Source organism: Gossypium arboreum, chromosome 9, assembly GCF_025698485.1.
Source record: "Gossypium arboreum isolate Shixiya-1 chromosome 9, ASM2569848v2, whole genome shotgun sequence".
NCBI lineage: Eukaryota > Viridiplantae > Streptophyta > Magnoliopsida > Malvales > Malvaceae > Gossypium > Gossypium arboreum.
The window spans coordinates 2101736-2244332 of record NC_069078.1 but is presented as its reverse complement, the minus strand read 5'-3'; the positions used below and the strand labels follow the sequence as shown (position 1 = coordinate 2244332).

The 142597-nt window shown below is 32.5% G+C and overlaps 14 protein-coding genes, 1 long non-coding RNA gene and 1 pseudogene across 25 annotated transcripts; 9 read left to right on the top strand and 7 right to left on the bottom strand.

Moving 5' to 3' along the window:
• Window positions 1-1740: 1740 nt before the first annotated feature.
• Window positions 1741-5667, top strand: LOC108456022 (uncharacterized). Of its 3 annotated transcripts, none has more exons than XR_008270988.1 (3): window positions 1761-2167; window positions 3337-3422; window positions 5407-5436. XR_008270988.1 is itself a non-coding variant. In XM_053019346.1 (3 exons), exon 3 carries the CDS (start codon window positions 3486-3488, stop codon window positions 4287-4289), a length of 804 nt encoding a protein of 267 aa, XP_052875306.1. In that variant the 5' UTR covers window positions 1767-1911; window positions 2050-2167; window positions 3337-3485; the 3' UTR covers window positions 4290-4932. The 3 variants fall into 3 exon arrangements, 1 of the variants encoding a protein (XP_052875306.1); XM_053019346.1 differs by lacking the exon at window positions 5407-5436 and having other exon boundaries at window positions 1767-1911; window positions 2050-2167; window positions 3337-4932; XR_008270989.1 differs by lacking the exon at window positions 3337-3422 and having other exon boundaries at window positions 1741-2167; window positions 5407-5667.
• Window positions 5668-28455: 22788 nt separating this feature from the next.
• On the top strand, window positions 28456-29745 carry LOC108455685 (uncharacterized). The gene has a single exon (XM_017754218.1). It carries the CDS (start codon window positions 28456-28458, stop codon window positions 29743-29745), a length of 1290 nt encoding a protein of 429 aa, XP_017609707.1.
• A 1029-nt stretch (window positions 29746-30774) lies between these two features.
• LOC108454270 (EID1-like F-box protein 2) lies at window positions 30775-32750 on the top strand (annotated as a pseudogene).
• Window positions 32751-33758: 1008 nt separating this feature from the next.
• Window positions 33759-37787, bottom strand: LOC108454615 (uncharacterized). Of its 4 annotated transcripts, none has more exons than XM_017753135.2 (6): window positions 37724-37787; window positions 37504-37644; window positions 36442-36515; window positions 36054-36133; window positions 34933-35084; window positions 33759-34103 (listed from the first exon to the last, which is right to left on the bottom strand). In XM_017753135.2, the coding sequence occupies exons 1-6, from the start codon at window positions 37725-37727 to the stop codon at window positions 34021-34023; spliced, it is 534 nt and encodes a 177-aa protein (XP_017608624.1). In that variant the 5' UTR covers window positions 37728-37787; the 3' UTR covers window positions 33759-34020. The 4 variants fall into 4 exon arrangements, with proteins under 4 accessions (XP_017608624.1, XP_017608626.1, XP_017608625.1 ...); XM_017753137.2 differs by having other exon boundaries at window positions 36044-36105; XM_017753136.2 differs by having other exon boundaries at window positions 37504-37632; window positions 37724-37783.
• A 589-nt stretch (window positions 37788-38376) lies between these two features.
• LOC108454452 (pentatricopeptide repeat-containing protein At3g29290) lies at window positions 38377-41138 on the top strand. The gene is made up of 3 exons (XM_053018737.1): window positions 38377-38425; window positions 38889-40257; window positions 40690-41138. The coding sequence occupies exons 2-3, from the start codon at window positions 38896-38898 to the stop codon at window positions 40876-40878; spliced, it is 1551 nt and encodes a 516-aa protein (XP_052874697.1). The 5' UTR covers window positions 38377-38425; window positions 38889-38895; the 3' UTR covers window positions 40879-41138.
• Window positions 41139-42352: 1214 nt separating this feature from the next.
• Window positions 42353-47868, bottom strand: LOC108457088 (chaperone protein ClpB3, chloroplastic). The gene is made up of 10 exons (XM_017755921.2): window positions 47367-47868; window positions 46308-46526; window positions 45917-46154; window positions 45413-45608; window positions 45011-45065; window positions 44751-44901; window positions 44346-44654; window positions 43991-44256; window positions 42982-43905; window positions 42353-42887 (listed from the first exon to the last, which is right to left on the bottom strand). The coding sequence occupies exons 1-10, from the start codon at window positions 47586-47588 to the stop codon at window positions 42558-42560; spliced, it is 2910 nt and encodes a 969-aa protein (XP_017611410.1). The 5' UTR covers window positions 47589-47868; the 3' UTR covers window positions 42353-42557.
• Window positions 47869-49838: 1970 nt separating this feature from the next.
• Window positions 49839-54308, bottom strand: LOC108454372 (membrane-anchored ubiquitin-fold protein 2). Of its 3 annotated transcripts, none has more exons than XM_017752814.2 (5): window positions 53982-54308; window positions 53735-53802; window positions 53206-53499; window positions 51287-51448; window positions 49839-50492 (listed from the first exon to the last, which is right to left on the bottom strand). In XM_017752814.2, exons 3-5 carry the CDS (start codon window positions 53336-53338, stop codon window positions 50437-50439), a joined length of 351 nt encoding a protein of 116 aa, XP_017608303.1. In that variant the 5' UTR covers window positions 53339-53499; window positions 53735-53802; window positions 53982-54308; the 3' UTR covers window positions 49839-50436. The 3 variants fall into 3 exon arrangements, with proteins under 3 accessions (XP_017608303.1, XP_052874507.1, XP_017608302.1); XM_053018547.1 differs by having other exon boundaries at window positions 53735-53798; XM_017752813.2 differs by lacking the exon at window positions 53735-53802 and having other exon boundaries at window positions 53982-54307.
• Window positions 54309-58898: 4590 nt separating this feature from the next.
• On the bottom strand, window positions 58899-59445 carry LOC128280434 (uncharacterized). The gene is made up of 2 exons (XR_008270579.1): window positions 59252-59445; window positions 58899-59101 (listed from the first exon to the last, which is right to left on the bottom strand). It is a non-coding gene; the product is annotated as an uncharacterized LOC128280434 (long non-coding RNA).
• Window positions 59446-64509: 5064 nt separating this feature from the next.
• Window positions 64510-71641, bottom strand: LOC108456104 (probable galacturonosyltransferase 14). The gene is made up of 6 exons (XM_017754702.2): window positions 70764-71641; window positions 69567-69622; window positions 69298-69453; window positions 67292-67879; window positions 66518-66820; window positions 64510-65362 (listed from the first exon to the last, which is right to left on the bottom strand). The coding sequence occupies exons 1-6, from the start codon at window positions 70972-70974 to the stop codon at window positions 65078-65080; spliced, it is 1599 nt and encodes a 532-aa protein (XP_017610191.1). The 5' UTR covers window positions 70975-71641; the 3' UTR covers window positions 64510-65077.
• A 5735-nt stretch (window positions 71642-77376) lies between these two features.
• LOC108457517 (BAG family molecular chaperone regulator 8, chloroplastic) lies at window positions 77377-79422 on the top strand. The gene is made up of 2 exons (XM_017756634.2): window positions 77377-78204; window positions 78290-79422. Exons 1-2 carry the CDS (start codon window positions 77614-77616, stop codon window positions 78992-78994), a joined length of 1296 nt encoding a protein of 431 aa, XP_017612123.1. The 5' UTR covers window positions 77377-77613; the 3' UTR covers window positions 78995-79422.
• Window positions 79423-84514: 5092 nt separating this feature from the next.
• Window positions 84515-93905, top strand: LOC108456840 (alpha-glucan phosphorylase 1). 2 transcript variants are annotated; one of them, XM_017755543.2, is made up of 15 exons: window positions 84515-84853; window positions 86366-86604; window positions 86683-86784; window positions 87188-87364; window positions 87528-87803; window positions 88209-88480; window positions 88854-88971; window positions 89064-89558; window positions 89673-89825; window positions 90703-90831; window positions 91032-91268; window positions 91365-91441; window positions 92394-92580; window positions 92660-92860; window positions 93636-93905. In XM_017755543.2, the coding sequence occupies exons 1-15, from the start codon at window positions 84613-84615 to the stop codon at window positions 93750-93752; spliced, it is 3021 nt and encodes a 1006-aa protein (XP_017611032.2). In that variant the 5' UTR covers window positions 84515-84612; the 3' UTR covers window positions 93753-93905. The 2 variants fall into 2 exon arrangements, with proteins under 2 accessions (XP_017611032.2, XP_017611033.2); XM_017755544.2 differs by having other exon boundaries at window positions 84520-84853; window positions 86375-86604.
• Window positions 93906-94637: 732 nt separating this feature from the next.
• LOC108455873 (pentatricopeptide repeat-containing protein At1g63330-like) lies at window positions 94638-96913 on the bottom strand. Its single transcript, XM_017754442.2, has one exon. It carries the CDS (start codon window positions 96756-96758, stop codon window positions 94818-94820), a length of 1941 nt encoding a protein of 646 aa, XP_017609931.1. The 5' UTR covers window positions 96759-96913; the 3' UTR covers window positions 94638-94817.
• A 4417-nt stretch (window positions 96914-101330) lies between these two features.
• On the top strand, window positions 101331-105221 carry LOC108454876 (microtubule-destabilizing protein 60). Its single transcript, XM_017753479.2, has 8 exons — window positions 101331-102404; window positions 102493-102538; window positions 102718-102807; window positions 103201-103320; window positions 103406-103504; window positions 104170-104229; window positions 104314-104408; window positions 104895-105221. The coding sequence occupies exons 1-8, from the start codon at window positions 101569-101571 to the stop codon at window positions 105025-105027; spliced, it is 1479 nt and encodes a 492-aa protein (XP_017608968.1). The 5' UTR covers window positions 101331-101568; the 3' UTR covers window positions 105028-105221.
• Window positions 105222-107353: 2132 nt separating this feature from the next.
• LOC108456964 (probable mitochondrial-processing peptidase subunit beta, mitochondrial) lies at window positions 107354-112944 on the top strand. The gene is made up of 9 exons (XM_017755738.2): window positions 107354-108159; window positions 109237-109401; window positions 109585-109722; window positions 109806-109957; window positions 110078-110186; window positions 110665-110763; window positions 111700-111765; window positions 112033-112140; window positions 112560-112944. Exons 1-9 carry the CDS (start codon window positions 107497-107499, stop codon window positions 112644-112646), a joined length of 1587 nt encoding a protein of 528 aa, XP_017611227.1. The 5' UTR covers window positions 107354-107496; the 3' UTR covers window positions 112647-112944.
• A 1314-nt stretch (window positions 112945-114258) lies between these two features.
• LOC108456727 (biotin carboxyl carrier protein of acetyl-CoA carboxylase 2, chloroplastic) lies at window positions 114259-116829 on the top strand. The gene is made up of 7 exons (XM_017755350.2): window positions 114259-114648; window positions 115462-115515; window positions 115613-115764; window positions 115849-116182; window positions 116278-116349; window positions 116436-116501; window positions 116597-116829. Exons 1-7 carry the CDS (start codon window positions 114496-114498, stop codon window positions 116618-116620), a joined length of 855 nt encoding a protein of 284 aa, XP_017610839.1. The 5' UTR covers window positions 114259-114495; the 3' UTR covers window positions 116621-116829.
• Window positions 116830-117302: 473 nt separating this feature from the next.
• On the bottom strand, window positions 117303-129100 carry LOC108455686 (sister chromatid cohesion protein SCC2). Of its 3 annotated transcripts, none has more exons than XM_053018730.1 (27): window positions 128563-129100; window positions 127933-128042; window positions 126866-126999; window positions 126699-126792; window positions 126358-126614; window positions 125723-125830; window positions 125185-125296; window positions 124834-124930; window positions 124561-124747; window positions 124009-124440; window positions 123392-123921; window positions 123070-123280; window positions 122943-122993; window positions 122676-122834; window positions 122378-122545; window positions 121571-122023; window positions 120905-121074; window positions 120551-120659; window positions 120197-120358; window positions 119987-120091; window positions 119672-119905; window positions 119175-119308; window positions 118799-119092; window positions 118292-118724; window positions 118107-118199; window positions 117876-118001; window positions 117303-117797 (listed from the first exon to the last, which is right to left on the bottom strand). In XM_053018730.1, exons 1-27 carry the CDS (start codon window positions 128841-128843, stop codon window positions 117567-117569), a joined length of 5475 nt encoding a protein of 1824 aa, XP_052874690.1. In that variant the 5' UTR covers window positions 128844-129100; the 3' UTR covers window positions 117303-117566. The 3 variants fall into 3 exon arrangements, with proteins under 3 accessions (XP_052874690.1, XP_052874692.1, XP_052874693.1); XM_053018732.1 differs by having other exon boundaries at window positions 126866-127007; window positions 127947-128042; XM_053018733.1 differs by lacking the exon at window positions 128563-129100 and having other exon boundaries at window positions 126866-127007.
• Window positions 129101-142597: the final 13497 nt, after the last annotated feature.

Genomic DNA, 142597 nt, shown 5'->3' with positions numbered 1-142597 from the left:
TATTATATTTTGAAAGGTTTTTATGATTTTGCAGATAAAATTTTTTATTTAGAGTTGAACTGTAAATGAAAACAAATTATACTATTTTTTAAAACAACCTAAGAATATAAAAAGTGGGAGCCCAAAAGGAAACTTTGTTCTATGTTTCTCAGTGTGTCCAACAAATGAAATTCCTCTCCTATTTATAAGAGATCTCATGTCTCTTCAATAGGTATCTACTTGATTAGTGACAACTCTTACTTAATTACCAAATGACATTATTTTTGGAGCACTTATAACTTTTCAATTATAACATTTGGAACATTATAAATATTTTGAAAATATTCCAACAATTATTACTCATCTTTCTAATGTCAAGTGTCGATGTATATAATTATTAATTATGTTTTATTTTATTGTAATACATATATAATAAATACGGTTTTCTTCATATTATTACATTAGTAACCAAAAGATGCGTTAAAAGATTAAAAAATTTACATTAATCCCAAGGGTGTGGAACAGGTTACATAAGTTAAAATCCTATAGAGGATTTGCGGTGCTTAAACTTTGCGTAGCTGGCCAAAGCCTTAGCAGCCATTAGTAGGTGCCTCCTCCTTGAATAGCTGAAATCTTTTTTGGTTTGCTTGATTGTTAATGCGCTCTCAGTGAAAGCCCTAATCGATATCTAGTGAAAACCTTGCTAATCAACCGCCTTATTCTTTTAGCGTTAGGATTCTTTACTCAAGTAGGACACTTTTTGTTAAAGATCATTCATCATTTAGCTAGCATTAGAGAAAATCCATGGCCTTTACGAGACCCCCAACTCGCATTTGTGTCTACTACTTTATACCTTAGGTTATAAATCATGGTGATATTGATCATTGATCATTTAGCACTGCGACAGGCGACATACAATAACTTATTATGATTAGAGTTGACAATCTTTTAAAACAGTTATAAATCATGTCGGTATTGTGAAAGTATGACTTGCTAAAAAATGAAGTATATTGGAGAAATTTGTATAGATTTTGTATCGAGAGTTTCTATCACTTATTTGTACATTGATAAACTTATTATTAGAAAATTTTAAAAAATTATTGAAAATAGAAATTGGTTCAATAGTTGGTTCAACTTATTTTTTTAGCTTAATTAAACCAATTTTGAGTGATTCACAAATCAACCGGTCTAACTCTTCAAATTGATATATCAATCAATTTCTAGTTTGAGTGACTTATCTAATCTAGTTTAAACAACATTGCTAAAGTATATTACATGATTATCAAGCCTTCTAATTGATTACATCGAGTCTCTCTTTTCTTTATACAAGCGAACAATTACATTATAACGGAGAAAAAAACAAAAGAATTTACATATATAAAAATTGAATCTTAAATTTCATGTCAATCAACTAAAAATCACGTAAATTTATTGGTGAGGCAATGATGTGATTGGCATACATAAAATTTTTACTAAATCAAGTCACTTAACCAGGCTAAGTTCCCTAGGAAGTGAATTGCTCGACTTAAAGGCAACTCCCTCCCACTTATATTCGCCATTGGCTTTCTATTTATAATCAATGAAAGGTCCCTGTGTATGTGTATGTGTATGTGTATATATATATATGTTCATCCTTCATCTTCAAAGAGTGTATATATACGTTCATCCTTTATCTTCAAAGAGTGTAACAAAGGTCAATGATCAATAACATTCGTGACCTTTAAGTACTAATTGAAACATTAATGACCGAATCGTAAACTTAAATAAACATTGCCCTTTTGATTATTAAGAAAAAGGAAAAAGAAATTTGGGCTAGTTTTGAATTATAAAATCAATAGTACAAGCCTGGTCTACGCAAAAATGGTGAAGTCATAATCAAGAAAAAGCCCTCATTGCCATTTGCCATTTGCCGATCGGAAATAGGCAACATTGGTATTAATATTGTCCCCTCTACCAAATCAATACATGTTCCACGATCCTTGATTCTTGATTTCTTTTCTTTTCTCTCTTTATATACTAATTAAAAAACCCCCAATTTTACATTCTTTCATGTTTCCCCCCCATTTTTAGGCAGAATCCCGTCTCCAGCATCTAGTCATAGGGGAAAAAAGGTAAAAAAGCATAGAGAAAAACTGAAAAAGAGAGCTGAAATTCTTTGTTATCATCAATCAAAGATACCCAATACTCTGTAAGACCTTTATTTTAAATTTCTGTTATTTACTGTTAAAAGATTCTTTCAATTGTAAGGATTCTTGCTTTCTTTCCGGGTTATATGTTCAATGATTATTTGAAGTGTTATCCTTTCTGGGTTCATTTTATTTTCTTGCATTTATCAATTCTCATTCAAAATGAAATCTGTTGGAATCCTTAAAATGATTTTGGAAGATGTAAATCAATTTGTTTATCCTTTTCTGATTTAAGATGATTTGTCATTTTCAGGAATTGGGTGTTTTGTTTAGAATCTTTTATTGATAACGGGATAAGTTGAAACTGAAATCTAGTGTTGTAGTTCTACATCTTAAGAGTTCATATATGTATATATCTTTGTGTGTGTGTATATACACACATACAAAAACTTGTACATGTACATATACATATACGTATTGCGTCTTATTAAATTCAAGCTAGCATTCATTTTCATGCCTTGCATCCTTCACAACACTGGTTAGGCTTACTTGGAACTTAGAAAGCCAACAATAATATATGGTTATATATCCTTAAGCTTATATATATATATATGTGTGTGTGTGTCTTATTTCGGTAAAAGTATCACATCCATTTCTACTGGTGAAAACTGGTCCTTGTATGTTATCACGAGCTACACGTGAGGGTGAGGTCACATCTAAATGTCTAATTATTCCATCAATCACGCCAGTTTTTAGTAATGGGTAAAATTTTTTAACAAAAAAATAATAGTTTACTCTTTGATCTAACGGATAGGGACTAATTTGCCCTTTTTTTAGTAAAAGGGAAAAATGCAATCTGACTCTTAATACAAGGGCTTCCATGGTACTTTTACCATCTTTTTTCATTCAAGCGAGTGTTTTTTTGGTGCCTTGTGTTCTTCATTCTACTGATTAGGCTTACTTCAAACTTAGAAGGCCAACAATGGTCCCTCTAATATTGAATTTTCAGTTTTGTTGCTAACCCTATGGTTTTGAGTTTCTTGTATGTTTATTGAATATCTATACATGAGACCTTACTGTTTCCCCTTTGATTTGTAGTATGGTATGGATTTGTATTAATAGTAGGTTAATTCTGAATGTACTGGTAGTTTGTTACATTAACGATAGTTGCTTACGGTTAAAATGGCCTAAATTATTGCTGCCTGAAGTTTTTCTTTCGTTTTCCTTTTAGGTTGTTTGTGTTGGTACGCAGCACTGTTTCTATTTGCACTTGGCAGACTGACTTTTGGGTTTTGACATTATGTTGTAATTCACAAGGTTCAGTTCCTACTACTCGAAAATGATGTTGTTTATGTAATAGCTTATGTTCCTTACATCAGCATGTGGAGTTTTGCATCCAAATGCATCGCTGGAACTGTTGGATTGAAAAATGATTCTCTAAGGCAAACGCGTGCTGCATCGGAATGTTCAGATGATGAAAGTTCTTCAGCAGTTAGCAGGGATGAAGGTTTAGATTGTCCGATATGCTGTGAATCCTTCAACATTGTCGAAAATGTGCCGTATGTTTTATGGTGTGGTCATACCCTTTGTAAAAACTGCATTCTAGGACTTCAATGGGCTGTCATGAAATTCCCTACTCTACCAATCCAACTTCCACTTTTCATCTCTTGCCCGTGGTGCAATCTCTTGTCATTTCGTCTGGTTTATCGAGGAAACCTCAAGTTCCCTCGGAAGAACTATTTTCTACTTTGGATGGTTGAGAGCATGAATGGTGATAGACTAATGTCTCATTCTTCATTCTCAGAAGATCGTCAACCGGACTTGTCATCTAACAACAGTTTACCCGTTGGAAACCAAGTAACTCGTTGTAACCATCGAAGGGCATACCACCATCATTCTGAGTCATCGGGATCAACACAAAATCGTACTCATCTTACCGGTTACTTCAATTTGGAAAGAATACACACTGTCCTTCGGAAATCTCTGGTGTTCTTTGTACATCTGACTGCCAAGTTCCCATTAATCATCATATTTCTCTTGATCATCCTTTATGCAGTTCCTGCTAGTGCGGCCATCTTAGCCCTGTACATACTTATAACCATTCTCTTTGCTTTCCCTTCGTTTCTTATCTTGTACTTTGCATATCCGAGTTTAGATTGGCTTGTGAAAGAGATCATCACTTGAGATGGTATCTGTTTCTTGTTCAGCAAGCATCATGATTGTAAGTTCACACTTTCATGCCATTTATTCACTCGAAGACACCATCAAATCTCCGAATTTGACGACTTTCTGCTGTCCCTAGGTTATATTAGTTCTTCAAAGCTCTCAATAAGTTGCCCCCTGATAGTTTTTTTCCCATTTGGGAACATTTGATTTCATTTCAACTCAGGCATGATTGTTTCGATTCTTATTTCTGGGATTTGATCGTCCAACAATGCCAACCAAAGTTTCAAGATACAGTAGGAAGGGCTCATGTATAATGGAGCTCTTATGCTTATGCTTGTACTTCTTTTTGGTATGAATGAAATCAATCAATTTTATGGATGAGCATGGCTTGATATATGGTTTGCAGGGTTCTATTTTTCGTTTTTAATCTATGTTCTAATTCATATGTACGGCATTTGAGTTTTTCATGTGTTTGGTCATGGTGTTGTAGAAGCTGATGATTTTAATTTTACTTTATGTTAGTTGCATGCAGGTATTTGTTAAGAATATGCGTCCAGTATGTGTATATTTAGGGGGTTTTATTTTTATTTTTTATTTTTATCTTGTGAAATTTTTTATTTATGCATGTGTTGAAAAATGAGTTTCAGGTTCCAAGCAAAAATTCTGTTACTTATTTGCAATTTTGAGTTTTAAATACAAATGAATTTGATAATTCTCAACCATTGAACACTGGTCGAATATATGTTCTGTATTAGATATATATTTGGATTTTAAAAGAATTAGGGTTGGTTTGGATGGGCAGTACGTTTACTTACGGTTAATGTAAAAATAGTGGTGGTGGTGAGATTAGATACTGTAGCGATACTGTAACGTGAAATAAAAAATAAGTTAAACGTACTATATCACACCGCACTTAATCGTTCATCCAAACCCATTATTAATGTTGAATGTATAGATATATATATATGGTTAAATTACTTTTCGAACTTAAATTTGGTAATTATTTTCATATTGGAGCCTCAACTTGTTTTGTCCAAGTTAAGCTTTAATTTGGATATTTGTTTTTATATTGGGGTTTGAAATTTTCTTTTTTGTTCAATTTAAACGTTAGACTTAATAATTGTACTTACATTAGAGCTTGTAGGAACAGCGTAATGAGGTAGCATTTAGAAGAGAGCCTTAAGAGGGGAGCTTGTAGAAATGAGCATGAAAAGGCCAACAAAGCAAGCTTGTACAAGTGAGCGTGAGGAGGCAAGCTTGTTGGAGTGAGCCTAAAGAGGCGAGCTTGTAAAGGTAAGCATGATGAGGTTAGCTATATATATATATATATGTATATAAGTAACACCTCTTACTTGAGCTTAGATCTAAATCCAAGTAAGGAATGCTACATTTACAAGTTGATCACTTCATTTTAGTTCTAAATTTTACATTGAAGTTCTATTCATCTTTTTTAAAGATTATTTAAGGCTTATCGAACCATTTTTAAGTTTTTTTCTAAAATTTGGTTGCAATCAGAGGTTGTTTGGGCTTGTACATGCCAAATTGAGCAAAAATAGGGTAAAATAGAGCACTTGTACCAATACAAGTTATACAAGAATTGATATTTCTTTGCATGGATCCTAAATCATGCTCAAAACACTCATTTTCATGCTATAATCAATCCAATTCATTCTCAAACATCCACCAACCAATTTAAACCATAAAACATCTCAAATTATCATATATATATATATATATATATATATATAATCATTTTATAGCTCAAGACAAAGCTCAACTCAGTTCATAAAGCTAACCAAATATTCAAGATTCACCAAGTATTTTCACTAGTAATATTAAACATATACTTTAATTAAACTTATGTAAATGCCATATTTTATACCAAAAGGTTAAATTCATACTTTCTTTCTAATCTTGGTGATGTGATAAGTTGTGTTGAGTTCACTATTTCAATTGGGAGCTTCAATCTGATTATTCATCTACATGTTAAACAAAAAGCGTAAGTTATTTTTCAAAAAGAACTGTTCTATAGGTAATTTTATGTTTATATAAAATTAACTTAAATCAAGTTTAATATTATTATATTGATAATAAATTTTATTTTTATTTTAAAATATTTAAAATAATTAAATTATTAATATAAAATATTATCCTTTTCAATATTATTAAACATACATATTTAATTATTTATATTTAGTCATTTAATAAATTACTAATATAATTAATATAATTTATTATTTTCATAAATTAATTTAATATTTTAATTTTATTTTAATAGTAATTTGTAAAATAATAATTTTAAATAATATTCTTCACATATTAATGAAAATATTCAATATTAATATTTTAATAATAAATATTTATTACAATTATAAATTTATTAATAATAAATTTTTGCAGATAAAGGTTAAAATATGTCATAAGTTTGTGTACTCCACAAATTTGTAATTTAGTCTCTATACTTTTATTTTTAAGAATTTAGTCTCTCTATATTTCAAATTTAAAATCAAGTCCAATTGTTGATATTGTTTTTTTTCAATTTTATTGATGTCTCATTTTAAATAAAACTAATCACTTGGTAGTCATGTAACTAAAAATGACGTAATGAATCAAATTTAACAAAATATTTTTAATATATGCAAAAATAATGTAAAATATAAATTTATAGATATAAAATAAATTCAATTAAACAATGAAAAGATAAGAAAATCTCAAAGGTATGTTTGTTTCATTGAAAAAATTTTTATGAAATATTTTTAAGAAATCATCAAACAATGTAAAATATTTTACAGATTCATCCAAACACTAGAAAATATTAACTTTTTTAAGAAATTAAGTCTTTTTTTAAAATTATTTTTCAAAAGTCATTTTAGTGAAACAAATGACACTAAATAACATTATTGTCTAGAATTTTAAGATAATAATATATTAAGCAATAACTTAAATAAAATTTATAAATTTAGCAAAAATTTTATTCATGAATCTATCACTTTGTTGTTTAACAAGTTTTGTTAATGAGAGTCACTTGCTAGGAATACTTAGCATCTCCATATGGTATTTATTTTATTGCCCATAGTAGACTTGAATATGATGGATGCATGGAACTATACAGGACAATTTTCACTTATAGGACACGCTATAGCACATAAGTGCATGGGACGAAGTGCTCCATCATTCTTATGGTATGCCAATTATATTTAATAAATTTATTGTCATTTACATTGACATATCAGTACACAAGATTTCAGGAGTATTTTATATCTCTTTAAATCTAGTCCTCATTTATACAATTTCAAGAATATTTATAATTTCGATTGTGAATATTCTTTAGATTTTAATCATTATATTCTTAGTTAATGACAAATCTTACTTTCATACTCATTAATATCAATTTCTCTATTTACTTGTTTCAATTTACTTTTGCTTCATTTACAATTTAATCCAATAATCGCATCAATGGAACATTTTAACATAATATATCTATTTTATCACATCATGATATTTCTCATATAATTTTTCAAAAACAATTATGTTATTTATCAAGAATTTTAGCACAATTAGAATTATTTCATCACTTTACTCATCAATTAGTTACATGTAAAACTTTTCATACTTTTCAATTTAGTCTTTACTGCCACAATTTTTACTATATTCCTTATTTATTCACTTTAGAATCAACATGCTTCCATATAACACTTCATTCAAATACTTTGTTTCCTTATTTAAATACATATGGTCACTTTTGAATATTTTATAATTTAGTCCTTAGTATTATGAAAATTCAATAATTACAATGATATCACTTTAATACCATTGTTTACTTAATTCACTACATAAATCACTTCAGTTAAACACTTCATCATTATATTTTATTTCACATATAAAATTTTATATACTTTACTTTCTAATTTGACTATAAATTTTATAAAGTTTACAATTTAGGCATTAGGTAACAAGAGAATTCAAAGGTACTGTTATGCATCTTGCCGTAGAATCTAGTCACAAGTCTAGACGAAAAAGAATTCTTGGTTCGACCTATGGTACTCAAAGAGGTAGATTCGTCCTTGACTAAACCCCTTCCAAAATAATGTTTCTTTTTTATAGAATAATTACTTACCTCTTTATTTCATATTGACAGCCTTTTATAGACTGTTAATAACAAAAGAAAGAGTCCTAATAGAATTCCTAACTTAGAGTTTATGAAGGAAATAAAAACCTAATATAATAGAGAAAATAAGTAAAACTAAAACTCTTAATAAAACCTGATATAACAAATAAAACTAAAACTCTTATTACAATAAAAAGCATCCGTATCATTACTCATCTTCTCAGAGTTGAGCTTGTCCTCAAGCTCAAATTTAGAATAAGCTTTAGAACTTATCCAAAATCATCTACCTCTTCTTCATCTTACTTTCCTTCAACATATGATACTTCTATCCAAAATAACCTTTTACACTTGTGTCTCATGGAATAGGACTCGTCACAATTATAACAGAGCCCCTTGCCTTTCTTTTTTCCATTTCTGCCCATGTCAATCTCTTAATAAATGGTGCAAAAGAACCTATTTTATCGTTTCCATATTGGTTCCGTTATTTGTCCCCTCCCTTTGCAATGATCTTAGTTGTTGGAATGATTGAATTGTTGCCAGTGTTTTAGGAAGTTGGCCAGTTCAGGATAACTTAAGACGACAATTTGGAAGAGACATTTTGTTTACGTTCCATTGTTCAAGCCATATTTATTGCAACTCCAAGGTTTTCTGGCTGTTCCATCTCAATATCAATTATAAGTTCCTCTACTAATCCAGCAGTAAAGAGGTTTACTTGTTGTTGAGGTTTAAGATCAGCAGTCTTAGCCAATAGTGATTGAAATTGGCATTGATATTCTTCTACAGTCCCAGTTTGTCTTAGGTTGGCAAGTTCCCCCAAGGGGTTATTACTTATAGGTGGCCCAAACCTTACATGAAAACACTCTTTGAAGCGTCCTCAATCAAGTTTTATCTCATCTTCTTCCATTTGATCAAACCACAATTGTACCTCTCCTAAGAGATGGAATGAAGCTAAGCTTATTGTCTTCTTCGTTAGTTCGTTCATTGCCAAAAAAATTTTGCATTTTTTCAGCCACCCTAAAGGATCTCCAACAACATCATAAGTGGGAAATTCCATCTTAGAGTATCATGACACCATGCACGCACTTTGTTGCAACCGAAAATCCTTTTTGTGCATTCGTTGCTGCCTTGTTCCTCACTATTTTTTTTTAAAAACCCTTTCATTATCTTTTGGACCAAGAGATAACACCGCCATCTGCTCTCGTAATGCTTGTTACATTGTACCGATTTGTGTAATGAAAGTCTCCGCTTTGGTTGCCAAAGTCTCTTCGTCACCCATGACAGAAAGCTCCGATACCAAGTTGTTATGCACCTTGGCGTAGGATCTAATCATAGGTCTAGACGAATAAGAATTCTTGCTTCGACCTATGGTTACTCAAAGAGGCAGATTCATCCTTGACTAAACCCCCTCCAAAATAAAGTTTATTTTTTATAGAATAATTGTTTACCTCTTTATTTCATATTGGCAGCCTTTACTATTAATAACAAAGGAAGAAGTCCTAATAGAATTCCTAACTTAGAGTTTATAAACGAAATAAAAACCTAATATAATAGAGTAAAACTAAAAAAATTAATAAAACATAAGCCATTTGTTTCTTATCTTTTGTTTTGCTCAATTTCAAGTGCGGTCTGTCGGGTAAGTTATATCGCTAGTTTCCCCATCCCATCAACTCTTTCTTTCTTTCTTCTTCTCATTCACTCTACATGTCTTCTCTTTTTTTTCAATTTGCAGACATATTTTGTGGTTATCTTTGGTGTCTTCACAAGTTATGATCGATAGATGACGATGTTTGTTATTCGTTAAAACTCCATCGACCACTAGTAGTTTTTTTTTTAAAGTGGGTGGCTCTTTGTCAATTTTTCAATTTGTCTCTGTTTTGAGAAAAATTCAGAATAATAAATGATTTCACAAGTCGATTTGGACTATTGTTGTCTTAAGTTTTATATGTTTTTTTTCCATTGTTTAATAAGTTTTCAGTTTAGAAGTTTTTGTCTGCTTTTATAGCACGGTTTTTAGTCTTGCTTATGCATGTAATCTTAGTTTTACAAGTGATTTTAGGGATATTTTTATTGTCGTTCTCTATAGTTTGGTGAATGCTCAATTTTTGCTTGCCGCTTTGGACCATCCATGGCTGATTTTCTTATTATGTTAAGTGCTTGCAATCTGTGACAACCCTAATTTGGCCCTAGTCAGAAAGTGGTTTCGGGATCACAAAACCGAGTCACAAAAATAATTAGATGTTATATTCTATGTTTATTTCATGTGAAAGTGCATGTGTGAAAATTTCATACTTTGATCATGCCATTTGTGAGTGAAATTATGAAATAGGACTCATGTGAAAATTTTTGAAAATGCTATAGGCTAATTTGTAGTGGCCAAATAACTTATAGTATGAAATAGGTGGATTTGCATGTCAAATTTCCCACCTTAAAACATAGTGGCTGGCCATGATGGGCATGATAAGCATTTGTGCAATTTTTTTTATTGAAATTATGGCATAAGTATGGCACAAATAATATATGTTATTTTGTGTCATAAAATGTTAGTAATAAAATAACAAAAGTAAGTAAAGGACAAGGTTTTTTGTTCGTCTTTGTTCTTCATAGCCGAAAAGAGGAGAGCAAGAGGGGAAAAGCTCTTGAAAAATTCGGTCACTAGGGGAAGAAAAATCCAAGGTAAGTTCATGGTAGTTTACTTCTATCTTGATGTTCATGAGTTCTTCTTGATTCTACCTTAACTCATGAAGCATATTTTTGATTTTTGGTTGTGTTGTGAACATTTGGTCATGAATTGAAATGAGGGAAATGGTTGTTGTTTCATATTATTTTGATGAATAATGTAAGATAGGTGAAGTTGAGCCAAGCAAATGGGGATGCATGTGCCTTAGATGCTAAGGGGGAAAATCGGCTAACATGTTGTGTGTATTATGGCCGAATGTGAACTTGGATAATATTGAGTAATGTTTGTGCTTTAAAATGATGAAATGGAGATTATTCTTAAGTGAAGTTATAGGTATGTTATGATTGATTTGTGATATGCATGTTTAAATAACATGCATGCAAGGTATATATGTGTGAAAAAGTGATTTGGTAATAAATCTGCTTGGGACAGCAGCAGTAACGTGATTTTGGAAAATCACCATAAATTGTGGGAGATGATTTAGAAGCATAACAAATTATGTAATTAAATCTTAATGAGTATAGTTTCTTATAAAAGAAACTGTGTAAGCAAAAGAATTACCGATAATGAGATATTTGAAGTGATGTGGGACAGGGTCAGAATGACTTCTAGATCCTCTGTTCTGTTTTTATAAAATCATTATAAATTGCACAAAAACGGTCATAAGATGAAATTTATATGCTTAGACTCCTTAATGAGTCTAGTTTCAAAAGAAATAAACAAGAACATATTTTGAATTCTTTACAATGAGAAAATTGATTCGTAGTGAGGAGTGGTCAGATTAGTCAGACAGTGAAACAGGGGAAATTTTAAGAAAAATCTGGTATTGATTGGCCAAACCAAAAATTCTTAAAATTTTATGGATAAAATATATATGAGTCTATTTTCAGGGAAAATTAACGGCACTTAATTTGGAGTTTCGTAGCTCCAGTTATAAATGATTTAGTGACTGTTGCTCAGGAAGACAGCTTGCAGTGAAATTATGATTATGTGGTAAACATTGACAAAAATTTGTTAATGAGTTGCTTATTGATTTCTTATAAGCTTACGATGATCAGTAGGTGTGAAAGTCGAATATATATATATATATATATATTATATTTTGAAAGTGATGCTCGAATGGTCGAATAATGACTAGTTTAAAATCTTTGAATTTAAGCTCAAGAGCATAGAGGGGCAAAATTCGGATAAGGGAAAAGAGAAAGTAATCGAATAGCCGTTGTAATCGTTCGGCAACATTCAAGGTAAGTTCTTAAGTATTTAAGCTTGATTCCTTTTTACATGCCCAAGAGTTAAATTAATATGGAAAAGGGAATGTAAATTTTATTTAGTTAATGTGCCAAATATGTAATGATTTAAGGCTATAAGCGATTATGGCTATTATGCTTAAGTTGAATTGGATTTGGAAATTTGATGCACTAAATGAGTGTTACAATGAATAAACTATGCCGTATATGTGCTGGTGGAGATATCACGAGTTGTGATTATTAAATACCTAATGGAAACCATGATGTGTATAAAATTATTATTATTAGTCCTTTGTGGTAGCCGAATATGGCTTGGCACTAAAGTGATTAAATGTGAACTTCGACGAGGTAAACTATTAAAAGTGTGGTGCTATAAGACTATGGGCTAATACGATATGTGGATTCGTTCCGTAAAGTAAATTATTCAGGTATGAGATATGTACTTATGCATTTTAAATCGATTGGAATTGAATCATGAATGTGAATTGAGAAGCATAGGTAAAAATGCCTATGACATATATGTGAGTAAGGGTAAAACCATCGTAAATTATCGATAAGGATGGGCTATGTGCGGAACCATCTTATAATTGCTAATTTGAAAGGTTGTGTGCGAATCAGTGAGCAATAGGTATATATTAGGTGAATCGTGACCTTTTGGTTCTACTTGAATTAAGTTGTACGATAAATAATTTATGTATATGACTTATAGTCGAATGGTCAATATGGGTTAAGTTTGAATGGTGAAATGGATATGTGATATTTATGTAAGACTTTTGAACCGAAATGTAAATAATGGTGTTCATATGGAGCTTATATTCGAGTGTTGCAAATGACTACTAATGTGATATGTTGAATGAGATGTGTTAATATATGATTAAATATGCATGATATTTGATGTGTATCCGGGCCTAAAGACCCACAGGCTATATGCTGGAATTATATCCGGGTTAAATCCCGCAGGCTTCGTGCTGGTAATATATCCGGGTTAAATGTAAATGATGGTGTTCATATGGAGCTTATATTCGAGTGTTGCAAATGACTACTAATGTGATATGTTGAATGAGATGTGTTAATATATGATTAAATATGCATGATATTTTATGTGTATCCGGGCCTAAAGACCCGCAGGCTATATGCTGGAATTATATCCGGGTTAAATCCCGCAGGCTTCGTGCTGGTAATATATCCGGGTTAAATCCCGCAGGCTTCCTGCTGGTAATATATTCGGGTTAAATCCCGCAGGCCTAGTGTTGGTTTTTATTCGGGCCTTCGTGCCTAGCAGGCTTCGTGCCAGTGATGTGTATACGGGACTTCGTGCCTAGCAGGCTTCGTGCCAGTGATGTGTATTCGGGCCTTCGTGCCTAGCAGGCGTAATGCCGGTGAAATGATATGTTATGTGAATTCGGTGTTCCTTGTAAGATAAGGGTTTAGCCGAATGTTAAAGATGAAATGATAGTGTATTATATCATGCTTATATGGCCTAATGGCAAGTATAATCATGTTGGTAAATATGCAATGTGTACCGTCCCCCTACCCGAGACCGTTGCCGGAGTCAAGCAGGAGACATTACAAAACTTATCATAGCACTTAAACAGTTTTCGTAGTAAACTATCCATCTGCGTCACGGTCGCTAAAAAAATCATATCTCGAGTTACGAAACTCGAAATTCAATTCCGTAAATTTTCCCTGAAACTAGACTCATATATCTACTTACTAATTTTTTTCTAGATTTTTTTGGTCAGGCCAATTAGTACAGTTTATTAGAAGAAGTCTCCCCTGTTTCAGGGTTCGGCTACTCTGACCCTTGTGCACTACGAATCAAATTTCTTCCTGTACAGAAATCCAATGACTATGCCATTTGTTTCAATTAAAAATAGACTCAATAAGGAATCCATACAAATAAAGTTTGAGTCCTAATTCTTAATACACAATTTATGGTGAATTTCTAAAGTCAGAATAGGAAATCCAGAAATTGTTCTAACCCTGTTTCACCAAAACGTAAATATCTCATAAAATACAACTCTTTTACCTATTTTGTTTCTTCCATATAAAAATAGATTCATTAAGATTCAATTAATTATTTTATTCATCATCTAATTCACTTTATACTATTTTTGGTATATTTTCAAAGTTGGACTACTGTTACTGTCCAAATCTGTTTTAGTATAAAATGTTGATAACTAAGTTTATAACATCTTTATTTCTTCTCTCTACAACATTTACCAACAATTCCTCTTATTACTCTTCACTAACATATCAAAACATACCATACTTAAGGTTTTGGTAACATTTACAAAACATACCAAAATATCACTTAACAACTTAGATACTTTCAAAATAACCAAAAGACATCCTAGGTACAATGCCATTTTCTAAAAAGATAGAAACTTCACCAATTTGAGTTTGGGGATCGGCTTGTATGCTGAGTCCTTATACTTTCAATACCTAGCACGTGTGCGGAAACAAACCGTACGCTGAGAATACTCTCAGTGGTATTTCTATAAACAATAGCTTAATCAACTTTAAGACATGGTAATTCAAACACATTATTGCTATTATTCAATATCAATCAGTACTTTAATAACCTTTACTTTATTTACCCTTATTAACATAACTTTCGGACACTAACGGATACACGGATCCAACCCACACTCCGGGATAAGCACATAGTGCTTCATCGAACAAATCCGAACTTTAACATTATAGTACACAAAGTACTTCATCGGAACAAATCCGAACTTTAACGATGAGTCGACACATAGTGTCTCATCGACTCAATGTCGAATATCCCAATACTTCCAATTCTTATGACATGTCAACTATATCCGACTAGCCCGACACTTGTTAATAGAGTATTCAAAATCACATTCATTTCAATATGGTAAAAATACTTACCTCATTCACATTTTCATACAATATAAATATCAAATATAGCAATAACGATTAAGCTCGGTTTATAGAAATACAAACCACTATTTATCGAATTTAATCGATATATTCGTTCACTTTCTCTTTTCCTTCTTTGATGACGTATCCGGTTACTACGTTTGCTACTAACAATCATACAATTAAAAATCATCAATATACTAATTTATAAAACACATTTTCACTTTCTATCAAACTTTTACAAAAATTCCAATTTCGTCCTTTTTCCATTACTAATCTTTTTTCTTTAACTTAAGCTTCATATTCTCTTTTAATCAACTCATTAACAATTTCTAACTCATAAAATTCATTATAAAACATAAATTTTGAGCTCTATTCAACTTAATCCCTATTTAAACCTAACTTAGAATTCTTTTAATAAATCACTCAATTTTCACTTCTAACTTCAATTCCTATCAATTTAACCCATAAAACCTCAATTTATTCAACTAAATCAATATCTAAAAATTTTCTATTTTCTTCATTTTAACCTCATACATGTAGAACTTTGAATTAGGCATCCATAAACATAAAAATCATAAGAAAATGAACTAAAACAACTTACCAATTAAACTTTAGGGCCTTAATCCTCAAATTTCCCTTTTCTATTTCTTTCTTTCTTTCCTTCTTTCTTTCTCACGTTTGCTCTCTGTAACTCTTTCTATGTTTCTTTACTCATTATTCTTTATTCATTATACTATATTATATTATTATTAACCTATAATAAATATAAAATTAACATGTGTAATAGCTATAACATAAAATATCTTATAGCTATTACACATATATACCAACTATTACACATGTTATATCATACATTCACACACATGGCACTTAGGGTCTAATTGCTAGATTAGTCCCTTTTACTAATCTTTAATCTATAATTAAACTTTTATACCGTATGCAATTTAGTCATTATTCTAAATTCAAGCTACTTAACTTAATCAAACATTAAATAACCATTCAACTATAATTCATAAATATTTCTAATAAATATTCATGAATAAATTTCACTAAACAGATACTCAAGACTCAATTTCCGATACCGTAACTTTCGGTTCATTACACAATGTGCTTTTATAATCGAATGATAAGTTTGAAATGAATGTGAGTGAAATGTTATGCATAAGCTATCAAATGCTAAATGTGAAAATGAGATGAAAGAAAAGTGTTTGAGATGTATAATTATATACGTTCGAATGATGTTAGTACTTAATTGATATGAATATGTTATATGGAACTTGTTGATTTGATTATTCGGGCCTTTGAGCCTAGCAGGCTATAATGCCGGTGAAATGATAATCGGGCCTCGAGCCTAGCAGGCGAAATGCCGGTGATTTGAGAAAAATATAAGACTAAGGTACCTCGTATTAGATTGACAAATGAATACATTCAATATGTTAAGTGGGCCAGGTACACATTATGTACTCATATGTGAGTTTGATTTGAAGTGAATCATAAGTGTGTAATGTGATACATACGTGAATAAATGTTATAACTATATCTATGATCATGATACACCGGGTCAGGGTGTGAAAGTATGTGAAAGTATTTGATTTAATTATGTTATACGAATTCAGATTAAGTGTGATAAGAATGCTGAACGTGCATTATGTGTTTGTATGTATTCGGCCAGATGGCAATATACCTAGAATATGGCCTCTTGAGAAATTGAATAATCGAAGTATAATTGTGTTTATTTGTTTGCATTGCTTAAAACTTACTAAGCTTATGAAAGCTTACTCCATTGTTACATTCCTTTGTTTTATAGATTGTTGGCTCCAGTTACTTGCTCGGGTTGGAGTTCGCCGGAGATATTATCACACTGTCGAGCTCACGCTATTGGTGTAAGTAAATCCTAGTATTTCGAGTCTATGGCATGTATAGGGTTTTAAATGTTGAGTATGTGATACTATAAGTTAGCCAAAGTTGGTGGCTTATATTGATAAAATGTTTTGGCTATGTAAATTGGCTTATGTTGGCTAGTGATGTTTTGGGCCTTGTAAGCCCATATATGGGACAGATTACATGTGAAAAGAAAGGTTTTAAATAGATTGAAATTTTTCGGCAGGGTTTTTGTGTGATTGACTGAGTTTAAGTCGGGTAACACCTCGAACCCTTTTTCGGTGAGGGATACGGGCGAGGGGTGTTACACAATCACTCCAAATATGTCGTGCTTGAGTTGTGACAAAGCCAATTGTTAACGTGTCAGAATGTTCTATTAATACTGAGGCTAAACTTTTGTTGTACTGATGGAGCTTGTCTTTCCCCATCTACAACGAGTGTTTGTTATTTTTTTCCCCTAAATTGTATGGTTTCATTCACTGAATAAATTAATAAATTTATTGTTTAAAAAAAACTCTTAATAAAATCTGATACAATAAATAAATAAAACTAAAACTCTTATTGCAATAAAAGCATCCATATCAGGTACTTACCAATCTTCCACCTTAAATCACATGTTCTCTCTTCTTTTTATCACTTAAGTTACTTCATCTACCTCTGATACAAAATGATAGGGCACACGTGTGGAACAGGATCGTAGCTTGTCTAAGTTGCGAATTTATCCTAGATCTCTAGACGAATATAAACTGAAACGAGAAACAACGAAAACAGATTAGTTGTCATAAATGAGAGTCAAATGAAATTAAAACAAAAGAAAGATGCACCGGCTGGTAAAGAGTCCAAAAAAGAATGAATTAAGGTTTCTTGAATGGAAAGAAACCGTCCTTGGACCTCAAGAAAACGCCCCAACCAGACCTAGAAAAACAAAACACAAACAGATTTGTTAGAAGTGATTTTAAAGACAAAAGCAAACTGTTTTTTGCAAGAATGTTTGAAACAACAAGAAAATATTAAAACTCCTAATTTTGATGTGTTTCTTGATGGAACAAGATAGGAGAACGTCTTTCTTAAATCAACTTTAACCTAGAACAAAAATCAATAAAGTCAACAAGCCAAAACAGCAAGAACTAACTTAAATAAGCAAGAAATGATAAATTAATGATAGAAAAGAGAAGATGACATCTTAAGAAGCCTTGGAAACATTAAGAATTCACAATTCCTTTCAATGGCTATAATTCCCTCTCTAAGAAAAAAATCTTTGCAAGAAAAAACTTGAAGATGATTCTTACAACCTAGAAGATTGTTAAAAAGGCTTCTAAAACAAACTCAAGAGCAATTCTTGAAAAAAACTCAAAGAGAATTATTATTAACTTAAAATAAATAAATAAATTGTGTGTCTAAGGGTGGACGTCCATACTACTTATAGGCGCCAAAATAAGTTTTTTTAACCCTAATGGAATAACTAACATGACAACTTATCAAATTAAAAAAAAACAAAATAATTTTAAGTATGGACTTTTAATGGGAATTCAGCCAAATAAATTAAATGAGCTCCTTAGGCTGAATTCTTACATGATGATTCACCTATCAAAATTGGACCAAAATTCAGTTTCTTGATTTTCTTGAAAATAAGAAAGTGAATCTTAATTTTCTTTTTCGGTTATGTGGCTACCTAGGGCCTTGGTAACGAAGTCTTGGATGGTCCCATTCAATCTTGCTCGAATTTGCTTGGCCTTCGACCTTATTATTAGGCCTTGAGGAAATTTGAGCACATCACCTTCATGAGCCTAATTTTGGGCTTTGAGACTCACATCAAACTCTCTCTTCAATTACATGTCAAGAGCATAAAAACTTTCCATTAGAAATCTTTATTTTAACATCATTTCCATGCTTTTTCTAGCAAGATTAAACTTGAAAACATGAAAAAACTTTAATATTCATACATTTTTCTCTTGATTTCAAACCTAAGTTTAATTTTCTCTCTCCTCTACCAAAAATATATCTTGTCTCCGTATAAATCAAAGCTTGATATAAGGTTGCTCTATTGATTTTACTAAAAATCTTTAAGCAAGTTTGAAGGTTTCAAGCTTGATTTGGTTGAAATGGAACAATATGAACTTGATGTTCAAATGGATAAATGTTGAATTAAGCATGAGCAAGTATTGAAATATTGATTTTGAAATGTATATGATTGTAGCATCCCTTTAATTGAACAAGTTTTTAGTCTTGTTAAATAAAATGATATGACTGGCATGATAAGTGTGTGATATAAAATTGTTTTGATTACAAGATAATGCTCACCTTCTTGTTGTTTTGATTTTTCATGTCTAGCCAAACTATGCCAAGTTATGGTAGCTTGTTGCATTTAGATAAAATATAAGGTAAGTTTTGTTTAAATACCTATGAACTTACTAAGCATATTACATGTTTATCATGCTTGTTTTCATTTTTTCTTGTAGATCATCACCTTACGAAACATGTCAAGTCAGATAATCTAGAAGCTTACACTATCACCGAATCGGTAGCTATTTGGTCATTTTGAGTCTAGGGTTGTGGCATGTATATATAAGATGTCTTGATGATACCCTAATGTATATAAGTTGTGGTGAATTGAAAAAGATGATTATGGAAAATGTTGATTTTTGAATGTTAAGCATTGCATATGAACTAATAATGCATATCTAAGCAACATTTGATGTCTTTGGAAATGAGGATCATGAATCTTTCGAACTTGATATATTAAAGATAGTGAAATGAGGTAAGTAGAATAGCTAAAATGAAGCCTAGCTGAAATGGTATGCTTGAGATATGTATTGTTGAATGGTTGATTTGGTTCATATTTAAGGCCTATAAGTCATTAATTAATAAAATGAACATAAGTGTATGAAGTATAGGTGAATTAGCATGTTTCAAATTGGTATGGTATAAGTAAAGAGGTATTTGAATGATTTGGTTGTTATGCCCTAATGAAATCAAAATGTTTAGGTTTAATTGTTGTATAATTAGTTAATGTCTTGATAACTAGTTGAAGTTGGATGTTTGAACTTATTGGAATGTTTTGGTATGTTTTGAATAAAGTAATTGTGGTGATTTGTGAACATATTGAATGGTTATTGTCGAAAACTATGAAATAGGTATCAAATAGTTCATTTTTATCAAAAATAGGGTCCACGTCCCGATGACCAACCTACCTCATCACAACAGCAACCAAAAGTAAGAGACGTCGTGACATCGAGTGGTCTAAAGTCGTGACATGATAGTAACACACTTGTGACAAGGTCATTGGACGAGTACTGATCGAGTAGCTTTCACAATGGTATATCATTAAGGAGAGCTCAATCATGATATTATAGAGGAATGATTTCGTGACTAAATGAGTTTATAATTAATAGGTAAAAAGTTAGAACTTAATTATAAATCATTTAAAACTTAATTATAAATCATTTGAGTCATAATTATATAGGTCCAATTAGTTCCTCCGCTAGCTCATTAAAACCAAAAATGAATTACATGTTGAATCAAATGAACATAAATGAGTAGAAATGATAAAGTTAGAAAAATGGGTTACATTCAAAAATTAATGTGGTTTCTCACTAAGTATGGAAATGACTTAAGAATTAATTTAAGTTTTTGAATTATTATTTAATTAAATAATTGAAGTTCGAAAATGAAATTAAATTTATTGGTCATTGTGAATCATTGAATATGAAAATTAAATATATGTTATCATAGATTCTATTACGATATATTTGTCATGACTTTAACGAAATTACAATTGAGTTGTGAAAATTATTTAATTAAAAATTAATTTATCTAATTAAATTAATTTAATAATAATATATATTTTGAGAAATAGAAAATATGTATTAAGTTCAATTAAATTATAAATGATTAGGTTAAAAGCTTCAAAAGCAAATATAATTTGACCCAATATAAGAGAGATCCAAAAACCCTTATTGGAGAGGTCCAAAAACTGCTCTCCTAGTTAAATTAGGAGACTAACTTTTCTATCAAATAAGTATTATTTGTATTCTACTAATTCAACTAAAATTCTTTTATCTCTCCCTATAAATAGATGGTACTGATAGAGCTAAAGAAAATACAATTTTGAAATATTGTTATTTTACCTAAAAAGAGTGAGAATTTATTTTCTAAGACTTAAAAATAGTGAGCTAAATATAGAATGTGCTAAAAAATAACTTTACATAATTAATTATACATAAACATTAAAATTTATTCCAAATAATTTTAAAATATTCCATTCATGATATATAATTTTTATTATCAAATTTTATAAAAAAATCTATTCAACAATTGGAAAATGATTTAATATATTTTAATTAAATATAAAATACATGTGCATCACAAAGAAATTATCTAATATATATATACTATATTTAAATAGCTAAATGAGTTTATATCAACTATCAATCAATCTCAACTCAATTGAGTAATTAATGAATATTTTTTATTTTATAAAATAATAAACAATATTACGAGGGCTTTTTATTATATAAATTCTAGAAAAATTACTTAGATAATATTTGAAAAGTCACCTAATAATTGGATTTAAGTATACTTGTAATTACATGTGGGTTGCATGTTTGGGTGGTAACCATTATAATTTGTGAGTCCACTGAATTTGGTTTAATTGAAGCACCAAAATACATTTTCCAATTATTAGGGGAAGGTGAGAATTAAAGTAATTACGCAGGTAATTTACACCTAAATCCAATTATCCATATGACTTTCCAGAACATAATAATATTTAATATTTTAACTTTATCATTCCAATTAAAATTTCATTTGTTCATAACATTAATTTTTAATACTAACAAGCCTTGGTGCAGCATCTGTAATATCTCAAACTCAGCCTAAATGTTATGACCGGATCTTGAGAGAATTAAATTAATTCGTTTAAAAGCTTTTGACTTAATCAACTTAGTTGTGCGTTTCAAAAGCTTAAAATTTAGTAGAACTCTCACAAATATTTAGGAAAAACTTAAGTCCGAAAACACTTATTTCAAACCTAGAATTTGAAAGTATCAATTTTGGCAAATCATTTCCAATTAACTCTAACTTTTGCTAAAAACTATTCATTTACAAAAAAAACACCTAGGTGATTACTTAATTATGTAGCAGAAAACTTTCAAAGTTTCAATTTTGAAATATGAATCTTAGTTTGTTAACACGTACGCTTTTTTCAGTTTTTACATTTAAAAATAACAAATACTGATGAATAAAATCAAACCAAATCAAAGCCCAAAAAATGGATTACAATCCCAAAATTCTAGATCAATTACTAATGTAAATCACCATATTTAATTAGCCGAGAAAACAATCAGAGCTCCCGCACACCGTCCAGTCCTAAGTATGAATATCACTTGAAATATATTAAACAAACGAGTAAGCTAGAAGCCCAGTGTGTGACTTGACACCACAAACAAAATTTTCTTATAACATACACAAATATAAATACCAACACAAAATTTTACTTATAATGTTCACATATACAATATCATATCAGAATGTCAGATTACCAGAAATATATATCAAATCAAAATGTCATATTTCCAGAAACATATACTAGATTAGAATGTCATATTTTTAGAAACATATAATATATCAAAATGTTATATCATATCGGAAAAAATCCTACCCCATCCAACTACACACCAGCTCCATCCAACCAATCATACCAAATAGGACTACAAGAGTCCATCCATCCAATCACACCGGGTCGTGGTGGTATACCACTTATGATGGTGCAACTAAGCTACCAGACAAACATTGTAATTTAACTGCCAAAATTGCAGTAATATTGCCAGAATATACTTTCTCCATCATATCAAAACTCACCCCAATGCCCATGTATAACCATAATAACATACATACATATCACATGAATGGTACGACATGCATACTTAACCATATCTTACAGATCATAACATATCATAGCTTATACTAACAGTTATTCCACATACCAGTGTCATGCATGTTTTTACACTTATATACTTTCAGAGTTATCAGAACACTGATCGCATATAAGTTTTTCAACTACCTTAACCATATCACAATTAACAGATATCACATTTCGAATCATATTTAAGCCAAACGGACCCTATAGAAGGTCTAATTACTCATTTCTGAGTCAAATAGGCTTAAATAAAAAAATTGAAAAATGGGCCCACAATGCCTGAATAGCAAGCCTGTGTGGCCCACGTGGCCTAAATGGCTAGCCTGTGTGGCCCACATGGCCTACCTAACCTACCTGTGTGATCACACAAGTCCATGTGTCCCATACAGCCTACAAAAATTGCCCTTGTAATCACACACGTCTGTGTGCTCTACACGACCAACTATACGCCCGTGTGGTACACACGGCCGACCACACGGCTATGTGACGCAGAGTAGTTTCGGAAACAACCTCTATTTTCGAGTTTTTTTGAGTTCTAATCGAAATTTTGGGTTAGAATCATACACTTGGTGTTATTTCTGATTGACCACACAATAATGCACTTTGAATCCTATATATGAAACCAAAATGTATTGATTAGCAAACATGAATTAAACCCAATACTAATACCGAAGCTTAAATTCGACAAACACTACTTAGCAAAATCAGTCCCCAAACTGATATTAACCTCCTTACCACGGAATTGACCGCAACTCCAAGCCGTATTTGACCACTAGAAGAGTTGATATTTTATGAACTTTACCTAAAAGAACCCAAAACAATTAACACCGAATGTTTACAAGAACATCATAAATTCCTTAACACAACAATAAAACAGAATTAACTCACCTTACCAACAAAGAACACACTTACGAGACTTATATTAGATCAAAAATACAAATTCCTCGCTCAGAACTCGGCACCAAAATGATGATTCGCCAAAGAAGAACAATAATAGGGAAACGACAATAGATGAACAACAATAGAAGTTGAAAATATGAACCAAAAAAAAAGAACAAAAATGAGGGAAAGGAAAAAAAAATGCCAAAAAGAAATTTACAGACACAAAAGAAAAATGGATAAAATAAAAAATGGGAAAAATAACTTAAACAAAAATGAGATAACAGATTAATGGAAAGAGTGGGGAGATATTTTAGGGTTAATTCAAAACTACCCACATCCCACTAAATCACATCAACTAACCACCCATCAAATTTGCTTAAAGTTCAAAATAAAATCAATTTCCACTTTGCACACTTAAGGACTCGAACACAAGATCAAAAGGGTAAGCTGAAGCCTTACCACTAAACTAGCAGGCTCATTCTTGTTTACAATTAAGCAAAAATAATTTATAAATTAGATTTTCAAAAATAGGGTTTTAGGCAAAATTTAGCAAAAATGCAAGGCAAATAATTCAAACTCAAAACTTCTTCTACACAAGCATAACACTTAATCACTGAACCAAATCACTTCACTTATTATAATTTCCACAACCTTTACTCAAAAACATGATGTGAATTGAATTGAATTAAATTGAATATAGATTGTATTAAATTGAGCTAAATTTACTCGTATAGATCTAGATAAACCAAATACGGAGCTAGATTGAGGTAAAGAAAAAGTAACGGATTAGTAGCATACAAGTTCACGAACATCGTCAAGGTAAGTTCGTGTAACTAAATTGTATATATTTATATGCTTGAATTTAACATTGTGTATGTGATTGCATTGTTGCTATGAATATGAAATTAATAGTATATCTGACAATGCCTGAAAAACATCAAGTCCCGATTGAATAAATGAAATTCGATGGATACATGATTTCCCATATTTGTTATGGTCCTGCATATGTTGCGGACACACTATAGATTGAAAGAGCGTCCCATTATCAGCCCTCTTGAGCTTCCCATTATATGGTTCTTGTGAGCTTCCCGTTAATAACTCTAGAAGCATCCCGATCAATTGTGATCCTGCATGTGTTGTGGACACGCTACAGCTCTTATGAGCGTCCCGTTATATGGCTCTTCGTGAGCTTTCCGATTAAAGGCTCTTCGTGAGCTTCCCGATATGGCTCGCTTGAACTTCCCAATACATGGCTATCCGGAGCTTCCTGTTTAATGGCTCTTTGGAGCTACCTGTTATTGGCTCGCATGAACTTCCCAATTATGGCTCTTATGAGCTTCTCATTATATAGCCCGGATAAGCTTCCTATTTATGGCTCACATGAGCTTCCCAATTATGGCTCTTATAAGCTTCCCATTATATAGCTCGGATAAGCTTCCTATTATATGGCTCTGATGAGCTTCCTATTATATGGCTCAAAAGAGAGCTTCCGGAATATATGCTTTAATGAGCACTTCAGAATATGAATTGACGAATTACGGATTTATACACTTCTTGTGTATTACCGTGTATCCATCAATATTTTAAATGGTTCAACGGACAAAGTTTTTATATAAGTTAAGGTGAATTTTGAATGAGATATTAGCTGTATACACCTAAAATCACATGGAAATTTGATATTTGATGAACTAATCCCTGATTCTTGATATACACATGAAATACATGACTAACATGTTGATGAAGTTTTGTGCTTAGGCTATTAGCCAAATTGCTTGGATGCATTTTGTATGCTTACCTTAAATGTAAAAAAATGGTAAGTTTATTTCCTATTATATGAACTTAATAAGCATTAAATGCTTACTCTATTTTATTTCCTATATTTTGTAGTAACTCGAAAACTCGTTAAGGTTGGAAGCTGGTCGGAGACACATCGCACTATGCATCAGCTCATTTTACTATAAATAGTAAATTAATTTTTTATTATAATGACATGTATAGGTTTAAATAGCCAATGTTGGCATATAAATGTTTTAGTTGTAATTAGCCCTTGGTATGGCTTATGATGAATGTGTTTTGATGTATATATATATGAGACAATGTCATGTTTGATATCAGTGTTAAATATGAATAATTGATAGTAAATTTCATATGTCTAAATGTATTTTTGGTCAAATAGGTAAGTTTGGATATATGGATTTATGAAGTAATATGTCATGCATAAGACTTGATTTTTGGCTTGGTTTAAATGTCTTGGATTGGTTTGTGTATGTGTTAAAGCGTTTATGTAGGTGGAAGATTAATTGGGTGAGAAAAGTGGCCTATTTTTGTCTACACGGGTAGAGACACGAGCGTGTTTCTCAGCCGTGTGTGACACACGGCCTAGCACATGGGTGTGTGGTTTGGCCGTGTGTCATCTGCATCTTTAAAATTTAAAACAGAATGCTCAGGACTTTTCACACAGCCTGGCACACGGGTGTGTAGCTTGGTCGTGTGACCTCTACACCTACACACGGCCTAGCACATAGGCGTGTGACTTGGTCGTGTGACCTAAGTCAGAGAGTTACACAGGTACAGACACGGGTTGGGACACGGCCATGTGCCCTATTTCGAATGCCCACACGGCCTGTGACACGGGCATGTCTCTTAGCCTGTGAGCCACACGTCTTGACCACACGGGCATGTGTATCCTGCATCTAGGAAAAACTTTGAAATTTCGCGAAAAAATTCTTTGAGTACCCGGTTTAGTCCCTACTTATTACTAATGCATATTTTGGATCTCAATGGCTAATTTAAGGGACAATATAAGTCATTATGAATGATTTATGATATGAATGTTAAATGCTATAAAATATTTGTATTTGATCTGTAAATTCCAGTAATGTTTCGTAATCCTGTTCCGACGACGGATACGGGTTAGGGGTGTTAAAATAACATTATTAGGAGACATGATTTTTTAATATAAAAAATACCAAAAAGTAATGGTGTCTATGGGTCGGGCCGGGCTGGGCCCAACCAAAATCTTAGGGTCATTTGTTAGTCTCGGCCCGAAAAATGGGTTAAAAATTTTGTCCAAGCCTAGCTCGGATAAAAATGCTAAATCACGGGCCTGACTCACCCGTATTATTTATATATATATATTTAAAATATATAATACATCAAATACACTAAAAATATTAAAATAAATGTTTCCCAACAAATTGAAAATAAATTTAAAAAATATGTATACTTAAATAACACTAAGACAAGTGCAACTTAACAAGCATATGCCTCTAAAATAGTAACAAAATTAACAATAAAACAAGATTTATACAATATCTAAACAATAACAACAAAATAGTAGCAACAAAATAATGAAATGGTAACAAAATAGTGAGAAAATAGCAGCAAAATAGTAAAAAAATAGCAAAAAAAAAGAGTATTTTTTTTTTACAAATTCAGGTCGGGCCAAGTCGGGCTTAAGCCTTATTTTTTTTGTCTAAGCTCATTTCTCAAACTTATATTTTTACCCAAATTCTCCCACTCTTTGAACGAGCCTTTTGCCTAACCCAAAAACAAAAATACAAAAATAAACATTACTTTTAATAAATATATTTATTACATAAAATTTTCATTAAAACCCTAAATTTGAAATGAAATTAACAAATTTATATTCAACCAATAATATATATAATCAAATAAAAAAGTAACATTTAAAACGTAATTTTTTTGGAAAGTTAAATTCTTTTATTAAATCATATATAAATTTATATTAAATTTATCCAAGACAATTAAAGCCAATTTTACTTTTTAAGTAACATAACCTTTAGTGTTATTTATTTTTTTGTTTTTCTAAGGAACAACAACAAAGTTGAAAAATCAATGACTCAAATTAAATTCCTACATTGCAGTTTTACTAAGCCAAATCTTTCTCTCTCACTCTCTCTCCCTTTCTCTCACCTAAACATACAAAACAGAAAAACCAAACACTTTACTTGCACCATGTCTTACCAAGTCCAAACCCTCCATTCTGTTTATATTTCAGTTGCCTTCTCCCACCTTTCTGCTTAAACAACAATAAGTTGGAGAAGATAAAAGAGAGTTATTATTACTTGGCCTTTTTATATACCAAAAAAAAGAAAGGTATAACTTATTATTATTAGCATCTCTTATCCAAAGTGCTGTTTTTCTTTTTCTTTCTTTTTTTGGGTTTTATAAGTGAATATATAATATGGGGTTCACTGGGTTTCTTCCAAACCAAACTGTGAATTCTAAAGTTTTGGCACTAGATCCCACCTTTTATTCTCCTCCTCCTTTGCATTGGTAGGTTTTCTGTAGGTAAAAAGTATAGTAGAAACATGTATTAAATATGTATTAAACTATCTAATTATTCCATTAATTATATTTAGTTTTGGAAGGTTTTCTTTTATTTGGTTTTGATCGTATATATGATCGACTGACTATTAATTACATGCATAAATAATATATTTATGCATATGAATGTTTATGTAGTTAATAAAATCTAATTGACTACTAATGATATAGATTTGGATTGGATTTCAGGGTTTTTGTTCTAAGCTTTTTTATTCTCTTCTACTACATATTTGATGGCTGCGGAGAGTGTCGGTTCATCAAGGACACCGGAAATTTCCGGGATCAATGGCGGTAATTCGAGAAGGAGCTCGTTATCATGTCCTTCTAACAACAAAGAAAGAACACTTTCTCTTTATCGCCGAGCTTCAACCGGTTCTTGTCATGATATCTGCAAACCGAAGAAGAAACATGAATCCGAAGAGAAGGCGCCTAAACTTCCCTTTCAGAAAAGGATCACAAAAAAGGCGTTCGATGAACCAAAATTGTTTGAGAACTTGGAGTTGCCACCCAAGAAGAAGATCGTCAAGCCGGAAACGTCGACCAACTCACCGAGTAGAAGCAGTTCCGCTGTAAATAAAGTTGTTTCGATGAAAGAAAAGGCGTCAATGGCAAAGGTTAGGGCCAAATATCCCCCTAATTCTAGAAGGCATTCCATTGATACCACTGATGTTGTTAACTTTGAGGATAAAAAGACATCTATGACAAAGCTTAAATCTTCACCAAAGTTGAAACCCGACGTATTCGATGCCGGTAAAGTCGTGAAACAGGACAGATCATTACCTTCGAAGAAAGTTCCATCAAAAGCTAATGAGAGAAGTTGTTATAAACGTTCTATTACTTGTTTGAAACCGAAAAATCAGGCCGAAAGAAAGAGTGGAATCGATGATATGAAGACGGGAAAAAGGAATGTAATAAAGGAACTTGCAGCATCACAAAAAGCTTCTTTAACGGGAGCTACGAGCCTTACTACAAGACAGTACAGGAATTTGAAAGTTGTACCTAAGCAGAAGGATCGGTACAAGGTCGAAAATGGCGAAAACGAGCAACTTCTCGATGAACACGACACGCTCCAGGAGAAAACCTTGTATGTTATCAAGTTGGAGACAGAAAATATGATGTTGGAATCCGATAAAAACGAAAATTGTGCTGCTGAATTGTCTCCACCTATTGTAGATGAATCCGGATATGCTGTGACCAAAGTTGATCATGACTCTGTCACTGAATACGGTGAAGATAAAACTGTAAATACGGAAGCTGCGGACAATTCGAGCAATAATGGTCCGTTGCGTCTCAAGTCCGGTCGAGGAAGAGAAACCGATGGTGACACAAATGACATTGTTTCAAGACACAAAGATGTGCAGGGGAAGATAGATGGAAAGAGTTTATTCAATAATGTGATCAAAGAAACCGCGAATAAACTTGTCGAAACCCGGAAAAATAAAGTTATGGACATAGTTGGTGCATTCGAAACCGCAATTTCTCTTCAAGACTCGAAACCGTTATCGAATGTTGCCAGTTGGTGAGCTAAGGATGAACTTAAACAATCGATTTATAGTATGATATTAAGAGAATAAATTGGTTATGGAGCTTTGGTCTGATTTTTACCATCTTTGGAAATGGTTCATCTTGTATCATAGAGTTATATGAAGGGTTTGCTTTTGTTTTGGAATTTATGCTATGTTGTGTATCATAAGTAAATAAAATAATACTAGAAGTCAAAATTTTCGTATAAAAAAGTCGAGATAAAATTATAAAATTTTGGAGAAAATAATACTAAATAATTATGTTAAAAAGTTTAGATTTAATAATTAACTTTCACAGTCTAAAATGCAATTATTCCATTTAATAAAAGTTTAACAATTTTTTTTAATGTTTTAACTTATGGAAAGGACTAAAATAAAATGTTCCCGTCTAGCCAAAGCCCCTGTTTGTTTCTCTCTAACTATGTCCTTGAATCTAATAATTTTTTTGCATATTTAAAAAAAATGACGTTACGGTAAATCTAAATTTAATAAAATGATTTTAATAGTTTTAATAGATCTCAAATTTTGAAATCTGAAAATAAATAGTCTAAAATTTAAAAATAATACTATATGGATTAAATTCAAAAATTATGAATAGTATAAGGACTGATGGCATATTTTAATCAAATAATATTATGTTTTAAAAATAAATTAAGAAAAAATCAATAAAAATAAGAAAAACAAACAAGTTCTTGAGGTTGAGAAAATGGAGAAATGGAACAGCCAATGAGAAGGTGCCACCGAAGCTAAAAAGATCAACTAAAATCCCAAAAAATTCGTTTCGCCGAGAGGGCTTTAGAATCTTTTTATGTGGACAGTATATTACTTTGTCATTTTACCGCTTTAGGTCCCGACAACTAACTGTAAAAAAACTAAAATCTCGGAACACTACAATTTTCCATCCCTTAAAGCACCTCCAATGATTCAATGCCACGTAATAAAAAGCAGTCCAGCTAAAAATATTTTACATTTCAATAGATTGTACGTGGACTGATTTAATTGGTCGTTGATGCATGAAGGAATATGTTAATTCTATGATTAAATTTTCTGAAAATATCTTCAAGTATTTTCCCCTTCGGTTCTTTCTCCTATATTCAACACTAAAAGCAGCCCTTCTTTTTGCTTCCTCTTCATTTCCCTTTCTTTGCAATTTGATTTCTTTGGGAGACTACTTTTTTTTCTTTTAATTTTATATAAATACCCTTTTTTTTCAATCATTGATTGAAACCCATTTTGAATTTCTCAATTAATTTTTCTTTTCAAAAAAATCTTGTTTATTGATTCAATTTTTTGTGTTGGTTTTTTTTAAGTATACGCTGAAAACCCTAATTTCTTTTCTTCCTTTTTTTTTTTTTCTGCAGATTTTGGTCTATATGTAAAGTTCCAAAGTCTATACTAAAGAGGAAGCTTCGTTCAATTTAAAAGTGAGAGAAAGAGCTTTGCCTTTGATCTTGCATTTTTTTTTCTTTTTACATTTTTGCTTTTAATGGTGTTTTTTTTTTCCCTTCAATTTAAATTGTGGATTTTGGAGAATTTAGTGAAGAATTGAGATGGGTTTTGTTTGGTTTTAGTGATTTGAGCTCAATTAGTACATTGGGTTTCATATTGAAGTGTCTTCCTTTTAGATCTTACTTTAGTAAGTTAAATGGCATGCATTGTTGTATTAAATCTTAAGAATCTAAGTTAAGTTCTTTCATTAAGATATGCAAACATTTGTAAAGGTAGTTATTGATAAAGTTTGTTTATGGAATATGAAGATTTTTGAAGTTGAAATGGAAATTTTAGTGTAATAATGATGGTTATTATAGCTTATTCCGAGCTTTCTTGTTCTCGAAATGGATGTTCTGAGGTACAAAAATGTTGCGGTTAACAATGATGTCTTGTTGGTTTGTACAAAACAGGACATATGATCATTGTTTCTTTTGCACGTATCAAGTGGGGGACGATACAATGATTATAACGAAGCAGTATCGTTGCGTACACTCGTCTAGTTGTCAATGCACGAAAGGGCATCTAAGTGAAGATGTGATTTTTCTAGTGTTTCAACAATTGAATTGGAATCCCAAGTTGATCGCCGCTCTTTCGTGTGTATGCAAATGGTTCGATGATCTTGCTAAGAGAGTATTATGGAAGGAGTTTTGCAAAACAAGGGCCCGAAAAATGATGCTTGATCTGCAATCTTGTGGAAGTCACAGTGTTGATGGGAACTGGAGAGCACTCGGAAAGTTGCTTATTTATTGCTCGGGATGTAGTGGTGGTCGATTGTTCAATAGTATTCAAATCCCAGGTCATTTTGTTTATAGGACTAGGTTCTCAAGGACATCGGGGAAGAGTTTCCTTTTACCACAATGCAGAACGGATGTTTTATGTGTCCGACCCTTGTGAACATCTCGACCAAGGGGATGATGGGGATGTGGGATTTTTCAGAGGTGTGTTCAAGTCATTCATGGTTTCAAAGGTTCGGAGGATGTTGATCGACAGGGGTGCCCAGCTTCATCCAACAGCGGTCTGCCCCTATTGTAAGGCAAAGTTGTGGAACATGTTACAAGCTAATATGGTACCGCTGACTGCAAGCTGTAAGTTAGGTGCTTACGAGGATTCTGTTGAGTATTATGTCTGTCTTAATGGACATATGCTTGGCATTTGCACCCTTTTACCTTTGTCTGATTCCGAAGAGGCATCTGAATCAGAGTGATATGTTGAATGCAAATCCGGTAATCTCTCACAGGGAGATTGTTTATATTGTCATTTGCAGATAGATCTCATGGTGGATTAGAGACAAGATCTTCATGTTTCTCCGGACCTGAAATCGAGCATCATAGCTCGGTCTCTACACTCTGGTATCTACTAGAATGAGTTATAAGCTAAATTGCTCTAACTATTTGCTTTTTGAATTATCCACCGGTTAACACAAGCATGCTTTTGTACATTTATGTGTGGCTTATATAGTGTTTGAATAGCTGATTGGTATCAATAAATCATTGAGTTAATGTTTACATGATTTATTCCCTTCTCTGTGTACTCATCTTGATTTTGAGGTTGTTTTCCGCAGACCTCCGGACCGGATTTGCAAGAGCCGAGAAAAGAGGTTTCCCGATTTTATCAAAATAGTAGTTTGAGTTTGAGTTCGAGTTAGACTTAGAAATTGACTTTATAACTTAAGATCTCAACATAAAACTTGTGTCATCTTAATCACTCTATGCTATAATTGGGATAAAGTACCATGGTGTCCTCTTAAGTAATTAGTAAGCATCAGATTGCATTTTATTCCTTTTACTGAAAAATGGTAAATTAATATTTATACGATAAATTAAAGAGTAAATTGGTCCTTTTTATTAAAATTTACATCTATTTGTATAGTTAAAATTAACGCCACTCACAAAATAACCAAATTCCTCATGTTGAGATCAATTTTTAATAGTAAAAATAGATTTTAATGGAAATATTTTAATGAAAAGTCAAATTATTTTATTAGATGTACTTTGAGTAAGGCTTAGTTTAATATTACTTCCTACTAGTGATTTTAGGCAAAAAAAAAATCACTTTTGAGTAAAAGTTAAAATTTTCTACTTCTGCTTTTGGCTAAAAAAATATTTTTATAAATTATTTTATTGTCTCAAAAGCATTTTTGAAAAACTCAAAAGCACCTTGTTTGCCAATATTTTTATTTTTAAGTATTTTTTGTCGTACTTTTTAGAAGCAATACGAATCTAATCTTAACTTGTGGATTTAGTACATATACTTTAATCTGTTGTAGTCTCTATACTTTTAGAATTTGAAAATTTAGAATTTGAAAATTTTAATATTAAACTATAGTTGCATGCATTGAAATTCAAAAATTATAACCATTCAGTTGATGAACGTGGACTAAATTTATAATTTTGTACACAATACAAGACTAATAACATAATTTAACCTAACAGATTTACTAAATTTGACCCAAATCCTTAATTTACACAGTATGGGGTTTGATTGCAGAATTTAACCTTGTGATAATATTTACAAATAAAAAATTTCATCCCACCTGTAAAACCAGCCCAGTTGATACTGGGTTACTAAATTAACGTGATAGCAGCTAATTTTGAGTTTTGACAGCCGTTATTCGATTTTTCATTTTCCTAATTGCTCAGAGCCTCTTAATTTGTAAAATTACGAATCAAACCATCACTTTCAACTAATACATACATACAATGCCCATAAGCCTAATACTGAGTTTTTAATTTGTAATATTATTATAATATTTGGGGTTATGGTGGTGGTTTCTAGCTATATATATCAAGCAGTTGATAAATCCTGCTTAGAATCTGCTGTTTCTGCTTCAGAGTCCACCCCTGATATGCTCATCCTTCCAATATTAACTGCATTGATTCAAAACTATGGAGTTAGGGGTTTTACCTGGCAACTTCAAGCTGCCATAGAAGTTTACATAAAAACAAATAAAAGGCAGCAGCAGATATCCAAACGTTTTACAGATTGATAACAAACAAGAGGTCGTTTCAGCTAGAAGTTTCAAAATGTTGAGGGGGCATCGGCTTTTTTAAAATAAGTCTTCAAAGTGTAGTCCTCCAGGCAGTCGATCCGGTCCGCCAACAACCGAAAATATTATCTCTGCGAGGGAGGGTTTTGTTTTCTGTGCTCTTTTGAGAGCCAACGTACTGTGAGCGGCTGCCCTGAGGGCCTGGCCTGGTTCACAGAGCCAGGAGCATCTCGACTGTACGTGGGTGTATGGCCACCTATGCTCAAGTGGTACCATATACCCCAACAGGTGACCTATATGACATAGGTTAGGGGTTCGAATTCCACCAAGGGCAAGACACTCATGTCACTTCTTGGTAGGTGGTTATACACCCATGTACAATTGAGGGGCTCCCGGATCCGTGAACCAAATCCTCAAGGCAACTGCTCACGGCACGCTAGCTCTTCCGGCAAAACCCTCTCAAGAAAGACAATACCTTTGATTGTTGGGGGAAACCGGATCAGCCGCCTGGAGAACGACACTTCCAAGACTTTTCCCTAAGGAGCCAATCCCCCTCTAAACAAACAATATGGAAAATGAAAATGAAGACTTAATTAGCTGAGGTTAAAACTGAAGTTGCCATGAAATCTAAAACATGTTGCCAAGTTCCATGTAGACAAATTGCAGCATTGTAAACAGGAGTTTCCCAAGGCCAGATTATTATTACATACCAACAGCATCAAGTCCAGATAATTTAGGCATGAACTGCTTTATATGTTCTTCAGCTGCTTTGTCAGATTTCAATGTCTCACACTCGAATGAGACCAATATCTTTTTCTTCCCTTCTTTTTCTTCAACCATATCCACAACATCCTTCTCCCAACTGTAACAAATATTAATATAAATTATACCCCAAAACAAGTACACTTCAAGAAAGTAGAAACCATGAACATTCCAAATGCATGTTTAGGGTTTTTAATTTTCTTATAAGCTTATTTGAAAAGCGTATCTAGAGAATGATAACATATCATATAAAGTCTACAAGATACAACCAATAAGAATGTAAAAGAATGCCACATTTATAACATTAGACATGGATAACTAATAGTAAAAGTATCATGCAGGCTCTTATATTAGGGGTCGAATTGCATTTTGCCCCTTTTACTAAAAAAAATGGACAAATTAGTCTCTACACATTAGATCAAAGAGCAAACTGGTCTTTCTGTTAAAACTTCCATTCATTTCTACTATTAAAAATCGATCCTTGTACATTTACATGAGAAACATGTGGTATGTCAACAACATCAGTTTTTAATAGTAAAAATAGATAAAAATTTTAATAAAAAGGGTTTACTCTTTGATCTAATGTTCAAGGACTAATTTACTCATTTTTTGAATAAATGGTACAATATGCAATCTGAATCATAATTCATGGGCCTCCATGGTACTATTACCAATAACTAACCTATGTTATTTGGACATGGGATGAGTATCGGGTACAAATACATCCCCATATAGATACTTAAAATTTTCTAACTTTTTCATAGAAAATCATAATCCGATATTCACGTCTGAGTATATAATGAATATAGGCGTCGGGTACATATAATTTTGAGTTAAATAAAGAGTTAGAGCAACATAGTAACTGAATATGCTACTTCGACTCAAGGTAAAAGTTACATAAGGGGTACAGGTTATGTATCCTTAAAGGTATACTCGATTTCTTTTTTTGCAAGTTTTGTGATATAATTCGAGGGTTATACACTTATACTTATGTCCAAATATATGTTTGATATGGATACTTAAAAAGGAAAATATTGAGCCAAAGAATTGTGTTTTAACCTTGGCTTACCCATGAGCATGGCTGATGTTGTGGAACCGAGCTGCATCATGCCCTCTACACTCTACCACCACAGTATGATCTTTCTTATTCTATCATATACTCAAACTAATTAGAGAAAAACTGAATAGATATATATATATGGCAAAAGTATCATGGAGGCCATTGTACTAGGAATTAGATTGCCTTTTGCCCCCTTTACTCAATATTTTTACTGTTAAAAACTTATCCTCTGAGGTACACGTGACACTATGTGATTATTCCGTCAACCATGCCAGTTTTTAACATTAGAAATGGATAAAATTTCTAATAGAAAGGACTACCATATATATATATGCGTGCGTGTGTGTGTGTAGAGAGAGAGAGAGAGAGAGAGAGATTTTGTGGAAAAGATTCATACATTGTAGTCTATGATTGTAAGCTTGATCAAGCGGTAATCCTCACCCCTGCTGCACTCCATCTCACAAGCCAACTCTTTAATCATGGAATGAGAGTTATAGGAGCAGTGCATAATTCCAAATCAAAATGATTTAGAAAAATTCATCAAATTAAATCCTAATGTTATCCAAACTCAGGATGAAGGTTCAAGATGTGTGCTTGACATGGATCAAATTTTTCCAAAGATTCCTTGAGGATTTTACTTTCCATGTTGAAATATGTGTGGGACATAAATGTGATGTCATTTTAAAATAAAAAAGAAGTGTGAAACATAACATTGATGATATCCATTATCCTACATCTCAACCATCTGCTACTTCTAGTATATTTTTGGAGGCTTAATGAAATGGCTCTAGAAAATTAAATTACACTCTCCATAGATACTATACATGCCCCTTTTCAACATTGCTTTGTGGCATTTCAGATTAAAAGCTGCATTGCACTTTTTATTTATTTTTCTTGGAAGTATCCGAATTTGACATCCATCTCTAATGTATATTCGAACATAAGCATAGAGATAAATGTAGGTTAAAACTACTTGAAAGGTCCCTGTATTATAGAGATAGACCAATTTAGTCCTTATACTATTAAAAGGAATCAAATAAGTCCAAACTGTACTGTAGAAAAAATTTGGAATGTTCTATATTCCAATTTCCCTTATTTGATTCCTTTTAATAGTAAAAGGACTAAATTGATTCATGTAATAGTAGAGGAACCAATTGATTCACCTTCTTAGAAGTGTAAGGCAATCTAGCTGCACTTTTGCATTACACAACTTAAGTTACTAATAGACATTTGCGTAACTAATGAACCAACACAAAACAAAGCAAAGGGAATAAAAGTACTAAACAAGCAATTTAACCCTTTTTTTTTTCATTGGTGAATTCATACAAGCCATTTGGATGAATATATAGAAAAAAAAAACTGATTTATACATGAAATTATTGAAAACCAAAAAGAACCCAGTTATTAGCAAGTTGAAAGAGAAGCAATGAGGATAAAACAAGAAGTAAAAAGGAAGTACCTGTGCCATGAAGACCATAACAGATAGATTGAGGAAGCTGAATAAAATGCCCTGAAAGGGACCCATTCGGCAATAATGCTATTGATGCTACTCCTTCCATTACTTCCTTTGATTCTTCATCTTTTCCTTCTTCAAAATCATCTAAATCCCATTAATAAAAAAGGTAAAAAATCAATTCTAAAAAGAATAAATAAAGAAGCAAGAAAAAAATAAAGTATACCCATTTTTTTATAATTCTTTGGAGACTGGAAACTGTTTTGTCAATATTCATTATTTGTAGGGTTGGTGAAGAGCTTAATACGGTGTGTTTCAAGAGCCTATCAAAATTATGTCGTTTTGGTTAGGTTAAATTCTACTATTAATCCCTACACTATACAAAAGTTGTGGATTTTGTCCCTATACTTTAATTTGATCAATCTTATTTTTTTACTTTCTTGGCCAATTTTAGTCCCTATATTTTTCGAATTTTAAAATTTTAGTATTCATCCAAATAGTATCCAATCACTAGTCATGTATTATGCCTACAATTACAGATTTAGTATATATTCTCTAATTGAGTCGTTCTATATCTCTACACTTTTGAATTTTAAAATTTTAATCTTAACAAAAAATTTGTGTTAATCTATTAAATAAATTTTTAGTGAGTACCATGTAGCACATATGATCAAATATTTAAACAAATGAATTTAACAATTATCATTTGTTGTGAACTTAAATTTTAAATTTTGAAAAGTAAATGGACTAAAAAATATCAAATTAAAGTGCAAGATTAAATTTACAACTTTCGTAAATCATAGGGACTAGTTAAAGAATTTAACCTTTTTTTTATTATCTTTATCATTAAAAAGAATTGAACTTTCTTTCAGCACCCACCGCTGGCTCCGAATGGTGTATCTTTAGAATCCCATAGATCTTTTTGCAGGTAATTGAATTTCAAGCTTTAAACTTGAATCGGGTCTTCTCCATTTGCTTATATAAGCCTCAAAGTTGAATTTTTTTGTTGTGTTCATGCCAAAATAATTCTCTGTTTCTGGTTTCAAGCTTCAAACTTGAAATGGGTCTTTTCTATTTTCTTATGTAAGCCTCAAAGTTCAAACTATTTTTCGTTTTTATGCCAAATTAATATACTTTCTTGGTACAACAAATAATGGTCTATTTGTTAAATAGTTAAGATGGGGGGTTTTGCTCAAGTAATTTGAGTATTATTTAGTTATGGGGGAATTGTTGAGGAATTCAGCTTCTTTTGCTATAATAGCAAATGGGTTTGGATTGCAGTTTCATTCATGTAACCAAAGTAGAGATACTGTTTGCTTTAGGTGTTCTAATGGCAGCTTCAATGGTGGTTTGCCTTTGAAAACTCACAAAAGGCTTGTACTGAAATGTAGGCTAAACATGGTTTTGGTGCCAGTTTATGAATATGTTCGATTTAGTCCTTTTCCAATGAACATGCCAAGGATCAATTTGCAATTCAAGTCCACCAAGATGGGTAATAGAGTTAAAGTACTGAATATGACTGCTAGTTTTGAATCTGAGTTGGATTCTAGTCAAAATTTGCCTTCAACAAGTTCAAATGGGAAGGACCTTGTTTATGATAGTAAGGTACATTTTTTGGAAGAAAGGAATGAAGAGGAATTATCAAGAAGAATATTGATGCTTAGTAGGTCTAACAAGGTTAGAAGTGCATTGGAATTGTGTAAATCAATGGAGTTTTCGGGTCTTAAACCTGATGTTCATGCATATAATTCTCTTCTCTCTTGCATGCTCAGAAACGGGCTACTCAATGATGCTTTGCGAACTTTCGAGTTTATGAAGAACAATAAAGTCATTACAGGACATACTTACAGCATAATGCTGAAAGCTATTGCTGATACTCAAGGTAATGATGCAGCTTTAGATATGTTTGCGGAATTGGAAAGGGACTCAAAACTGAAGAAAGATTTTGATATGGTTGTTTATAATACAGTTATATCGATTTGTGGAAGATCAAATAATTGGGTTGAAACCGAGGGGTTATGGAGAAGAATCCAGGAAAATGGTTATATAGGAACACAAGTCACATATTCCTTGCTAATTAGTATTTTTGTTCGTTGTAATCAATGCGAATTGGCAATTGATGCTTACACTGAGATGATTCGAAACGGAGTCGAACCCCGTGATGACACTATGCATGCTATGATTAACGCATGTGTGAAAGAAGAGAAACGGGATTTAGCGTTATCTATATTTCAGAAAATGTTGGATGATGGATTGAAACCGAATCTAGTAGCTTGCAATGCATTGATTAATTCACTTGGAAAAGGCGGAGAGATCAAATTAGCTTTTAAAATCTATGATATTATGATATCTTTAGGTCATAAACCAGATGATTTCACATGGAATTCATTGCTTGGTGCTTTGTATAGAGCAAACCGACATGCAGATGCTCTTCACCTCTTTGAAAGAATAAGACAACAGAATGAACTCATAAGCCTTCATCTATACAACACCGCCTTAATGTCGTGCCAGAAGCTTGGTTCATGGGATAAGGCCTTACAGCTTTTATGGCAAATGGAAGGTTTGGGATTGTCAGTTTCGACCACATCGTATAATCTTGTCATCGGTGCTTGCGAGACTGCGAGGAAACCGAAAGTTGCATTGCAAGTTTATGATCACATGATTCATCAAAAGTGTGTTCCAGATACATTTACTCATTTATCACTAATAAGAAGCTGCATTTGGGGATCTCTTTGGGCTGAAGTGGAAGAAATTTTAGATGTAAGCTTACATTTTCGATGTTTCGTTGTTTGAATGAATTTAGTGGCATTTTACCTCTTTTACTCATAAAATGGGCAAATTAGTCCTTGTATGTTAGATCAAAGAGCAAATTAGTCTCGTGTCACGTGTACCAGTTTTTAATAGTAAAAATGAATAGAATTTTCAATAAAAGGGTCAGTTTGCTCTTTCATCTAACATAAATGAACTAATTTGTCCATTTTTTGAGTAGAAGAGATAAAATACAATCCCTGCCCTCGTGGTACTTTTATCGAATTTAGCTTGTCCTCGTTTACTTAATCTTCAAGCAATTTTTCACTAAATTTGGTGTTCAAAAGTCATTTAGAAGAAGGGTGATCTAAGTACAAATCCCAATTGAATTTCTAAAGATTGACATTTTAACATTTACCTTCTTTCTCTTTTTGTGATTTACAGGGACTTCCACCAAATGTATCTCTTTACAATGCTGCTATTCAAGGAATGAGTTTGAGAGGCAAAGTTGAATCAGCAAAGAAGCTGTACTTCAAAATGCAAAAGAATGGTCTTAAACCTGATGGCAAAACAAGAGCTTTGATGCTTCAAAACTTGCGAAAACATCGATTTAAAGCGAAGAAGTTGACCTGAGGCCGGATTTTTCTCCGGTTATTCATTGTTTGCGTCCAACATCCATATCTGATACATATCCACACATGATAGCAAAAACAAGAGCATTAATGCTTCGAACTTCTGAATGCATCGATTTAAAGATCAGAAGTTGCCCTAATGTAACTTCGATCTTTTTTTCTTTTCTGAAAAATTCTTGTCCAATGCATATTTAGATACGATGACAAAACAAGAACATCGATACTTCAGAACTTGCAAAAAGACCGATTTAAAGCAAAGAAGTAGCCTGGTTCTTCATTTTTCTTGATATATATCCAGATATCGGTACGTAAATATGGCAATTTAAGGACTTCAATACATGTTTGTATCTGATACTTATGTGGAGAGGTAAGAGAAAGATGATCTGACCATAGAGTTTTGTTCAGAAATCTCATGGAGTTAGGTTTATGGGCATTGTATGCATGCATGTTTGTATGTTTTGTATTAGATGAAAGCAGTGGTGGAGCTAGAAATTTTTTTTGAGGGTTCGGAATTAAATTATATGCTTTTACAATAGAAAAATATAATTTCATCATTTTAATAGTTTATATTTTTATAATTTTTAAGGTGTTGAATTAAATTTTTATGATTTTAAGGGTTAAAATTTTTAAAATTTTATAAAATTTTATCACAAAGGCACTTGATGAAAACTATTAAACAAAGAAGTGGTCAAAACTGTTAAGAGTTAAATCATTATTTGGGTTTAAATTTGACAATAATTTTTATATTGGGGTTTGAAATTTTCTTTATTCAAATTAATCCCTAAATTTAATAATTTTCTCACATTAAAGTTTGAATTAGGCAATTATTTTCATATTAGGGTTTGAATTTTTTTGTCCATGTTAATCTTGAACTCAACATTGTTTTCACATTGGACTTGAACTTTAAAATCTTCAAAAAATATCAAGGGCTAACTTAGACAAAAAAAAACTTTAAGCACTAATGTGATAATAATTATCAAATTTAAGGATTAACTTGAAAAAAATATTCAATCCCCAATGTAAGAACAGTAACTTAGTTCATGGACTAACTTAAATAAAAAAAAATTCAAACCACAAATAGCTACCAAATTTAAATACTAAAAATGATTTAACCCTAAATTAATACAAATTATCCTAGGAATTTAAGCCAATAACAGTACCATCATTATATTTAAGGTTAAAATATACTATAAGTCCCTATATTTTTCAGAATTTAAAATTAATTTTTACACTTTTATTCTTAAAATTTAATCCTACTTTTTAGATTTCAAAATTCAAACTCAATCTTTAATTCTTTTAAATTATTTTATTAAATTTAAATTTATTACATCGTGTTTTTACTTCCATTATTACTGAGTTTTTTTTTATTTCAAAACATTACACTAATCAATTTAACAAGAAAACTTAATAATATTAATAATTAGACTAGAATTTTAAAACCTAAAAATAAAAAAATACAAGCCACAAGAAAATCATCACTTAAAAGAATATATAGATATAGATATAACTGTTGATTTGGGACTTACAGAGAATTCATATACAATGCAAAACTGTGTAATACTTACAGCATTTAGGGAAAAGAAACTTAAAAAGTTATTCACTTTCAGACAGTTTGTGATGAAGCTTCTCGACTGCCAGTTGCTCAAGTATCCAAATCATTGTCTGAGTTTCTTCCAACTTTCAGACAGTCTGAGATAAAGCTTCTTGACTGCCAGTTGCTTGAGTATCAGAATCATTATCGAGTTTCTTGAAGACTAGCTTTTGCTGGGGGAGTTGACCATTTGCGAATGCAGTTAGCTCGGTGTCTACTAAGATCGTATCCTCATCTTTGAACTCTCCTCTCAATATGCCTTTGGCAAGTTCGTTTTCAACGTTCTGCTGAATCACTCGTTTCACCGGTCTAGCACCGTAATTTGGATCATAACCAAGATTTCCGAGAAGTTCAACGGCACTGTCTGTTACCTGAAGTTTTATTTTCCTATCTGCAATCCTATTTTGCACACGTTCCAGCTGTAAAACAAATATGGATACGAGGTTAAAGCGGATAAGCACAGATAAATGACATCATCGGCTCAACGGTGTAAAAAGGAACCGATAAACTTACCTGTAATCTCACAATACTGTTTATTTGTTCGCGGTCCAAAGGTTGGAACACTATATACTCGTCAACACGATTCATGAACTCAGGTCGAAAGATAGCTCTTGCAGCTTCCATTACCCTCTGCTTGATAGTTTCATAAGCTAAGTCTTTAGGTGTGTCTTCTTCCGAGTTTAGAATGTATTGTGAACCCACATTCGAAGTCATAATGATGACAGTGTTGGTAAAGCTCACGGTACGACCTTGTGAATCAGTGACTCTCCCATCATCCAAAATTTGAAGGAAAACATTAAATACATCACCATGAGCTTTCTCAATCTCATCAAAAAGAATTACAGCATAGGGCCTCCGGCGAACTGTTTCCGTCAGCTGTCCTCCTTCTTCATACCCAACATAACCAGGTGGAGCACCTATAAGTCTTGAAACCGCATGTTTTTCCATATACTCACTCATATCGATTCGAACAAGTGCTTCTTCCGTATTAAACAAGTAAGATGCAAGTGCTTTAGCTAGTTCCGTCTTCCCTACACCAGTAGGACCCATAAACATGAAACTGGCAATTGGACGACGGGGATCTGAGAGACCAGCTCGAGATCGTTGAATGGCCTCAGCTACGGATCTGACCGCAGGATCTTGACCTACGACACGTTTATGCAACACTTCTTCTAAATATAATAGTTTCTCCCTCTCAGATTGTTGAAGCTTGGAAACCGGTATGCCAGTCCATTTACTAACTACTTCGGCAATATCGTTTCCGGTAACTTCTTCTCTTAGCATCGATTTTCCAGATTTCATATACTCATCTAATTCTTTTTCAGCTTCAGCAAGTTGGCGCTGCAAAGAGTTCAGACTTCCGTACTTCAGCTCAGCAGCTCGATTGAGATCATACTCCCGCTCGGCCTGCTGAATCTCAACATTGACCCTATCAATCTGTACCGAGTAAAACAGTTAGTTGACTACCTCTCAAGGACAATAAACGGCAAAATGTATGGTGGCTGAAAATAAAGCTTTTTACCTCTTCCTTGATCGACTGAATGTTTGTCATTACAGACTTCTCATGCTCCCACTGTTCAGTCAACTCGGACTGTCTCTCCTTTAAGAGCGCCAACTCAGCTTCAAGGCGGCTCAGTCTATCTCTTGAAGCTTTATCAGTATCATTTGTGAGAGACAACCTCTCCATTTCCAACTTCAGTACCGAACGATTAATCTCATCGAGGGCAGTAGGTTTTGAAGTGATTTCCATTTTCAATTTAGCAGCTGCTTCATCAACTAAATCAATAGCTGCAAATCCAAAAACCATATATTAGTCCGCAAATACGAGCATCGCCAACTCAATAATACCTGTTTATTTATGTTCGCTCATATATTACCTTTGTCAGGTAAAAATCGGCCACTAATGTAACGGTCAGACAAGATTGCAGCGTCCACGAGTGCACTGTCAGAAATACGTACTCCATGATGAAGCTCATATCTCTCACGAAGCCCCCGGAGTATAGAAATTGTATCTTCTACTGTTGGTTGATCAACATAAACCTGCTGGAAACGACGTTCCAGGGCAGGATCTTTCTCAATGTATTTACGATATTCATCTAGAGTCGTTGCCCCGATACATCGCAGTTCTCCCCGACCAAGCATAGGCTTCAACAGATTGCCTGCGTCCATTGCACCATTGGTGGCACCTGAAATAGAATACCATTTTCCACAGTACACAAATCACATATTATCAAATATTGGATAAACAACCGATAAATCTAAAAACACAATGAAAGCCTTACCTGCCCCAACAACCGTGTGAATCTCATCAATGAAGAGGATAATTTGGCCTTCTGAATCAGTGACTTCTCGAAGTACAGCCTTCAGTCTATCTTCAAACTCTCCTCGATATTTAGCCCCAGCTATGAGCGCACCCATGTCGAGTGAGATAAGCTGTAGAAAGAAACCGGTTTATTAGCATTAGCAACATTGTGATTCGAACACCCACCCCCACCCCCAACCTGGGTTTTCTTCCTGGAAAGAAAGGGCTAGATAACTTCACCTTACGGTTCATCAAAGCCTGAGGGACATCCCCTTGAACGATTCTTTGGGCAAGCCTGTTAAAAGACATAGAATGATAATGTAGATAATGTAGAAATTAAGCTAACACTAACTGCAAAATGCTAATTTCTGCAAATTGACTTATGTTGGGACTTTTTTTTTAAGGACCAATGTCTTACCATCGGTATCCGATGCATAGCTAGATACAGATTTGGGAATATGATCTCTAAAGACTGCATACATAGACGTCTCTTAAAATTTTGAACTCTTAAAATTTTGAACATATCCATGTCAGACCCAAACCCAAGTCCAAGTCCAAGTAACATAGCATATACTGAAAGTTCACGGTCTTGTTTCATTGCAAGGCCATTTACAACTATGAAGCTGAAACTTAAGTGCTTACCCTTCAGAAATTGCAGTTTTACCGACACCCGGTTCACCAATGAGCACAGGGTTGTTCTTTGTCCTCCTAGAAAGGATTTGAATGCACCTACGTATTTCATCATCTCTTCCAATAACTGGATCAAGCTTTCCTTCTCTCGCCATTGCTGTTAGATCTTTCCCATACTTCTCCAACGCTTCATACTTTCCTTCGGGGTCTATATTCGAAGTCGAAACGTCAGGAAAACAGAAAACATGCAGATAAACCCCAAGAACAAATGAGCAACCAAAAACACCAAAGCCTCAAGAAGCAACGTTATGACATTGAGAATTGAGTCAATCCCATAATCCACTAAAAGGCACCGATATACGAGGATAAACAAAAAGGTCATACCAGTCATCCATGTGGGTAAAAAGAATATGATTCAGACTCAACAAATCAAAAATGTTGAGACATTTTTGCACGAGACAAATGCAAATGGTTTGGTTAATAGGATGTAAAGAAAGAAAGGGGAAATTCTGTAACCTTGGTCGGTAACTGACTGACGTCCCCTAATAGATTCTATTGCGGATTTCAAGGCTTGGTTGGATATCTGGAAATCCTTGAACAACTGCTTCCCGAAACGCCGATCTTGTGTAAATCCAAGAACCAAATGCTCGACAGAAACAAACGAATCCCCGTACTCCTTTTTGTACTCTCTTGCTCGCTGGATCAGTGCTTCCAAATCACGTCCTAACATTGAACCAGCAGATTCACCCAAAACCTAGTAAAGCAGAGAACAGATATTATCAAAAAACAGCACTACCTAATCCACAGATGAAACTAGGAAAACGGTGAAACGTGGAGGCAAGCAATGTAGTAAAGTTCAAGTATCAATTGGTTAAGGTTAGATACAAACATATGTGAGAGGAGTTACCTTCGGCTGGCGTTGGATGAACTTATCAGTCGCTTCAAGAAGGCGAGTATTGTCAACTCCGACTTTCAAAAATATTCGCCGAGCAAGACCGTTCTTCTGCTCCAATAGAGCTTTCATCAAGTGTTCAGTCTCCACTATTTGATGCTTGTTCTCTTTAGCCACATCTGGTGAAGAAACAATGGCTTGCCAGGCCATTTCAGTGAAATCCTGTTGTGTAATCTGTCACAACATCCCAACCCCAACTCAGCAAAAAGAATTCACAAAAACAATTACATAATAAAGCAAGCTACTTCACACTAAGTTGACTAAGCCATATTCAAAAATGGATACGAGGATATAATCAAGATATCTAAAACACATGAAAATATAAGAAAACTATTGAAAATTCTTGAGGGGGGTCGGCTCTCTTTCTGTAGAAGTCTTTGAAGTGCTGTCTGTGAAGAAACCAATTGAACCCTCAAATAATGAAGGTATTATGCCCTGGTGTCTATACTTGGTTTTAGCCCCGGATTTGTCTCTTTACTCCGAGGAAAGCACAAAGGGATTCAAGTCGTTTGGCAGGAGCGTTAATCCATGAAGGAAATGTTTAGCCTTTAGTCTTGGTGGGTTTCGAACCCCACCAAGGCCAAATGTTAAACATTTCTTTGGTGTACTAGAGGCACTCCATGAATCCGTGTGGCTCTCCTCGGAATAAGGAGACAAAACCTGGGATTAAAACCGAGCATAGACATTCTGGGCACAATTTCTCCACTGATTGAGGATCTGATCCGCTGCTCGATGAACGACAATACTTCTCCCGAAAGAGGGCAGACCCCTCAACAAACATACTCGTAACCAACAATTACAGACGAGTACTAGCATCTCTACATACAACATTCGCACTGAACCAACGAAAATCACTGAAGAAGCAACTCAATATCAATACAGATTCAGTCTCTTTAACACTAATTAAACTAGAATTATTAAAACAAATCATGTTCCTCTACTTAAAAAGAAAAAGTCCAGACGATGCATCTAGAAATAAAAAAATAAAAAACTATCGGCTACTAACAAGCCTACCTTCCCAGTTGAAGCTTCACAACGAACAACGAAAGGCCTTGAAGAAGTCCTTGAAAACCTCTCAAAAACCCCATTTTTCCTTAACTGAAGTGGTTTAAAGGATTTCAATGAATTGGGTTTTGAAGGAAAGCTCAAAGAAAGGCGTGGGTGAGTTAAAAGGAGATTGTTTATATTAGAAACAGAACGTGTAGCACATAAACTGAAACCATTAACAGACGCCATTGAAGTAGTAGAAGAAGAAGCCGCCGTTGTTGGACTGATTTAAGTTCAGATTTCAAAAAGATGAAATAAGTTCAAATGAATTTAACAAAAATAATCGATGGGCTTTGCGTGGAATAAGGGGGAAAAAATGAACTCGTAGCGTTCTAGTTGCTGTCTCTCGGCTTTTCTCGAAATCCCTCGGTTTTGGTTGGTTTTACTCTGCGTTTTTTGTAGTATGGGGATGTCGTTTTAAGAAATGAAAGTTCTGTTCGGACATGTATAAGGTTTAAGTGGAGAGAATATCGGTAATCATCTATGTTCTTACACGTGGCTCTTATTTTGTGGATATGATGAAATATAATAATTATTATTATTTATCATGTTTTATAGATAAATTCATTTTTTAAAAATTATGTATAATTTTCAGTGATTTCAAAATTTAAGTGTAATTATACATAGTTTAAAAATTATTTTTTAAGTAAATTCATTACTGAATTAATGATCTAATTAAAAATTATATTAACTCAATAAAATATTTAAATATAATAATAAGTTATTTAAAATTTTCGTGTTTTATATAATAAGTAAAAATATTCATAAATAAGGTATTATTATAGAATTTTTCAAAATTTTGAAAAAAAATCTAATTGTAATACAAGTTTTGTGTTTAACTGAAATTTTGAAAGGAAAAAATACTAATTTTTATTTAAATAAATATTCAAGCTCTTAAGGTTTAATTTCGTGAGAAATTACTTAAAATGTGAAAAATTTTAAGATATTAAAAGTATAATATTTTAAATATATGTAATAGACTTATTCATATAGCAGGCAACTCACTTGTTGTAGTAAGTCTAACCCAATTTGATTTAGGATTGGGAAAAGATTTTCATTTCCCAATATGTCTCGGCCTGACCCGACCTAAATTTGATTTATATAGTAAAAATAATTTTAAATTTAAGTTCAATTATAAAAATAAAAAAATAATATAAAAATAAAACTTTTAATTAATATTTAAATAGTGAAACGAGCTAATGATTGGGTAGAGTTGACCAAAAAACAAGGGCGAGTTTGAATTTTTTGAAACCGAGTTGTAGCCCAACCCAACATCTATATTTAAATGATAAAATATTTATTATTAAAATTATGAAATTATATTTTATTATTTAATATTATATAATTATTATTTATTTAATCATATAAATATTTTAAGGGCAAATCTAAATATATATATTTCCTATTCAAGGTAACGTCATATCACTAAAGAACTGTTATTACTAAGGGAAGTGAATAGAGGTGTAAAAGCTATTTCATTGAATGAGCCATTCTTCCAACCAAACTATTGAATTTCTATTCATCGTTGAATAAGGAGGGAATGAAATAGTCATTCCCCCAACCAAACATGATATATTGGGTAAATACGGAACGAAAATCTCAGAAATTTAAAATTTAAAATTTAAAATAATTCTTAAATCATAAAATCATAGATAAATTTTTTTTCGGAAAATGAATTACGCTTTTAAAAGAATAAGTTATTTTACATGAAAAAAGACTTATTTTATCTTAAAGCGTAAGTCATTTTCATTAATCAATTTATTTTCGTGAAACAAACAAAAAAATATAAAAATTTAAATATTTTCTGTAAAATATTTTATATGTAAACAAACGGACCCTACCTTATATATTTGAATCCATTTCCCCCACTTTTTTTAATAAAACAATTTGATTTTGTTATGAAAAATTAGCTTTCTGCAAATTACTTCTTTAATGAATTTTTTTGTTGATGCAAGCACTTATTTTAATTTATAAAATGATTTACATAAATATTATTTATTAAAAAACACTAAATTCAAGCTTACATCATATATTTAAAGAACTAAAATTAAGCCGTACATCACATACATACATCACATAGATCCCTGGGAAAATGATAAAGCACATTATCTTCTCAAAGAGAAATTTAAATTCGAATTTTAAAAACGACATTATTAAAAAGAATAATTACAAACCTCGAACATAGACTATAAAACAAAAATAAAAATATAATAAAATTAATAAAATTAAAAGAGAAATAATACAACTAAGAAGACGTAAGTTCAATCCCAAACCCAAAAATTTTAATTAAAACCCTCTGCCCCGATATGAATCTATAAGAACAGCTCAAGTCGAAACCCCATAGGTCCGGATTATTTTGCCATCCCTAAGACCAAGCCAACATGGAACTTTTCTGAACAATGGTGGCATGCAAAAAGGAACAATTACTAAGGCAACATCTCCATCTCAAACTCTCACAACATTTATTCTTGGTAAAACTATGAACAAAGACACAAATTCGAGTTCCGAGTCGGGTTACACTATCAAAAAGAAATGGTAATGTACTATACAAGGGAAGATGATTCTGAAACATAAAAACTCCGTGAAAACGCATCCTATGAGATGTATTTGGACATGAAATCCGAGATTAAGTTGCTTGATAGCAGCAGAGTACAATTTATGTGAAAATAGAACAAAGTGAACAAAATGGATGGACAATCATCAATTACACATATAACTTGTAGGGCATAGACCAGCAGAAGGAAAAAAACAAAACAAAACGAAACAATCATATGACCTATATGATTACTGTGCATGATGCCATTGCCAACCACCATCATCGATCCGCAACTTCAGTTTCGACACTCTTCATCTGAGGAAAATTTGTTTGCATGTAACTTGGTCTAGAGTACTAGGGCGTGACTCCGACAAGGGTATGCTCAATTACATGTTGAACATAGGCGTCAATTATAACTACTTGAGGAAAAAATGAAGAGTCTGAATGACATAAAATTAACGGACCACCTGAAAATTATGTTGTCCCCTTTCAGGTTGCAGATTATAATATGACACACAAACATTTGTTCTGCTTCGGTTGGCTTATTGCTTTCTTCTCTGCTCATTGGTGAAAGATAACAAAAGTTAATTTAAAGGAACACACACAAAAAGCACCATCAAAAAAGTTCCAAGTTCAGAAAAGGACAACACGAGAAGGTAGCATGAATGCATGGTTGGTTTCAGCCCAGAACCTAATACTATAAACAAGAAATGGCCAAGCAAACCAAGTTTTCAATTTGACCTAAAAAGCAGAAAACCTCTACCAGCGGTAAAAGTACCATGATTGCCCTTATACTAGGAGTCAGATTACATTTTGCCCCTTTATTCAAAAAATGGGTAATTTTGTTCCTATATGTTAGATCAAAGATCAAACTAGCCCTTTCTGTGAAAAATTTCATCAATCTCTACCGGTAAAAGCTGCTGTGGCTACCAAAATAACCTGATAGTTATACAAAATGATCACATGTACCTCATTTTGATATACATGAACCAATTTTTAACATTTGAAATGCGTGAAACTTTTAACAAAAGGACCAGTTTGCTCTTTGATATAGAGACTAATTTGTTCATTTTTTGCATAAAAGGGACAAAATGCACTCCGACTCCTAGTACAAGGACCTCCATGGTACTTATACCCTCAAACAGCAAATTTGAACAATTTCTGAACAAACGGGTTTTCCCTTTTTAACCTAAAGAGCATTATCACAAAATGACAAAAGGAAATAGATGTTTATTGCTTGTTATGGAAAAGGATTTCCACTTATATATATATATATATATATAACCTTAAAACGATGAAATCGTTACCGCTTGTTATGAAAATTTTCATATTATCATTTTCGAAATCCTACCTTTCTCCAGAGGAGGTTGAACAATGACATGCATAGTCGTCACCCCACCAGGAATACTGCAAAGAGGGCTCTGGCATTCTCCCAATGTTTTGTTATTCTCCAGTATTTTTCCCGCACTAATTAGCTTGACATCTTTCATTGTCCTTGGACCATTCTCCTTCTCTGCCAAAATTAAATTCGTATATTTACACATGGAATTTTAGTGACTGAAAAAAAAGAGCAGAGATATCTTGTAGTATATAGGAATGGTTAATGCCATTCAATCAGAGACAATTTGTGTGCTTTACTAAAACGCTGGCTGCTGCATTTTACGGTTTTCCTCATGTGTCAAATGCAAGGTAAACCAAGAGCTAGATGGCAGAACTTAGCTCGACCTAAGCTTTTAGTTGAATCGAGTAACTTCAATTTACAATTAAAACTAACTGCAAATACTTCCATATGCTGACAAAATATACCAAAAAAACGCAAAGCACCTAAGAGCGAGAATCGAGAAAGAGAAATTGACAAATTTCTAGATCATCTCAGCTTGGAATTAGACTATAAAATATTCAAAAAAAGTGCCTCATAGTGTTCGAAAAGGACACATCTAAAAGCCACATTTTCCAACAGAAACCGTATGATGCAATGAAGCAAGCCAAAAACCTTATAATATGTCAATTTATCTGCCGACTTCTTTGGATAACTACAAACATCATTTATCAAAAGAAAAAAAACAATGAGTTTACTGGGAAAAAAAGCCCAAAAACATTCTTAATTCATATATTGTAGCATGTTATCTTGGTTGCCTTGGAAATATTTCATTCATAAAGCAACAATGGTAAGGTAAGAATACCATGGAGGTTCTTGTACTAGGAGTCAAATTGCATTTTGCTCCCTCTATTCAAAAAATGAACAAATTAGTCCCTGTACGTTAATCAAAAAGCACATTGATCCCCTGCTAAAAGGTCCATCTCTACCGTTAAAAACTGGTCACCGTATGCCAAAATGAGGTATTCATGACACGCCACATATAATGGTCTGGTTATTCTACCAACCATGCTGGTTTTTAATTGTGGAAATGGATGAGATTTAACAAAAAGGACTCATTTGCTCTTTGATCTATTGTATAGGGGCTAGTTTGCCCAATTTTTTAGTAAAGGGGGCAAAAATGCAATCTGGCTCCTAAAATAAGGACCTTCATGGTACTTCACAGCATTTCTAATCAATTTACTGATCAAAGAATGTAATTTTGTCCTAAGGAAATAAAGTACAATAGAATTATTCTATTTTCTTGAGTCGTTTCTCTCATCTGAATATTAAACCCACAATACAAATATACCATACAAATTTCGGAAAGCAACATCATATGGAACAATGAAACATCAAGAAAAAAACAATTAGATGAACATATAGAAGATACAATATTCATTTGGATTTAATCAAACACCAAATAGTACAAGTAAACTATCCAAACTTTGAAAAAGCAATATCATGTTTCATGATCCTATACTTTCAAACCAAATAGAACAACAAAACATGAACCAATAAAGGTAAAAGTACCATAGAGGCCCTATACCAGGAATCAGATTGCATTTTGCCCCTTCTACTTAAAAATTGGGTAACTTAGTCCCTGTACATTATATCAAAAAGCAATTTGATCCTTTTTGTTAAAAATTTCTTAAAAATTGACTTGATTGATGGAGTAACCATATAGTTACCACATGTACCTCAAGCTGACATACAGATCAGTTTTTAACAGCAAAAATAGATATAATTTTTAACAAAATGATTAATTTTTGCCCATTTTTTAATAGGGGCAAAATACAAATTGACTCCTAGTTTAGGGGCCTCTATGGTACTTTTACCACCAACAAACAATTAGACGAAAGGCAGATAGCATATACAATATTCATTCGGTGTTAATCAAAGACCAAACTGACCTTTAGGCCACTGAGCAAGAACACTTTCCTTCAAGGTTGAAACACTGGTTGCAGCAGGAAAGGTTTTAGGTCCAATATCTGATCCGTCAATCAATCTAAACTTGATTTCTAGTTGATCTTGGACGCTAGCCATCTCCAGAAACTTTAAAAGACTTCAAAATCTGAAACCTCGAGATCTTTACTTAGGCCTTTTTCTCCTTAATTGTATACAAAAAAGCTCAATATGGATTGCTGTAATAGATACCAAGGGTCCTCTTCAAGTACTTGGTTTTCTCTATTTCTCAACTGGAAATTCTGCAAAATTGAATCGCTTGACTCAAAGATATATTTGAAACAGATATACAGGCAATATATTTGAAACAGATATACAGGCAATCTAGTTTAAGAAGGTATGTTAAAAGGCAACAACTTAAAAGAGAAAACCAAATAAGCAATCATCCACCAATAACAAAAGAATAACAAATCTCCATATTGTAGTCTTTTAAGATCACAAAATTATTTTCTCCAAAATCAAAACAAAATTAGAAACCTTGATGGGTTATCTTAGTTGAGTCCAAACCGGTCTGTGTCGGTTACTTTTTGCTGAAAAACTCCTAGCTTTGAATAAGAGAAAAAGAGAAACCGGTAAAATCAGCAAATAAGCAAACACCCACCAATAAAAAAGAAGAACAAATCTCCAAACTATATAGTCTTTTAAGATCACAAAATCAGCTTGAAATCCAAAATAGGTCACTCGAATAAACAAAGAAGTGAAAAAGCTTGATGGGTTATCTTACTTGAGTCCAAAACCGATCTTGGTCGATTTGAAAATTTCAAGAAAATGAAGAAAAGAGTCGCCGCCGCTGCTTTGATATACTGTTTTGATCATATCAAAGTCAATAATGAAAAAGAAAGAGAGAGAAATAAGTCGAAGAAGAGATCAAATGAGAAATCTCCTTCATAATCGAGGCTGTTTCGGAGTTTTCAAAGTCTTCTAAATGCATGGTCAATGCTTCCATTCTTGCCTTCTCCTCCCAATTTCCTAAGACAACGAAAATGGACAGATTTCTTTCTTTTCCTTCCTCTCCTTCACAAGGAATAAATATTAAAAAAAAGAAAAAAAAAACCACTTTTTTAGTTTTTTTTAAAACGACCACTCTAGTCCCTCTCAATTTTGATATTGAGCAAATTGGTCCCTCTTAAAAAATCAAAACAATTTATTGCCTGTCGATTTTGAAAGTGAGAAACTAATGACAATTAACCACAATATTAATATTTTTCTTCAATTTTAGATAAATTTGACTGGTATGGTAACAAATTTAGCTCTCATAATTTACATATTCTATCAATTTGGTCATAATTTAACAAATTTAGCCCATAATATTATCATAAATATGTATATGTTGAGGCTAAATTTATTGAAATTTTAGAATCAAGAATAAATTAACAAAATATGTAAATATTTAGTACTAAATTTTTATTATACCAATTAAATTATGCACAATTGATAAAAGACATTAACATCGTGATTAATTGTCCTTTATTACTCATTTTCAAAATTGACAAGTTGCTCCAATTTTTTTAGAGGGACTAATTTGCTCAATTTTAAAATTAAGAGGGATTAGAGAGATCTTTTTCCTAGTTTTCTAAATTACAATATTATAAAAAAAATTATGACTCAAATATGAAAAGTTACAAAATAATTACTCAACTATTCACTTTGGTTTTTTCACTAGTTGGCTAATGATGGTAGCTTTTAAATTCGAATAATAATAAATTTATCTGTCAACATTTATAAATTATATTAATTTAGTCTTGATTCTAAAAATTGACCCTCAACATTTATAAATTGTTTAATTTGATCTCTCTTTTTCACTTTTGTTTTTCCTTAAAACGTTGAGAGTTAAATTTAAAAGAATGAGAAAAGATTAAAGTTATTATTTTAAAATTTTGGATGTTTCTATTATTTGTATATTTCTAATAAATTTTTGCTGATAAATTTGTTTTTAGCTCTTTAGGTGAGAATGTCACCAAAAAAAAAAGTAAAATTGCAAAAAGACCAAATTACGCAATGTGTAGTTGGTTAGATTGTTTAGAATCAAGGCTAAATTGGCACAATGCATGAATGTTGAGGGTTAAAGTTGTATTATGCCAATTTTAAAATTTACCACCATTAGCCCTTTGGTGACCAAAAGAGATAATATTAAATAGTTGGGTGACCATTTTGTGGCATTATTTGATTGGCCACTAGGTTAAAAGATGGACTGAAAAACATAACGAAAGCATACTTCAAATACTTAATTTGGAAACAGGTATACTTTAAATACTAAATTGGACCCAAAAAAAAAATTTACATACCAAAATGAGAAAACGAGTATATTTTAAAAGTTAAATCGTGAATTAAGTTTTTTTTATAAGCCACACTAATTTTCTTGCTTTTGGAATCTATTTGCAAATAGAGGAAAAAATGCATATATGATCTAAATTTTTTTGCAAAAAAGAAAATCATTGAAGCAATAGTATTCTATAAATGTATTGGTGTATATATACAACATATATAAAGGAATAATAACTAAACCTAGTTGTATTTTTAATCTAAAACAACAAAGACAAACTGGATCTAAATATTTTTAAAGATAAAAGAGGTAGACATTAGCCACAAGTTTAAGGATTGAATTTATTTTAATAAAATTAATAAAACAAAAGGCATAAAACATAAAATTTCATATTTCAAAATAAAGATTAATGAGGAATATAACTTAATGTCATTGTAACATTTGTTTAATCAATTTTTGTGCATTTCATAATTGAAGCGCTTCATAACACTATATTAATATAGATTATCAGCTATAAAAATATCAGTTAATTAAACCTCAATTCTTAACCTAATGCAATGAATATAGAACTGTTGATGCATGATATCAACGAAGTTGGAGAAAGAGGAGGGGATTGTGATGAAGAAGGTTGATTCACACACGTCAAGGCTGAAAGTTGAAAAAGTAGGAGAGTGGAAGGGAGAATCGAGAGGAGAGGATGATGGCTTGGCCTTTTAGGCTTTGTTGGAAGGAAATGAGAGACCCCATTTTTATGTAGTGCTTTAAGGGTATTTATAGGAAATGTGATGGTTCCTAGGTGGTCCCCTCTTGAGGAGAGTGCACCTAATAATAACAGATGGCTTAACAGAGGACTCAACTGGGTGGTGAAGGATAGACGGTTACTTTCGTGTGGGGGTTAGCTAGTCAGTAAATGACCATTTGAACGGTACAAGGTGGAGGGTTGCTCACGGGTCTCTTCAATTGGTTTTCATGTTGCACGTGTCCTCATCGGGGTAAAGGTATAACAATAGTCCCCTCCCCCAGTCTAGAGGTAGGTTATAAAGTGACTGTGCATCGAGACCATCTACAAGTTGCCCCTACAGTGGTAGTTGTTGCAAATGAAGTAACAGGACGAAAGATGCAATTATTAGCCTGATGATTCGAGAATGTATGATGCCTTGCAAGGTTATTGAAATTCATGTCTACCCATTTTAACAATGTGTTGGTGGATTCCAAAAAGGGTATATATAGGGGGTTTAGTGGAACCTACATTATGGTCAACATTCATGTCTATAAAAATTGTCCCTGCTTTCTTAGTCGAAGGAAATGTTATAAAATGACCTTGCCTGAGACGAAAAGCAATGGTAAGATTTCTATGCCGTGAGTAAGGTTAATTTGGTTTAAGTAAAATTTGTTTGTATTTCTTCTTACAAAAATGGTGGTATTTTGTAAATATTTGTAATTTTTAAAACTAATATCGATAATGGCAATATAGAACGATCACAAAGCAGAAATAAAAGAAAAATAAAATACACAGATTTTACGTGGAACCCCTTTCGGAAAAAAACCATGGGCAGAGGAGGATAAATTCACTAATGTTGAAAACTGAATGATTCAAGAATAGTTTCGGTCATCGGCCTTAAGCCCTATACAGATCCCCTAGTTTTACCACTGTATTTTCTTTAACAGGAATTTGGGTCACACAACTCTAACAGGAATTATGCTTACATCATAGGCATTGCAAATGTTTGTAGGTATTTAAAATTATGCTAACGTTGAAGGTAAAACGACCATTCAAAAATAAGCTTGTCTCGAAGGTGATAGCAACCATTCGAGATTATGCAGATGTAATAAGATGAACCACCACTTGATGAATTAATCTGTAGTGGAATGAAAGTGAACCCTTAGTGGAAAGGTGTGAGAGCTGTAACTTGGGTGGTTCCGTGGAAGGGTACTTTGGGAGGTAGTCGTAGGAAGGTACTCATGGGAGGGTACTCGTAGGAAGGTATCATGGAAGGGTACCATATGTCGATTTTTGAAGATGCACCTCACTTTCGCGGAGAGCAACTAAACAATTCACAAAGCGGCTCGAATGTTAATTTTTGAAGATATGCCTCACCTCAGTAGAAAGCCATTGAACGGTTCATGGAAGGGCCCAAATGTTTATGTTTGGAGATATGCCTTGCCTCAGCAGAGAGTTGTTGAATGGTTCATGGACGGGCCCAAATGTTGATCACAGGTTGATCGCACTACCATCAGCTCTCACTGCTCAAAATTACATAGAAAGTAACAAATGTCTTACTCCCACACATGAGGGAGGCTTATAAAATCATTTGTCGATCACACTATTGTCGACTCTCGCAATCAAAAATCACGTGGAAAGTGATTCTACCACGGCGATAAAATCACTTTGAATTTACATGATTAATGTCATGTTGACCTCTCCTATATTGAGCAAAACTACCAAATAAAAAATGACAATATAAAAAATTTTATGAAAATAAAAACTGATTTACCACTTGATGAATATGTAGAATTTTAAATATAATATAAATGTAGGCGGTAGATATGCCCACTATGGATTTCTTTTATGAACTTTTAGCCCTTCTTTTTTTTTTTTTTCCATATTACGCCACTATCTTCTTTTTTATACATGCGTACCGATACATCTCATGGGAACAATCCGTGCTCACTAGCCATTCGTGGACACTTTCTCTTACCACCATATATATATATATATATTATTCATATGGAGGGAACCCCTCGTAGGTTCTCCTTGCTTTACCCTATATATTTATTCTTTTAACAAATAAAATATACACATACATGAATTGGAAATTCTGTCTTTAGAGGTAATCCTTCGTGGGGCCTTTTTCTATTCTTCTCTATGTATTCTTGCTTTTATGTAATATAATATGCATACTTTATATGCGTATAGGTGGGAGGTTAGTAGCTCCCTATATTCTATCATCAAAATTCATACAAAATATATACAAGTTTGGGAATGTTGAACACTCCCGTCGAGTTTAAACTCTACCGTAATGCCATCTTTAATATATAATTTTTTTATAACACGTACATATGAGGAACAGATAGTGGGTTCATACCCCACTTTCACTTATGATAATGTAATTTAGTATATTTGAATTTATATTTTTTTATATTAATAATAATACCGATGTTAAACTTAGTCGATCGTTAATTTTTTTTTTAATACCTATATACATGCAAGTGAGGGTATACCCCCAATTGGACCTTTTGTTGGTCTTTATCACTTGTTATCATTTCTTTTTTCTTTTTTTTTAACATATAAACATGGGAAGCTCACCTATCATTTAACAATGCTTGGGTTCATGTTCATCTCTACTTCAAATTTATATATAAGATGACCCTTCGTGGTTTCTTTTTAACAACTTTTATTATTATTATTTATAAAATATAAATACATGCATGTATGTATGTGACCCTTCGTGGGTTCCTTAAACCCCGCTTCATGGGATTGCTATTGCTATTCTTCTATTATACATGTATGATTAATATGCTTGTATGTAGATGGAGGGTGTAGCCACCCTATGTGCTTCTCTAACAACGTGGGACACCTCCTGCGGGAGTCTAGCTTTAATATATTTTTTTTTATTTAGATAAAATATAAACGAGATGGGTGGGTGTTGGACACCCCGACGAGTGAAACATATTATACACATGACATTGGATAATATATATATATATGTAAAGGAAAAAAAAGATCTGACCTGCGATAGGGATGGTGGGTTAGTGAAAAGGAAATGGAGGGGATGTCCATTGAGTTTAGTCATCAACTAAAGCATTCTAAATTCTAAACATATCAAGCTCACAACACAATCAAATAAGAAACCAAACAGCATACACGATCCAACCATGCATTAACTTGAGGATCATTGTGAAAGAGCTCAAAGAAAGCAATTGTAGGGACGAAATTATACAAACCAACAAAGGAAAACTAAAATGAAAAATGCAGGGAATGAAGCAAACAGCGAAAAAGAGGGGAAAATGAGTGATGGAGATGGATCTATTATGTTCTTGGCTGGAACAAGCTAATTCAATCCATGTTCACCGCACTATCGTTGATATAAGATATCAACAAGGTCGGTTCACCCACGCCGAGGCTAAGAGTATAAAAAAGTAGGAGAGTGAAAGAGAGAATTCAAAAACTCATATTTAATTTAAACATAATATGCAGAATGAATATAAAAAAAACCATATATATACCCATCTTAATAACAAATATTATCAAATACAAAGTATGTAATTGAAATTGAAATAACATTAAATTGCTGTTAGTTGAAGTGAAAAATCATTAAAATTTGTGATAATAATATATTTAGTAAAGCTAAAGAAACCAACCAATTTAAATTTAGAAGAAGAAAAAAGAAAGTAAATCCAATTTTAATATATATATATATATTGACAAAGTAAGTCGAAAAATTTTTTAGGGGTTGGATAAAATTTTAATTTTTATAGTTTATATTTTTATAATTTATAAAGGATTAAATTGAATTTTTATAATTTTAGGGGACTAAAGTATAATTTTACCTTTACTAATTTAAAATTTTAAAAATTCCAAGGACTTAAAATGAAATTTTCCATTTTAGGGGCAGGTGCCCATGCCAGCCCCTAGCTACGCCCTGTATATTGATACATATATAATAATATATTTATTTCTTTGAATAATCCTAAAATATTTTGTTTTTAGTTACCTTTTCCTTTAAAAACATCAACTTACTATTTAAATTTTTATATACATTTTGTGCATATAAATTCTTGGAATATAGAACTTTTTAGAAGTTACAAAATGTTAAAATAAAATTAATAAATTATTAAAATAAAATTATTAATTAAGCATAAATAAATTCATTTGGACATAAAATAATAATTTAATCACAAATAATTAAAATGGAAAAATAAATTTTAAATGTTGAGGTAGGGGTATAACAATAGTCCTCCCCCAGTCAAGAGGTAAGTCATAAAGTGATCTTGTCTCGAGACCATCACTACGTTGTCTCCACAGGTGGTAGTTGTTGCAAATAAAGTAGTGGGTGACAATTTGGAATGGGTTACCTTTAAAGGGTGATGCGACCCCGACCGCATCATGTTTTGAAACAATTCGACGACATCGAGATTGGCCCAAACTCGAGGAGCTTAAGTGCAAAATGAAGCTTTTAATTGCAGTTTGTTAATTTGGTTGTTGGAATAAGGACTTTGATTTATTTATTTTAGTTATTATAATATGAGACTTTAATTATGTCTTGTTTATTAAATGCATCTTTAATTAATGTTTTGCATTATTGATCTACATCTTTTAATTATGGCATGCATTATGTGTTCTGCATTTAATAAAGTCATTCATTATGTAACTCCCATGTTAATTAAAGTTTACATCTTTTAATGAAGTCATGCATTAATTAATTCATTGTTCATTTGGTTTACGTCTTAATTAAACCAAGCATTTAAGCATCCTAATTGTTAAATATGTTTGAGTTTGTTTATATAAGTATATTATTTAATTTGACTGTTATTTTTTTAATGCTTAAGTTTTAGTGTATTTAATTTTTCTTAAATAAATTGATTGTGTGGTTGTTGTAGGAAAGTCCAAAAGGCTGGTCACATAGCTACAAAAGGGCTGTTTGTTTGCCAAAAATAATCAAACGCTGTCACATTCAATTGGCTGTCTAGTTTTGGCATAAAAGAGTGTGCATTTGATCACTTAATTGCTGGTGCATATTTGGAACACCTTTTGTGGGTATTGAAAGCACTCAAAGCTCATAATGGTGACATTTCAAATGGGCTAAGAGTGACTCTTCAAGTCTGATCGGTTTATGCACTCAAAGCTAGTTATGGTGCCAATACACAAGCATTAAGGCATTTGGTTAAGGGGGAAATGAAGGGACATCAAGCAGCACATTTAATTGACCATTAAGCCTTCATCAAGTGAAGAGGCATGACTTTTCAACTATGCATGAATCAAGTGAAAAGACATGACTCTTTGGCTGCCCATTAAGAGTTATAATCGAATTTTAATATTTTCTTAATAGCTAATATGAATGTTGAATTTGAATAGTCATAATAATGCCTATAAACAGTTTGTAAGAAAACATTGTTTTGGGGAAACTTCTTTTGCCAAATTTATGAAATATTTGAAACTTGTGAGAATTCAAATTTCCTTGTTCTTTTTGGGATTGATCTGACTTATCAAGTTAGGTTTGTGGCGTTTTATCCTTCCTTTATTTTTCGAACTTATCACTGCAAAGTGTGGCATTCGTTATACCTTTGGTTCCTTTCTCTTTAGATAGTGGGTCAAGGTTTATTTGCTGATTTTACTTTTCATTATCCATCTAAGTGCTTGCAAGTCTTAGGTCAACAATCTCTATATTGTTGGTTTAGCCTTTGCCTTTGCCGAATTTCCTCTATCCATCTTCCAAACTCTTTGAACCTTTGTTTGAACCTATCTTCTATCCATTTTCAGCCTTTTCTTGTAACGAATCAAACTTACTCAATTTTTAGATTGGGCACACACATCAACTCGAAACCACATCAACCGAGTTCGTATCAAAGGGCGGATAGCCGTCAGTGATAAAGGGAAAGTATAAGGAAGTGCTTTTACTGGTTGAAAGGTGAAGAGAGGAAGAAACCCCCCAAAATTCACTTTGTAGTTCGATTGATAGTTATTAGCTCGATGATTCGGGAATATACAATGCCTTGCGAGGCTATTAAAATTCATGCCTACCCTTTTTAACAATGTGCTGGTGGATGGTATTTTTATTCGTAGTTGACTTGTATAATTTTTGCTTTGTGATTTAACGGGTGGTATGCCCATTAACTCGACAATCTGAGAATGTATAATGCATACTCTTACTAGTGGTGTAGTTGTCGATTAAAGGATATGAAATTATATTTTTGGAGATACGCCTCACCTCTGTGAGAAGTCGTTGAACAATTCATGTAGAGGCTTGAATGTGCTACCGTTGGCCTGTGGCTTGAAATTATGCTATGGATACATGTCGTGTGTATATTGTGGATACAACTATTGACAATGTAAAATGGTAGAGTTTCAAGCCATTCGTTAGCAATATAAAATGTAAGAAGTGCAAACTGTTTGTCGTCTATGTATAAGGTCTTACCATTGTTCAAGGGCACGAGTTTTTAGGACAATGATCCTGCCTAACTCATAGGCCCGAGCTTACGAGAGATCTTGTTTGGCTCAACAGTGTATCAAACACATCATTATTTTTATAGAGTAGTAGTAGTTTTTTTTTTTTCTGGATGGAGTATTTTGATACAAATACGTGTTAAGCATGGATAAATAGTTGATAACATTTTGGATTATTATTTAATACACTAGCAATGTAGTTTTTTTTTAACTTCACAAGCGAGCTTAAGAAATTATCATGTGTCTTACTTATTTAGTTTTTATTTTTTAAATATCAATTAAGGACACTCAACGGTTTCTTACGTCTATTTGTAGAGTTAAAAAACTCCACTACAAATGTATCAAATAATAATCCTAATATTTTATTATTCAAAAACCTAATAAATTATAATTATTAACAAATACTTGTGTTATAAAGACGTAACTTTATATAATGTTACTTATAAAACAACAAAATCCTATAAAATTATATCTTATTAAAACATACATACATATGAAAAGGTATGTTATGAAAAGACTTCTCTATAGTCATTTCAACAAATTTGCTTGGAGAGCATTGCTGTATATTAGCGCCATGTATATATATATATATATTCTATGCACCTTAAAACCATCATAATTTACTAATATTATTTTTTGTCTTATTTATATTTTTTTGTTCAACTGGTAAAAAGTCTAATTTTATTAAAAATTAATTAAATCCCTCACGAAAAAGACACTCAATTAAAATTTTAAATTCTTAAATTGTATCAATTAAGCTCTTTGAACAATATTTTTAGCTTTGACCATAATGTCCATAATGTCGCTAATGTGATAATTAACAATTTTGATGTGATAATTTATATTAACAACAAATGTTGACATGGCACTTCAACTGCCACGTTAGTAAAAAATAAAAACTATTTGAATTTTTTATGTCTGGAATAAAATTAATAAAATTAAATTTTATTTATATATTTTTTGAGTATTTTTATATACCCTAAAGGTATATTAAAATTAAAATATTGATACATATCTCATATTTTTAAAGAAAAATAAATTTTTATATTTTTATATTTTAAAAAAAACTAAGTTTGTAATGAATTTCTCCAAGTCCAGACATAAAAATGTTAAATAGTTTTTCTTTTCTTGTTGCTAAGTCATTAATAGTCATGTCAGTAACAATTAAAAATAAAACTTTTTGTAAAAACTTATTTAATGCAATTTAAAATTTAAAAACTTAAATAAATGTGTTTTTGCAAAAGGTTTAATTAAAATTTTTACCAAAATTCAGGGACTTTTTTTTTTCACCTATTAATCCCTTATTTTTCTAACAAAATCCTCAACTCTTAGCAGCGAAATTGCTACATCTGAAGTCGCTAGCTACTGTGGATGTATTTTGAAAACTCCATCTCCTGTCGGCTGCCTTCGAAATAATTTAACAATACATTTAAAATCAAGTAGAAAATAGCTGATTCAAAAATTTAATGTTAAATAGTAATTATTAAATTTATTAAGTTATACTATTTTAAAATTTTAATGCATCAAATATATTATTTCAGATATTACTTACAAAAAATTAATATCACGTTTATCATTTACATTAAGACTGAAATTTTGAAATTCAAAAAACATAGCGATTAAGAATGATCCAGTTAGAGAATATGGGCTAAATTTATAATTTTATACATAATATATGACTAATAGCATAATTTAACTAAACATATTTAACTGCTACCATTTGGCTACGACTAAAATTTCAAAATTCGAAAAGTCAAATTAAAGTATAGTTACTAAATCCACAACTTATACAAAATATAGGGTCTAACAGCAGAATTTAACCTGTTTCTTTTCCAAATAGAAAATAAATTAATAATAAATAAATAAAATATTGATTGTTTTGTTACAAAGTGAAAGAATAGAATTCCATGCCCTATGCTAATAATGGAAGTCCTTCCTACAAAATGTTAAAGATCTCTTACCCGGTTTTCATTGGTTAAATTACTTGAAGGGTCCTTCACTATAGGTTTATGAACAAATTAGCTCCTTTACTATAAAAATAAGCAATTTAATCTTTATACATTTAATTTTAAAGCAAATAGGTCAAAATTGAACATTAAAAGATGTTGATTCATCATGTTTTTAAAGTGACTTGAGAGAAGAAAATGAGCAATTTAGTTCTTGTCCTGTTTTAAATGTACAGAAATTTTTCTTTTTTTAATAAATGTCACTTTAAAACACGACAAGTCAATTAAATATACAGGGATTAAATTGCTCAATTTTATAATAAATGGACTAATTTAATCTTCAGCCTAATACAAGGACCCCAAACAATTTAACCATTTTTCATTTCACCTTGACTTGCTAGTGTGTTGTTCCGAGGTTATTTAATTCTAGTCCTCTAATTGTTTAACTAGGAGTCCATAATATGGCAATTCCTAACAAAATCATTGGAGTAGTTGACATACTTGGTCCAAAATGGCCGAAGATGCTTGAGGCCGATCGGCAGCCATGGTTTTAACTGGCCATTGTAATGAATAACAGCTGCTTTTTTCACGTTCTCAATATCGGTTTTACTCTGATAGCCTAAGCCAAGCATATGCCATGACGGGTCAATTGGATGAACATAACCTTTAAATGCAATCAGAGCGGGTGGTAGAGTTCCAAACTTCCACAATGTCAGGTTTGAATCCAGGTTCTGCCACAAAAGAAACCAAACAATAGGGTGAAACATGCTGTTGCTTACCAACAATTTACTATAAATGCTGCTTACCAAGACCTGGACCTGACCGATCAGTTCAACTAATTCTCAGTTCAAACAGTCAAACTGTCAAATAAAAAAGTTGAATTAACCAGTCTGGTCAGCAAAAGTACTATGAAGACCTCTATATTTGGAGTCATAATAAATTTTGACCCCTTCACTTAAAAAATGGGCTAATTAGTTCCTGTTCATTAAATCAAAGAGCAAACCAACTCTTTCTGTTAAAATTTTCATCTATTTCTTCTATTAAAAATTGGCGTGATTGACAAAATAACCAAATGGTTTCATGTGGCAGGCTACGTGTGCCTTATGTTAACGTATAGGGACTAATTTTTAACAATAAAAATGGATGGAATTTTTAATAGAAAGACCAATTTGCTTTTTAATCTAACTTACAATGGCTATTTTGCCTATTTTTTTAGTTGAAGGGGCAAAATACGATCTGACTCCTGGTATAAAGGCCTCCATTATACCTTTAACTAGTCTAATCAGATTTTTTTAATCCATGAAAGTACCACTGTCCACATTCATGTGTGACAAGTGAAAATGAGGATATGATCTATAAGTATTCAAAAATACATAAAAGTTTTACAAAAATCCAACCATACTCGTGTTGGATACAAATTGGTATCCAAAACTCACATCTGAGTCCAAGTAACATACAAAAAAGCTAGGTAAAAGTACCATGGAAGGCCCTATATTAAAAGTTAGATCGCATTTTACCCCTTCTACCCAAAAAAATGGCAAATTGGTTGTTAAAATTTGTTCTGTTCTGTTAAAATTTTCATTCATTTATACTGTTAAAAACCAGCATGACTAACAAAATAACCAAATGGTGATACGTGGCGTGTTATATGTACCTCATGCTAACATGCACAAATCAGTTTTTAACAGCATAAATGGATAAAATTTTTAACAAAAGAAGCAATTTGCTCTTTGAACTAACATACAGGTACTTAATTTGCCCATTTTTTGAATAGAGGAGACAAAATGCAATCCACCTACCTTTACCAAAGAAGTTGCTATTTGCTAACAAAGAGACTAAACACAAGTCAATTACGGTCTACTTTTAGTTGGCATGTGATAAATTACCTCTTTAAACCAGTGATGATACGTCTCTATTATATTTGTCTTCCTCCATGCACGAAGATCAAATATATTCATCCCATAAGCCCATGCACATTCATCAGGATCTAAATGCTTAGCTATAATAGGATGGGAAAAATTGAAGTAGTTTTTGAAACGTTTGGACATCACCCATTCACCTTCGCCTTTACAAGTTTCAACAGCTCCATTTACTTTTCCGTGCAGATCAATCTCCAAAAGAGGAGACAAATCACATTGAATTACAACATCATCATCTAAAAATATCACTTTCTCAAGGTCCGGAAACAGCTGTTCAAAACACGTAATCATAACATATATTTATGAGTATATGTAAGTGAAGAAATAGGTTAAAAGTATTATGGAGGCCCTTGTACTATGGAGTTGAATTATATTTTGCCTCCTCTACTCAAAAAATGGGTAAATTAATCTCTATACGTTAGATTAAAAAGCAAATTAGTCCTTTCTGTTAAAAATCTCATCTATTTGTATAGTTAAAAATTGGAGTGATTGATGGAATAACAAGACAATAATATGTGATGTGCCGTGTGTATCTCATACTAACGTATAGGAACCAATTTTCAACAACAGAAATTAATGAAATTTTTAACAGAATGATCAGTTTGCTCTTTAATATAATGAACATGAATTGATTTGCCCATTTTTTGAGTAAAGGAGGTAACATGCAATCTGACTCCTAGTACAAGGGCCTCCATGGTACTTTTCCCGAAGAAATAGTTCTAGACATAAGTAGATAGATACCTTGGGTAAATATATTCGAAGATGGTTGAGTAAGGATATGTACTTTGGACTTCGAACCTGCAATTTAGAAGCGAATTTTCGAGTAGTATCAGAGAGATTTGTCTCTGTAATATGACTGCCATGATAGTAATCTTTTATGTCGTTATGATTGTCTACGACGTCAAGCAAAGGAACATTCTCTCTAGTTAACCAATCAAATTGATGAACACCTTTCACTTCAACTATGGCAGGGGATACGAGGTTTAATGCAAACCAAGAATGCATAGCCGCATAAGTTTTCTTGTCTGTGATGATGTGGAAGACGATCTTGCTAGGTTCTAGTGATGATTCGACAGCAGAGGTAACAACTACCGAAGCAGCCAATATGTTGTCTGTTGACAGGATAAAGTGGTGGTAAGAATTGTTAGAAACCAAAGGCAGAAGCTCAGGAGAAGGCAATTGTCTACGTGCATGAGCATTGGATGAATATTCATTAGTTAAACGTAAAGAAAGACAATGGATGCCTCTTGGAATGGAACTTACTGCAAAGTGTTTGTTCATCAACTCTGAAAATCTAGATTCCATTATTTCTGTTTCAAGTTTCATTATCTGTGCAGAAATGATGAACACTAATTAGGAGGTAAACCAAACTTACAAATATACCAAATAAAATATAAAAGAAGATGAGTGGTCGGAATGGACAAGAACAGTAGAAGTTTATCCTATTAAGAAACAAAGCCTAGCATCGATTCAGGTTTCAGTAGATAAGCATCATACATAGTGAAATAGTTGGAGTCTAATTTTTGGCACTTTTTCTCACAGCATCAAATCTCTATGGTCTTTAAATTTCTTCCCTAAAATCATTAACACTAAAATAAATAACTGTATAAAGATGTTATATATGAATCAACTTAAATTGTTTGCACTTTTTCTTTTTGTCTACAAACTTATAGGAACTAAGCTGCATGAAACATTAAACTTCAAAAAGATATATTTGTATTTAAAATAACTACACCAATTTTTTAGCTTTAATAATGGACATCATCTCTCCCAAAATCCTTGGGATTAAGGCTCAGTAAAATCTAATTTATTCGAATGGTAGATATATTTCTTAAATTATTTTGCCAAAGATTTGCAGCGCTGAAAATTGAAATAGAAAAACCGGAGAGAAAACATAACAAAGGGAATAGAATGAAGAAGAGAAAGATAAAAGATCCAATTAGATAATATTATAAACGGTAAAAGTACCATGGAGGCCCCTGTACTAGGAGTCAGATTGCATTTTGCGTCCTTTACTCAAAATATGGGCAAATTAGTCCCTGTATATTAGATCAAAGAACAAATCAGTCCTTCTTGTTAAAAATTTTATCCATTTCTGCTGTTAAAATCCGGCGTAGCTGACAAAATAACCAAATAGTTACATGGGGCGTACCACATGTACCACATGCTGACGTATAATGACCAGTTTTTAACAATAAAAATGAATGAAATTTTTGACAGAAGGACCAATTTGCTTTTTGATCTAATATACAGAGACTATTTTACCCATTTTTTGAGTAGAGGGTGCAAAATGTAATCCGGTTCATAGTACAAAGGCCTCTATGGTACTTTTACCTATTATAGACATCAACAAATTAACAACTTGAAGCTTTCACAATAATAGTTCCATTTGTCATCTTTGTGAAATCATCTAGATTTGTTTCGTGTTAGATTCAATTTAATTTTCTCTAAGTATTGCCTGATATCCTGTTTGTTTTTGAAGCCAAGGGAAAGATAGTAAAATGCAAAAGTACCATTTAAGTTAATCTTCCATCTAGATTATGCATGCTTCATCGACACAGAGTTAAAAGCCTATAAAACCACTTAAATAAAACAAGCATTTAAACCTAGAACTTCTTGGTCTAACATAGTGACAAGAAAATTTTCCAACACCTATTCAACAACCAATAACAGTAAAGTAATGAACCCTAGCATGATAAAAAAAACAGTAAATTGAGAGTAACTATAATTTATATAAATAACAATACCGTTGCTCTTAACATTAATGCAAAGGTCTTTGCATCGTACTGGTTGTTCTTCATATCAGAAACAAGATGACTAAATGAATCCGGAAGCTTTAGTCCTTCTGGGATTTCCTCACTGTTTACTTGATTGAGAATCATATATAAGTCCTTAACTAGTCTCTGGCGAACCACCACCAAAAAAAAATCAACTCAAGTTGAAAATCATTACTAAATTTTTACTTTAAGAGCAAATTTAGAATGCATTTACGGCATCTAGAGAACATGATACTTACTCCTGAATCATCAACTCTACCAAGAATCCTTGGCCCTAATCGTCTACCTAAACAATCTGCACAGCGTACAAGAAAAAAAAGGTCATGGTGGCAATGAGAGCAGAGCTAACTAAAAATGTAACTAAAGAACATGTTCGATAAACAAATTATCATAGTAAAATTGGGCTACAAGCAATCAATTTCAAGCATCAATGAGGATGTTATTATATAAGTTTGACTCAGCCGGTTCTTATAGATTCCTATGGTAATATAAACATTTTTAAAACCTAGAATTGAGTAAGCTAATCTGTATAAATCAATTGGAAAAGAACTCAAACAGTGATAAAGAGTAAAAAATAACAAAAATAAGAATTCAATAGAAACATGACCATCAACTTGGAATCCTACAACTGAAATGTAGACACCAACATCTCGTCCTATTTCGGCCGGGAGTGGTATTCAAGTAAAGCCCTCCTAACAATGACGACTCCAATATTCAAACTTGGTCCAAATGCCTAAGGAAGAAGTCCACTTCCAGTTCTTCCAACCATTTGTTGGTGTTGCACTCATGTTTTATAACAATGCAAATAACTTTTTCAACTTTTAACACCAATACACTATATTGTCAATAGCATACACTACAAAATAAAGGTGTATGGACCAAGGAAATCATGGAACATAGCAACTTGCATATTTTGATTCAACTATAATCCAAAACATTCCAACATATTAACGAGCAAACTCCAAACCAAATCATATCCAACACTAATCGAAAAAAGATGGAAAAAATGATCATATCCACGGAATAAAATAAAATCAAGAGCAATCCCCTACCACCACACCTAGTGCAAAACAAAATCAGTTATCAACAAAATGAGAATCATGATAAACCGAGATTTCAAGGAAAAAAAAGGGTCTAGCATACCAACAAAACTAACCTGAAATGAAGATATTAAAAGAACAAGCATATTAGCTAATTTGTTCATACACAAACTAAATCAAATTGGCATTATAATATCAATCAAATCAAATGCACAACCAAAAATACATTAATAAGTTGACAGTTAGAATAATTAAGATTACAAGAATGGCCTAAAAGATAATAAAAGTAGTATATCAATGTACCTCTCACCCCCATTAAAATGCATAACAAAAAAAAAATACAGATCAAATCCAATAGTAAAGAAAAACCAAAAATCATAGAAATTAAAAGGGTACCAAATGAGGAGCACTTGTCGACACCTTCAAGAGTAAAAAAAGCGGTTAGAATGAAGCTAAAAGGTAGCAAGTAAGTGAGGATCAGAATGGTATGGAAAAGGGTCTTATACGAAATATGTGTAGCAGCCACCGTGATCTTCATCAAGTCAATAAACACATTGTTGTTTGATATGGTTATAATTCTCATGCTAAGCGAGACTTGAAGCGGCATCCTTGTCTATGCAGCCCAACTTCCGCTAAACAAATCTTCTCCACTCTCTCCAAAAACACACCACCTTTCCTATAGTTATCAAAATCAATGGTAGCTCCTCCACAATATCGTTCTCTGTTCTTTTCTATACCCAATTCTACCCCAATCACCATCGAATCCAATTTTTTTTTCTCTCTTTGTTTTCTGACTCAATATTTGTTTTCCTGGTCTGGGTTTCCTTTAAAACTTTCTTTTCTTTTGGTCTTTTTAACAAACACCTCCATTGCATTAAGTGTTTAACGTCCACCAAAAAAGGGGGTTTTTTTCTTCTTCATCCCTCTTTTTTGGAAAAAAATTTTGGGTCAAAGAATCAAACTAGTTGTTTTGAAATCTGGGTTGTGATTATTTAAGCTTTTAGCTTTGATTATATTTGCCTTCCAATGGCTCAAAAAAGAAATGAAAGAAGAAAGGAGGACTGGGAAGTTTACATTTTTGGGTATAATTTTGAGTTCGAATGAAAGCTTTTTATTTTTTTAATTAAATTTCTTTAGAAAAAGAATAAATTAATATTTAAACAAAATTAAAAATAAAAATTGGGGAAAATGAACCTTGATTTTGGATTTTACGAGTGAATAACATGTAGGGTGAAGAAAAGGTGGATGGTAGAGGATAGAGTGAGCATTATATTTTCTCCTAATTTTATGGGGAAGCATTTGCTTTATATGTGGATGTTATTTTCTTAATTTTAGTTTTTTTTAGGCTTAATTCATGGTTTTTTTTATTTTATTTTGATATTTATATTTTTTATTTTAATTAAATATTTAAAGTACTAAAACATATAGTTTTTAATTTAATTATAAATGAATGTTAAAAAAGAACGTACCAATCACGTGATATCGCATGGTTAATTCGTTTTCACTTGAGCTTCAGATTGATTTTGGCTTGAGTTCCTTATCTTAGAGTCTTTTTGGATGGACATTTACTTCTAGTACGATACGTTGAGTTTTCTTTTTGTCTCATATTAAAATATCGTTATAGTATTTAATCTTATCAACATTAATATTTTTACACTAACCGTAGATAAACACGAGACCCTTAGAGAATAATTTGTGGCAACCCTTTAAGCTTCCTTTAATATTTTTTCTTATTTTGGTAAATGGCTCTTCTGTTAGCTAGGTTTTGAAAGTGGGTATGGAAAAATCAAATTATTTTCCTATTTTTTCTATATGTTTTAGTTAGGTGCTAGGCAAACAATTTGAGGGTAAGTTTAGATGGGCGGTGCATTTAGTTACGGTTAGTGTAAAAATAACGATGGCAGTGAAATTAAATATTATAACAATACTATAGCGTGAGATAAAAAATAATCTAAACACACCTCACTATACCTAATTGCCCATCTAAACTTACCTTGAATCTTGAAATTAATATTAAAGCACCATGAACAAGAAGTAGAAGATGAATTCAGATTTTTTTTTTTAATTTTAAATATTTAATTATTTAATGAAATTAATAGGTTCTATTTTGGGGTTGGGATGATAGGAGCAGATGAATTTTGATGATGAGGAATGAAAAGTTAAAACTAACCAGATGAATATTGATTTTTCTTTTTTATTAATATTTAATTATACATTTTTTATTTTTTATCTATTTATTTTATTTTATAATTATTTTAAGGTTTATATATATTTAATAAAAAAATTCTAAAAGCAACACAAGATACACATTTTAATTGGCTATCAATTTTGTTAACATCAGCTAAGAAAATGAATTAAAAACAATAACTGAATTATAATTTAGGTATTAAAGTTTCATTCGCCAATCTAAAAAATGAGTCTAAAATTCTCCTCAAGCTCAGTTTAGATTAAAAACGTTAAATCGAACCCGATTCAATCGCAAGATATTAATTTTTTAGATTTTTAATATAAAATAAATTTAAAAATATAATACATCAAATATACTAAAAATATTAAAATAAATGTTTAGCAACAAATTGAAAATACATTAAAAAAGTCATTTTACTTAAATAATACTAAGATAGTTGCAACTTAGCAAGTAAATACTTCTAAAATAGTAGTAAAATTAACAATAAAATAAGGATTATACAATATTCAAACAATAATAATAAAATGGTAGCAGAACAATAGTGAAATGGTAGCAATACAACCTGAGGCCCAACATGTTAAAAAAATAAACCTTATTTTTTATCTAACCCTATTTTTCGAACATATAAACCCCAATAGAGTCACCTAGCTTTTTCTTTTCATCCTTCTTAGGGCTAGTTTGGCAATACTTTTGAAAAGTGTTGTGGGAAAGTGCTTTTGAAAAGTTTAGTTTAAAATTTGAGTGTTTAGCATTACTGTCAAAAAGTGCTTTTGAAAAATAAAATGTCAATTTTAGACATGTTATTATCAAATAACAAATATTTATTTAAATAAAATTTAAATTAGTTAATATTATTATATTTTATTAAGAATATAAAAAATTTATTATAGCTTGTTGTTAATATTTTAATATATGAAATATAAATTTTAAATATTTTTAAGTAATACATGTTAATTACTTATAAAATTTAATTAGAATATATAAACTACATTTTAAATATTTAAATATAATCATTAAATATTTGTAATTAGTATTTTAAAAATATTTTTTATTTTAATTAATGATTTTAACACATTTATAATTAAACATCAAGAAAAAAAAAGAAAAATAAGTATGTTATTGGAGGGGTGAAAAAGTAATTAAGCGTTAAAAGTGCTTTTGAGAAAGGATAAGCTAAAAATTTTAGTTTCTCATTTTCAAAGTACTTTTCAAAAACACTTCTAAAAAGACAAAAATTCTATCCAAAAGTAGCTTATTCTGTATAGCTTTTTCTTATAATCCTTTTTCTTATAAGACTTTCTCTAAAATATGTTTTCCTACTGCAACTCTCTTTAGAACCTACCTAGCCTCCATTCTCCTAATGGGCATGTGTATGGCAATTTTCTTTTATCTTACCATTTACAACATGGGTTTTGAAGCTAGGGTTAGCCTTGCCCTTGAAAAGTATCATTGTAGGTAGTAGAGTATGAATACATTCACAGTAGATTAGATGTGTTCATGGGTGAAATTGGCATTAGACATTATATTTTAGATATATTCTAAAATTTTATTTAAATTTGTTTATATATGTAAATAATTAACTCAAGTCCATTTTAGTCTTGTCCATATTTTTTAAAAAAATAAAATTATATTTATATTATTTTTAATTTGATTTAATAAATTTATATATTTTTAATTTATTAAAATTTTATATATAGTCATCTTAACATTTTTAATGTTTACATTATATGAATAAATTTTGTGTTATAAATTATATAATATAAAAAATAACATAATATAAAACATCACAAACTTTAAAAAATAAGTCGGGTCGTGCTCAATCATGCATTGAATGTTCAAGCTTAAGTCTAACCTATATTTTAAATAAGCCTAATGTTTATGCCCAAGCTCATTTTCGAGCTTAATATTTTTATGAGTAAAATATTCAAATAGTCACTTTTGTTTACCTCAGGTTACAGTTTAGTCACTTGTGTTTGAAATGTTACGTTTTAGTTAGTTACGTTGTCGTGTTGTAACATTTTAGTTATTAAACTGTTAATTGCCATTGACAGTGTAATGATAAGTTGATGTGGCACGTTAAATCATCACTTCAAACAAAAATTTTAGGTTAAATTCTACAACTGGTCCTAATATTTTTTATTTTGATTAATTTAATTTTTCCTTTTATGTTCTTTTAACTTTCTTCTTCTTCTTTTTTTCATTCTCTTCTGTTCCTCTCTCTGTTTTTCTCTCTTCTTTATTTAAAACTAGTTCATAAACTCGTCTCACTCAAAAAAATTAAATTGTTTAAAAAAAAGTATAGAGACTAGTTTTAACAAATGAAAAACATAAAAGAAAAAAAATTAAATTACTCAAAACGAAAAAATATGAGAATCAATTGTATAAATTAACCTAAAAATTTTGTTTAAAATGATTATTTAAAGTGTCACATTAGCTTATTGTTATACCGTTAACGATAATTAATGACTCAATAACTAAAATATTACAACACGATAACACAAGTAACTAAAACGTAACATTTCAAATATAAATAACTAAAATATAACCTGAGATAAATAAAAGTGACTACTTTAATAATTTAGTCTATTTTTATTCAAACCATCTTAAATTTCAAAAGCAATTTCAAGTATAGATGAATATCTTAATCCATGAATAAGTATATATAGATACTGCACCTTTTGCATCATTCAGTGGTCCAATGATACTTGAAAGCATGGCCCAGATGGCTGCAAAAATAACACATCGAGTGTCCAAAAAAGTGATGATGACAAAGCTCACAAAGTGAACATGTTTCGTGGGGTTGTTTATAGATTCACACTTTTTTCCTATAGTATTAATGAAAACATGAAAATAATTTGAATTATGCATTTGGATTATCCTGCCCGGATCGAAGATTCGCCCGATATGTGAGAGGGTTTGGGCAAAAATATAAGCTTAAAAAATGGATTTGGACAAAAAAATGAGGCCCGTTTAAAAAATAGGTCAGGCCTCGAGTAAGGTATTCTTGGCCTAGCCCAGCTCGAATTCACTAAATGACAAAAAAATTCTGCTATTTTTTTTTATTTTTGAATGTTATTTTCTTATTATTTTTCTCCCTATTTTGCTATCATATTACTATTAGTTACTCCTATTTTGTTGTTATTATTTGGATATTGTTAATTTTAGAGATATTTGCTTGTTAAGTTGTATCTATTTTAGTGCTATTTAAGTCTACATATTTTTTAAAATTTATTTTTAAATTGTTGGAAAATATTTATTTTGATTTTTAGTATTTTGATGTATTATACATATTTAAAATTGTATAAAATAATATAAAAATAAATACTGGTGGTCGGGCCGAGCTGAGTTTTAATATTTTTATTTGGGTCGGGCTTGGATAAAATTTTAGGCCCATTTTTGGGCCCGGCTGAGCCCGAGCCCAATGAATGGGCTTAAATTTTTAGTTGAGTCTGGCCCGAACCCGGCCCGGCCCATAAGCACCTCTAATTGATACGATGAAAATCACTTCTAAACTAAATTAGAAAACTTTAATAGTATAAGGATTAAATTATAAATTATTTTTTATTGAATAATGGGTAAAAATATAATTTTAACCAATTAAGAATCTTTATTAAACATTAAATGAGAATTATGGAATTTGAGTCGGTTAGTAACTATTGATTGCAAGGAATTTGTGCTTAGAGGCATAAAAGGGTAAAATAGTAATTTGACTCATAAGGGTAGTTTTGCTTTTTTGAAAATTTTATGATGGAATATTATATCAACTATAAATTTGATAAATGAGATTTATTGAATCATTCATTCATAATAGGGATTTGACTCGAAAAAATAAAAAAAAAATTATTTTTGAGTTAACCGAATTGAGTTGTTCGATTTTTTAAAGTCAACTCGAATAAATAATTTGAGTTTCGAGTTTGAGTCGAGTTGAACTTTCCAATTCGAATAATTCAAATAAAAGATTGGTGTAAATGCTCATTTAATTCCTACTCAAATTTAAAAGCGAGCAAATTGATCTCCTTCAACAAAAATTTAAAAAATTTCAAAATGATTTATTAAAATCCAAATAATTATAAAAATTCCAAAATTTATATTTAAAAGAATATAAAAATAAAAATTCTAAAGAATATATAAACCAGTTTAAAAAATCTAAAACAATAATTTGGGACCTAAATAACTAAATTAACGATTATGGTAATAAGATGTTAATTTGACATGTTTAATTTTTTAAATTTAATCCGAACAATTTTATTTGATTAAACTTGACTCAAATTTGTTTTCACTCGGCTCGATTTAAAAAAACATATCCAATCAATTTAAGATAATAAATGAAACTCATCAACTTAATTAAATAAAAAAATATACTCAATTCGATCAAATGCTACCCCTAATTCACAACCGTCCGGTGACCAGAGCTTCACGGCTTCATCGTGGTTCAGCAGTAAGAGCTTCATTAGCATTCGGCAGCAAGATCTTATCCTTGTTCATTACAAGGAAACAAGAAGAAAAAGGGTCAATTAACCAAAAAAATCAACCGAATTAATATTGATTCAATTTGATTGATTTTATCAATTAAAATCAATTAGATCAATTTTAATGTATTCAAATCAATTAAATTAATGGTGAAAAAATTTGATCGAATTGACCGACCAAACCAGTTCAACACCTCTAATCCATACGTGAAAACCTTCTAACTCCAAGAAGACTTGATAAAATGATAGCAGCCATTCTTGGTTAGATCATTGACCAAGATTAGAGCAGGTAAAGGTTAAAGTATGGCCCAGCACCAAATCGGATTCTTATTCTCATGTTAGATTATCCATAAATTTGCAGGTCCCTCTCAAACTTCAATATCTATCTCAACTTGTTATTCTCTCTAATACTAAACCAAAACAAAGACAATTACAAAATGGTCCCATAAAGCCATAAACCAAACCCAAACGCAAACCCCCAAACCTTTGCCAACTCCAATCTTTCTATCCCAACAGAGCCTCTCCTGTCTCTAGTCATAAGACCCCATAAGCCACTGCCTGTGACTGCCCTTCTCAAAACCCTCAAGTCATGGCCTGCCACCACCACCACCACCAGCAGCACCACCAGCAGCAGCACCATACCTCCGCCACCTGCTGCTCCACCTGCTCTTGCAGTCAGTGCTTCCAACCAGCACCGGCTTCGTCTCCATATCCCCAACAGTCTGACCATCTTCTACAAGCCCTTTCGTCTCTCCTTCAACCCCAACAAAATCATTATCTAAATCAAACCCATCTTCTAAAATCATTCCAAGATCAAAAGTTTGCCACTAAAAACCATCACTTTCATCAAAAACAGCAAGAACAACCCGACTTTCTCATATCTTCACTTGTGAGCCGTATCAATGCTCTTGAATCATCACTCCATAGCTTCTCCAAAGCCTCAAGTTGTTCTTCTTACCCTTCATTTTCACTTAAAGATGCAGCTGCTCGTGTAATCCAAACCCATTTCAGAGCTTTCTTAGTTCATAGATCAAGAACACTTAGACAGCTCAAAGATCTCGCCTTTATCAAATCAAGTCTCAACACTCTCAAGCTTTCAGTTTCCAATAATATCCATTTTGATCCCCAAGTTGTTTCTCAAAAAGCCATGGACTTGCTTCTCAAACTGGACTCTTTTCAGGTATATATCTATATTTGGTACTTGAAATCTTGGTTGACTATGTTTCTTTCTTTTGGATTTTGAAATATGGGTTTTTTTTTTATAGGGTGGTGATCCAATGATTAGAGATGGAAAAAGGTCAGTTAGTAAAGATTTGATTCAGTTTTTAGAATATGTTGATGGGTTAGTTTTAAAAAGGCATAAGCTCCTATATAAGAATGCAAAAACCATTAGGGTTTTGAGAAATGGTAGTAGTAAACCTAAGGTTTTAAGGTCCAAATCTGGTGAAGTAATGGAGAAGCTGAGAGACAGAGTTGAAAAACTTGAGAGGTTTTCTACCATTGAAGAAAGAAATGATGTTGTTGAGCTTGAAGGTTTTCATCAAGGTATTGATGAAGCAGAGAATAAAAATAAAAATAAAAATAAAAATGGTGAGCTTTTGTTGAAAAGGCAAGGGATTCAACCAAAAGTGAAGAAAACTGTAAGCTTTGCTGAAAATGGGAATGTTTATAGGATTATTAGCAATGGAGATGAGGTTAATTCAAGTGGAGATGGTAGTTTAACCGATGAGAGTGTTTCGAGTGATGAACGTGGAGATACAATGGAGAATCTTGTCAAAGAAAGTGAAGATTTAGTTGAGAATTTGGAGGAGGCAATGAACTTGAACAAACAGGCAAGAAGTAACAGTGTTGAGGACTATCAGATTCAAGGTGGTGATTTTGTGTTTTCTGCTCCATTGCCTGTGAAGATGGAATCTAAAGCTGATCTAATGAAGAAGAGGAATGGGGCGCTCAAAATTGTTTCATCATAGATATATCACCGTTATGAAGATTAAATCTTTATTGGTTCTTCTTCTTTCATATCTGTCATTCTAATAGTTAGAGTTCAGATTGATGAGTGTGAGACTGTTCCCATGGAGTTTGTTCTGTGAATCTCAGGTAATATATTTTTTCACTCCGATTGAAGAGGGGTTGGTTCGACTTATTTTTTGTAACTTTGCACTTGATTGAGTGTTTAATGTTAGCTGAACTTGGAACTGTCATTCTTTTCTTTGTTTTGTTGTCTTCACTATAATACTCCCATGTCAAATGGTATGCATATATTCGTGTGTTTTCAACTAGTGGGATGGAGTTCTGGCTTCTTCATAATGTAGATATAATTTAGTTTGGGGTTAATATATGTAAGAGGTACTTAAACTTGGCAACTTATATCTACTCGGTACCTAAACTTTTTTTTGGACCTAATCTGTAACTAAATTTGGAAACTGTAAGCCAACTTGCTACTCTTTTTTAGGTACCTGATTAACTCTATTAAAATACATTAACATAGCACTGATGACCAATAGCATGGTGACATGTGGCAGCTTCACATTTTGTCATGTATAGTTTTTAAGTTTAGGTACCAAGTATGTATAAGTCGTCAAGTTCAAGAACTTGTGTATACATTAACCATTTAGATCTTGTTGTGTCTATCTCACTTGATTGCACCGCATTTACAATTATCCGCCATGTTACTCAGACTCAAAAGTGTTTTTCTTCCAAGGTTTTCTATGTACTGGAAGGTTGAATCTTTACATTCCTGTTTGAATATGTGTCAAACACAAACTTGGGAGAGAAGTCGAAGCAAAATAGCTTACACTCGCAAGTGTTGGTAAACGACTCATGTTGTCTCGACCTTTCATTTTTGTTTTTTTTTTTTTTTGGTAGATAAAAAAGTAAATTAACTACAGACCAGTTGCAGCACAAGTAACCGCATACTGAGCAACATGTGTTCTAACATAGTCGAACATGGGTAATATAGATGATCTAGTTCCAAATGCATGAGCTTCAAGAGTGACCTAGTTCAGTCTCTTAAGACTTGGTTTTGGATGAACTAGATAATTTAACAATGAATTTGCAAGCCATTTGTTTTGAACATAGAATCATGGCACTTGCCATCCAAAAGACAATGTTGAGGCTAATATTGTATTCCTAGAAAAGCAAAAACAAGTGAGGATAGACTGAGCAGGTGGTGAACTTAACCAATGGCATATGGTTGGTGGTGGCTGCATTCTCAAGTTTGTGTGCATCGTTGCTCTCTTTCTTAGCGTTCAAAAATTTTAATACACAAGATGTGAGCTCTTCCCCTTCCTCATACAAAAGCCTTCGGCTTCTTCAAATCATTGTGTATTATTCGTTTATTGTAATTTAAATTCTACCATCTATTTCCTTTTTCGATTATCTAACTATTCGAAAATTTTGTTGGTCATCAACGGGAAAGATAATTTGCTGTTTTTAAAATTGGCATAATAACAATTTTATCTTATTTAAAAATATTTACATATTGTATAATTTAGTTTTTATTTTTTGTTATATTTTTATTTTTATTTGTGACATTAAGGGTTAATTTTAAAAGAATAAGACAAGATGAAAGGTTTTTAGGTGTTTTCGTTTTTTGTATATTTCCGATCAAATTTAATTCATAGATTTGTTTGTTTTTTTTTACTTTTTAAGTGAAAGGGAGTCGCAAAGAAAAATAATTTTTTTGAAAAAAAAAATAAATTGCAAAATGTGTAAATATTAGAAGTTAATTTTTTTTAGAATTAAAACTAAATTCACACAATATATAAATGTTGAAGGTTAAAGTTGTTATACTAACTTTAAAAGCTACCACATCATCTATCCATCAGCCATTTAATGGTTTGTGCCAGAAAAGAAAAAAAATCGATTAGTTGAGAGTAAGGGTGAGCGTTTGATCGAATCGAGTTAAATCAAGTGAAAAAAAATTCAGTTAAACGAGTTTACGAGTCCTATTTTATCACTCTAACTCGATTTGAATTTTTTTCAAATCAAGTGAAATTGTCTGAGTTAAATTAAAAAATTAAATATGTCAAGTTAAAATCTTGTTATAATATAACCAATTTCATGTTAGAGTAAAGGCGAAGCTAGAAAATTTTTTTAGGGGGCGAAATGAAATTTTAATTTTAATAGTCTATATCTTTATAATTTTAAAGGATTAAATTAAATTTTCATAATTTTAGGGGTAAAGTGTAATTTTACCTTTACTAATTTAAAATTTTAAAATTTTCAAAATGGTCGAAACAACAATTTTTCATTTTAGGGGGGCCGGCGCCCCTACTAGCCCCCTAGATTCACCTCTGTGTTAGAGCACATAAATTTGAAACTATATATATTTGAAAACTTTTCCAAAGCAAAATAATAATAATAAAAGAATAATTTAGTATGATAATTTTGAATAATTAATTAACTTATTTAGGTCTCAAAATTATTACTCTAGAAAATTTTAATTTTTAACTTTCTTTATATATTTTTATTTTTGGAATTTTTATAAATACTTTAAATTTTAAAATTATTTTTGAATTATTTTGTAATTTTTGTTGAGGGTACTTATACCAATATGTTATTTGAATTTAAAATTCAACTCATTTGGAACTCGAAACTCAGATTACTTATTCGAGTTTACTTGAATAATTTGAATAACTCAAAATTTAAAATTTTTTATTTTTTAATCGAATCGAGTTTTGCTCACCCCTAGTTGATTGATCATTTTGCAACTTTTCATAGTTGATTGAAAAAAAGTTACCAATTGTAAGAAAAATTATTTTATGAACCCTACTTTCCACATCATGGACCTTACCAATTAAAAATAAACATATCATCTTTTTTTTTTTTTTCACATCATCCATTATCTCTGTTGATCAACTGTACATATGATGTGGAAAAAAGATGATAGTGTTTATTTTTAATTAGTAAATACCATGAATGATTAGACCAGCTCATGGGTCGGGCTACTCGGCCCATGAATGATTAGTAAAGATGAAGGTGTTTGTTTTCTCCCTATTTTACTACTATATTACTATTAATTACTCCTATTTTGTTGTTATTATTTGGATATTGTATAAAACTTATTTTATTATTAATTTTGTTATTATTTTAAAGGCCTTTGTTAATTTTATTATTATTTTAGAGGTATTTGCTTGTTAAGTTGCATCTATCGTAGTGCTATTTAAGTCTACATATTTTTTAAAATTTATTTTCAATTTATTGGAAAATATTTATTTTAATTTTTTAGTATTTTTATGTATTATATATATTTAAAAATTATATAAAAATAAATACGGGCGGGTCGGACCGGACTCGGGTTTTAGTATTTTTATTTGGGTCGAGCTTAGGCAAAATTTTAAGCCTATTTTTTGGGCCCGGCCCAACTCAAACCCAATGAATGGGCCTAAATTTTTAGTTGAGCCCTATGGTAAAAAAAAGTCATAAAATGAATTTTTTAATTATAAGGAGACTATAAATATAATTTATCAATTTTTATTAGTATTAATACATACCAATCTATTTCAGTTTACATATTTAAGAAATATTTGATTTACTCATATCTATACCCTAATATAAGCATTAAGGATTGTGAAAGTATCAACTATTAGTTTTTATCCTTCAAGTTGGTGGTACGATTTATGTTCGAAGTTTGAAGTTATTATTGATAATGTTATTTTCAAATTTCGAACAAATATTCTTTTCTGAGAGTATAATATGTTTTATCATTACACTTAACATTTTTTTTAACAGAACACTTGTCAGTGTTACAATATAGATTTATCGTGTATTATTTTTTATACATTTAAAATTTAGGTTAAACTCTACCAATTGTTACTAAATGATGTGTAATTTTGTTTTCTCACTCAATTTAAAAAATATAATTTGGTCAATAACATTTTCAAAAAATTTCGTGAACTAATCGTTAAGTGATTAATGGAATGATGACATTAAATTTTTCAATTAATATAATAATAAATGTAGTCCTCAAAATTTTTTTTACCAAATTGACTATAATTTTATATAAAATTATTAGAAAGATTATAAAATCCTAAAACATATATAAAAAAATTATTAAAATATAAAAATATTCACAATCTAATTACTTTAATAAAATAGGTTTGAAATGTTACGTTTTAATCACTTACATTATCGTTTTGTTAAGAAGTGGTCACTTTACTGTTAAACTCTATTACCTTCCTAACGATAGTCCTACGTGACAATCCAGATGAGTTTTAAATACCAACTTAGATGTCTTACGTGGTAGTCCAAATTAAATTTATTTAATTTAAAATCTATTTTCATCCCGACTGTCACGTAGGACTGTCGTTAAGGAGATAACAAAATTTAACGGTAGAGTAACTATCTCGTAACAAAATAATAATGTAAGTCACTAAAACGTAATATTTTAAATATAAATGATTAAATATAATATGAAACAAACAAAATTATAATTCATCATTAAAAAATCTCGAATAAACTTTAATTTACTAATATATTAGGCATTAAAATAATTAGAAAATAAGTCGTAGAATAATTGGGATCGCTCAAAATAGATTCAACACTAATTAAGTAAACAATTTAATAAAAATAAAATGCGAAAAAATTCATTTTATAATCCCAACTAAAGCAGATATGATTAGACTGACAAGAAAAATGCCTCTTGTCGTTATACACTTTAAATCTCCACCGTCCATTTTTGCGGGGGTCTTACATAAACATAAAACACATAATTTACTGTATGACTATCTCGATAGGATCCACCCTATCCAATCAAATACTTACAAGTGGGCGGAGCAGACCTACATGGCTCCCCATATTTCCCTTCTCACTCGCCCTTTTGTCCTTTTCCCATGGCAGGAAATGTTTAAAATATCTCTCTTCAGATTAAAATCTCCTCCTTCCGTTACCAAAATAGAAACTTAAACCCCTCAACGTTTAGATGACGCCGCGTCACCAAAACCAGATTTCAATCTCAATCGAAGGCAGCATGATTTTACTTAGGTTAAAATGTGCCTATAGTCTTTGTATTTTTAAAAAATTAGGAATCTAGTCCCTGTATTAGTGTATTTGTATTTTTAAAAATTTAGTCTCTATATTTTTCAAATTTCGAAATTCAGATTTAACTATTAGTTTTTTTTTTTTTGTTGTTAGTGTGACATTTTGAAATAAAAGAAGTACTCGCTTGATAATCATGTAATTTAAAAAAGATGTTGTAATTAACTTGAATTTAACATAAAATTTTAACAGTATTAGCAGTTAGAAATGAATTTTGAAATATGAAAGGTAAAGGATTAAATAATGGAATTACAAGTACAGGGACTAATTTCCTTTTTTTTCAAAAAGTACAGGGACTATAGGCATATTTTAACCTTTTAATTAATCCGAATACCAAAAGTGGTGATAGTAACGGTAAACTATAATTCGAGCGGGCCAATGAAATTTTGCCAGGTGGAAATCAAGGGAAATGAGAAGTTAAATCGGATCACAGGTGATTGGAACTCCAGGCATATTATAAATCTCGTGAATCGTTTCATTTTTCTACTTACATGACACTTGAAATTGGCAACTTTCGATCTCTTTCGGTTTACATCAAGTTCGAAGAGAGATGGCTACGTGGCGATATTCAACGATGCCGGGTGGAGCGGAGGCAGTTTCGAGTCGCAATGCGGTGGGTAGATTCGTCGACTTCAGCCACGGTGGTGGTGGAGGTAGAAGAGGGATCAAACCGGATCAGCTGATGTTGATTAGGAAGTGGCAGCTTAGGCCGGTGAAGAGATCGTTTTCGGTGAGGAATGTGTCGAGTGAGCAGCAACAGAAGGTGCAAGATCTAGTAACTCAGCAACAAGGTTCGATCTCCTTCTCTAATTTCTTTATACAAATGCAGAAACTCTGTTTTTTACTTTTATCTTTCAGTTTTCTTTTTCTTTTTATGTACTTTTTTGCTTGCTGAATTGGAAACTTGTGGATTTTGTTTGTGTGTGTTAATGTTTGATACTTAGAAACTACTGATTTTGTGTGTGTTAGATTTTTTTTTCTTATTTTCTTTTTCAGACATTAATTAATCATTATGAGGTTTGTAGTTGAATGATCATGAGTGAGAAACATTATATATTATATTGGAGGAGGATTTATTTAGACAGTAATAAAACATTTTATATTATTAATACTTCAACTATCGAAAATTTTAATATAATCATGCTCATGCAAATCAAAGCTTTGAATTGATTTGATATTTTTATCTCATCCATATTATCAGTATACTTTTAAAGGTCGAAATTTTTTTTACATAACTTGCTCAAAACTCGAATAACGTGATCTGACGGCTGGACTGTTAGAATATTAATTATGCAAAAAAGTATGGAAGTATATAAAACTATTTTAATTTTACTTACACTAACATAAGTGGATCCCACTTCTCTCACTATGTTATATTTGAGAGATTGATCGTGGTTTTGGTGCGGAGTTCTTACTGTTGTTTGTTACCTTTTGTTGCTATCGTATCTCTTGTTTGATACTTTTAGTATCATCTTTATCTCACATATAGAATCTGCTGATTTGAAGTTAAAACTTTGAATCTCTGATATTAGTTGATGCTGTTGTTTGATTGACGGTTGTAAAAAAATGAGTTTCAGCAGAAAATAATTGAACTTTTTGGATCTGTTGATGTGCTAGGATGGTAACAAGTCTCACTTTACCTTGTTAACATCGCAAAGGGATTGGGACTTATTATCTGGTTGGTTATTAAGACATGAAGCGGATCATGAGTCACGCGACCAGTTTATATTACCTATCTTACTTCCAATGAGTGATTAAAGAATTTTGAAGCCTTCAACAGCTTATTGGTGAAAAGTAAAGGGAAAAATGCTTGCTTCTTTGATGGTTGAGATTAAGCTATGTTCTTATTTTGCTGATTAGCTAAATAACTCATACTCATACATATAACATATATATATATTTTGAAGTTATCTAAGTCAGTGCTGACATGGCATCATGAATGAAAGTTGGTTTTTCTTTTCTTTTTTTTTTTCATATGGAAGATGGCTTTGAAATAAAGAATCATAGATGAAGTGTCTCAAAATGAGCAATATTCTTTTGTCATTTCATAATTAGCTAATTAAGTGCAAAATAATATGGATAAAGCACCGTGACATATCTAAAAACAAACTGTAACTTAAAGGTTATACCTTGTCTAGTCCTTTATAATCTTAGGCTGAGGCAAAATATCCACAGATTAGTTGATTTTTTCCAGTACAATTTGCACTTGTATTGCACTGGAAAAAAGGTCAAATTTTCTTTTGTCCTTCACTTTCCACTTTTTCCTTTTCATTTTAACTTATGTTCTGTTTCCTTTGATTTAGAATCTCCAGGCAGTTATAATCCTTTCCCTCCAGATGCTTCATCTATTGCCTCTAGTATCAAATACCATTCAGAGTTCACCCCATTGTTCTCCCCTGAGAAGTTCGATCCTCCAAAGGCTTTCTTTGCAACTGCACAAAGTATTCGTGACGCTCTCATTATAAACTGGAATGCCACGTATGATTATTATGAAAGATTGAATGTAAAGCAGGCTTACTATTTGTCAATGGAATTTCTACAGGTCTGCACTTGTTTGACATTTCTGTAACTTCCTTTGAAGATGTTACTATTTCAGCCTTTTTTTTTATTTCTTATATAGGGTCGGGCACTGTTGAACGCAATTGGAAATTTAGGGCTTACTGGAGCTTATGCAGAGGCCTTGAGCAAGCTTGGACACAACCTAGAAAATATAGCTTCCCAGGTTGGTTGGTGCATGTAAATTTTTTATTAGTGCACCTAACTTTACCAACACATTCTGATGGTAGAGAATGATTTGAGAGGATAAAAGACTCTCCAGACTGCTATAGAATTACTATAGGTGTTTATCTTGAATTGAACTATATTAATTGACTTAGTTATTAATAACTTCTCTGTTTTATCAAAGCAACAGGACATATAAGACAAAAATTCATTTGGATCCTTTACCAGCTACCCTAATGCGCCACTCTCTAGAAATATAGAACTTTTTCATTTGGTTCTTTCTAAAAATCTGCCCTTTCTGATTTATTTCGTGTATTTGTCAAAAAGAAAAACAGGGAGGGTGTCTATATGCTGGCATTCACATTGTTCTTTGGCGATATCTAAATTCTTCAATTGATTTATAGGAGCCTGATGCTGCCCTAGGGAATGGAGGCCTTGGTCGACTTGCCTCCTGTTTTCTGGATTCTTTGGCAACATTGAATTATCCAGCATGGGGTTATGGGCTTAGATATAGGTATGGCTTATTTAAACAGCGTATTACAAAGGATGGGCAAGAAGAAGTTGCTGAAAATTGGCTTGAGGTATACTTGCTCTCTGTTTGTTATCTCTCTTTCTAAGCAATCATTGTAGAAATAAATGTACACATGTCTATATAACATCTGCATAATGAATGCTAATGTTTTTTTCCCTCTCTGAACTGACCAACTTCTTTATCTTTATCTTGATTATGGCTTCTCTTTTCAGATGAGCAATCCTTGGGAAATTGTGAGAAATGATGTTGTATATCCTATCAAGTTTTATGGCAAAGTTCTTACAGATTCAGATGGAAAGAAACACTGGACTGGAGGAGAGGATATACAGGCTGTTGCTTATGATGTCCCAATACCAGGATATGAAACTAAAACCACGATTAACCTAAGACTCTGGTCAACAAAAGCTCCATCAGGAGACTTTGATCTATCTGTTTTTAATTCTGGAAAACATACCCAAGCAGCTGAGGCCCTATATAATGCTGAAAAGGTCAGTCTTTTTTTGTTCGTTATGTGTTTTTGCTTGTGGCAATATATCTGTTTGCTCTTCGTAAGTCAAGCTATTTGTTGGCACATCTCTCCACAGTTTCATCAGACTATCGGGCTAAATCTGGAGGAGAATCTGAACCAAGGTTCTTTACACTAAAGTAATACAACAAAATTTCTGAAATGGTTATTGGTCTTAAAATGGAGTATATATGTCTGTAGTTTTAGGCAATTGTTCTGCGGTTGTCTTCTTTCAGAAATATCAAGAATTTTAACTGCACTCTGCATCATTTATGCCCCTAATCACATCTAGTTCACGTTTTTCAATTTTTGTGTTGATTTTTCATGCACAATGTTGATCCAAGTGGTCGGGTGAGGATGACTCATAATATACATATTTGAATATCAGATTTGCTATGTACTGTATCCTGGGGATGAATCACTTGAAGGAAAAATCCTTCGTTTAAAGCAACAATACACCCTGTGCTCTGCCTCTCTACAAGATATCATTGCACGTTTCGAGAGAAGATCAGGAGCAAAGGTCAAATGGGACGAATTTCCTGACAAGGTTGCTGTGCAAATGAATGATACTCACCCAACTCTTTGCATTCCAGAGCTGATGAGAATTTTGATTGATGTGAAAGGTTTAAGCTGGAAGGAGGCCTGGAATATCACCCAAAGGTATACACTATGCATGAGAAATCCCTTTTTTTTTTTTCCTTTTATAACATATATGCTGTGAGGTTATTGAGAAGCTCAAGCCATACTCTGTATACTCTCGTCATCAAATCTACATCTCTGCAGTTTTAAACACATGCTTTAGTGTAATATAAGTTATTTGTGTTACGTTCAATTCTGAATTTTTGCTTGGTACGAGTGCTTGTGCATATTGGACATTTGCACTTTTCTCAATTGCTTATTTTTTTCTCAAATTGACCTTGTTTATGTTGTGGTTTTAGTAAGTAAAAACTAAAATAGATTTTCCCTTTCTAATTTCTTCTTTTTCTTTCCCTATAATGTGGTAACTTGTATACCTTGTATTGCTGTTTTTTAGAACCGTGGCATACACAAACCACACTGTCCTACCTGAGGCTTTGGAGAAATGGAGTTTAGAACTTATGCAGAAACTGTTGCCTCGACACATGGAGATTATAGAAATGATTGATGAGGAGGTCAGATGGAACACATACATCAAACAAAACCTTCCAATTTTTTGGATTTCCTATTCTAACTCAATTTTCATCCCTCTTTATACTGTTTTCAGCTAATTCGTACCATAGTGTCAGAACATGGTAATGCAGATTCTAACTTACTGGAGAAAAAACTGAAGCAGATGAGAATTTTAGAAAATGTTGAGCTGCCGGCTGCATTTTCTGATTTACTAGTTAAACCCAAGAAAAGTCTTGTTGCTGTTCCCAGTGATGAACTTGGAGAATCGGAAGAGGAAGAGGAAGAGGAAGAGGAAGAGGAAGAGGAAGAGGAAGAGGAAGAGGAAGAGGAAGAAGAAGCAGAAGCAGAAGCAGAAGCAGAAGCAGAAGAAGAAGAGGAAGAAGAAAAACTTAAGCCTGCTGGTGGAAAAATTAAATCTATAAAGGAAGGCACTCAGGGGAAGAAAAAGAAGATCCCAGAACCAGTACCGGAGCCCCCAAAGCTGGTTCGTATGGCTAACCTATGTGTCGTAGGTGGTCATGCAGTGAATGGAGTTGCTGCCATACATAGTGAGATAGTAAAAGACGAAGTGTTTAATGATTTTTTTCAGGTAAATGCAATTTATAAAACCTCATTCAACTTGATGATCAAAATTGAGTTTCTTCAGTTTGTATCTACTAGGAAAATGATTCTATTATTGATCTCTGAGCTCAAATTTTGGCAGTTGTGGCCTGAGAAATTTCAAAATAAAACAAATGGGGTCACACCAAGAAGATGGATCCGTTTCTGCAATCCAGAGTTGAGTAACATTATAACGAGCTGGACAGGCTCAGAAGACTGGGTTTTAAATACTGAAAAGTTGTCTGAACTTAGAAAGGTAATCTGCCATATCCGTGGCTCTTCTTTTTCTTGTAAAACTTCTTGTACAATTATTTTTATGTTTCTAAACATATATTTACAATGTGCTCTTAGTCTTTTAATTGAAATGAAGTTTATTTGCATTCTCTGTTAGGTTTGTGAATGACCAGTGATGATATGACTTGGAAAATTTTATGAAACAATAAACTAGCAATGTCGGATAAACCTTTTAAAATGCTTCTTTCACAAGGAAAACTACCAGATTGCCTTTTGTAGCATTTTGTCCTATTTGTCCTGCTGATTAAATATACAGGTGGTAAAAGTACATGGAGGCTCCTATACTAGAAGTCAGATTGCATTTTGCCCATTTTACTCAAAATGGGCAAGTTGATCCTTTTTGTTTAAAATTTCATTCTTTTTTACTATTAAAAACTAGCGTGACTAATAGAATAACTAGACAGTGACACTTGGCATGTCATGTGTACCTTATGCTGACGTACCAAGACCAGTTCTTAACAGCAAAAATGGATGGAATTGTTAACAGGAAGATCAATTTTCGTGTTTTTCCAATGTATAAGGACTAATTTATCCATTTCTTGAGTAGAGAGGACAAAATGTAATCTGACTCCTAGTACAGGGGCCTCTATGGTACTTTTACCATTCTAATATTTTTATTTCCAGGTTAGGCATTGCTTTTGAAATTCAAGCAGTGATATTTCATAAAAGTTACCTTCTAGGATTCTGATATACAAGCTTTTGTGTTTGTGTCTTTGTCTATAAAAATACTAGATGAGCATTTTTTATGGTTAATTTGAATGACTGTATGTACAAGGAAGCATCTGGATCTTCAAGTTATTATGAAAGAACCTAATCAGTGTTATGGCATATGTTCATAGTTTGCAGATAACGAGGATCTTCAGATCCAATGGAGGGCAGCAAAAAGGAGCAACAAGTTAAAAGTTGCATCCCTCATTAAAGAAAGGACAGGCTATATAGTAAGCCCTGATTCAATGTTTGACATCCAGGTAATTTCTCTTGTCAACTAAGCTTTCCTCAAACCTTATGTTTTTAGCTCATATTGTCGACATAATATTGTCCGTCATTCAGTATTTGTTTGTGATAAATATTATGAATACTTTCAGACCATTGTAGCTATTTCAGATAGTAATCTCAAGACGGTTAGATCTGAATGCTTTGTCAAAATGTATTCTATATTGAATTTCAGGTGAAGCGCATCCATGAATACAAGCGTCAGCTGCTGAATATTTTGGGTATTGTTTACCGTTACAAGAAGATGAAAGAAATGAGTGCTTCAGAAAGAAAGAAAAAGTTCGTTCCACGTGTTTGTATATTCGGGGGAAAAGCATTTGCCACTTATGTTCAAGCCAAGAGAATTGTGAAATTCATTACCGATGTTGGAGCTACAGTTAATCATGATCCTGATATAGGTGATTTACTGAAGGTATGTCTTGACTGCAGAATATCATTAACGGACCTAATACGGTGCTTTCCCGAGATCACTAAGCAGACATAATGTCTTGTTATGTTCTAATTTTAGGTTATTTTTGTTCCTGATTACAATGTGAGTGTGGCTGAATTGCTTATCCCTGCAAGTGAATTATCACAACATATCAGGTATTTCAATTTTATACATTATATGGATAATTCTTCACATAATTTGCTTTTTGCTTAAACGGTAAACATGCTATGTTGCTTTGACTCTCCTTTTTTCTTAAAAATTATCCATGTTTGATGCATATTCAGACAGTGAGGATATGACCCTTAGATTCATGGAAATACTTCAAAATATTGAGTATAGCTGTCGTGGACACATAGTGTCCAGCAAGTCTGAGTCCGAGTAGCATAGAAGCAGGAAAGTTTCCTAGCTTACGCTAAAACTCCCTACTTGTAAAAGGATGTAATCTTCTTTATAACTTGGGAAAGCCTATACTCAATCAGTTTGATGAAGCATTATACATTAGTTATTTTATATTATTGATGGTAAAAGTACCATAGAGGCTCCTGTACTAGGAATAAGATTACATTTTGTCCTCTCTATTAAAAAAATGAATAAATTAGTCCCTATGCATTAGACCAAAGAGCAAATTGGTCCTTCTTGTTAAAAGTTTCATTCATTTGTACTGTTAAAAACCGAAATAACTGACAGAATAACTAGATAGTGACATGTGTCATGCCACGTGTACCTCATGCTGACGTACGGTAACCAGTCTTTAATAGTAGAAATGGATGAAATTTTAACAGATAAACCAGTTTGCTCTTTGATCTAATGTACGGGGACTAATTTGCCCATTTTTTTAAGTAGAGGGGGCAAAATACAATCCAACTCCTAATACAGGGACCTTCATGATACTTTTACCTTAAATTGACTCAACTTCAATGCATGAAACATTATCGAGCTCAAGCTGTTGTGGTGTTGACATAAAAAATGAATTCCATGTTTACTCAGATTTGCAATGAGCTCGGTATATACCTTTATAGGAGCCTTCTATCTCGATTTTATCGCTAAGTTGACACCAGGGCATCTGAATTTCTTTCTGTTCTTTTCTGTCGTTTTCCCTTTATGCAGTACTGCTGGAATGGAGGCAAGTGGAACCAGCAATATGAAGTTCGCGATGAATGGTTGCATTTTAATCGGGACCTTGGATGGTGCCAATGTTGAAATACGAGAAGAGGTTGGAGAAGAAAACTTTTTCCTCTTCGGGGCTAAAGCTCACGAGATTGCTGGGCTTCGGAAAGAAAGAGCTGAGGGGAAGGTATGTGGTCTGATTACTGGTTTTCCTTTCACCCTTGGGTTTTTGTCACCTCATTGACATAGTTAACATCTTACCACAGTTCGTTCCGGATCCTCAGTTCGAAGAAGTTAAGAAGTTTATCAAAAGTGGCGTATTCGGATCTTCCGACTATAATGAACTCCTGGGATCATTAGAGGGAAATGAAGGTTTCGGTCGTGCAGACTATTTCCTTGTTGGCAAAGACTTCCCAAGTTACATAGAATGCCAAGAAAAGGTCGACGAAACATACAAGGACCAAAAGGTGAGTAACCTTTTTCTCTGCATATAGTTATATTTTACACTCTCGTGCATGTTTCCCTTGAGGGATAAGCTCTTATATTGTTGGGTAATATTAATTATTAGTCACCCAATTAAGAAAAGTTACAAAATGATCACTCAATTATTAATTTTTTTCTTTTTTGGTCACTAGCGGACTGATGGTGATAATTTTTAAAATTGGCATTTTTAACCCTCAACATTTATATATTTTGTCAATTTGATCTTGATTTTTAAAAAATCTAACCCGTAAAATTTAAATGTTATGTAATTTGGTTTTTTTTGTGATATTTTCACCTAAAAAGCTAAAAAAACAAGTTTATCAGCTAAAATTGTTTGAAAAAAAAAAATAGGAACACCCACAAATCCAAGATAATAAATTGTCTTTTCTCATTCTTTTAAAATTGACTTTCAAAGACACACTACTGAAAAAAGTCTCGAGTTACACAATATGTAAATGTTGAAAGGTAATTTTTTTCAGAATTTAAGATCAAATTGACATAATTTAAAAGTGTTGGGGGTTAAAGTTGCTATTTTGTTAATATTCAAAGCTGTCAATGTTGGTTAGCTGGTGACTAAAAAAAACATTTAATAATAGTTGAGTGATTACTAATGTAGTTTACTTTACATTATTTTACAACATCCCTTTCACTTCAAATTTGAGTATGGTAATATACCAATATCTAACACTCACACCAAAATATGAGTATATTGATATATGTTGATCTGTTACCTAAATGTTGTAACTGTGTGTGCGGTAGGTATGGACAAGAATGTCGATCATGAATACAGCAGGTTCTTACAATTTCAGCAGTGACAGAACAATTCATGAATATGCTCGAGAAATATGGAACATAAAGCCTGTTGAATTACCATAATTTTGGTTAGACTTTTTCAACCATGGGGACTGCCCTTTTGCCTGTTAATAACTGCTCTCTTTGTTGTAATGCAAGGAAAACATGCATATTGTAACAAGTCAAGCCTCTATAAATGCAATAAAATTTTGAATAAGAATCGCTTTTAGAATAAAATTAATTTATTATTTTTGTTTGTTTATATTCTTTAAATAGAATAATTTCTCAATCCACATAATATATTTTATATAATTATATACAATTGTTGATTGTAAATATATATATACTAATTTTGTTCATTGTTTATTACATATCTAGAAGAAAAACTTAAACAACAATAAATAATAAAAAATTCATTACTTATCAGATGCCTTTTGGCATTATTTCGAGACCAACATCCTACACATGACAGATGAACTTTTTTTCATACCAATCTCAATTCTCAAACCTGATGGTATGGGAACTCCAAACAAAATCCCATTTCCATTCATTGTTCTATGTTTCAATAGGGAGTAAAAGAAAATCTTCACAATATGGAACCTGATGAAAAAAAAGGCATAGAAACCTATGCGCTTGATATCTTGAACCCCAAGATACCATGAATGCCTTGTTCTGAAAGTTAGATTATATTTTGCTCCCTCTATTAAATGTTAGCATAAGGTACACGTAGCACGTCATATATAACTGTCTGTTTGTTCTGTTAATCATATCAATTTTTAATAAACAAGACCAATTTGCTCTTTGATTTAACTTAAGAAACTAATTTGTTTTTTTTTTTTTTTTAGTAACGGAAGTAAAATACAATTTGAATCCTAGTACAAAAGATTACATGTTAATTTTACCAAAATTTTGGACTCGGTTAGCAACACTAAAGCCCCACTCTTAAAATCATTCCCAGCCAGACATGAATTGAGCCCATAAAAATCCTCATTGTGCATAACACTTATTTGTTTCATCAACTAAACAAAACATAGACCTTAACAACATTCATTCTGGTTTCCAAAAACTTTTAACTTATCTACAAATTAGAAAAATAAAAGATTGATTCAAACTTGCAAGTGATTATATTTACACCATCTACGAAACATTTTAGATCAAAATTGATTTACTAGATTGTAAGATGAGATCAACAAATAAGGTAGCAGTGCATAAATCTGCAGAAAAGCCCTTACCAACCATTTCCGTGAGAAGTTGTGTTGCCTTTGAGGTATAGCCGTCTCGAAGAAACCCTTGGACCATTACATTATAACAGCAGCTATCCGGCAAACAATCATTATCTCCCATGCTCCTAAACAACCGGTATGCTTCATTTAGTAATCCCTTTTTACAAGATCCATTGATCATTATAGCATATGTGTAAACACTCGGTTTTAAACCATTAACCAAGAGTTCATGAAATAATTCCTTCGCAACTTCGATATGCCCAACTTTGTACAAACCATCAATTAGTATATTGTAAGATACAATATCTAGTTTCAACCCGTTACTTCGCATTGCTTGAAAAAAATTCAATGCCTCTTTGGGTTTACCATTTTTGCAAAAACCATCCAATAAAATCGAACAAGTCACTAAGTCCAGAACTTGTCCAGAAGCAAGCATTGTTCTCAAAAGTTCACACGCAGTTGAAACTCTTCCTAATTGACACATACCTTGCATAAGAGTGCTGTATGTGACAGTATTCGGGATTGGTCCTGTTCGAGATATTTCACGAAAGAGTTCCATTGCTTCGTCTAACATTTTAGCTTTACAATATCCGTTGATCATGATGTTGTAACTATGTATATCAGGTACACAACCCTTCTTAATCATCAACTGAAATACTCTTCTAGCTTTATCCATTTTGTTTCTTAAGCAATAACCGTTTATTAACGCACTATACATAACAACATCAGGTTCAATGCCAAGCTTTCTCATTGTATCAACAGTATTTACAGCTTGGAAAATCGTCCCCTCCTTGCCATAAGTATCAACCAATATACTATACGTAACAACATTAGGCTCAATGCCTTGATTTCTCATTGTGTCAACGGTATTTAAAGCTTTAGAAACAATCCCAGCCTTACAATACGCATCAACCAATATATTATACGTGACAACATCAGGTTCAATATTGTGCTTTATCATTGTACCAACAATACCTTCAGCTTCAGAAATCATCATCTCCTTACAAAGTGCATCGATCAATATGTTATACATGATAACATCAAGTGAAATATTGTCATCCACAATTTCATTCAAAAACCTCGTTGCCTCCTTCAACTGGCCCGAAATACAGATTCCATGAATTAAGCAACTATAAATAACGATATCCGGTCTAATACCCTTAACTTTCATTTCGGAGAAAAGATCGAGAGCCTCCTTCAACAACTTGTTCTTACAAAGACAATCAATAACAGTACTATACGCTACAATATTCGGTTCAAAACCTTTTTCTTCCATCATCCTTAGAAGTCGAACTGCTTTATTAGCATTCCTAATCTTACACAATCCCTTGAGTATAGTATTGTAAGAAACTAAATCGGGTTTATAACATTTTTCAGTCATTTCATCAAACAAACTCACAGCTTGAGAAATCTTCATTTGTTTACAAAGTCCATTAATCAAAGTAGAAAAAGTTACCACATCAGGTTCAACATTTAACTTCAACATTTTCCCCAGCACAGATAACCCTAATTCAACTTGACCTAATTGACAAAAGCAATTTATCAAGATGCTCAATGAATAAACGTTATGGGGAACTCCTAATAATTCCATTTGGCTACACATAGGAACAACAATGGCATAACGTTTTGATCTAACAATGGATGCTAATAATTTAGTGAATTCCACAATTGAGGGCTTTGGGTACTTCACAACCATCATATTAAACTTAGTCAAAGCATCATCAACATTTCCCCTTGAAGACGTTGACTTTTTTCTTAAAGCTTGAATGTGGGTAACAATGGTGTTTAAAGAAGAAGAAAAAGGAGAAAGATTACTTCGAACATTAACAATTGAACGAAGAAACAATGAAGAATAAAGCTTACCCATATCTTGAAATTAAGCAAAATGGAAGAAAAAGAGATGAGCTTGAAAGGAAACCACCATTAACAGCGCACAAATCCCAGTGATAAATTGCTCTGTTTCGGTTGGCTAAGGGAGAGAGGTTTTGATAGGGTTTACATTTATTGATTATATTTTCAAACAGTAATTCGAACGTGAGAATTGAAAATTTCATGATCCAAGTCCCTGTACCCTTCACATTTTTACAAATTAATCCTCAATCGAATTTCATTAAATTGGGTTATATGATATTTTTAAAATAAAAAATTTAAAGCAATGCGAAAGCCATGAAAAAAATGAGTTTCTGGGGTTTTTATTAAAATAATATGAAATTTAAAATTAATTTAAAAAATTATATACATTATAAATTATTTACAAAATGGTATGAAAAGTCATAACATCAAAAACCAATTAATCATTATCAAATAATTATTGAAATAATAAAATAAAATAAAAAGGTAGTATTGCACAAAAAACACGCGACACCTTTCAATTCACAAGGGTAGGAGGGAAGTAACTATTGTGTTTCGGGATATTTATTATTAGATCCCTTAATTTTAAATTTTATTTTAATTCCAACCTTAATTCGTAGTTTTAATATTTTTATTTAGTTCTAACTTTTAATTTTTTTAATTTAATTTACATTTTAAATGATTTTTTTAAATTATCAATGCATTTGTATGTATGTGGTCAAGATTCAATTTATCCTGTAATAATTTTAGTTGTCACTATTTACATGTCTCCCTCTAGAATTGTTCATAGGTTGGGTTGAGTCCCGCCCAAAAAGTAAGAGGGTTTGAGTAAAAATATAAACCTAAAAAATAGGCTTAGACAAAAAAATAAGATCCATTTTCTAGACGGGTCGAGCCTCAATAAGCTTTTTTGACTTAAGTTTGGCCTGAATTTGCAAAAAATAAAATAAAATTTGCTGCTATTTTTTACTGTTTTACCACTATTCTTCATTGTTTTTCTATCATTTTGCTATTATATTGCTATTATTTTGTTGTTATTACTTGGAGATATTTGCTTACTAAGTTGTACTTATCTTAGTGTTATTTAATTTTTTTTTGTTTTTTCATTTGTTGATAAACATTTTAATTTAATGTTTTTAGTGTATTTGATATATTATATTTTTAAATTTATTTTATATAAAAATAATAATATAAAAATTTTAATATGGGCAGTCGGCCTCAGTTTTAACATTTTATTCAGAAATGAGCTTAGACTAAATTTTAGACCAATTTTTGTGAGTCGGGCCGAGCCTAAAAACGGGCCTAAGTTTTTACTTGGCCCGACCGAACCCGATTCAAACCATGGAAAACTCTACTTCCTCCGACCCTTGTGAATTGAAAAGTTTGCACGATGTTATTTGTGTGATACTCATCTTTTATTTTATTATTTTAATAATTATTTAAGGTAGTATTGCCCATGGTGTATGCTACATCCAAGATTATTATAGCTATGATACCATTTTAGTAAATAATTTATATTATATATCATTCTTTTAATTAATTTTATTTTTCATATTATTTTAATTAAAAAATCCATATTATTCTTTTACATTGTCAAAGAATTTTACAATGATGGACTCAAAATTTAAAATCTTATAACCCCAAGTTCAAAATCGAAAAATTTAAAACCCTGAATACATCATTTTATTTGTTTATATGATCTTCCATGTGTGTAATATTAGTCATGTGAACAAAATTTTTATTTAAAATGTCACATAATTTAGTTTAACAAAAAATTTATACTTGACGATGTTATCTATCAAACTTTATTTATTTTTTAAATAAAATAAGCTTTAATTATTAAATCAAAAGAATTGAGAGATTAAATTCCTTGGATAAAAAGTGAAGGACTAAATTTTAAATGCATGAAGAGCATAGAGAATAAGAAAATGACTAAATTGTAAAGCTTAATCAAGCTAGCCCAAAGATTAATTTGATCAATTGGTAAAGTTTTGATGAGATGTCGTTATTGAGAATTAAATGATTTAGGTGTTAAATTTATGGAAATTAAACTTAATTTAAGAAAAGGACTAAATTGTAAAGCTTAATTGTTAGTTTCGTACATTAATGACCTAATTGAATAAAATGTAAAACTATATTGGAAATTTAGTATAAATATAAATTAGGGTGTCCCTAATGAGTAAATGTGAAATCGGATTTTAATCTAAAGGTCTAGATTGAAAGTTATGTTTGTCCTAATTTTAAGGACTAAATTGAATAAATCACAAAGTTTTTATGAATTGATAATTGAATGTGAATTGGTTTGAAATTAATAATGTTGTATGTTTTGTGGCAATTCATAGCTAGTGTAGAATCTGAATCCTTTGAGAGGGAAAGGAAAGTCGAAAGTCATCGACAAGTAGCTCAGAATTCCACTTTGTATTTCTATGACTCAAGACCAATTTAATTATTGCATATTCATGTTATTTTACATCATATACTATTGAGGTGAGTCATTATTGGATTACTGAATTGAATTGATACAATTTAGATTGAATATCGAGATAAAGACTAAATTGAATAGAATAAAATAGAAGTTGTATGAATTTATTGATGTGTGATAATTGGTATGAAATTGAGTTGATTTATGCTGCTTGTATGATGATTCGATAAATTGATGGGTTATTTGGACATGATTAAATATTATTTGAATGGTGTTTATAATAAATTGGAAAATTAGTTACCCATTATCTATTCGGAGCGAGTAGGATATAGTTGACATGCCATAGAGTCAAATTATTGATTGGAAACCATCATTACCGAGCAACCCAAGGTGAAAAATTATCATATTGAGATAGCAATCATTGCTAGGCAATCCAAGGTGGTATTATGTATATGTTTCGCGTCATCGTTGCCGGACAACCTAGGGTGACAGATCCGTCTATCCATTCTTAGTCCATGTCTGATTAATAAGGTTATAAACATACAAATCGAATAAATGGTATATGACATGGAATTGCAATGGAATATACAATAGAATGCGAAAAGAATCAAAATTGAGCCTTAAAGGCCGAATAAGTATGACATGGAATATACATTGTTTTGATAGTTGTTGGCGTGGATTTGCATAAGAAATGCCTATGAATTGGAGTTGAAATGAGTAAATGCATATTGTTTTTAACTTGTATTTCATTACCTTGAATCATAGATTTACCAATGAGCTATTTGCTCAACGTACGATTTATTTTTCTCCATGCACAGGTAAAGTAGATCTTGGTAGTTCGAGCAGTTGATTCAGTAACTAGCAATCGATGCTCAACTTAGAAAATTTTGTATAAATCCAAATTTTATCCTAAGTTTGGCATGTACCTAAGTGGAATCAATTTTGGTTTGCTTTTAAGTTCATACATCCTTTAGAGGTAGGGCTTAAAGGAGTAAATTTGGTTAAATAATTGTCACATGTTTATAAATTTTGTGTACATATGATTTAAATGATATGAAAGGCTATAAATGCTAATGAAATTAGTGAATTTAGGTATGAATGTATAAGTTTTAAATAAATTGCCCTAAATGGTTGGCTTATAGGTGATGATGCATTAGTGTAATGTTGGTATTAGAGTGCATGAGCTAATGCTGCGGAATGACATATATTGGTTGGATATGAATTGCTTATGTTTGGTAGTTGATTTGAAAAGTTACAAGTTGATATTCATTTAGAATTTACAGAAACAGTATGTAACATCCCAACATCAAACGAGTATCGTCACGATGAGATCAGAGCCTCAGGCTACGGTGCGATGTTGAATTTGGTCACTTGGACGAGGCTAAAATAGGATGTCATATCGCAATGAGGAACTTCTTACGTCGTGACGTCAAGTTGAAGTTTTTTCAACATTACAATTTAATCCTAATTCAACCTCGAGTTAGCATTAGAGCTTTTGTAAGCTCGTATAAAAATAAAAAATGATTATATGTCATATCATGTGCTTATATTATTTGTATTTTTATGTTAATTGGTATTAATTAAATATAATTTTATTGTAGTTGCTTTGGCAACGAGTGTGACATATTGTATCTCGAATCCGACAATCAGGTCAGGTATAGGGTATTACATTTTGCATATTTTTATTTAAAAAATGAAAATACTAAAATACCCTCAAATAATATAACTTATTTTAAATGCAAAAGGATATCAAAGTAAATTTCATAATCAAATTGATGTCTAATTGATTTATGATGCAATAATGTAGATAAATCACTCATCACAATATTAATAACTAGTTGGAAAATTAGGTACCATTTTAACAAAAACAATAATAAAAATAAAAATATAATTAAAAAATATAAAAAATTGAAAATACATTACCAAAATTAACCCATTATAGCACTTTAAAAAAAAAACCCTACTAGCAAAAATGGGCCCAAATTACGCTAAACTATAACCCTATTATTGCCCAAGCCAAAATGGCTCCATTGTAATTTTCTAATTAACGAAGGGTATTTCAATATCCACATGATCTGATCTTCTCAATTCATAACGGTTTTAAAGCCCTTAATCCAACGGTCAATAAATAAAACCCAACATTTTTAAGCAAGTAATCCTACGGCTCACGGACAACACAAAACTAGCCGTTAGAGCGTCCCAAAAGGCCAAAACCCTCTTAACGTTCCTTTTTTCTTTTCCATTTTTCTTTGATTTCTTGGTTCCTTCTCATTCAATTCTTTCCATCAAAGACTCCAAATTTTCTCTCACTTTCTCGGAATTCTCCATTTTCCCAATCATTCATAAACCAAAACCCAGATTTTATTTTCCAATTTATTGAAAGATTTCTTTTTTTTTCTTTTCAATGGAGGTTGCTAAGATTTCAAAACAGAGGACTCCTGTGAAAGACCCAGAAAGTTGTTCTCGATCAAAAACCCAAAAGATTTCTAAACTTTCCGAGAATTCAGATCCCAACATCTCTAATACAAGTTCTCCATTAACGAAATCTTCAAAATCCCAGAAATGTTCTTCTAAGAACCCAGTTGTATTATATTCACCAAGAAACAAGCTCAGGGAAAGAAAGTTCGTGGTAGCCAAGAAGAAGAAAGAAAGGTCCGATTCGAATCCAACGGCCGTGATAGATTGCAAATGTAAAGACAACAACTTTGGTGGGAATTCAAAGAAGTGTTTGTGTGTTGCTTATGAGAATCTAAGAGCATCCCAAGAAGAGTTCATTAAGAAAAAAACTGAAACTGAAGCAGAGACACAAGAAGAGGCTGATCTGATTGAGAATCTTAGAGAAGGGTATGGATCAGATGATAATCAAGAGATTGATGATGAAATCGAGATCTCAAGCCAAGCAGGTAGTTCTACAATCAAGAGAAGGAGGGATAAGTTGATGGAAGAAGCAAGGAATAGTGTACCTGATTCTGGGAAAGTTATGCATTTGGTTAAGGCCTTTGAAAAGCTTCTTTCGATACCTAAAAAAGAAGAACCAGAGAAGGAAGACGATGAGGAAGAGAAGCCAAAAGAAGATCAAAAGACGAAGCCAATGAAGTGGGGATTACCTGGATTAGAGCCACCAAAGGTGACTACTGAGACTAGGGATTCGTTCCTTCCATCGGAGTTTGTTTTGACTGCTGAGAGCCTTGGTTTGGATCGGCGTTTCTCGGTTTCTTCTTCGTGGGATAGCCAAAGAAGGTTAGGCACACCAACTGTTTGATTAGTTACCCCACTACAGTACATATATATTTGCTTTTTGTACTAATGTTCCTGTGTTTATCTGCAGTGCTTCAAGCAGGGAGTCTAATGGGGGTGGAAGAGACCGAAGAAATGTAAGTAACCAATCACTTTCTGCTAATTTATTGAATGTTAAATGAGGCTTTTGCATTGTTAAGCTTTGGTCTAATATCTTATAGCTACTTGTTTTATTAAGTAATCTCTCAGGCTAGCTATTTTCATAGTTCTCCTATAGATATTATGTCTTTTCTTTTAATTTATATGTGGATTTTAGAGCTCTGAATCTACTGGGAGAATTGGTTGGAGGAGATGGAAAAAGCAGCTCAAACCTACTTCTCAGAAGCCATTCAAGCTAAGAACTGAGGTACATCTTTTGACTTAAAGTCTCAGTTATTGGACCTGAGTGTGTAGGGAAGAAGCCAGAAGTTTATCTTTGGGGGGGGGGAATAAATTATAAAATTTTGAATCTTTCTTTGTATATGCTTGTTATTTTAGAATTTTAAAGGGATTAAACTGAAAAGTTTTCATTTTGGGGGCCAAGGCCCCTGCCTGCCCCCTTGGCGCCGATTCTGTGAGGGTGCAATTGGTTGGTTCAATTAAAAATAATTGAAAAAAGACGATTGGTATCCGACGACCAACGTAATATCATGACTGAATTAGACGAACCTACCTAGTTAGACTTGGACCACATATGTTATTTATTTTGCTGTATTCTTTTTTTATAAGCTTTTCAATTACTGGTTATTATTTATTACAGCAAAGAGGAAAAATGAAGGAAGAAGAATTCGTGAAAAAGATCCAAGAAATGATGGTGGAAGAAGAGAAGCAACGGATCCCCATTGCTCAAGGCCTCCCATGGACAACTGATGAACCGGAGGTAGTAAGCCACAAAGAGACATTTAATCATTTAAATGAACTGTAAAGTATACTTTATCATCTATTTAACTGTCTTGTTAATGCAGGTTCCCATCAAACCTCCTGTTAAAGAGAACACAATACCAGTAGACCTGAGACTACACAGTGATGTGCGAGCAGTGGAGCGTGCTGAGTTTGATCATCAGGTTCATTTTAATACGTTGGTGTTTCGTATTTTGAAGTACTTTAATGTGTATTTGGTTGGTAGTACATATAGATTTAGGTTTGAGGCACTAAAATGTAGAACCTAATTCATGTTTTTGTGCTATGTTGTCCCAATTTTTCTTCCCTTGGAAGTGCTTATGTCCGACACATAATCAAATAAAGGTAGTCTACTTGAGATGTGACCCACCAAAAAAGACCTATGTATATGCATACATACGTTGGTGTTCATTGGTATTCTTGAAGTGTTTTATTGTGTATCAAACATATAGACTGGTAGTACACATAGATTTAGGTTTGAGGCATTAAAGGAACCTTGCTCATGTTTTTGTGCTAGACTGCTCAAATTTCGTTTATATTTTTTGAAGTACTTATGTTCATATGTTTATTTATATATATTGGTGTTAATTGGTATTTTGAAGTGCTTTCATATGGATTTGATTGGTAGTACATATAGGTTGAGGTTCAAGGCATTAAAATGTGGAACTTTAATCATGTTTTTTGCGCTATGTTGCTCCAACTTTTCATCTTTCTTAAATCATTATGTTTGATGCATATTTGGATAAGAGTATCGGTATTGGATGTGACGCTCCAAAGACTCTTCAAATACATTAAAAATTTTAACATAGTTTTTACGTGTGTGTCACAGGTAGCTGAGAAGATGAGTCTAATAGAGCAATATAAAATGGAAAGGATGAGACAGCAAAAGGTAAAAAGATGAGAAAAATGCATATGATATAAAGTTGTTTGCTTGTTTCAGGCTCTATCTAAATTAGTGTTTTGCCCTTTGTAGATGGAAGAAGAAGAAGAGATAAAGAAGCTGAGAAAAGAGCTCATTCCAAAAGCACAGCCTATGCCCTACTTTGACAGGCCATTTGTTCCCAAAAGGTAAAGATTTTTTGCGGTTAAAGTACCTAGGAGGTCCCTATATTATAAAAACAGATCAAATTAGTCCCTCAATTATTAAATGGATCAATTTAGCCCCTATACTATTAAAAAGAGTCAAATAAATCTAAATCGTAACAGAAGTAACATTTACCATATAAAAGAAGACTTGAAACTTATTTTTTTTCAATTGCAGTTCAATTTTAAACAAAAGATTTTATTTATAGAACCATATAAACTTTAAAAGTATTAACTCTGTTAAACAGTAAATGATGTTCTTTTAACAATAATGTTAACTCTGTTCTAGTTAAATTGTTGAGGCCACTATAATAGAGAGACCTCTCAGATACATTCACCGAATTTTTTTGCCTTTGGTTTTTAGCTTCAAACTTCTTAGAACATCATTTGAATGCTTACTGATCTATGTCACTCTAGTTCTTCATTTTGCTTTTTTTTTATGGTAATGTGTGTGGTTTTTATGTTTTTAAGGTCAACAAAGAATCCAACAATACCAAAGGAGCCAAAGTTCCACATTTCACAACATAAGAAGATAAAATGCTGCATATCATGGAGTGACATGAGTTCATACACTTTCCAAGGCAATGAAGTGAGAGATATATAGGTTTTCCCTCTCTGAAGGAAGATTTGATTCTTTTGTACATGAGAGCAACTAATTTAGTTGCAATTTTGTGCCCTTTTTTTCTTTCTTAAATGTGGAAAACAATGGGATCAATGAAATGATAAGTGTGCTGCTTGTTTACTTTAAATTACTCATAAATTTAAAGTGCAAAAAGCCTATCTTAATTTCAACATAAATATTGAAGTGAAAATGTTTAGCATACTATAAACCACATCTTGTTATGTATAAATTAAGAAATTGAAACTTAATCTCTAATATATTAATCGCAACTGCGAGCATAGCAGAACTTGAACTTAAATATTTTAAGATTAGAGTCTCAACTTTTGCCAACAATGTCAAAACTCATATGTATTTTGACCGAAGCAAATCTCTTTACATGTTGCAAATCTTAACTTTGTTAGTAATTGTTTTAATCCAATGAATCTACACACCTCTATAATTTAGTAAAAATCCGGTGAATTTACTCTTAATTCAGTGATGAAACCAACTTTCTATTTGTTAATTTGTCTATACATTTAAAAAAATACATAGAAAAAGACAAAAAAAAAAATAGAGAAATAGGTTGATTTTGGAGAGAGAAATAGAAAATGTCTCCTCTAAAAGGTGTTTTTGTCCAATAGTCATTTTATCCAACAGTAATTTTTTTTCCAACGGTTAATTTTTACACAGCTAATTACATTTTTACCCTCCAACGACTATTTCATTTTTCGTATAAACCCTACTTATTTTATTTTTTTTCTTCATTCAATCTTATTCTCTCAATTCTCTCTACTATTTTATTCTCAATTTTTCATTCAATTTCTCTCAATTCTTCTTGTCTTAATTTTATATTTCGTAATTTCTTTAATTTTATTTGATTTTTATAATTTTAAAAATGTCAATGTATCTTATTCGTTTGGATGACCAACCACATTTCTAGCATCCAATTATAAATAGTTAGAAAATATTATTACTATTTTTATTTTAATTGATATAATTATTAAGTTGTTAACATTATTAATTTTATATATTTTTTATGTTTATGTAATCGAATCAAGATCGAATTATCAAGATATATATACACAATTTAAGTGTAAGGGCACCGCGTGTTATTGAACAACACTTGCGAGAGAAAGGATTCTTGCACGTGTCTCATACGTTGGGGGACTAAATTAGAGCCCTCACTTATCAGTGCTTTGGTGGAAAGATGGAGACTCGAGACACACAAAGTACAATTACACTCGAGGATGTAGCATTACAACTCAATTTATCGATTGATGGGGTAGTCATTACAAGGGTAGTGGGCGTTGGCAATTGGAGCGTAATTTGTGACCAACTATTAGGCAAGGTTCCAGACAAGTTTAGTGGTAGTCGGATAAAGATGAAATGGTTAGAAGATAATTACTCATATACCGACAACTCCGTTAATGCCATTGAAAGACAACAATACATGTGAGCATTCGATTTTCTAATACTAGATAAATCTTGAAATCTAATACATTTAAGGTGGCTCCTACAACTAGTCGACTTAAAAGAAGCAAGGTGACTCAGTTGGGGATCAGTTGTGTTGGCAACATTGTACTGAGAGATGTATCGGGCAATGGAAGTATAAAAAATTAAAATTGGTAGTTGCATACTCCTTCAATAATGGGCAAGGTACTGCCTACCATTTTTACTTCCCGAGTAAACGCCCCTTATGAATTTTCACTCGTAATAAGGTAAAATTCATTTAATAATACAGTTATCATAATATTTTTTCATTATTATAATTTTAAAACAACATATTATTTAAATAGGTGGAACAATGACGCGAGTCATATGGGTATATCGGACGAGCTCGAAGATATCCTATTTATTGTTAGGTCAACAATAAGAAACTGATGTTAGTTTTTGAAAATTTCAAATATATAATATTTATGTAAGAATTTACTTAAACACTCGAGAGTTATGTTTATGACACTTGTATGCAATTATTGGTGTATCGGAGGCTTACCAAAACAAAAATTATTAATCAAGCTTGTAAGAGGGGTAAAGAGACTACATTAGTAGTCATTCAATTATTGGTATTTTTTTAATCACCTAATTATGAAAAGCTGATAAAATAGTCACTCAATTGTCAGTAAATTTTTTTGATCACCTAACTATGAAAAGTTACAAAATGGTCACCTAAAAATTCAATTTTTTTGTTTTTGGGGACTAATTGGTTAACATAAAAATAAAAACACCCAAAATCAATAGTTGGGTGACCAGAAAAAAGGAAATTGAATAGTTGAGTGACTATTTTATAACTTTTTATAGTTTGATGATCAAAAAAGAAATTTATTATAGTTGGATGACTACAAGTGTAGTTTACCCTTCTTCTTTAAACTTAAAAACGACTGCAGTATCCCTAATAAACAATCACACCCATCGTCCCTTCCTAATTCTCTCAAACCCTAAAAATTACAGAGTGGGGAAAAAGAATCATCAAACATGGCGACCAAGCAGCTGCTTTCTCTTGCTCGCCGGTCCCGCAAGCCATCATATTCTTTCACCGCCGCTAGATCATCTTCTTCGGCCGCCTCTCCACTCGCCGCCGCCGAATCTAAAGAAATCTCCCCTCCTCCACCAACCGCCATGATCTACGATCGATTAGCCCTCGCCGTTAAATCAAAGCTCCAAAAGCTCGAAAACCCAGATCCTCGTTTCCTCAAATACGGTTCCCCTCACCCAACCCTAACATCCCACACCCACATCTTATCTTCCCCCGAAACCAAAATCACAACTTTGCCCAATGGCCTTCGTGTGGCAACCGAATCTACCCTGTCTTCCCGCACAGCCACGGTTGGGGTCTGGATCGATGCAGGATCGAGATTTGAGACCGAGGAGACGAATGGGACAGCGCATTTCTTGGAACATATGATATTTAAAGGGACAGAGAAGAGGTCTGCGAGGGAACTGGAGGAAGAGATTGAGAATATGGGAGGCCATTTGAATGCTTATACTTCCAGGGAACAGACGACTTATTACGCTAAAGTTATGGACAAAGATGTCTTTAAAGCGTTGGATATATTGGCCGATATTTTGCAGAATTCGAAGTTTGAGGAACACAGAATTAGTAGGGAAAGGGATGTGATTCTAAGGGAAATGGAAGAGGTAATTAAAAATCATTGATATTTGGGGTTTCTAAGTAAGGTTTCTTTTTATAATATATGTTTTTATATTTCTAGAATGTATTGTTTTCAGGTATTATAGAAGGGAATATATTTGGGTTGTTTGTGTTTTTGCTTGCCATTAGGAGCTGAATAAGTTATGTGCTTATATATATATGATCTTTAGGAAATGTAGAGTATAATGTTAAGGAAATATAATTAGCAGGGAGAAGGATGTGATTTGCTAAAAATGGATTTTTTTTAAAATTGGTTTTGGCTTAATGTGTGTTGGGAGGTAAAAATTGTGTTTGGGCCTGTGTTTTGCCTGATTTTGGTATGGTTATTAATGTGTTTTTGAATGGTTTGTGTTTTAGTGGTTGATTTAGGATGTTGACTATTTACTTTTAGGGGCAAAGGAGGTAATTGGATTGTTAGATCAATACAAATAATTATTGGCTTCAGGGTTTTTACAGTAAAGATATTAAATTTATTTGTTTAAAATAATTTTCTTGTGTTTTTTTACTAATATATGATGGAAGTCCTTAGTTTCCAAGTAGCTGCTTTAGATGGACTATTTGGTTGAGGCTTGGCTGGATCGAGTTTCACTTTTAAAGCTGAAGCTCAATTCGAGATAAAGACCAAATTGTTTGAACTTGTTTGATTAGGCTTATTTACTTAGTAAAAAATGAGCTTAATTCAGATATTCGAATTAAGATTGAACTGTTCAAGCTCAAGCTCAAATTGAAAGTTTCCAATGCTAATTGAAAGTAAAAAAGCTCAATTAGGTTAAAAAGCTACTCAAGTCAAACATAAGATGTTTGAAATGGCTTGTATGATATTTCAAGTTGCTCAAGCTCAAATTGTCAATGATCAAGTCAAAAGTCTGTAATTCGAGTAGTTTGCAAGCACAGGTGTCTCATTTGTTTCCCCAGGTGCGCCTATTTGGTGTCAAATAAGCTTTTGTCAAGTCTCATAAAGATGTTTATTATCATTCTTTTCTTTATAGATAATGCCGAATGCACTTGTTTTGGTTCTATGTTGATTATCCATAACGAAAGCTATCTTCTGGGGAATTTTGTAGGTTGAGGGTCAAACGGAGGAGGTTATTTTTGACCATTTGCATTCAACTGCATTCCAGTACACTCCTCTTGGTAGAACTATTCTCGGACCTGCTGATAATATTAGGACGATCACCAAAGAGCATCTGCAAAACTATATTCAGACACACTATACTGCTCCTAGAATGGTATGCAAAGAACTAATCATCTTCTCTTATTGTTCATTTAACACGACATGGCTAAGCACTTTAAAGTCTAAACTAAGGAATACCTTGTTATTCTGTTGGTCTCCAAGCATATTATGTAAATACTTTGTCCAATGGTTGTTGATAGGTTCTTATAAAATTTGTGTTATTTGGTAACTACTACAGGTCATTGCTGCATCCGGTGCTGTTAAGCATGAGGAAATTGTTGACCAAGTGAAGAAGTTGTTTACCAAGTTATCGTCTGATCCAACCACTGGTTCTCAGTTAGTTATGAACGAACCAGCAACTTTTACTGGTTCTGAGGTGGGGTATCATTTCTTTCGTAAATTTTTAACTGTTTTATTCAGTAACATTCACTTTCGATGCGATATACCCTCTGAAATCAGGTTAGAATGATCAATGATGATGTTCCTCTGGCGCAATTTGCTGTTGCTTTTGAGGGAGCTTCTTGGACAGATCCAGATTCCATTGCGCTCATGGTTATGCAGGCAATGTTGGGTTCGTGGAGCAAAAATGCTGGGGGTGGAAAACACATGGGGTGAGCTTTATTCTTATGCTGAATCTTGAATCACATTTTACACTAAACTATGTTCAAGTCTCACAATGAAACTCTTACGTTGCAACAATGTTTTGATTAGCTTTCAAATCCTTTAAACAGCTCTGAGCTGGTACAAAGAGTCGGCATTAATGAAATTGCAGAAAGCATGATGGCTTTCAACACCAACTATAAAGATACTGGTCTTTTCGGTGTCTATGCTGTTGCCAAGGTGAGGTTGCTGTTTTTCTGTACTATGTTATGATCGAAACAAAAGTTTTGCTGAAAAAAAGGAGGATCAAATCCTACAAGTTTGATTGACAATTATTTAGATAAAAGATCGTAATATTACTTGATACCATCTGAATAATTTTAATTCATCTTCTCAATGCCTTAACATTACCTTTTTGCTGCATCTTCCTATGACGGTGGTTTAATCTATGTTGCTCCAACTCTTCTTTTTTCTTAAAGTAGCCAAACACTTTTTTGGATACGGGTATAAGATCTGGTCTTCCAAGGACCCACCAAATGCATGAAAAATCTTAAAAAGTTTAGCATACAAATGTTGGACACTCACCAGTAACCGATACACCTGAGTCTGAAGAACATAGGGTGTAAAAAATTTGTTTTGTTCACCAGTAGTTGGCTATTTGTATATTTTTGTTCTTTTTATTGTATTTTGGGAAATAATTTCTGTGTTATGGTTTCAGCCTGATTGTTTGGATGATTTGGCTTATGCTATTATGTACGAGACAACCAAGCTAGCCTATCGTGTTTCGGAAGCTGATGTCATTCGTGCTCGTAATCAGGTAACTACAAATGCTGCCATCTTTTATTATTGTTTGATACATGCTAACTTTGAAACTTTGTTTGATTTCGTTTATTCAAGCCAAATTCTATTTCTTAGTTTTTACTTTTATAGTATAAAAATAAATATTGTTTTTCTAAATTGTTGAAAGAATGAAAAGTTACTATTAAAAAAGTATTTCTTTTTAAAAAAATTAAAGTACTGATGAACTGATACCAGACTGAGCTTATCATCCTTTGATTAACAGACAGAGACATCTGTATTCCAAATCAATGCCTGTGCCCTATGAATAGTGAAGGTTAAATTCTGCTATTAGTCCTTGTATTTTCTGAAAGTTGTGGATTTAATCCCTATACTTTAATTTGGTCATTTTTGGTCCCTATAGTTTTCAAATCTTAAAACTTCTGTCCTTACCAAATGATAACTATTAAATTCATTAAGTTCTTTTATTTATAAAATGTTATGTGCCAAACATATTATCATAAATCTAATGTTATTTCAGCATATTTTTTCCACATATTACTCACTAAAAGTTCAATTAATGGATTAATGACTACCATTTACCTCAAGGCTGAAATTTCAAGATTCGGAAGTATAGGGACATAAAATAATTCAATTAGAGTATATGGATCAAGTCTACAAGTGTACGCGTAGTACATGACTAGTACTTTAATTTAATCAAATGAATTTAATTGCTACTGTTTTGGTTAAGACTAAAATTTCAAATTTTGAAAAGTTTAGTGACTAATATTGACCAATTTGAAAGGCATAGGGATCTAATTGATCAAACTAAAGTATAAATGCTAAATCCACAACCTTTGCGAAGTATAGGGACTACTAGCAAAGTTTAAGCAACGGTGAATGTTTTGTTTCTCCTGTAATTAACTTGCCTATCGAACTTGCCAGTTGCTTAACTACTACTGTTTATTTTTTGCAGTTAAAGTCATCCTTGATGCTTCACATAGATGGAACCAGTCCTGTAGCTGAAGACATTGGACGCCAGGTACAGTTTTTTTCCAAAACTATTAAGGGTTTTAATTCCAATGGTGCATGGAATTCAAGCAATCACATAATTTGAATCAGCACAAAAGCTGTTATCCAAATAAAGTTCTAAATGATTCAAGGACAAATCTCAATAGACTGGAAACAAAGATTTTGTTTTGCTTATACAGAATTGTATGATCTTAAATAGTTGTGGCAAAACACTTTGTGTACCTTGTTTATTACTTATTTAGAGTACTTATTTGCCTTTGGCCTCCCATCCTTGCAGCTACTTACATACGGTCGGAGAATCCCATTTGCTGAATTATTTGCTAGGATCGACGCTGTTGACCCCACCACTGTTAAACGTGTGGCAAACCGATTTATTTATGACAGGGTATGAACTGCAACTAAACCTAGCCCTTAACTACCCGTGCCACCTTACGGGTCGAGCTAATGAATATTTATGGGATGAGAAATTGAAATTCTATGAGAAAAAAATATCATAGAGGTTCTTGTACTAAGAACCAAATTGCTTTTTGCCCTCTTTAGTTAAAAAATGGTAAATTAGTTATTACACGTTAAATCAAAGAGCAAATTGGTCTTTCTGTTCAAAACTGATCCTCCTATTAAACATTCATGTGCTAGTTATTTTGTTAGCTAAGCTGGTTTTTAATAGTGCAAATGGATGAAATGTTTTTCTAGAAAAGGTCAATTTAGACTTCGAATAGAGCGCAAAATGTAATCTGACTACATGATATTGATGGTACTTTTTACCCAATTTTATGATATAATGTTTGTGTTTGGTTTATACAGGATATCGCCATTGCTGCCATGGGTCCTATCCAAGATTTGCGTGACTACAACTGGTTCAGACGCCGTACTTACTGGAACCGGTATTAGATTAATTTGCTTTTTTCTTTATCAATGGGATCACCTTCTTGGGGGGAATCGCAAGAAAAAAAGACATTTTGGCACTTTTATATACAAGCAAAGTTTCCAGGGAAACAAACACTCAAGGGTAAATTTTATATTCATTTTGTAGTCTTCATGGTTCTGTAATAAGTATGGCTGTCTTTAGTGTTTGAGCTGAGAGAATCAGAAATGGCCGTAATGTATGTTTTTCTATTTAATTTTATTTGAAGTATTCATGTCCAACACATTGAGAGGAATATGAAGGATATTTCAAATAATTTGGATATACCCCTGTTGGATGCATATGTTCATTTGCTTGCCAAGTAACATAGGTTGGAATGTTGAGCTGCATTTGTGATTGGGGGATGGCAGCACTAAATGTCATTTATTTTTGAGCAGAAAATATTGGGTGTCACCGTTGGCAGTCCAACTGCCAGTTTGCTAATTGCTACCCATCATTTATATTTTGCATTAGCTGGTTAAATTTTGCTATTGGTCCCTATACTTAGTGAGATTTGTGAATTTAATCTTTCTATTTTAATTGGTATTTTAGTTCTGTATTTTTTTATTTTTAAAATTTTAATTCTTGCCTAATTATAACTGTTAAATTTATTAATTTGATGCGTCAAACATATTAAAATTCATGGTAGTCTTTACACTTGCTAAAAATTAATGAATAGATTAATGATTATAATTTACATTGATTAATGATTATAATTTACATTGAGATTGAAATTTAAAATTTTAAAAATAACGAGATTTAAAATAATAAAATATCCATAAAATTCGTAATTATACACATTATTGGATTAGAATTTTAAATTTGGTTAACGTGAAAGAATATTAATTAAGTTTTTAAATTCTAGGAAATATAGGTTTTAATGACAGAGTTTAGCTTTTTTATTTTATGGTCCAATTTAATTAATGCCTTTAATTTATATCAGATGATGCAAATAAGGATCTTAATTTTGAACTTGATGTTTTTTTCAGTGCATAAAATGTAAAATAGATTTTTCATTTGGGTTTTATTATTGGGAATATTTTAATTTACTAAAAATGTCATAATAATGTTTTCAGGACTATAAAAGTAATCCCAAAATTACTTAATTTTAGTTTTATATGCTTAATCTTGATGTTATATTGAGTTAGGGATTATAGTTTTACATAAAATAAAATTCTATTCTTTTAATTATTAAAATAATTCATGTGTCTACAAATATCATTACAAAGCAATTTAATTTGATAATTAAAATATATTTAAAATTTTAAAATATTAAATTTAAATTAAGATAAGATCTAAATTAAAAATTCATACATAAATAAGACTCGAATTTTATATCATTTAAATGCTGAGATGGTATGTAAATTTTTCCTCATTGAACAAAAAATCTAAAATTTAGATTATGATATTGTAACTTTTCAAAGAAACAATATTTGATGGCATTTTCAGTGAATAATAATCATATTTTATTATTAAATAAAATAAAATATTAGTGAATGAGTTATAAATAAAAATATATAAAAATTATGAAAATAAATGAATAAATAAATAAACAGACGACATGTAGTTGAGGTTAGTTAAAACCACGAAACAGTGTTCATCGTAACTATCGAACTTCAAATATAAATAAATAAATAAGCAAAAATTCATTTGAAAAAAGATTCTTCTTTCACTTTAAAAGCCCTTTGCTTTTTACGCTTTTTGCTATTTTGGGGTTTCTTTTCTTTTGTTTTTCCGAAGATTTCTCTCCCCATTTCTTTAATCTCATCGCCGTCATTTCCTTTTATATATAACGCTGAAAACTAAGCCTGGGTTTTGCTTTAAACCTCCATTAAAATGGCTTCTTCAATCTCTGTTCCATGCCCTAAGATCTCTTCTTTTGTTAAACCAAAGCAAACCCAGAAGATCTCTTTTGCTCTTCCTCCTTGTTCCAAGTCTTGTTTCTCATTTGGATCTTCAATTAAGGTCCCTGCATTTTCTGGATGCCAGGTTGCTTTTTTTTTTTTCTCTTCTTTTCTTTTGGTATGTTTTGAATAGATATGGGGCTTAAGTTGATTATATGATTAATGATTGTATTTGGAGAACTTTTTTTTTTTTGAGGATTTTAGTTTGCAATAGTTCATGAATGACTTGTTTATCATTTGTATTTCAAGTACTTAAATGTGATTAATTTGTTCTTAGAACCTTATGAAACCATGGTTGAGCACCGCAAAAAGAAAATGAAGTTACTTTGTGTTTTATTTAGCAATGATGCACAGAATTGCATTAAATATAAATCCATGTATTATAGATCAATACCAAAATACTTGGGTAAAAGTACTATGGAGGTCAGTTAGATTGCATTTTGCCTGAATTTCATCTATTTGTACAATTAAAAACTAGCATGTTTGACAGAGACTGCTTTTAAAAGTATAAATAGCTGAAATCTTTAGCACAAGGATCGGTTTGCAATAACTAATTTACTTATTTTTTGAATAGAGGGGGCAAAATGCAATCAATGCAATTTGCCACATATCCGTGTCTAACATTCGTACTCGAGCTCAAGCAACATGGTTTGACAATTACTATGTTTTTAGTATTCCCCATATGAGAAATCAATTCTAGATGAATATCTAGTTTTTTCTGCTTTGGTTTTTAGTGACAGAACATTGAAGGTTTCTATCAAACATATTTGTTTTTTGAGACAATCTCGACATATATGATACATAAATGTCCTTTTTTAGCAATCGAAAAATGCCTGGATACGAGTCATCGGTTCAACATCTTGGTGATATTGTTTCTTGATCTGGCTGTGATTTGCAGTGGCATAATGAGAAGAAAACTATGGCCTTCAAAGCACGTGCAAAGCTTAACGAGGTGGGTTTTATGACCGAGAAGTTAATTGTTTTTCGTATTTAAAATGAGAGATATATATCAATGTTGTACTACTAAATAAAACTTTATGAACTTTAAGGTTGCAGCAGAGAAATCTTCGAATTCTGTACCGGTAGTTGACATGAAGTCTAAAGCTGCATTGCCAAAGGAAGATGATAAATCTACTGGCAATAAGATACCGGATGTTGCAGCAATCTCGGCTTTCATGACACAAGTATCGGACCTTGTTAAGTAAGTTGGTTCATTTACATAAAATGTGTTGTATGTGCGAAGCATCAGTTTCGTAATCGATGATGTTGGTGTTATTGTGAATAGGCTTGTTGATTCGAGAGATATTACGGAGTTGCAACTGAAGCAATCGGATTGTGAACTTATAATAAGAAAAAAGGAAGCTTTGCAGCCACCGGAACAAGCACCCCCAGTTTTCATGCCACAATACATGCCTCATCATGCAATGTTTCAAACCCCATTTCCGGCAGCAGCCCCAACAGCACCACCGGCACCTTCAAACCCAGCCCCTCCACCACTAGCACTGCCCTCAGCTGCATCCCCGGCTAAAACTAGCAGCTCATCTCATCCTCCACTCAAATGCCCCATGGCTGGAACCTTCTACCGGAGTCCGGCACCAGGTGAACTGCCATTTGTCAAGGTAATTGCTTGTAGCTGACTTATAATTTAGTCGGAAATTTTCATACAGTGATACATGGAAGAAGATTTGGATACTCATTTCAAATGGTTTTTCAGGTGGGAGATAAAGTACAGAAAGGCCAAGTAATCTGCATCATTGAGGCAATGAAACTGATGAACGAAATCGAAGTATGTTCATACTCTTTGAAAGTGTTTACACCGATCATTATGTCTATATATTCATTTCTGATTCATAATTTTTGGTTCCAAATCAGGCTGACCAATCCGGAACCATAACTGAGATACTAGCTGAGGATGGAAAATCAGTTAGTGTGGACATGGTAACCTTTCTTTTTATTTTTTCCTATTCTATATTTTCTTTTTGTTATGTCTATATATGTAGTCTGAAGCTACGGTCATATTTGGGAAATTGCAGCCTCTATTTGTGATTGTACCATGAAAGGAGCAGTTTGAAGGTTAGGTGACAAAGAAGCATTGGTGTTGGTTTAATCTGTAATTTTTAAACTAATAATTAAGGTTGTGTTTGTGGTTCTGAGAATGATTAACACTACTGTTTATGTTTTTGATATAAAGGCAGAAGAATTATTATTATTATTGTAGAGAGCTTTTATTTAGTATTAATTTTGAATGCTCATTTACACATAAAAATCTCCTTTTAAGTAGTTGTTCCATCAAAATTATGTTCATTATATTGCTACTTTTTTAATTATTATAAACTACAGTTTCAACTAATATTTTAATTCGATTTGATTTTATCTTTTAAATTGTCTCATTAACAATGGAAAAGGATTGGTATTCATTCTTTTAGTGGAAATATAAATGAATATTTTAGTTGTTCTATATTTATTTGTATGTTCTATGTTATAAATCAAGAATGTCAAAAGATCAAATATCAATTATATTATCAAATTTAAAATCAAGTTATTAAAATATCCATTCAATATTTGGATAATTAAAATAATCAAAGTTTCAGTGTAACTAAATTTAATTTTACAATAAAATAACAATAAATACACTACCTACATTTGAAAGATAAAATATACCTTCACAGGATGCATATAAATCAATAATCAACCCAGAAGAAAACCTACATTAATAATAAATGAATTCAGACAAATAGATTTCATTAATTTTTTTCCATCTTATAAAAAGACCACAAAAGTTACAAATGGTGTGTTGCCAAGGCAGCAGCAATGACCCAAACATCCAATTCTTAAAATATCAAAAGTGGATTTGAATTAAAAACACTACAAAATGGAAACCATCTAAAATGAATAAAAACCCAAGCAGTCCTCATCAACCTAAACCTCCCTATCTCATTTCTTTTTTTCCTTCATTCTAATGTACATGTTAGCGTACCTGTCATTTTTATATTTACATCTCTACTATCGCTGCCGACTGCTGCTTCTTATGTTGTAACTTTTCCGTCCGCTGTTACTCATCCGACGAACACCACTCCCACCTGTCCACTCTTCATCGTAATCATCGTCTTCATCCCCACCACCGGTCGTTCGCACCGCTTTTCCTCCTTTCCTCGGAGTTGGTCGCTTCCTTTTGATGTTGGCTGTGAATGTTGAGTAATCGATTGCATCTTCCCTCAACGCATTTTTGTATTCCTGTATAAAAGCTGTGTAAGAACAGTCGACAATGAAGTTCAAACTTCTAAACCTGACTTCCTAGTTTGTTCAAATTACCTGATATCTCTGCACCAATTCTTGATAGGTGCTAGGCAAGGTTGTCTGTGTTTCACCGATGTCAAAGGGAACGTTCTGCCTCGTTAGAACATCCCCCGGCTTTATGGGTTCAGTTGGAGAAAAGGCCTAATTTGTACAAATAAGATTCATCGATGAGGTCAGTTTCGTATCTGCGATTCATGGTAAAATGTTTCGGAAAAAAAAAAGAAATGGCATAAGCGTAAGTTCAACCTGGCATCTTTGATCATTCAGGCTATAAACAATTTTTAGATGTCTTTTTAGCTTCATAAGAAGCTGTAATGCAGTAGCAGCAAGAACGTCAGCCTGAAAATAGAAAAAAATGGTCTTCATCCATGAAATTCAAAACCAGTCAATGCAGGCCATAGAAAATTAGGGTTTGCAGGGTTCAAAAGTACCTGGATTTTTTGAATTTCATCTTTGGAAAGAGAACGAGGTTCAGAAGGGGCCATCTTATGCATTGTTGTCTCAATTGCAGGAGGATAATCTGAAATAGACTGATAACTGAAGTTTTGCTGGATTGTACCATTCAAATCGATTGATGTCATGTGAAAGAAAGGAGGCTGAACCACAGGCGGCTCCTGAAATGTTCCGTTCAAATCTAGCGTAGCCATATGATTATAAGCAGCTTGACTATAATCCGGCTGAACTATCCCGTTATTACTAGTCATCATCTGAGCATCTGTTTGCAGCAAATTTGAACTCAAGATTTTCAAATTTGCCTCAAGAGCCCCTGCTCTGACTTGTATCACTCGATTTATGGCGTAGATCAAATAAAGTGGTTCATCAGGAGATGAAAATGGTAACAAAGCAAGAGTTTCCGTACAATACCTGTAAACGGGAAATCAACTTCTCAGCATAATTAATCGAGGAAGAAAGTTTAGATTAGGCAATGAGTAACTCACATCAAGAAAGGTATAACGGAATCGTTCCAGCTAGGATTATCAAATTTGCGCACAATTGAGGACATGAATTTGTTCCTAGCAACCCGATTTCCACGAATTAGCTTGTAAATTCTAGAAACTCCCAGCCTTGCTTGTGTTAAAGAACCAGCATCAGATTTCCCTTTCAAATTTCCAGGAAGCTTTGATTGGGATTTTTCATTTGGATTTTCAAGTGCATTGCCACTAATTGAGCGCATGAAGATAAATGACAGCTGAAGCCCATCCCCCAGTCGGCTCTCGAAAAAAGCAGGATATCTGAAAATTAAAGCTTTTATTAATTAATTACAATAAGCAAATGTAAGGACACAAAATGATTTCAATAGCACAAGGGAAGTACTTCTCATTCATATTCATTAGCAAATGATGAGCCAACTTTTGGTTGACGTCCAGAGGATCCGTTTCTAGGGCTATAAGGTATGGGACACAAGTAATAGGATGAACAAGTCCTTGTCGAAGAACTACTTCCACTATCTGCATCGGTAAAATATCACAAAAATTCAGAGTCCAAACAGACCTTGTAAAGTCAAAATCAAGAAAGTCAACGATTTTACTGATTAATAGAGAATCATACATGCAGCATCTGGTGATAGTTCGATACTAGAATTTGAATCATGTAAGGCTTTCAACGCGCCAATTTTTCTTTTCCTTTTTCCCCTTTTCAAAGTCTACTTTCTATCCAAATGAACAAATTGTAGGTAAATTTTTATAAATTTCTTAATCCGGACAAACTGCCACCCATAATTTTGTTCAAGTCTTACATATATTCACTTTCAGATTCACAGTCCCAAAATTGCTTCGTCCCAAAGAAATAAGACAAGGTAAACAATTTCTCACCTTTAGGGCGGATTGGCGAACTTCTTCGTTAAAGTCCAGGCATCTCCCCAGAATATTATCCCAATACAGCTGGACTATACCCCCACAAATGTTAGTATCGCCAGCACCCGCAGCTACAGGGACACTGTGGCCACCTTCTACAGTATACTGAACTTGATCATCACTCACTTTATCCGTTTCCATTTGACTTTCCGCATCAAGAAGATATTCCAACAAATTTTGTAACATTTGCATCTGGTGGAGAGAGTTGCTTAGCATGCATCTTGTACATAGAAAGATAATTGTAATAAAGAAATTAAGTGATGACAATTTTACCTTAAGACGAACATTAGAACTCGCTGCTAATGCTGCCTCTAAAATCTTTCCAATGTCCTTTTCCAACATATATTCAGGCCTAGCAATTAGAGCGAAACCTAATGCCTAAAATAATAAGCCATAGGAACAAAAGAATATGTCATAATATTAAAATATGTTCACACGGAGATGAAGCAAACTCCGAGATAAGTAGGAAAAAATGGGTCATACCTGCAAAGATCTAACCTTTATGCTAAAATCATCCATTTGAAGATACTTTTTAAACAAACTAATACTGCTAGCAACATCAATATTTTTGCTACTAGAACCACCAAACAAAGAATTTCCATAGCGGATAAGTAATCCAAGACAGAAGAGAGAGCGCCCCACTTGCTGCAAAAGATAATAATAAAATATAAAAGGAGCTGACTTCAACTTTATGATTCACATATAAAGTTTTTCATAGAAAGAAAAGACAACCGAACCAAACCTATTTTCATAATCAAAAAGAAGATCTGTACATATGAACCAAACTAGCCAAAAAGATTGCAGGTGGAAATAACAATATTATTTCTAGCAATGAACCTGCTTGTTATCAGTTGCTCGGGAATCCAATAGTTTGAAAAATAACTGAATGAGATACTCAACAACATCACCAGTATTCCCTGCCTTTCTACTCACTGAACAAAGACACCTGCAATGAGAAATAAAAATAAATGATGGAACTGAAAGCAGAAACAGAATACCTTTTGAGTAGAAACACCTGCCTTTTTACTCACAAATGTAGCATAGAATCACATTCCAAGCATACAAAAACTCGAACAAACAATAAATTTAGACCTCTGGCGGAAATAGAATTTAATATGAAGATTACAAATTTAGCAAACAACTGGAATTACACAAAAGTTGAAGACAGTAAGAAAGGGAAGCTGAAGATACTTGATGCAAGCGTGGACAACAGTCAAAAAGGAATGCCGGACGATCATGTGCTTCAGATCTTGTTTTAGTTCATCACCAACACTAGGAGGCAACTTTCGCATCAACGGCACAACGGCATCAATTACAAAGATTATACTCTCCAGTAACTGTGCACCAACTCTGTTATCAACCTGAACACAAGAAGTGAAAAATCAATTAAGGTAAAACCCCCACAGCCTATAAACCATTGGATTACAGCAGTGAAGAAAAATTACAGGAAGCAAAATTTAGAAAATAATCAATGACAATAGAGAAAATTGAAGGAATTAGCCTAAAACCTGAAACAACAAAAAACTGGTCAAATAACAAGAACCATAAGATTGACATGCCCAAAGATTAGTGGAAAGGAGCAAAACTTCAGTGCAGTCCAGAGACGAAGAATATCATATTTGATGTAATCAAACAAAAATAAAACTAGTCTGTTATTTCAAAACTAACATTATTGGCTTTCTGGAAATTAAAGCTACTAAAAAAGCAGGTAGCGCAGAATGGTTGGTTATTCAAATGAAGATAGCTAGACTGTAAACACAAAGATCATGACTTAAAATATGAATGCAGACAAGAAAGCTAATAGATCCAAAAGACACCTGATTCCGTCAATGTCATTAAAAGAAAGTATAAAATAACCTGACTCTTAAGGTAAGGCTGTAGCGTGATAACAAATTGGGAAGGATCTGAAGCTGGCATGCAAAGTGATGGGTCCACAACACAAAATGCGTGCAAGGCCAAAACATAGGGGAGTGTAGGAACTTCTGCTTCCACATTACTTGTTTCTTCTGTCTGCAATATTCTTTCCAATAAGCACTTGCACATCACTTCACATCGCCTGCGTACCGCAGCAAGGGAGACAGGGTTGATTCCAGCAGCTTTCGCTGATTGAGGGAAAAAATCAAGGACCAAGTTACGCTTAATGACAGTTACAAGAAACTGATGATTAGGCAACTGCCTCAGTGTTTCAACAATCTGTTCAGTCTTCTTAGCCACCTCCAAAGGAATGGAACTACCATCTCCAGGATACTGAGTCTGCATTCCAGAAGGTTCTTCAAACCAGAACTCATAAAATGTCTTACAAACAAGATCCTGAAGATGAAAAAGAAGAGATTAAGAAAGAATACCAACAGAGCAATAGTTTTGATGTGAAAATATATAACACAAAAATGTCCAATGTCACTTCACTAAGCTAGAACAAAAGAAAAACAGGACTGATAGTTTGCATCACCAGGTTCTAGGTACCACGGTAATGCCCTTCGTAGAACAAAAACGCCCCAAAATGGTTTTTAATATACAAGAAAAGGATTATTTGCACAACAATTTTGCTGATGCCTCAGTCTAATATTTGAAAAGAAGAAAAAAGTAACTCTTAACACCACAAAGGTACTGGCATTAGTGCCTCAGTCTTTGACATGAAATACATTGTTATTGTTTCAGAATTACCTGAATACTTGATTCATCATCACTAACACGAGAAATAATCTCAATGCAAGCATTTGTAAACCCTGAGAAGTTAGGATCCGCATTGCACATATCTCGAATAATTTTGATTGCTCGTTTCCGTACGCTGACTCCAGTATCTTTAATCCTCTCTGCTACCTTCTCAAAGTACTAATTATCCCCATATTTTTGGAAAAGAGAAAAGAAGGGGGGGGGGGGGGGGATGAACCAGAAACAAGTGTTGTCAATAAAAGATGCCCAGCTTTAATAAGATGGACTAGTCGAGTTCAAGTAGAAGTACCTTTAAACTAACATCTGGATGTGAAGCAATGTGCCTGCCAACTAGTTCCAATGCAGCTTCCCTGACAGATATTGCAGAGTCACAAAACCTTCCCTCAACAGCCACTTGAACACGTTTGTCACCTAATACCTCTGGATCAACTTCTACAATAATACTAACCTGCCATCATCATACACATGCAGAAACTTGTTTTGTCAACATAAATGAAAAATGAATATGCTAAATCCAAAAAACAGTAATGACAAGTTGCAAGAAACTTTCACTTACTGCTCGTAAAGCCTTGGCCCTAATCACAGGGGAGTTTTCTCTTAAGCTAACCTGGAAAGAAAACATGTAATAAGAACCAGACCTGCCTTACCTACTAAATCAGGGACTTGCAAAATATTTTACTAACCAGAAGCAAGTAAAGAATCTTGTCAAATCCTCTAGAGAAAGAATTATTTTGTCCCAGTGCTAAAGCAATTTTCTTGACTGAATCCCTTAAAAACAGTGAAGAAACAGTCCCCGAATCACGCACTATTGCTTTTGATCTCAGTCTAGAAACATAGTACTTGAAATTTTGTTGAGATTTCGGGCCATCTTTATACCATAAGCAAAGATAACACCTGCATCCAAGAACACAAGTTTAAACAAAAAACCAATTAGGAAGAGCTACTTTGAGTTTTCAATTTTCACATGCATAACAACCAGGAAAGAGATTTCTTAAAAGTATATACCATCGAACAAAAAGATGGACATCATCAGCAGAAGCAGTATCTTGAAGATGATTCAAAAGCATCTGCTGAATAATTTCAACTTTCGTAATTGGATCAGAAGATTTAGAACTTTCTGAGCGACCACGTTTCGGTTTCTCATTATCCTTGTACTGCGATTCACAGTATGATTGCAATACAAGAAGCTGCTTCTTACACATGCAAAACTGGCAGTACCAACTACGGTTAGGACCTTCTTGTTCTCTTACCCCCATACAATCACTGTGGAAAAATCTTTGACAACCTTGACACCTATATAACACTTTCTCTTCCTTTCCATCAAAACAAATGGAACATGCACCTTTTGGGTAACTACGATCAGTATCATCCCCACTAAGCAATTCTTCCGATATCCAGAACTTGTCCTTCCTATTGAGGAGAGCATCATGCTTCAACCTTGCTGCTATTGTGCCCAGAAGATCAATTGCCATTGCACGAACAGAGGTATCCTTAGATTTCAGACCTGCATTTTGGAGCAGTAAAACACAAAGAACCTGCAAACAATAGCTCCTTAGTTTTGAACCACTACCATCTTTATCCAAATAATAATGATGAAATAAATATAATCAATCTTTTTTCACCTCTAAAATAGGAGCAGCAGCAGGGTATTCAGGTAGATTTAATGTTGTCAGTAAATCAGTGACAAGATTCTCAATCATCAGTTTCAACTCAGAGGCCTCTTGAGTCTTTACAGAAGCAAGACGTTGAAGGACACGAGTCCAGAAATGACAACATGTATCCTGAACAGATTCATGGCATTTAGTTAAATAACCAGCATCAACTGACACTTCCAAGATGGGACTTCCAATTGATGTTTGCTTTAAAGCTTCAGGAAGGTTAGCACTGCTATGAACCAACTGAATCAGCAAAGCTGTAATCATCTGGATCTGCCTCTGTTCTTCATCAGGTAGGTGATACGCTCTTAATGCTCGCTTTGAAACAGGCAACTTCCAGAGAAGCTGAACCATTTCATCTATTATATATGTTCTATGTTGGGTATATGAGTAGAATATCTGTATCAAAAAAAAAACACTCGGATTAAAGAACAACATATAATTGCCATAATTTACCTTGATGTAAGCATTTAATCATGTCTATCCTTTTAACTGCAAATTGAACATCTGGATTCATACCCCAGTTAGCAAGCCAATTGCTTTGAGTTGCAAGAGCTGAATGTTGTCCACCAAAAAAGTAGTGAAGCTTGTCTTTAATAGTTGTAGAACACAACTATCAGATAACTTCTCAATCAACAACAAGTCTTTGAGTAAACCAAGAATTGTGCAGAGCTTTTGTAGTATAGCATTCACAGCACCAGAGACCCTATCAAGGAAGAAGTTAAACAATAAGAAGACACCTAACTTCTGCTGCGCTAAATTATTTTCCATAATACTAATGAATAAACACACTTATTTAACGCTGATTTCTTTGCTTTAGCAGTCTTGGTACTCCGTCTTTTCTTGCTAGCAGACCCCAGTTCAGCATCAGGCTCCTCATCATCATCATCTAGAGGAAAAAACGTAAAATTAAGCTGTTCAGTACAAGAAAACTAACATAATACACCCACTAACATTTGACTGACCATGAAATCTAGAGAACAGACTAGAAAAAAAGATACAGTTTTATTAAAAAAAAATGAAGACAATATGAACTTTTGACACACTGTCACGATTATTGATGCAAATGAAGACAATTCTGTTATTGGTAAGAAGCACAGCAAAAAATGATCCAGCACATTTTGCATAAATCAGATGGCTAACCTTCAACTGCTCCATTTTCACTTGGTTTATGCAAGGCACGATATGATGGGTCATAAGCTGACATAACATCTGTTATCTGGTGCCTAGAGAACTCTAAAATCCTTTCAATAATCTGGTGAGAAAAGAGAGAATGAATAATCCGTGTTACAACAGCAGAAACAGACAAGCAACATAAAACCTGAATGCAAGGTACAGCAGCAGGGATCATCATTTAACAAAAGATATGATGTGAGCAAAAAGCACCAGCCATAGCCTTCAAAAAGTTTCATTTTGACCCCTTTAAATTCCAAACCTTTTTTAGTGTTATTATTTAGTCCTACCCATAGTAAATTCAATTGAAAAATACAGAAAGTGCTTACATGAAAACCACCCTCTTGACAGGTAAGACTTCCATTTATTTTAACAGATTTTTAGCAGTCAGGAATTACTGGAACAATTTAAATGGTTTGGACTTTGTATGGAACAACTGAACGCATAAGGACAAAATGCAACTGCACCAGAAGGTCAAGGTTAAGAGCTACCCAAACGAGGCACATACCTCTTCATGGTATAATTGCTTTGGCATGTCATTATGTGCCATTATTGCCAAAGAAGCATGAATGGACTCCAGGGCACAGAATACTAATGAGAATACATCTGAGTCTTGCTGAAACATTTGAACAAAAATGAGTTAAGGCTTATGAACCACAATATGCTCCTGCTATAAATCCAACACACCAGGAAAAATGAAAAAGATCAGAAATTTTTAATAGACTTAATAGGAACACCACACAGATTTGTTTAATTCATATTCTGTTATCTGTTAACAGTAAGCACATTTTTCATTTTTGCTTTCAAACTCCTCTTGCATTGTTACATATAAATTAATAAGAATCCTTCAGCAAAGTAGAGGAATCCTTGAAAAATAAGACAAACATTAAAACTAATTTATAACAAAAGAAGGGGAAATAGGCACAAAGTATCAGTTCTGATTAATCAAGAACCATCAAGTGCCAATGCAAAACCTGAAACAAGATGCTGCTAAACCATCCATACCCAAAGGCAAAATGATATTGCTTAAGTTTGAACCTAAGAACTATCCCAACTTTTCCTGTTTCCAAGCATGATAACAGATGAGAACAAAATAATAGTTGCAACACTATGCATACCTAAAGCCAGATAATCATCACTTACATGTTCACATTCATCAATAGACAAGCCTTCTGCCCGATGTATCTGATGATCTAGAACCCGTAACAATTTCACAAGAATATCTACAGGAACCAAATGTAGAAGTCTCTTTGCACGTACTGACATAATTTCATTTACAAGCATTCTAACATCATTAACTGGCAATGATAACCACTCCATCTCATCCCTATCATCAGTAGGAATTTGAGCTCTGCTGCAGAAGTCTTCTAGCAGCTCACGGAAGTTCCCAATTATAGCATCTAAAGAAAAACATTAGAGGCAAAATAAATGTGTTAATACAAATGAGAGGAGGGAGCGGAGGAGTAGGGAAAAACCAAGGCAACCTTGAAGCTCTGTAGGATCAGGTAGAACTGATGACCCAGTGTCATCAGCCTTTTTCTTGATTTTTGGCTTCTTGGAAGACGATTTTGGCATATCCTGCAATTATACTATAAAATTAAGCATGTTAAAATACTCAGGCTTTAATAACTAAATTGAAACCCATCCATACATTAGCAACAACATCAGTCTGCTTATTGCGATTGCTGCGAGTCTCTCTTTGGAATTGACCAATAAGAGGAGCACTTGACTCAGATGGCTTCCTTTCAAACATAGCACCACCAGAGTTTTTTCCCTTGACAAGACCTGAGAGACTTGAAGAAATGCAATGAACAATAAGCCCAGATAACAACATCCAAGAATGTGGGAAAGAATACAACACAGAAGATTGCAAACATACAAAGTCAATGGACAGTAACAAAACAGAAACGACTTTATTATATCAAGCACTCCCAAAACATGCTTTAAAATGCTGTGGAAAGTGGAAAAGCATCAGTGGTATGAAGAACAGGATGATAAAGTATACCCAAAAGGGAAAAATAAAAAATTGACTTGGAATTTAGACATACGCTTTTGCTTAACCAATTCATTGTAAAAGTGGCAAAGCAGCACACGAGAGGAGCTGTAGCTTAAGTGCATTCATGCATGTACAATTTCCAGAAACACGCATGCATCATAATCTTCCTACCAACACATCCCATCCACAATTTCTCTGCATTACTCTTACTTCTACTAACTTTCATGCAACAAACCATAAGCTAATATGCCCTATTTCTAATATGGAACAAAAGCATATAACCAAAAGAATCTACACCACTTTTCATATATATATATATATATATATATGCCGACTATTTCATCCACAATGCAAATCATCTAAGTTAAGGGCTACACTATCGTAGTTGAGATTTTTCATTTAATAGCAACTCTGATGCAGAATAGAAGGATATTGAATTCTAAAGTAGCAGCATATCAGTGTTTCGTCATGTCATAGAGCTAAGTGGGATTCATCACAACAGTTCTCTTGTAGGTAACTAAGTACAATTTTACGAAGGCTTCAATAAGCTAATGAAATAATTCAGTGATCTCTCTAGAAATCACACACTAATTTTGTAAAGGGACTTCCCCATCTACATATATCAGAAAGAACTATCATGCATTGGCTCAATTCCTTTAGTACTTCCATTTATTAGGGGCATCAGATAAGATGAACAAGAGAAACGAGAATACTTTGTTTACCAGGGGTAACATACTCAAATGCTGCAGGGTTGTATTGGAGAACTTGTGCATGAAGTTCCAAGGGCTCCAAATGGTCATGCGAAACTGAACCTGCCTCATCCCTAAGATTCCTGCACCAAAAAAAGAAATATAATCACTTGCTTACACCTAAGACTGGCATCTCAAATCCATAATTAATCATTTAATATTCCGTTGTTTGTTACTTTTTTAATATTTGGCTTTTGTTTATGGGAAAAAAATAAAAATTTTCTGAAAAATCTAAATTACAGTTATTTAACATAAAACGCATAATTTTACTTTCATCTTTTTCATAAATGATAGAATTATATATGCTCTCTCTATATAAATCGTTCTTTCAAACGAGTATAATTTCACCTTTTAACAACTTCGAACAGAAAATATAGAAAATAGCGAACACAGAACAGCAATTAAATCAAATAGCAACTATGTGGGAGCTTCAACCAATAAATTCAAATTATTCAAAAAAAGAAGAAGAGATAAAGCTTATATAATCAATAACAATATCAAAGACTTAGAAGTCCAAATATTTTCTTTCAGATTTCACTGCATTGAGAAAACACTAAAAAATTGAGCTAAAATTTCAAATTCACTAGAATTTTAAACACTTACAGATATGAAACGTCAGTTTCGCGAAGCAGATCAGCAATTCGACCAGCCTGAGCTATAATTTGCGGTCGGTTCAAAGACCTGGAAGCTCCAACAGCCGGGTCGTCAAACAGCCGGAGCTCCAGATCCGAAGCACCACAGAAAACAGGCAACGAAGGAAGCGGCAAGCACTGCGCCACCTCAGAGTGGATGGTGTTGGTCAAGCCGATGCCACAGTGGGCCATGTCCATTAACCTCTGCCCCGGTTGATCCGAGACCCAGGACGAGCTACTTGGATTGCTCATCGATCCGTGAGGGATTTGGTGCAGATAGAGAGCATGAAGAGAGTTGAAAATGAGTGGTTCTTTTAGTAAATATTGTAGGAATCTAAGGGTAATTTAAAAGGAATTAGGGTTTCATTTGAAAAAACCAAGAACAGAAGGGGTTTTAAGCCCTAAGAAAAAAGAGAACAGATTTGGGAAGAAAGAAAAAAAAATTAAAAGAGATAAAATAAATGGCGGGGAAAAAGTGTGAAATTTGGGGGGGGATATTTCCTTTCCGTGATTTTTATTTATGACAAGAAAAAAAATTAAAATTGGAATCGTCGAAATTTAGCAAGTTACTAAAATGCCCTTCGTTGACCCTATTTTACTGCTTTCTTGTCTTGCTGGCTGTTAAGAGTCTCGCAGAAGCTATATTTGCGTGATTGAATTGGACTAATTTTCTCTTAGTCCCTGTACTTTTGGTATATTTGAAATTTAGATTCACTACTCTTTTGGTTTTATAATTTAAGTCCAACAGATAACATCGTCAAAAGTAGGGGTGAAGCCAGAAATATTTTTGGGGGAGCCGAGATTAAGTTGTATATTTTTATGATAGTTAAAATGCAATTTCATCATTGTATCAGGTTATATCTATATGATTTTCAAAATGATTAAATCAAAATTCTAACATTTTTGGGGTCAAATTATAATTTTATCATATATTTTTTGATAAAGTGATACAACAATGTGATAGATAGGAGAAGGGTGTGGAGGCCAATTCACCCAATCGGGGTGGAGAGCCGAAGGTTACAAAGAGTGAAGGTGAAAGGAAGGTAGAGACGGTGCGGGGAATAAGTTGCCAGGGTGTAGGCTTTATTTGCTTGAGAGTCGATCCCCTATTTATTATTCTTGAGGGTATTTATAGGTGGAGTTCTGTGTAAGATGATGTTAATGTTTTAAACTTGCCATCTAACAATTATTGCGGAATACGTGGAGTGAATGTCTTCGATATGACGAAAATGTCATTCGTGTTGGGAACATTTTTCTTTTTTTACTTAAATGGCTTTCGTTAGGCATTAAATTGATCACTTGACTAAATTGTTTTTATTTTGAAAATGTCAAAAAAATAATTTACCGATTTATATCTATTAGACTTCAATTCTTAAATTCATGAGATTTAATAAAAGAACTTCATTTTAAATGTGCAAAAAGTACGAGGACAGAAAGGATTGTTAAACATTATCTTTATCATTAAACTCAAACTATTTTTGCAAGAAAAAAATAATGTGAGTTTTTTATATGTAATTGCTTAAGCAATATAAGGCAAGCTTGACTATTATTATCGTTAAGGTTGTTGATATATCAAATTGGTTTTTCATCGAGCTTTGGAATGTAAGTCATAGACTTGTTCATGAGTCGGGTCTATAGATGGTATTTATGTTGATTTTTATTGTCCAAGCTTAATCTGACTTAAAAAATTACTTTATTTTTTACTCAAATAGAAAACTAAAAGTTTGAGCTTGACCTAACTTACTGTATTTATATTTTTAATTTATTATTTTTTGTATGATTTTTTTTAAAAATCCTTAAATACACTTAAAATAGTTGAATTAAATATTCCCAACACATTGAAAACACATTAAAATAAAATATTGAGAACTTAAAAAGCACCTTGAAATAGTAACATTAACGAAATAACAGAATATATTATTGTACTTTAACACATTTAATTAATATATTTATAATATGATATATGTTAAGGCAAGGTAAGCTGATTATTGCTGAGTGACACTTGGTAATGCCAACTGCAGACTGCCACAAAGGTATTTTTTTACTTACCGTATTTAGATTGACAATTTAATGAAGAAAATATGTAGACATGTTTATGTGCTGTTTTATTGAAGATACTTTGGTCCATCTATGGAAACCAATCCATAGTTTTTGAAGATTGGATTGGATTTGAGTAAATCAAATTAACCCCTAGAATGTGGAGGATCGATGTAGACTATGTTCCTGTTTTGGAAATATATCTTTGATTGGTTGTGTTTTGAACGTTGTAATTGCAATAACTATTTTCAAGGAATTACTTTGTAATCACTTAGATTCTATGTTAGCAAGCCAAAATTGATATATGCTTTAAGGCTTTTTTAGGTTATGTATAGGAGCTTATTGAATGCATTTTAATATGTTCATTGAGAAACCTTTTTTTTTTTTTTGTGAGAGAGTGCAAACTGTTATTGTAAACATTGTTAAGTGTTTACTGCCCAAGTTCTCAAGGGGAGGATTTGAAAGCGAGTGTTCTAGTCTTTAGGTACAAAGGTGAGATATCTATATTTGGGGAGTGATGGAGCGTGAATCGCTTGTTGTATTTATGAATAAAGATAGTTGAATTATTCACTGAGCTAGGCTCCGCAAACGTAGGGAAATCGAACTGCGAAAACAAATCCTTGGTGTTATTTGTTATTCATTGAGCACTTCTATTGTTGTTTTCATTTTAAGCAAATAAGCAACTTAAGGTAGCAACAATTAGTATAAGAGTGAACACTTAACGTATTTAGTTGTGAATCTTATTGTTGTTTTTTTTTTACTATGGAAAGTTCGTCAATTACCCGTTCCCCTATGCTTGAGAGTGGTAATTATCCCTGCTAGAAGGCTGGAATGAAAATCTATATTAATTATGTTGATGATAAGGCATAACATTCTGTTCTCATTGGCTAGCAAACTCCTACTGTTGATTCAGATGTTGGAAAGGTTCCTAAGCCTGAGGTTGAATGGACTATTTGAAGAGAGAGTTGCCAACGCAAAATATAAGTCCATGATACTATCAAGCAATCCAAGATTTTGATTTTGACCACCAAATTCGAGACTCTGAGAATACAAGGTCTTGAGGCAATTGGCGAGTCCTATACTAAGTTGTGTGACATGTCTAATCAGGTATTTGCCTTCGGTGAATAGTAATCCAACTCTAAACTGGTAAGAAAGGTCTTGAGGTTATCACCTAAAAGGTTTTCTATCAAAGTGACTGCTATTAAAAAGGCCAAAAACCTGGAAAGCTTGAAGATTGTTGAGTTGATAAGGTCCCTACTGATTTGTCATAATTTGATACGTCAAATTAGGCTCTCTCGAGGATATAATGAGCTTGTTTTCAAGTAGTTTATGAGCCTTTTTAATTTTTTTTTTTCAATACTTATATTTTAGTGTCTATGATAGCTTTTCTTATATTTTACCTATTTTGAGACCCAAATTGGCTAAACTATGGCATTGTCTAATGATTGATTTGAGCTTGCGTAGGGAAACAAAAATGGTCAAACCTTGAGGAAACGTGGGTGTCATGACATTGATGCCAAGATGTTACGACACTGAGCCTCAATTACCTTAGGGGTGCAAGACTTCAACGAGAAACCAACCTGGAGCAGTCTGCCGAGGATGTCACGACACTAAGGGTGCTATGTCATGACACCAAGCTCAAGGTCACGGCTCTAAGTCTTCAAGGTCATGATTTCACTATTGATGGTCGAAATGAAGAAGCTAGGGCCACTAACGAGGGTGTCGCGCCACCAAAGCCTAGGTGTTGTAACACTGAAGCTTGACAAGTGAAAAATTTTAAAGGCAATTTTGTGTCCAAAGAAGCTTATGTCACTTTTCATTTAAAGGGCATAATTGTCAATGTTAGGTCCAACACCTTTTGCCTATAAATACCACATTATATCAACTATTTGGGGTGGATATGATACTGTATTAAAATCTTTTTTTTTTTATCTTAGATTTTTATTTTTCTCTTCTCTTCTCTTCTTTTTCTTTTCCTTTTGTTTTTGTTGTAGTACTTTTGTTTCTTCATTTTTATTGGAATCTTGTGGATAAAGATGGATTAAGCGTTTATGCTTCATCAGATGTTTATCCATTAATTAGCATTTTCTCAACCCTTATATTTTATATTTTATGCTTACCATGTGTGTAACACCCCTCACCCGTATTCAATGTCGGAATAGGGTTACAGAGCATTACTGAACTTATAAAACAATTAAACATTCACTTTACATACATTTTCACATTTCATGCAATTAACATTCAATCTCAATCAATATGTCCCTAATACGAGCATACGAAGCCTCAAACATGCTTTAGAAGTGGTTCGGGACTAAACCGACAACTTTGAAAAATCATAGAAGAAATTTTTTCTCAAAATAAGGGACACACGCCCATGTGGCCCGGCCGTGTGTCTCACAAGGCCAGCAAACACGCCCATGTGAACATTCGAAATGAGAGCACATGGCCGTGTCCCAGCCTATGTCCGAACCTGTGTAACTATCTGACTTGGGTCACACAGCCAACACACACGTCCATGTGGTTAGCTCGTGTGCCATAAAAATGGCCATACAAGTCCGTATACCAGGCCGTGCCAAACCTTTAGGGTATTCTGACTTATGCCACACAACCAAGTCACACGTTCGTGTGTAAGGCTGTATGGAGCATACTGACTTGATTTTAATTTCAACACCAGGAGACACACAGCCGTGTAACATAACCATGTATCACACATGACTGAGACATACGTTCGTGTGGACAAAAATAGGCTATTTACCAAGCCACTTTGCCACCCAAACTTGCATGTACCTATACCACATAAATTGGCACCAACATATAGTATAAATAGGCATTTCAATTCAACCAATTCAAACATAATTCGTGCACACTCAATACTCACATTATCTATACATATTAATCTCCAAAACACTTATATGCATTATTTCAACCAAACATTTTACCTTACCTAAAATCTCAAACATATAATAGCCATTTCCAACCATTAGCTGCCTTAAATGCTAAACTACCACAAACCATTTGCAAGCAATTATGAACCACATCATGGGCCAGTCTCACATATATACATATACATCCAAAACAAAATATATTTACAACCAAAACATAGCAATTCAAAAGCCAACTCAAATGACAAAATTCACTACCAAAATACATATCAAAATGACCATAATCTTATACATGCCATATGACCAAAACACAAACTCAAAAGTAACAAATTGATAGTTGGATAATGTGATGAAGTCTTTGACGATCCCCAAGTCTGAGCTAGCTTTGAAATCACTATAAAACACAGAAAAATAAACAAAGAAAGTTTTATAGCTTAGTAAGCTCGTATGAAATAATAAACAAGTTTCACTACTCAATTACCAATCAAATTAATTAACATAACATAAAACAATGCATTAATCCCAAGCTTACATAGACTTAACCACATACTTGATCATAAACTCACAATTTTTATTGATTCAATGCTCGTATAGTTTTCAATACATACATGTACCATTACTTATCTATTTCTCACTGATTCACATATTCAATATACCCGTTGAACCATTCGAAATAGAGGTTGGATACTCCAAAGTCTCACACACTAAGTGCCAATATTATGGCTCGAAGCCAACTTAATATATATCTTGCACCCGAAGTGCTAATATCATGGCCCGAAGCCAAATCAATGAAGCTCGCACCGGAAGTGCCAATAATCATGGCCCGAAGTCAAATCAATGTATCCCGTAATGACATGTCTCTAGTATCCTAATCTATTCCTAAAGTTCAACAGGGATTTCGAATGTCGATTTGTCGTCAAATCACTAACGAACATATCTGTAGTCTCTTATTCACAGTTTATGAAATATCAAGCATATAAAATGCATTTGTAATGAAACTTATAACATACGAACTTACCTCGGATACAAAAACTGCTAAACGAGTCAACTATTTCGTAAGCTTGTTCTTTCCCCGATCTAAGTCTGTATTTCACTTTTCTTGATCTATACGTAATAGAATTCAGCTTATTTAATTATCTCTCTATTCAATTTAATCCAAAACACTCATTAAATCATATTTATACTTTTGCCCCTAATATTTCAACATTTTTACAATTTAGTCCCTAGGCTCGTAAAACAAAATTCATTCAATTTCATCACAACCCAAGCCTAGAAAAATATTTATCATGCTTATAGCAGCCCAAAATTTTCATTTATTTCACATTTTAACCACTAAATTTACACATTTCACAATTTAGCCCCTAATTTGCATTTTCAGTAAAAATCACTTAACAAAACTTGTATATCTAACAACAACCATGTATTTTCTCTCGTCAAACATAGAAACAAACACAAATTCATAAATGGAAAAACTCAAAATCTTTAACAGTTTTACAAATTAGTCCCTGGGCTAGCTAGACTTAGTTGCAATGATCTCAAAAACATAAAAATCATTAAAAATGGGACAAAATTTGACTTACATGCACAAGGATAAATGGCTGAATGCTTCAAGCTACTTCCATGTGATTTTGATTCAATATTTTCGGCTAGAAGAGATGAAGCATTATAATTTTGGTTTGTTTAATGTAATTAACAATTATTTACCAATTACCAAACTAAGCTTAATATTAAAACATAAAAAATCACTTAATGGTTGTCCATAATTGTCCATTTATTTTAATAATGGTATAATTACCACTTAAGGACTTTAACTATTTAATTTCATAGCCATTAGATACTTTTATCTAATAGAACTCCACTTTTACACTTTACGTGATTTAGTCATTTTTATCAAATTAACAAATCAAATGATAAAATTTCTAAACGAAACTTTCACACAATAATATTATCATACCACAAACACTAAAATAATAATAAAATAAATATTTTGACTTCAGATTTGTGGTCCCAAAACCACTGTTCCAATTTGACTAAAAACGGGTTGTTATAACTCTCCCCGTTAGGGATTTTTATCCCCGAAAATCTTACCAGTGAATATGCTAAGGTACTATTTTCTCATAGCTTTCTCGGGTTCCTACATGGCTTCTTCAACACCGTGTCGTTGCCACAAAACCTTCACCAAATCTATTCGCTTATTTCTCAATTCTTTAATCTCTCGAGCTAGAATTCTGATCAGTTCTTCGTTATTGTCAGGTTGAATTTTAATTTCTGCTGGAGAAATTACATGTGAAGGATCCGATCTATATCGACGTAACATCGACACATGAAACACATTGTGGATCTTTTCTAATTCTGACAGTAAAGTTAACCTATATACCACTGGCCATATTCTTTCAATGATCTCATATGGCTTGATGAATCACGGACTCATCTTGCCTTTACGACCAAATCTAAGGATTTTTTTCCACGGTGATACTTTCAAAAATACTTTATCACCGATCTAAAATTCAATGTTTCGTTTCAAATTTGTGTACGATTTCTATCGATCTGAAGATGTTTTTAAACTGTCACAAATTACTTTCACTTTTTCTTTTGTCTCTCGGATCAAATCAACCACGTGAATCTTTTTCTCACTAAACTCGGTCCAATACAATGGAGTTCAGCATTTGCAACCGTACAAAGCTTCATTCAGTGTCATCTTTATGCTCAATTGAAAGCTATTATTGTACGTAAATTCAATCAACGGTAAAAATCTCTCTCAGTTACCTTCAAACTCTAACACACAACAACGAAGCATATCTTCAAGAATTTGTATTACTCTCTCAGACTGACCATCGGTTTGTGAATGAAAAGCTGTACTAAAATTAACCTCGTTCCAAGTGCTTCTTGTAGTTTCTTCCAAAACCGCAATGTAAACCTCGGATCTCTATCCGAAATAATCGAAACTGGCACCCCATGCAATCTAACAATCTCAGATATGTACAATTCAGCCAATTTATCAATCGAATAATCTGTACTTACCGAAATGAAATGTGTTGATTTGGTCAATTGATCTACGACAACCTAGATAGCATCTTTCTTTTTCAAAGATAGAGGCAAACCCGAAACAAAATCCATCGTAACTTTATCCCATTTCTACTCCAGTATCATCACTAGCTGTAGTAATCCTGAAGGCACTTGGTGTTCGGCTTCGACTTGCTGACATACTAAATATTTAGAAACGAATTTGGAAATGTCTCGTTTCATACCCAACCAACAGTACAATTGTTTCAAATCATTGTAAATTTTGGTACTCCAGGGTGAACAGATAGACAACCATTATGTGCTTTATGCAAAATTTTCTGAATGAGTTCAAGATTATTTGGTACACAGATTCTGTTTTCTGAATGAGATCGATAGGAGATTCCTAACTAAGAGTGGCAAACAGTATAATCATCATAGGTTTATTAGCTTAGTTAGTAATCCATAACTCATTTACCATCATTTCAATCCATTTACATTGTTTTTAGTATAAAAAAAAAAGAAAGTTAGTTTCGTTTTTTTTATTTGTTAATCTAGATAGAGCTCAAATCTTATTTTCTTTTGTTGCACTAATAATTTTCAACTCAACTAGATTATTAATTGCTTAACTTCTAATTAACTTGATAAATACACCATGCAAGGGATCCTATCAACAACGTTGTTCATCGCTCATTCAATTTCGAAAAGGTATATTTTCGACCTTTGTTTCAACCCAATTCGTTTATCGTACATGGAACTTGATGATCGCCGAAATTTTTTTTCCGATGCACCACGGGGCGTACCAGGTGTTCCAAAAAATTGCTCTAATAGCCAAGACTAGCAATCTCCTTAATTGGAATTGTAGACAACATAGTAATCCTTCTCAGTATTTGAATTAAATGCTCACTTTGATTTTTTTATGGGATTATGGACTCGTTTAGACTATCTACTGAAGTAAGCTGTCTTTCTCACAATGTAAACATTCTTACAATGCCATTTCTTATAAGTTTGAACTTAGACTGTAACACCCCTAACCCGTATCCATCGCTAGAATAGGGTTACGAAGCATTATTGAAAAATTTTAACTTAAAATATTCAATTAAAAACATTTATAAAACACATTATATTCCATTCAAACACATGCATAACGTCCATTTTTTGAGCCCTCGGGGCCTTAGAAATACTTTAGAAACGGTTCAGGACTAAATTGAAAACATTTAAAACTTCATGGAAAAATATAGAAAAATATTCATACTACAGGGGTTACACGGCCATGTAACTCACAAGGCTGAAACACACGCCCATGTCTCAGGCCGTATCGACATTCGAAGTAGGGACACACCACCACCTCCCAGCCCGTGTCCATGTAACTCTCTGACTTAGGTCACACTGCCAAGTCACACGCCCATGTGTCAGGTCGTGTAACTCTCAAAATGAAACTTTTAAAAACCTATAAGGGACACACGACTATGTCGCATTGCCGTGTGTCATACACAGCTGAGACACACCCATGTCTTAGGCCGTGTGGACAAGAAATAGGCCGAATTCAAGCCTCACCCAAAACATGATTACATATACTAACCATTTGTGCCTATTTTCAAGCATCCAAAATGTACCTAACATATGAATATTCAAGCTAGATCATCATGGTATTTGTTCATACAACCAATATGCCCAAAGGCACCTCAATCACAACAACCAAACATGTTTATACATTTGCATAGTTTAGTAATTAACCATCCAATCTTTGCAACTAAATTTATACCAGGACATGCCAAAATGTTCACATACCAATATCACACTCAAATATACCAATTTGGCCATTCAAAACTATCATCATTAAACCATTTCAACATTTAACCATAAAAGCACTAAAATGCTAAATTTCATCATTCCTTAAACTACATATATATACGTGCCAACATGATAACTATTTCATCAACCAAAATACCATATTTATAAGCCAAATATAATGGCTATATCATCAAGTATCAAACACCTATACATGTGCATATTTAACCATTTATCCATTAACTAGTTTCCATATCAAAACATATCAAAATGACCTTACCATTGGGACCACATCTCACATGTATCAAAATAACATAAGTTTCCCAAGTTCATAGTAACATTACATGTCGTAATCATCAACAAAACAATAGACATATTCCACCTATACATGCCATTATAACCACTACCAAAGGATCAAAATCTACAGATAAAATTGATGGATAGTTTGATGGATCTCCGACTAGCTTCCAACCCGATCAAGCTTCCGATAATCTGTAAGGTAAAGGAAAATAACTACATAAGCAATGTATGCTTAGTAAGCTCGTATAAATTTTAAGCATAACATTTGATTTTAATAAAGAACTTTATGGGGTAAATATAAATCTAAACCAATCTCACAAAGTTTATCAACTTTATAACCATTAACTCAAAAATGAGTAAATTCCTCAATATCACAAATATTTTCCATTCCTAACATAATAGGATTTTATAAGACTTCGAACCCTTCCATTTACTTACTTTAGCTCAAATAAAAACATCAATTCACTAATTAGTATATTTATCCACAACCTAGATAAATTCATCCATACCTTAAGTAAAATTCTCACATATAAGTAAACCCTTAAACTCATCAATCCATTTACATTATCACATTACATCTCAATTATGAACTTACTGTTTAATTACATTTCCTTACTCGTATCATTTGCATAATACAAGACATAAGCATAAACATTGACCAATTACACAAGCTTATATATCATCATTAATACAAAATTTAGTGCATATACTCATAATTCACTTGAAATATCATAAGGTAAGTCATATACACGAATAACATCACTTGAAATCATCAATTTCATGAGCATAAACATATTTTCATTGAACATTACGTTTTTATTCCTTTTCATAGATTCATGACATAAGTCTTTTGAATATTTATCGATCCCTTCCTTTTTATACTTGTTGAATCAAATGAAATAATATCGAATAATAGAAATAACATTTTCAGTACAACTTACCTGATACAATACATTGGCACGAAGACTGCCAGGCTCAAAGCCTGATATAACACATCGACATAAAGCCTACTAGGCACAAAGCTTGATAATAGTGCACTCACACGAAGCCTGATATAGTACACTGGCACAAAGCTTACTAGGCACAAAGCCCGATATAGTACACTGGCATGAAGCCTGCTAGGCACAAAGCCCGATATAATACACCGGCACAAAACCTGTTAGGTACAGAGCCTGAATATCACCGGCACAAAACCTGCTAGGCACGGAGCCCGAATATCACCGGCACAAAGCCTGCTAGGCACGGAGCTCGAATATCATTGGTACAAAGTCTGTTAGGCACGGAGCTCGAATATTATCGGCATAAAGCCTGCTAGGCACATAGCCCGAAATCACCGACACAAAGCCTACTAGGCACATAGCCTGAAATTACCGCATTTCTATTTCATTAAACAAAATTAAATAAAGTCCATGATTCAACCAATAATGAAATAGTATGAAATATTCAATAAGATTAATAGTAACCATATAACGAACTTACTTGGCTAAATTGCAGAAATGTCAAAATACATGGGCTATTTGGTAATTTTTTATTCTCCTCGATTTTCCACTCAATCTTGATCTAAATTAATAATTTCATTCAATTTATTAATTTAGATAGTAAAATAATTCATTTCATGCAATTTAGTCACTTTTGAAATTTTTACAAAATTACCCTTAAAGTTTTACTTTTATTTAATTTAGTCCCTGAGCCTAAAACATGCAAATTAACCATTTTTACCTAAAATTGAGCCTAGCCAAATACTTATAGCATCCAATAAAGCCCATTATAATTTCACATCAAATCTTTGTATTTTTACTATTTCAACAATTTAGTCCCTAATTGAAAAATTCATCAAAAATTACTTAATAAAATACTTTTAAATAACATATAAGATCTTAAATTCATCATTTAACATCTAAAATCACATAGATTCATCAATAGAAAATTCACAATCTTTTACAGTTTCAAAAACGAAGGTACGGGCTAGTTGGACCTAGTTGTAACAATCTTAAAAACATAAAAATTAGAAGAAACAGAATCAAAATAGGCTTCCATGCAAGAATTAAAAATGGACAAACCTCCCAAGTTGAATTCTAATGGTGTTTCAGCATGGTGAAATGAAAGGTGAAGAAGAAATGACTTTTTTCTTCTTTTAATTTTATTTTAATTTCATAAAATCTATCATTTTGCCATTGAATCATATAATATTTTATAATTTTAATACGCAGTGCCATCTAATGTCAATACTAAAGACTATTTATTACATTGGTACTTTATAATTTAATAATCAAGCCATTAAATCATTGAAATGTTATATTTACTACATTTTGCACCATTTACAATTTAGTTCTTTTAATTAATTAATTATCAAAACGTTAAAATTTTTGAACGAAACTTTAATACCACCTTAATGACACTCCGAAAATATTTATAAAAATATTTACATCTTGATTTATAGAAACGAGGTCCCGATACCTCATTTTCTAAAACCACTTGACTTTAAGGTCTTACCATTTAAATTTAATAAATCATTTATAAAACATAAATTATCAAATCAAAACCTTTTAAAAACCATATTTGACTCGTAAATATTAAATAATAATATTTACGAACTTACTCGTCAAATTTGGTGGCTCCGAAACTACTGTTTCTAACACCATTGAGAAACGGGCTGTTACATAGACAATCAATGAGCTAATACTTCTTGTCACAATTTCACTATGCATGCAAAATATGAAAGACAGAAATACAAAATGTATAACAGTGAAATGTGAATTTTATTTAGTCATCGTTCAAATACATAGAAAACAATTACATGTTTACTACAATATGGGCACATTTCCCAACATCTAATTAGTCACATATATGTCTTTAACTTCTAGGAATCATCCGCTATGATGCCCAATACAAAGTATCGTCTCAATTGGACTTGATAGACGACATATTAATCTTTCAATCGGTTTGCTCATTTCCAATTAAACTAAGTACATGTTTAGATTCGTCTACTAATATAAGTTATTTTTTTGTATTATGATCCAACTATGTAATACCGCTTAGTATTAGTTAAACATTAGACAACCATTAAGCTAATATTTGCTTCCATTTTGCTTTGCATGCAAAAACCATTGAGGACAATATGCAAAGGGTATTAATGTAACTCATGAATATTTTTTTAAACTAATCTGTTCGAAAAAATATAAGTATACATAGACGAAAATACTACACTTAGAGCACTAGATCCAACAACATAGTAAAAACCTCTTACCATTTCCATATTTGATTTTTTATCTACTAACATTGCAAAATCCAAATATTGTGAAAATCAATTAAAGATGTGAGAGGATTGTTCTTGAACTTAAGTTCTCTTTCAATTGGTTTGAAGGTAAGCATGTTAATTCAAAGTTAGCAGACCAGGTAAGTGAAACAAGAGTTGAGTAGACAGAACTAGCATACCATAAAGTAACAACTACTTCATGGGAGGTTGAAGTGCCCACTCCTACTAAGAATTCAACAAAATGATGGTTGATCATCTGCCATATTCTTGTGAATCTTATAATCGTGTGATAGCCAAAATACGAGTTGAGATAAAAATCATTCAGCAGATTTATGACAAGAAGGTAAACTCAGGAATGACTTGCAATGCAAGTGATCTTTGCACAATTATTCTTCGTTTAATCTAATAATTTTGTACTCTTAATTAGATAGACTAACTTACTCTTACTTGGTTGTATTGTTTTAATCCTCATGTTCTTTAACATTCATTTTGTCTTAGTCCAGTTAGTAGAGAGGAGAGTAAGGATCTTTAACATTCTGATTGGCAAGTTTGTTGAAAACAAATGACAGGTAGTTAGTAGATATGGAAGTTGCTTTGAGTGGGGTTGAGTGTGTTGTTGTTATGTTATATGGGAAGTATATATCTTTCTGTTGTTCATGAAGCCACTTATGTTTATTAAAGATATTATTGATATTAAAGATGAATCAAACCCTATTGTGGTGATGATTTCTTTTTCGCTT

Bases quoted from the DNA above. Each gene is read 5' to 3' on its own strand.
- LOC108455685 (XM_017754218.1), top strand. From the start codon at position 28,456: ATGGCTGCGGAGAGTGTCGGTTCATCAAGGACACCGGAAATTTCCGGG.
- LOC108455686 (XM_053018730.1), bottom strand. From the start codon at position 128,843: ATGAGCAATCCAAGTAGCTCGTCCTGGGTCTCGGATCAACCGGGGCAG. The intron at 122,994-123,069 runs GTTAGTAAAATA...TTTTCTTTCCAG, and splicing joins AGATTCTTTACTTGCTTCTG to GTTAGCTTAAGAGAAAACTC. The intron at 122,546-122,675 runs GTACTTCTACTT...GGGGATAATTAG, and splicing joins ATCCAGATGTTAGTTTAAAG to TACTTTGAGAAGGTAGCAGA.
- LOC108456840 (XM_017755543.2), top strand. From the start codon at position 84,613: ATGGCTACGTGGCGATATTCAACGATGCCGGGTGGAGCGGAGGCAGTT. The intron at 87,804-88,208 runs GTCAGTCTTTTT...TTTGAATATCAG, and splicing joins CCCTATATAATGCTGAAAAG to ATTTGCTATGTACTGTATCC. The intron at 88,972-89,063 runs GTCAGATGGAAC...TACTGTTTTCAG, and splicing joins TAGAAATGATTGATGAGGAG to CTAATTCGTACCATAGTGTC.
- LOC108454876 (XM_017753479.2), top strand. From the start codon at position 101,569: ATGGAGGTTGCTAAGATTTCAAAACAGAGGACTCCTGTGAAAGACCCA. The intron at 102,539-102,717 runs GTAAGTAACCAA...TGTGGATTTTAG, and splicing joins GTGGAAGAGACCGAAGAAAT to AGCTCTGAATCTACTGGGAG. The intron at 104,230-104,313 runs GTAAAAAGATGA...TGCCCTTTGTAG, and splicing joins AAAGGATGAGACAGCAAAAG to ATGGAAGAAGAAGAAGAGAT.
- LOC108454452 (XM_053018737.1), top strand. From the start codon at position 38,896: ATGGTTTTGGTGCCAGTTTATGAATATGTTCGATTTAGTCCTTTTCCA. The intron at 40,258-40,689 runs GTAAGCTTACAT...TGTGATTTACAG, and splicing joins AAGTGGAAGAAATTTTAGAT to GGACTTCCACCAAATGTATC.
- LOC108456964 (XM_017755738.2), top strand. From the start codon at position 107,497: ATGGCGACCAAGCAGCTGCTTTCTCTTGCTCGCCGGTCCCGCAAGCCA. The intron at 108,160-109,236 runs GTAATTAAAAAT...GGAATTTTGTAG, and splicing joins TTCTAAGGGAAATGGAAGAG to GTTGAGGGTCAAACGGAGGA. The intron at 111,766-112,032 runs GTACAGTTTTTT...CCATCCTTGCAG, and splicing joins CTGAAGACATTGGACGCCAG to CTACTTACATACGGTCGGAG.
- LOC108454372 (XM_017752814.2), bottom strand. From the start codon at position 53,338: ATGGCTAGCGTCCAAGATCAACTAGAAATCAAGTTTAGATTGATTGAC. The intron at 51,449-53,205 runs GTCAGTTTGGTC...TAATTTTGGCAG, and splicing joins TCTTGCTCAGTGGCCTAAAG to AGAAGGAGAATGGTCCAAGG. The intron at 50,493-51,286 runs GTAGGATTTCGA...ACCAATGAGCAG, and splicing joins TCAACCTCCTCTGGAGAAAG to AGAAGAAAGCAATAAGCCAA.
- LOC108456022 (XM_053019346.1), top strand. From the start codon at position 3,486: ATGTGGAGTTTTGCATCCAAATGCATCGCTGGAACTGTTGGATTGAAA.
- LOC108455873 (XM_017754442.2), bottom strand. From the start codon at position 96,758: ATGGGTAAGCTTTATTCTTCATTGTTTCTTCGTTCAATTGTTAATGTT.
- LOC108457517 (XM_017756634.2), top strand. From the start codon at position 77,614: ATGGCCTGCCACCACCACCACCACCAGCAGCACCACCAGCAGCAGCAC. The intron at 78,205-78,289 runs GTATATATCTAT...TTTTTTTTATAG, and splicing joins TCAAACTGGACTCTTTTCAG to GGTGGTGATCCAATGATTAG.
- LOC108454615 (XM_017753135.2), bottom strand. The intron at 36,134-36,441 runs GTATGAATCTTT...AGTATATGATAG, and splicing joins TTACAATCATAGACTACAAT to AATAAGAAAGATCATACTGT. The intron at 34,104-34,932 runs GTATGTAATAAT...GAATCAATGCAG, and splicing joins ATCTGGACTTGATGCTGTTG to TTAATATTGGAAGGATGAGC.
- LOC108456727 (XM_017755350.2), top strand. From the start codon at position 114,496: ATGGCTTCTTCAATCTCTGTTCCATGCCCTAAGATCTCTTCTTTTGTT. The intron at 114,649-115,461 runs GTTGCTTTTTTT...TGTGATTTGCAG, and splicing joins CTGCATTTTCTGGATGCCAG to TGGCATAATGAGAAGAAAAC. The intron at 116,183-116,277 runs GTAATTGCTTGT...ATGGTTTTTCAG, and splicing joins GTGAACTGCCATTTGTCAAG to GTGGGAGATAAAGTACAGAA.
- LOC108457088 (XM_017755921.2), bottom strand. From the start codon at position 47,588: ATGGCGTCTGTTAATGGTTTCAGTTTATGTGCTACACGTTCTGTTTCT. The intron at 45,609-45,916 runs GTTACAGAATTT...CTTCGAATATAG, and splicing joins TCAGTCAGTTACCGACCAAG to ACCCCGAAGGAAAGTATGAA. The intron at 44,257-44,345 runs GTAATATATGAG...TTGGATTTGCAG, and splicing joins CCGATTTTTACCTGACAAAG to CTATTGATTTAGTTGATGAA.
- LOC108456104 (XM_017754702.2), bottom strand. From the start codon at position 70,974: ATGCCGCTTCAAGTCTCGCTTAGCATGAGAATTATAACCATATCAAAC. The intron at 69,454-69,566 runs GTAAGTATCATG...GTGGTTCGCCAG, and splicing joins GTAGAGTTGATGATTCAGGA to AGACTAGTTAAGGACTTATA. The intron at 66,821-67,291 runs GTATCTATCTAC...TGTTTTGAACAG, and splicing joins TTCGAATATATTTACCCAAG to CTGTTTCCGGACCTTGAGAA.